A 111,000-nucleotide genomic window follows, 5' to 3' on the forward strand; every position below is an offset into this window, starting at 1 on the left:
TCGATATTACTCACATTTTAATGCGACAAGACTCATTTAAGAGGTATGCAGGGTTAATAAAAGCTGAGGAAACTTTACTGCACAGATGCTAAAGTGAAAAAAAAGAATGTTTCATGCTTCTCCCAAAAAATGCAGGTTTGCCCTGCTCCAAAAAACTGAACTCAATTCAGGTACCAGCATGGAAACAAACACTCACGCAGGAAAAATGTCACTGGTTTCAGGCCACAGATACACTCATCCCTGTGTTTAAACAGCTTCTAATTGTATTAATATGTTCCCCTTTGTTTTGCTGTTGCACAACCCGACTCAGGGAACAAACACTTCATTAACAGAGTGGACCGCATTTGGCAGTCAGTAATGAGGTGAGTGTTTGAAGAATAAGGCGATAATGACTCAAATGTTTGGTTCACACATATATAATTATGCATTTATTGACAAGAATGATACAGGTCGGCAGTGGGACACACTGAGGTCAAACAGCTAACAGGTGGCTGTCTTCACTTCACTTAGCAGACCTCCTGGTCCTCTTGTTCCAGGAGAAGTTTGATCCGTAGGACTTGACGCGGGGCTTTGCGCTCCTCTTGTCTGTGACGTCGTAGCTCCAGCCTGAAAGCAAAACATGCAAGTAAGTGATGAGGGCAAGAACACCACGTATATTCACTTTGGATGAGTTCCAACCACAATGAGGTGTTACTCAGACAGCAACAGGCTGTGTGGAGTCAGATCTGCACTAATCACTCTCATGTTGCAATAAACAGAGTAAGTCAGTTTCCTTTGCTTAGTTTCAACAAACTCTCCCAGATGGTTCACTTCTCTCAGTCCGAGTCAACTTTCTAAAGATGAACACAAAACTACATCCACCAGGTTCACGCTCACCAACACAGGACTGTTTGAAATTCTTTCAGGGTTGTGTAAGCCAGTCGCAGGTATGCTCTTCATGTTTTATGACTTGTAATGAGGCCCACAGGGCGACATCCACTGTCTTTCATGAAGGTATTTTATCAGGTGCTGTATTACTACAACAAATATCACCTCATTTTAATAAGCTGTGAAAAAAGGGACGACTGTGGATTTGAGTTTATAGAGTTTATCGGGTTTATTGAGTTGATCTTATCAACAGTTTAAAGAAGTACTGAAGCCTTTTATAGATTTAACGCAGTTTTATTGTTCATTAAGAAACTTTATAATAATTACTTTAAGACAGCAAATACTAAGAACACGGGTCAACTGAGTTATCTGTCACAGCAAAAAGAAGCAGCATCTCACACTTGGAGAGTTAATGAGACAAGCTCGCTGCACCATGGTTAAATTGTCTCATGACGTCATGTCAAGTTCCTTGTATAATATTAAATGATATGCATTCAATTCACTCATTTTTAAGTGCAAAAAGAAAACTTATAGTTGCAAATCATTGTGGTCAGGTGCTCCACAGATGCTTTGTGTGATGTCAGATACTATAAATGTTTTTATTCTACATTAAATCAATGTGCACAGGGTGCTGGTGCCGAGCCCTCTGCCACATGTCATTCCCCTCTCTCTCCCTGTGTCCTACTCTTTCCACTGTTCTCTCTCTAAAAGGCACAAAAGCCCCAAAATAAAACTTTTGAAAAATCTAAGTGCACCAAAACTTTAAAGAATTCTACTCACCTCTGCACTGATCAATGCAAGCTCTGATAGTTAAGCATCAAAACACAATTACCTACTACAAATGCAAGAAATGATATCAATATCTTTGATTATTTGATTCCTCTGATCATATTTTGGCAAAACTCAAAAGGGATGATTTCCCATTTAGTGTTATTTATAAAGAAGTGCTTTTTGGCCATGATCACTAGAGATCTCGACTTCATTATAACATCGTAAAACCTTGTTCTAATGTGAAGCCTGATCTGTGAGTGTTTTCAGATGCTCTTACCGTTTTTCTCAGCAAAAGCAATGGCGTCTTCCTTGGAGGAGAAACTAAGCATCATGTTGGACAAGGGATCCCCACTGAAAGACAGAGAGCGCTGTTAGCTTCATGACAAATAACATCAGAAGTGTTTTATGACTTTAAAGGAAAGTTGGTGTCTCATGCTTTACAGCTTGTCAAACACTTAACTCCTTATTTCTGACTTAAGCTGAATTGACTCAAAACAGGAAATCATGTCCTGAAAGCAGCACCAGCTCATCAGTCCTTCATTTCTATTGACTATCATGAGTTCAGTCTCTTTGGTAGATGTTATCAGGTACAGGTGAGAGGTTCTTACGTTGAGGCCCAGCCCATCAGTGGGTTCTCCCAGCGCTCTCTGGTGTCAAAGTCCAGCTTCCACTTCTTGGTGCTGTTGGCTCCGGACTGCATGGCCGTCTTGGCGGGAACAAAGATGTGGACTTTACGTGTTTTGATGTGCTCCTCCGGGACACCCGACAGAGTAGTGATGTCCTGAAATACAAAGAAGAGGGAGACTCGATCAGTGACACTCCTCTGTGACCATCAATGGATGTAAAATCTGAAGGTTTCACTGAGGAAGAAGCAGTCAGAGCTTCTTCTTCATGCTGCTGTGTATGAATATAACAATTTGTTCTTTAGCTGCAGATCACAAACTCTGCTGACTTTTATTTGACTTGTTGGCGGATGGTTTTTCCTTCACTGAGTTGTAGTGATACATGAGTGTGTTATTAAAAACAGTTTGTTCTGAAGTCAGCCTGCAGGTGTGTAAAAAACACAACTTGACGAATTCTCAGTGTCAGAAAAAGGGTTTAAGAAAACCAGCGGCTATAAAAAGTGCTTGTATCACATATTTCATGTTTTATGTTTTTGCTCTTCACGTCACTCTGCTGAGATTTATCTCCAGTTGTAAATAACGGGGTCAAAAGCAACTCAAGTACATCTTCAGTGTCAGGAACAATAAAAGAAGGAGCAGCCATGGAGTGGATGTTTTTTATACGCACAGTAAAACAAACTCAAAGTTTGGATTGTTTTGTTTTTTATTGTTTGTGTGATCTGATGTTCTCTCCGTCTGTGTGATGAAGTGTGTTATAATAAGTTCTGTTGTGCAGAGATGTCATGGCCTACAAATCTTGTTTTCCAGATGTGAGAAAACATGTTAGGAAGGAGTTCCAAAAAAAGTCACATCTTCATGATTTTTATGGGTTTTTTTTTCAAATAAAACAAAAACAGTGATGCAGTAATAATCATCCAAAATAAGAGCGGAGCATATCTAGGCATTAAAAACTTCACTTTGATGTCAATTTTTATGATGTTGTAAATGTCCAACAGGGTTCTAAAGACTGAGCGGCAGCTCAGAAGGTTACGTTCATCTTCTTTAGACTCAAGAACATCAGAAAACAAAAACACACCACTTGTGTGAGCGTAAATGCTAAACAGAGAATGATAAAGAAATAATTAAACTGGTATCTTGTCGTCATCATCCGCTCTCTTTAACATGTGTTGGATGAAATTGATTTTTCGTACTTGAGGTGATTTATTTTAGACCATCAGAAAGTAGGCCAGCCTGACAAGAGAAGGAGGAGGGGCCTCTAGGTGTACTAAATGCATATTCCTGAGCAACTGGAGCCCCTTCAAGCTCCTATCAAGGATCTGGTCCAATTCTTCAGGGAATTAGCAAACAAGCGATGGGAAGTCGGCGACAAAACACAGACCAACCTCCCAGCACGCAGGCACCAACCACCAGCCACCCAAGACTGAGGGCTTTCCAGGGCGCTCTCCTTTCAGTACAAGAATTTTACACATTTCAATGGCCATTACAACTTCAAAGAATCAAATTTTCATCATTGTCTGTCATCTGCCGGTTGATTTGTAGAAAGGGGGTCGTTTTGCATGAACCCCACACAAAAGCCCGCCGTTCCTTTGGCAAAGGAGGGTCCGGTGGTATTTAAGCTGCGTAAATTACAGGTCGGCCTGCTAAACTACCTCTCATTTCAGAGAGACATCTTTCGCCATGCTCAGAGGCCAGACCAGACTGAATTTAATCATAAACAAGATCTGCACACTGAAAAGATTGTTCAAATGAAAGGGAAAAGACGAACAAAGGAGGGGAAAAAAACTTCACAAGTGCTCGGTAATTATTTCCGGCTGCCCTATCTACTTAACCTTAACAATTCCTTCTTGTCACAGAGAGGGAGAAAACATGTTGGGGGTGATGGTGGGAGCTCCATGACACAACAACACAGAAGAGAGTGTAAGAGAGCGACTAAACGAGGTGCCAGGTTATTCTTTTCTCATGTTGGACGGAGCAGCAGGTAATCAAAATGTTTCTTGAAATGCCGTTCTGCAGGAGCTTTTCTTTTCATGGATGATGTTCAAAGGTTCTTTACTCTGAATGTGAGAGGTAAGAAAAAATTGCAGAGCTTTCTGGAGAGAAAACAAGAACCATTAAAATGCTTTGTTCCCACTGAACCGCTGCACATTTGGAGTTGTAAGTCAAGAGGAAAAAATAATGCAGGAAAAGTACCTTCAGAGTTTGGGGTAAATCAAATTTGCAGTCAGAAACATTTAGCGGCTCTGTGGTCTGCTCTGCAGGATAGATGAATAAAATCCCTCTCTGAGACGCATTAGAAATTATACCCCTGGGATTAGCAGGCCAGACTATGGTTACGCGTATGTACGTTACATAAACCATAACTGACACATGAGGCCCATGTATGGTAAACTGGTGCAATAATTTGTCCAGATGTAGCAGACCTTAAATCACATCTTAGGCGTGGATGAGCACAAAAGCCCCTTCATGAATGAGGGAGGATATGTCAAAACAAAAGCTCTGCCAAATCACTGAAAACACTCTGCTCATTATCTGGCATTGTTTGCAAAAATACGAGTCTAGACTCCTATGATACTTGCATGCATTACACTGAGAGCTAGCAGGGTTATCGGCATAACAGACTCGGCCACAATACCCGGATTCACAAAGGGAAAGATCGTGGCTGGAATGTGCTGTGTTCCCAGGAGGACTAGAGAGGACCATCACAAAAGGAAAACCCACACGGTGGGCACTTTTTCTTCTGCCATGTACAGGAAGCAAAATGAGAACTATCAAGTTTGACACTATTCACAGGGCCTTCACGGGGCCCTACAATACCTGGCTGGGCAGGCAGAATGCTGGGCTTAAGAAAGGGGGGAAAAAGGCTGGCAAAGTCTCCGTCACGTGAAAGCGTGTCGATATTTCTGACACCTCCAGGCTATGGGCCAAATAAAGAGCATAGGGGCTTGTCGCTGTGGGGCCGCTGGGCCCACCAGAATGCTAAAAGCTGGTACCCCTAATGCTCCAGCAGAGACCTGGGATGGAAGATTTCTATTAACGCAGTATCCAAAGGTCCTGATAAGCTGAAGCTGAAAAATGTCTGAAAAACAGCAAGAAGAGCCAAAAGCTAAATGTTAGGAGAAGTTTCCTGTGGGGTGATTTGAGGTGTGAATTGCCTCAAAAACAATCCATTTGAGGAATAAGCTGTACTCACATTAGAGGCTGCTATTCATAACCTCTCCTTCAACTCTGGTTGGTTTTTCAAACCAGGAAACAACAGCTGTCAGTTAGCAAAAACAAAACGAACCACTAAAAGGAAAAGGAGATGTGGTGGGAAGAAACAAGGAAAGTAGAAATTATCTTCTTCTAAAGTCGTGTTTCACTGCTCTCCTTTTCAACACCCTTCCTTACACATTATTCCTCCTTTCATTTCAAGTCTCGTCACAGTCGGATGATTTGCAGGTGAGCGTTCACATTTCTAGCCGTTAACAATGACTAACAGGAATAAAAAAAAGTCTACACTTTCTGATGCATCTTTGAGGAAATGCAAGTCACATGTAGATCTCCAGCTTCCAACCAGACAGATCTGATTTAAGTTCAAATGGCACAGGAACGTTTGAGTGGCAGCTCAGAGGCTGTTCTGGGGTTTCGCAAAATGTGGACAAGGACCTGGACAGAAACACAGGGATCCTCTGAACACATTACTGTTCGCTCACTTACTGAGCTCAACAATCAAGTCAATCATCTGATACTCCCAGAGTTCCTTCTATAGTAAGAGAGGATTATTTTTAATGTTAAATAAACCATTAAAGGGAGATTCACATCTGTACCAGGATGGCTCAATTTTAATTCGGTGAAAATGATCCACTCTCCTGCAAAACCCCCCACATGAGAATATCTGAGGCACAGAAAACATGAAGGTTCTTCACTGAGACTTACAGATGAATCAAGTCAACACGTGAAGATTTAGAGTTTGTTAGGGCTGTTATCTACAGCGCTTGCTCAAAGGCTGTCAGTGGCTGTCAATGACTGCAGGCTAGTCAACAATATGGACGAATCAGGTCTGATGGGCGTCCTCAGGATTGGCATGTTGGGATATGTCTGGCTGTCACCAAGCGGCAACCTCTGGTCTCAAACTATGAAGCCCATGTGGAAGTGTTATAAACTGCAATACATCGAGAATCCTTGAGGCTGGCTGCAGAAACACCGGAAACCACATAGACAGCAGTTCAAAAAAGACGATATTTGCAGCATTAATAAACATGTTTACAGCCTGGTTCAAAAAACGGATTTGCTCTACTTAGCTAATCTCTCTATCGGCACACACTGTACGGGGGGTGAATTTTTTTCTAACGCAACGGTTCAGAAGATATTAAGATTACGAGTTTTTGCCCAAATAAGGACATGACTGACTTGACTCGGGAACACATAGCTGTTGGCTAGGAGGATCAAACTCCGCCCCTTTACGTCACATGCCTGGTTGAGTTCCGCATTTGCAAAATGGCTGCCGCCGTTGATTTGCTTCAAAACAGCACTCAGGAACAGATGGGTGACGTCACGGATACTACGTCCATATTTTATACAGTCTATGGCTGTCACGGGGAACTATACTTTCACGCATGCAGGGAATCTAACAGAGGAAGCAACCAAAGGGGAACTCCTGAAAAGTGCAAATGTTTTTGTGTTGACCAGGGATCACTGGACGTCCTTGAATTATCAAAATGATCTCAGAATAACTCCACACCTCGTTGATACTGATTAGACTTCTTATACATGTCCTCCTGCATCTCTCTGAATGTGTAAACATGTTTGGGTATGGACGGTTGGTCAGACAGAGCAGGACATTTTAAGACGTCATTATTGGCTTAGAGATTTTTGGACTATTTCCTAATATTTAACAGACAAAGCAAAGATCAAAGTGTTAGATTGATTAAAGTTCTGGCCAAAAAAAAAAACACTTCAAGCAACATGGACACATCTTTCTGGGTAATGGAGGTGAAGTGACAGCCATGACAGGAGTCCAGACTATCATAGCGTGAACACCCGTATGCCAAGACCACAGCTAGGAAGCCATGAAGGGTCAAAGGGTGATCCGAGCTGAATCATGTTGAGTCAGCATGTGGTGAAAGTTAAAACACATCACCCTTAACCCCCCACACCCAGACCTGGAGAGTCACTCATCGGCCCACGCCGCTTCCCACCTTCAAACGTCTTTGGAGAGGAGGAAGCATGCCAATTACTGATTGGACAGAGGGGGCGTCTCTAATGGAAACAAATATTATGAGGCTTGCTCATGTGTGGGAGGGGTCCAATACTGGACGACGAAGAGCAGCTGGCATGAGGGTCATCTCGAATCTCATGTTACACATACCGGTGAGGATCGGAAAGAGTGGACAGAGGAGGGGGCGTTTATGAATATGGCAGATGTAGACTCGCTTGTTTGTTTCTGTGGTGTACAACATCTCTGAGACATCACTCCATGTCTTTTGTAAGTACTGAAATAATAAAAACTATTATCATTCTGAGAAGATTCAGAACATTCAGAGGATTCTGATGTTAAATTCATTTAAGTTTGATTAGCAGAATTATTTTGTTTTTGGTTTATTAGGTGGACAAAACAACCTTTCCTCAGGGATGAACTGTTTAATTTCTGAGCTCAGTTCATTGCTGCAGCGTTTGTTACTGACCTGACCTAAATCAGCAAACAAACAAGGATGGACTTGTACTGGATGGTGTTTGTTGCAGGAGTCAACAGTTTGCAGGATTGTGTTTGAAATGAAAGTTAGACATGAAATTTAGATTATCTTACATAGCTGTTTTTTTTATTATAGTGAATGTTAGAGTAATGCAAGGGTGCTGTTTTTTTAAATCATGTCATGTGACCTGCAGATCTCCAAAGAAGGCTAACTGAGGAAACACTGAATTAAGTGACATGAAGGTGTCCTGCTAATCCCTGAAAACACTTAACGAGATTTACTCACTATGATTTACATTTTATAATCCAAATTATGGATAGAACATGTCGATATCAATAATGAAAATGATGATTTGTTGTAGTCCTTAAAGCTGGGGTTGGTAGTCAGCTTTAGATACACTTTTTGTTATACTGGTTAAAAAGATCTTTATGTCCCGATGACAATCAATACATAATGTGTTTTTAAAAAACAGCGAAAAAAAGCCGCTATCTACAGCCGGAGTAAACCTGGGAAAACACCAACCAATCACCGTCATTAGGGTCCAATTTATGAAACCAATCAAAGCTGTTCTGCCCGCCTCCTGTGCGTACATTTCCCCAGCGTGCACTCCCCGTCCTCTGCCCTCTGCTTCCCCTGACTCTATTTACTGCCCCTCTCACTCGACCTCGGGCCTGTCCCCTCTGACCTGATGAGGTGCTTTGCTCAGGACTGTAGTCCGGATCAGAGTCTAAAAAGCTCTCACCACGGGGGCTCTGACAAGCAAAAGAATTAATGACATTTAGTAAGTCCTACAGAAAATGTAGATGTATTATAGCGTCCGTCCGGACACTGTAAGGATGACAAGCCGATTCGTGAACACGTTGAGCTTTACTAACCAGTCACTGTCGGCCGTGATTACGCCAACCAACAAAACAACAATCAATGTTTAAAGAAAGGAAGAACTTCTCCTGCCTGTCTCTCCTCTCTGTCGCTTGCTGTGAGTTGTGAGTACTAACAATAGCCATGTTTGTATGTTTGTTTGTGTTCTTAACTTTCACGAGGACCGGTTTTGAATCAGTCACGATCATATGGTCGTGAATCAGCTGCGCTCATGCATGTGAGCGGGGGAGTCATTTTGGAGGAGCTGCAAGTCTGAGTGGCTCCGAGGGGAGGGGGGGAAAGGGTTTGACTGAGTATTGAGGAAATGCTACATTCAAATGCATGCTATTTTTCTGTGACTACCAACCCTAGCTTTAACAGTATAACAATAGTAAACGTTACTAAAGAGCGCAAATTATTATAAAATTCACATTGAGAACAATTTGAGGCTCATTGATGCTTCCTTTCCCTATGAAAATAGATACGCGCGTTAATGGAATGGATGTTAAACAATGCATCCTGTAGAGGGCGCCACTAAGAGTGAAAAGTTACTGATCCTGGCGACATCGGAGGAGGTATTGCTAATACATCTGTTCAGAAAGAGGAAGGATCGGATTTAGCTTTGGAGATAACAGTGTTTTGTGAGATCACTAAATGTATCACGACATGTGGACAAGGAACACTCTTCCTCAGTAATACCAATTAGAGAAGCGTCACTCCGAATCGTCCATGCCTCTTTGATTTCTAATGATACTGTAACTGTAACAGTAATGTTCAGAACTGAAACCCATAATAAAAACTGTTTAACCTTATATACAACCCGCATTCATAATGTGAATTTCTGCTCTAGCTATTTTTGTCTTATGATAAACTGTGATGAATATAGAACACTAAAAAAGGAAGACTTGTTACTGGTGTTAGACTCCCAAACTAATCTGTAAACTTGACACTTTTAGCTAACAACTCCAGAATAACTAACAATGTGGTCAAACAGAAGAAGCAACCCTTTTTTTTTTAATCGGCTCTGCAAACACAACACTTAACAGCTAGACACTTCCTAAAACTAGCCGGCACTGACAGGGCTGAGGAGTCCTCTTAAGAGGCTTAGTCTCTGTGGAAGAGAGTGTTAATGAATGAAATACTATTTAGTGGATGATACATAATAAAGCCTCTTGTCTGGCTCTCTTCAAAGACCAACATCCTCTGACCCACTACTCCAAACTCGGCCAGATTTTTTTTTCTTTTTTTTTTTTTCTGCATAAGCGCGTCGTATGAGAGGGCAACCAGACAAAAAAGACACTTAAGTTGTCTGTATGTGCGGTGAAGGGAGGAAGGGAGGGAGAGGAGGATGAGAGAGGGAGAGGAAGGGGGGGTGGGGTGGTGAATGTGGTCTGCTGCACTGTAGGTCACTCTGTGTCTGAGGCTAGACGGGCTTAGAGAATATACACCCCTGTACTGCAGATTTAAACTGCATGGGCTAAATATATCCTCACAGTCAGGATGGATGGGTTGTGATTAAGTGTCTTTGTTTTCTTTCACATTTTAGCTTCAAACTTTTATCAAAGAAAGTGGACGAGGGTCATTTTCCTGATGACACGCTTCATTCATCAGGAAGTGATTTTTCCATTTTTCCATGTGTTGAAACGTAAACTAGAAAGTCACCGACAAAAAGATGATCTTGGGTTTATCAGCGGGCTTTGAGTGACCTCTGCTTCAGAGACTTCTCTGATACCTCCGGATGATAACTCTTGACTGAAAAATGTCTCAATCTGATTCTAATTCATGCCTTTCAAAACAACCAACAACCTGCCTTTAGACTCCACTAACTCACCGCCATCAAACCCACATCTTCTGTCCAGATGTTAAGTCACTTGCCAAGTGAGCATTACGCTCTAAATTTGCAAGAAGCCAAACATTTCAAGTAAGTCGACTCAACATGCCCAGCGTCAAATGGTTTTTTACTAATTTAATCCTCTATTCCTATCCTCGACTCCTCCCTCCTCCCCTCTTCTATTCCCCACACTCTAATAACTGTCCTCCTCTGTCTCGTAAAACCCTAGTGCCTTTAGAGAACTCTATAACAAGGCTTCACAAGCGCTTTAAGATTATGGTGTTGTCTTTATGTGCAGGGAGGGAGTGCACTTGGCCACAGCTGAAGCAGCAGCAGCAAACGCTTAGACACTCACACAAGTGGGAGATGTTGTATTATAGCACATTGAAGCAGCTGCTAAGGTTATAACGGCGGTTGTTTCTGCAGAGGGCCAGAGAGTAAAGCAGAGGCCGGTCTCTAATTGAGCGAGGTCGCAGACATTCCGTGTAAAGCTGTGTATCAGTGGCCAGCCAGCCGGACCCTGAGAGCTGCCCAGCATGCTTAATCAAACAGTAATTACAAACAAAAGCAGGTCGGCATGGGCACTCTAGGGAACAGCTTTGAGCACTGGAGCTCCATCACGCAGGTCTTTCTACTCGGCATCATTTCTGAAATTCAGACAATGCCCTCAAAGCTTTGCTTGTAGCTTGTTTTTCATGTTTTGGAGCTTTTAAACAAGATGAAAGAAATTGAAGCAGGCAAAATCTGCAACAGGCTATTGTTTCCATAATTCAATCTGCTGATAATTGACCGATTTTGAGAAATTGCTCAACCCATAAAAAGTCAGGAATATTTAAAACAGACCATCACACTTTCCAAAACTCAGAAAAGGGAACATCTCAGCATATTGTTGCTATTTTTTGTATCTCTGCTTGAAATATGTCTTTTGAACTTATGTAACTGCATCCCTGAATACTGTGAGTACGCAACAGCGCCATCAGGCCTTTGTACTTTCATACTGATCCCATGCGGTGTAACATTACCGTCCCAGTGTGCCATTTCGTGGATGCACAACAGGTAGATACCCAACAGGTCCACTTACACTCAGACATGGGGTTGCATCAAAGTTGGAAACTTTCCATGGAAATGAACAGGAATGAACGGGAATAAACCAAGAATTTACTCAATTGAAGGTTGGCTCTTAATAGGGAACTTAAATATAATTGGGGAAAATATATTTTAGCATAATCCTGACTAAAACAACCAGATTTCATGCAAGTACAGTTCCAGATCCCAACGTCATCAGCCGCCTCGGAGCGCAACTGGTCCTTGTTTGGTAACACGCACACAAAAGTGCGCAACAGGCTCACAAATGTGAGAGTGGCAAAATTGGTTGGTAATCGGGCCAACCTGAGGCTCTTTTCTTTTTCAGCCTGACACAGAGCCATCCTCAACAAGGCTGGACAGTGACACTGAAGAGGAGGAGTCGGAGTTGGATGTTGATGAGACCCAGGAAGAGCCCATTGCCTGAAAGGGTTTAACAAAAATGCAGAGGCTAGGCTTGAGAAGCTTGAGGGAAGATGCTTTTTTATTTTCATGTTGAATTCAACTTTTTTGGAGGGAGAGGGCTGTTTTCATTTAACATTTTGAATGATACTTTGTTGGGATTGCGTTTTTGTTAATTTTTGAACGGGCTGGGTCGGGGGGATGAGTAACATTTAACTCAACATTTATGTTTTTGTTTGGTAAAGTTCTACTTACAAATAAATCTTTCCATTAAATTACCCTCAATTCCCAGTTAATTCCCATAAATTCCCATAACTCCCATGGAAAGTTTCCAATTTAGAATATTCCCCAAATTCCCCAGCTTAACTTCCCATGGAAATTTACCGGAAAATTTTCACCCCTTTGCAACCCTACTCACACACAACCCCACCTGCTCCACCAGGTCACAGTGATCCAGTCTCGCCCTAGTAATGTCTCCGTTACTACCTTGGTGCCGGCACTGTATCCTGATCGCTCCTCTGAGATGATCATGCTGAGGGGGCGACGTTACAGCGGCGTAAATATCATGCCTTAAATCGGTAGTATGAAAAGGCGACTCTTGGGAAGTGGGAACAAGCTTTGAATGACTAATTACAACTTTTAATGCTTGCATCAACAACTCCATCAAACACAGAGTACCATTAATGCTTTTGAGTTTTGTCCTGTCCACTTGGCTAAAGTAGATTCAGTATTCTCTCTTTCTGTCCAGGTCTTTGCTGCTGAACACTAGATCGTTTTCTATCTTTGTTTGATTGTTGATTTCTCTACTTTAGTGGTGTTGTACAGTGGTTTCTACCGTAATCTTTTTAATCACATTAAAACCATGAAAGTCAAGTAAAGTTACAAGTTAGAAGAACAAAAACATCGGCAATCAAATAACAGCTTTAAGAGGCTTTAACTCCTAAAATGCAGAATTAAGTTATAGAACCATTGTTAAAAAACACTGATTTAGGTCCCTTAAATTGATAATTAATTATTCAAAGTTGAGTATTATTTTCTGCCTGCAGCCTCCAGTAAAATTTGTCACAAACGTCCTTTAAAAATCCTCTTCACCGGATTAGTTGTGTTTAACCTGCCGGAGCTTCTCGTCCTTCACAGCCTAAATTTGCCTGTAATAGAGATGGCTGAACAAACTGCAGAGACGAGAGTTCCTGTAAAGCTTTGCATTTTTCAGACAGACGAGAACCAAGGACAAGATAATGGGTGTCACACAAACGTTCAGACAGAATTTTTGGAGTGTATTCAGAATATCGTTTGCCCTGGCCAAAATGCAACATCATCTAAATGAGGTTATTCAGAAAAGTTCACTACAGAACAAGCGGCACACCACTTTCTCCTCGGCCTGCTCCAGGGAGACAGTGTGCAAACCCGGCATAACCCCTCAGTGGATCGAGACCTTTGTTTGATTGGTCTAACCAGAAAGCAATTCACACTTATTGACAGGCTGATGAATGAGTAGCGTGCTGACATATGCTGAATGCCCAAAAGGGAGAATGCTCTCATTGCCCTCTTCCATGTGAGACGGAGACCACTGTACTGTAAACAGCTGAGGGCCTCTCTTTTTGGCCTGTCTGGGTGAGCATTAGAGTACTTCCCGCCGTCGCCAGCAACAGCATGCCACAAAGGAACCTCTGTGGCCGACAACACTGAAGTGGCCACTGTCTTTTTCGTGAGTCTCAGGGTGTCTCACAAACTTTTTCCATGCAAGCTTCTTTTCTTTCACCCCCTCCCCATTTTTTAGAGGCCCTTTTTTTCCTCTCCTCTGCTGTTCCTCTCAGTGGCCCCTACTGAGAGGACAGAGACAGACACTCCGCCCAGCCAAAGGTTTGTCTGCCAGTATGGTCAGCTTTGGTCTGGAACAAAAGCGCACTGACGCTGCCCACACACAGCAAACCCCCCCCAGACAAGTCCACAACAGACTCCCACATTCTCCCCAAACTCCCTCTTTCTCCGTTATCTCCTATCTCCTCTGTCTCTTAATAACAAAGCTTTCACTTCAAAGATCCGTCTTTGTTTTGAGCAGTCGGTGCATAGTTAACCTTGGCTACATCAAATGCTCACTGCTCTTTGGGCTGGGCTTCGGCACTTCATGAAAGAGGCACCAAAGACCCCATCTGATGAAATACAAAGCTTATTAGAGCTGTACCACATCATTCAGAGAAATGCAGCTCTGAACAATGACTACAAAATTAACCTTTGACCAGGAAACTAGATTTTCTTTCACATTTTTAACTGCAGTTTGTCCAGGCTGCACCAGCGGACAGGTCAAAAACATCCGACAGAAATTAATGAAAAGCAAAGCAACAGATGAAGATGAACTGTAATGATGACTGTAAATGGAAAAATGCAGCATTCTTGCAAAACATTCATTGAAAACATGATTGCTTGGCAGATCCGACTTAAATACTTAATAAAGTACTGGCATTGGGCGCTGGTGGCCTAGTGGTCTAAGCGCCCCGCATACAGAGGCTATAGTCCTCGTTGCAGGTTCGATTCCAGCCTCGACCATTTACTGCATGTCTTTCCTTTCTGCTCCACACATTTCCTGTCTTTCTTCAGCTGTCCAATCCATAAAGGCAAAAATGCCCCAAAAAATATAACTTAAAAAAATTATAATAATAAATAAAGTACTGGCATAATAATTTTCAGTTCCTTGATTAATGAACTTATCAACATGAATGACAGAAACAAATGCAATAGCTGCAGAAGACAGAGGCATAATCTAAGGATTAAATAATACCTCAAAACTTCCATCACTGTTTTTATCTCCAACCATCAAGTCTGACCTGCTGGAACAACCGTTACACCGAGTAACCGCCTCAGGAAGAGCTAAGCTACAAAGAGGTTGCATGTAAGGTGCTGAGCCTTCACCTCACAGACGTCTGGTTGGAAGAAAAAGGGACCAGACAGAGTGAGACTTAAGCTGACACAGCAATGAGAAACCAGAGACCAAACTGGGCTCTGAAACAGCGACTCCAATGAAGCCAGACAGACGGACCATGTCCTTCTCATACAGGCTCAGGACTTTGGCACCAAGCGGCAACCACCTGGCTAAAAATATGAGTCCAATGCGAAAGTGCTAAAAACTGCAGTTCATCGAGGATCAGCTTGAGGCTGGCTCCAGAAGTACCAGAAACCACATACACACTAATTCAAAAAAGACGATCTTTACGGCAGAAATAAACATGTTTACAGCCTGGTACAAAAGACGAGTGTAGTCTGGATAGATCATTTCTCAATCGGCTCACACTGTAGGGGAGGTGAATTTTTTTCTAACGCGGTAGTTTTGAAGATATTGGGATTACGAGTCTTCCAATGAGAGGCACAGCTGACTTGATTGACAGGTGGGGACACTGTAGCCGTTGGCTATGAGGCTCAAAGCCTGCCTCTTTATGTCACAATCGCTCGGCAGCAGCAATATGGCTGCCGTCGACGACTGGCCTCAAAACAGCGCTTCAGAAACAGATGGGTGACGTCACGGATACTACGTCCATATTTTATACAGTCTATGTTTGGCACAGATGAAATGTCTGGACATCAATGATGGTTGACGCTGGGATGTGCTCAAAGTTGACAGACAGTGTTTCTTGGAGGTTGAGGGTCCTAAAGTAAAGATGATGGCAGTCTTGCAGGTATGTTGTTGCTGCTGTTTGCCTCAAGATGGAAACTGTTGAGTGTTATGTGTATTAGTAAGTATATTTAAATCTGATACATTATTTTGTGTGTTCGATGAAGGGGCTAAAAATCTGTTTCATTTATTAACCATGTAATGTTTGTGGAAAATAACTCCCCTTGTTTCCTGCTGTAAATATGCAGACTAACTTTTCTATGGCAAATCAGTGGAGCAGTCTTTTCATCATGAAGTTGCTTCTGAAGTACAGAATAGCTGAGATGCCCGGGATTAAAAGGACACATAATTGTGCATTGCTCGCCGACAGGTTTAGATCACACACAAGAGGACTGGATAGAAGATATTTCAAGGGAATAGACGCACAGAAGAAACACTCCAATCAACCTGCTGGGGTTGAACCCTCAGGCGTGTAACAGAGCTTCAACACTTTCAAAACATGGAAATAAATCACTTGTGATGCTTAAAAAAAAAAATCACTGCCTTTATCCAATCAGAGTTTAGGATGTGTTGTATCAACTAAAGCTCAGATACAACACGTGTAGTGTACGAGATCTATAGTTATAACTTATAATAACTTTAATTGACTTTAAATACACTATAATTAAAGATACAAAATGTGAAGGTTACATCATGTATGAGTGTTAACATTTTGTAGAAGATGAATAAAAGAGGTGTTGAGTCAACTTTATTTTGAAATGAAATAAAGTTCATTTTATTTTGAAGGTTAAAGTTTGTAATACTATTAAAGATCTGCTGTTATACTAAGGCTGACATAATGTATAGTGTATCTTTACTGGTATAATGTGTATGACTAATTATAAGATAATAAAAACTGAAGATTATAAGCACGCCTCTGTTAGAATTACTTCTTTTTTTTTTGATCAAAGTAAAGCTTGTCTGAGTTTTAGTGAATCAACAAACACAAAATCATAATGTTGAAATACTTTTTCACCTAAACTCTATGGAGCAATCTTTCAGTAATTGCAGTCACCTTTTTAATGAGTTGTTATCAAAAGTTGGAAGGGTCCCGCAGAGAGGATTATTGGGAGCTGTGAGCACAGACAGAACTACCAATGATAACATTTGCCCTTTCCATCATAATGTTACAAAAGGCTACTGTCTAATGCAAGCAGATTTTGGCAACAGAGAATAGGAGCGTTTTTTAACGAATTTTCCGGCGAGGTAATTGGTTGACCAGACAAACAACAATCGTGTGTCACGTTGAACGGGGAGGGATACTTACCAGTTTCTCATCAACTGTGATAAGTTGCGTGTCTTGTCCTGGTTTCTCTGCCAGCCTCGATGCGGTTGTGCTTGTAGACCTGAAAACCATTAGGTAGAGATTACACGCACAGCACAAACAGCCAAAGGCAGACAAGTAACAAAGAGGTAAATTACTCAACAAGTTAACCTTTGTAAACAGTGAATTATCTTAGAGGAAGCGGTGGGGCAAGGACACAGAGAAAAAGGAAGAGACGAGGAGGGAATCCCCCCCACCACCTATTAGTTCTGTCTGGTGAATCTCTGGCAGACTCTCGTTCTCATCCTAATGACAGGACGTGCTTAATGTTGGCTGCGGTCAACTGTCAGGCGAGGACTGTGTAGCTCTTTGTGAATGTGCAGCCGTGTCCTGTCACAAAACTGCTATGTGCCATCACAGCCCTTCAGCCAGGACGGGGCTATCTGAGATCATTGGATTCTAAGTAATTACCAGATAATTACAATCTTACATTTATTGCAGAATGTATGACTTTCATACGAGGACATTTATAGTTAGAAGATCAAATCATCAATATCACCTTTGTGACCCACACAACTAGGACTTGTTGGTTAAAGTTTTAACATGGATGGAGTCTAAATGTAAATGTGACAAAGTCCTTTAGAGCAGGGATTCCCAAAGTGTGGGTCGGGACCCCCTGGGGGGTTGCGAGACACAAATGGGGTTTGTGAGTTATATTCCAGAATTTTTTATTTTTTTTTGACTTATCTAAAAATATTTATTATTATTATTATTATTATTATTATTATTATTATTATTATTATTAGTTTCTTTACCTTGTTTATCTTTCTTTTTGTTTCTAATGTTAATTATTAGTATTATTATTATTGTATTTTTTGGTATTTGCTTATTTTTCCTTCTCTTTGTTGGTTTTGTATTACTTACATATAAAATTTGTTAACTTGTGGTGAACAAAGAAATACAAATAAATGCAATAAAAAAATTTGAAAGACAAAAGTCATCTAAAAATAGTACATTTCACCCATTTTAGTAAAACATATCAACAAAAATAGTAGCTAAACTTGAAATAAAACCTTGAAAATAGAAAATGTAATGAGCTTTCTGCCTTTCTTTGTTGCCAGATGACTCCTAAGTTTAGGGTTAGTGAACAGTCAATTATCAAAAACATCAGTAGTCGTAGGTTAATTCATTCACCAGCTAAATGAAGCCACATTAAATCACTTTGAGGGACAGTAGGGGTCACAAGTCTTTGGCACCTATGTTTTGGGGGTCACGGGCTGAAAAGTTTGGGAACCCCTGCTTTAGAGTATACTCAGAAAATAGAATAGATGAATTTGTATGTGATCAAGGTTGACTGACCAGAATGTTGGACAATCAGTGTATCTGAAAGGATTTGTTCATTATCCGATGTGATCAGGAAATGAAATGAGAAGTATTAGAATCTTTTCAAAACTGATCATGATTTATTGTCATTTTTTGAATGAAAACAACAAATATTTGCTGGTTAGACCTTCATAAATAAGTCAGAGTAAAGATGAATTCCCTGTTGAACACCTCATTAAATGATCATTACTGAAAATAACTTTGAGCCTTACTCTTCCAATGAGAAACATGTGCTACAGACTCTGGGTTCAATCAGTCTTTTTCTCTATTTCATTGAAGAGATTTTGTTTCAAAGGCCATCCTTCTGTTCCAGTCAGCTGTCTTTGGCATTAAAGACATCCATTTCTCATAATCAGTATCTTCATTGAATTATTTTAAGACTAACTGTTTGAGTTATTGAGGCCATTCTGAAACAAAGATGTCATATCACATTTAGTGAAGCAAAACAAGAACATCCAAGCTCACTGAAATACTGTTGGAGTGCATCATTGTAGGCAGCATCACATTTAGGCAGTATGTTTTGACAATCTGCCCTGTCTAGATGTTTACTGTTTCAGGAACTGCTGTACCTGACAGAGAGCCAATATGAGATTGAAACTTTAAAAATGAGTTTTTATAATCCAATAAAACGTTTAGGGAAAGATTCAAAATTGGCAGGCAAGCTTGGCAGGAAGAAATCACTACTTGAAAGCTTTTGCATAAATCCATAAAGGTTAATCATGTTTACTGACACCATTTAACGTCTCCTTGACCAACATGCTCACTAAGGACTGAGAGATACTGACTACATGTAACTTTGGACTATTTCGAAGAAGCTAACTCTACACTGAGGGTATTGTTTTCATATCAATGTTATTCTAATGATTATCTGGAATGTAAATAAGTGAAGTGTAAGCCAGGTTTAAATGATAACCAGGCAAGAAGGAAACAATATCATTCAGCTTGTTAAACGAATCAACCAAGACTGGAAATACAGATTTTAACTGTTTTTCTGCCTTACTGCCAAGAAAACATCCAAATTATTTATTTGTCTCTACTTCCATATCCATACATATACTTATCTGCCAAGACCTGCTGTGCCAAGTCTGCCAACCTGACATTATGTTATTTGTGATGCAGTACAACAAAGTTGTAGAAGACAATCATGGCAGACCACAGCAAGTGATGGATAAGACAGCTAAGCCTTACTTGAACAGATGATTACACAGCAAAGTGCAACACTTGTGGTAAAGACATGTCAAGTGAAGAAGAAGTACGTCTAATATGACAAGGAATCTACTTCAACATGGCGTGAATTTGACAGAAGGCAATGGTCAAATCATCACTAGAAGTTTCCAAATGTATTTTTGTTAGATACGAGTTCAGAGAGCTCCCCTACAGTTCCTATAAAAGTCCATGTAGTGCAGAAACTCTGTTCACTGCAGCAATGAAGGACAAGATGAACGAGGGGAAAGCGGAGGAATGTCACCGTCCATTGATAAGCTGCGTCCCAATAATAGAGGAAGGCTACTTTTTATTTTAGAAATATTTTATATGTTTTTACTCTCCAAAAATAATGGAATCACAATCAAGAATCGATAAGAATCAGAATCGCTAAAACTGAAATGATTCCCAACCCTGTTATCAGCAAAATCACTTGTCAAAAACACATCTACTGCTAAAATGTTTGGATAGTGTGCCAGTTCACTAACAGTGTATCATTTATTTTGCAGTACATGTGATTGTCACCAATGATTCATTCATTCATTCATTCATAAGAATTGTATTTGCTCACTTCACTGTTTGACAACACAACATATTTGATACACATCTTCACAAATAGAGTATACACTGTCCATGAACAAACAGGAGCAGGAAGAAGAAAAACTTATAATACCTTCCCCTCCCCTTTATCACAACATAATCTACCACGAAACCAGACGGCTAACCTGTTGGTAATCACCTTCTCTTTTCACCAAACATCAAATTTAACACTGAAACAATCAAATGAAGATTTACTGGATGAGTTTGTAATTCCCTATTACTTGACCTTTTAAAATTATTTTAAACTGTAAAATATTAGAGCAGCATTTTATATCATTCTGAGATGATGAGGAGCAACACAGGGAATAGTTGAAGATAAATCACATCAGAGCTTAACCTATTAAAATCAGGGGAAACAAAGCATACTGTATAATCACTATAACTTGTAATAGTACTAAGAGGTCAAGATTGCATCTCGTTGCAAATGTACTCTTTGTGCATTGGTGTGCAGCTCAAAATATGTTATTGTAATGGACAGGACAACCCAGTATTAAGATTACATTATACACAAATCACCAATACAATTAAACTAACTAATAGTAACATGTAATGCATCTTTGTGTTACTATCAGAACATGTGAAGCCTTGATTTTGACGTGTTGTTATGATGCTACCTGTCAAAGGGAAAACACCTAGAACCCTTTACTACAAGGTTAGCTAGCTGTTATGTAGAAGTTAGCTGTATTCAGTCTTTTCGAAGAGGGTTGTCATCCAATAAAGCTCCCGTCTGATCAAATATTAGTAATACTATGCAGTAGATGTTGTGTGGAGGAGTGAACAAGTTTTATTTGAGTCTCTTTAAAACTGATTTCTTGCTAGCCGCACACAGCTAGAGCATCTATTAGCTGGTTAGCCGAGTGCTTAAGGACACGGGTTAACATTGACATTGGCTGATAGCCCATACACTTTATAGACAAAATGTTTGATCTATAATGTAGTTATATGTGTAAACTCACATCTTATACTGCATTGAGAACATGCTTTATTTAAATGTTAGATATATTTAGGCTAGCTAACATACAGTCACTCACTAGCCTATGACACGCTAGACATTGGGCCTACTTGCTTTGAGCGAAATATTCCATTTAAGTGGACTTATACTAACACATACGACCAAAGAAGTAATAAAGGAATAATATGACATTACCTGATAGGATTCAGGACCATTTTGGAAGCCGCATTGATCAAAGACAAACGTCTCAAGCCGAGGAGTGACATTGAGGACGCCATGTTTGTTGACAACAATGATGTACGGCGGCCGCGAAGGAAGAAACAGTGCGGAGTACGGAGACAGCTGGCAGAGAGAAGGAGGCCTGATGCCAGCAGCTAGTATTGCTTTACAGGGATGTGTTACATATAGCAAGACATGCCCAGACACATCCAGCGTCTATTTACGCCACTGAGATTTGTTTCATATCACAAATAACGATGATGATGGTGTTAATGGAAAGAAACTCAGCACATCCAGAGGATCTTGCCTTTGGCGCCGGTAATTGCTCCTCGTAAGCTGTAATTCACACTTTAATTTTACTTTCTTTCACTGCTGTCAAGTAAAAGTATCGTTGTTGTGTGCTATGTTACTGTCATATTCATATCTAACATGGTAGTGGCAATAAAAGTTCTCAAGGATTACATTTACTTGAATGTTGAGCTAGAATTGATGGTTCTTTCTTGTATGTTTGCCTATTTAGATTGTTTTAATATGCATTTATTTTGAAGTGAGGTTTCTTTTATGGATGCAACATGTCTGAATGTTTTAATGCATATTTGTATTCAAGTAACTTCAAGGTTTTCACAGTTTTATGAGTTAACATTCTATAGCCCAACATGTGAAGTTGTTGATGTATTTAATCAGTACTTTGTTGTAAAATCCTGTCTTGGATGTGCAACATTGATACATTTTCCCATTAGAATCTCTTGGATGAAATGAACAAGTTAAGAGGAATCTTGCTCATGCAAATAAGTTAAAAACTTTAATGCATAGGTGGAAAAAACCTATTTGGTTCCCTGCCCATGTATTGAGTATTCTTCTTGAGATATAAAAGGACTGATGCCACCGTTTTAATTTTACTTTAAGTATTTGATGCTGGATTAAAGAATCTCATTATCCAGTCTATGTTATTACATTGCACCAAACACTTGTCAGTCTCCAAATAAACACATGATTTAACTCCTATTTTTAATAAACGATGCACTTGTGTTTATAATCATAGACTCAGAGTCAGAAAAAAGTATAAGGAAAAAAACTTTTATTGTTTCACTCTTCATATCTGTACAAATACCATCAAACTTTGTATGTACATATGACATTTACATAAAAAATACAAAACTATATATCCATAACAGAATTTTGTATTTCTCTTGTGATGTTTGAAAATAAAATGCATTCTGAGAAAAAAAACAAAAAGAAAAAAAGTGATGTAGTCTGATATAGTGTGGAGTACTGCAGTACGTTAGTCCTATTTAAGCTCTTCGAGAGCAGTATATTGAGCACATTGGCAAGAAGACAGCACAGAAATGTTAATGGCACATTGTTTCCAAAAGAATCAAGTATCATCCGAAACCTAGCTCTGCTCTAACGTGGTGACACAAAATAAATGCTATTGAATAACGTCAAGAGTTTTTGTCTCAATGTGGAAACACATCTACAGGGAAAAAGACTGAATGGTAACAAATAATAATTAGAAAAGAAAAACAATTGGCTCTCTTTTTCTCTTCCATTTCATCACTGCTGTGTTGCAACTTTTACAATGCTCTTTTGCAAAACCATTGAGAGAATCCCTTTGGTCAGTTATTATGAGTTGTAAACAAACCAGAAAACACATCTGTACATAAAATGATTGATATATTCCCAATAAATAAACACACAGCCTAAACATGCATTTACGTATGTGTGACATAAACATCTGTGATAGAGATCTGACAGAAACAAGCAGATTTGTACAGCTCAGGGAATGCAATTTACAGCTTGTAGAGGACTTATACTTACACGGTAACATGACAAATAAATAACACTGCTTCTCTTTGGACAAATATATTTCTTCATGATAAAAAAAAAGAAAGTTAAAAGGACAACAACAAAAAAGAGGGGGAAATGAGTGGTAACACAATATATCATGGTAGATAGTAAGCCTGACATTGTAAATGTATAAATTATAAAACACAAAAAAGTATAAATAAACATCTAGCAGACTGAACTATATGTATACTTCCTTTTTCTTTAAAAAATAAATAAGCATACACATAATGTACAGTATGGACATGATTCCTTGCCCTAGGACTGTTCCCCTCGTGATGGGGGCCTATCCATCCAGTATAGAAGATATATGGACATAGGCCTTGTAGTCTGAGTCCTCATCTTCCTCATCCTCCTCGTGGTCTTCTGTAATGGCTATGTGGGAGAATATACGGTAGCTGTTGTATGAATATGGACCACAACAGCTCAGAATATCAATAAATGTCCTCAAAGAAAAGCGCACAGCAAAGCAACTGGCACACAGTCTCCCTTTTGTTTCTTTTGTGTGTGTGTGTGTATATGTGTACATGTGTTTATATGCATTTGTATGAGAGGAAAGGTATGTGTGATTTTAACAAACACTGAGGCATCCCTAATTCTGCAATTCACATTTAAAGAACCTAGCAAACAGGGCTGCAATATGAGAAAAATTATGGAGAACAGGGCTGAATAGGAGGTAAGGAGAGGGGGTCGCACAAGGTGGGTTAAAGAGGGGGTGCTGGGTGGAGGGTTTGGGGGCTGATGGTTGCAGTGGGTCGGGTCTCTTTTGGGGGCAGGTTCCTGAAAGCAGACACAGAAAAACACACAAAAGTGCTCTTGTGTTCTTGTATTCACTTGTTTTGTTGCTACGATTAACTTTTTTTTTCCTGTTTCTGGCTCAAACATACAGGGAGGGAGGACTCTGTGTCACAGCGTGGCCTTAGCAAGCAGGTCAGAGGCCATCAACACAGTTCTGAGGTATTTCCTTTTCTTTTTACATCGGACAAAAAATTAAAATTAAAAAAATAAATGCACACAAGCAGGAGCGAGAATGACAATACAAAAAAGAAAACAAAAATAGGCAGTCCCTCATCAATCCGATTGGATTTGTCATTTCTGATACATATTCTGGACAACACATACACTGGAAACAGCACGAACAATTCGAGTCAGTGGATAGGTTTTTCTGAGACAATGGGAAGTAAAAGCGAGCTTCCTTAACTTATCCTGCCCACTGTGGAGTATCACATTTATATTTAGCTCATGAGGTGATCATAAAGTTGGTCCCTTGGATTCAGTTGCATACCTTAGGCACATTACATTAAGGTATTCAGCCAGGAGAAAGAAACAAACACTCTTCTTGGAATGTAAATTGATACTTCCTTGAGGCTATCGTTCAATTTGACGGTTTAACCCACTGATTTGTGAGCAAATTAATCGCTCTAGTCTACAGACAAGGTGTCTACATAAAAATCTATGTTAAATCCCTCCTACTTATCACTAACATGGCACCAATGTTACAATCACCTTATGCACATCATATACTTAAAGGTGTTCTGTCCTTACTAACATGTTGGCAGTGTGGTGTATGTCACAAGAGGCAGTGCATTTTGAAGTGATTGATTACAGCCAAAAGTAACAAAAAGAAAAATATAATACAAAAAAACAAATACACCAATAACTTGAAATTAGAAAATGTGACCATGGAACTTACAAGCTGTAAAGATATGACCACTATCATAAAAAAAGAACCATTACCAACCGATTACAAAAAAACTGCATGAGATTTAAGGCAACCTGCTCATGCAGGTCACTCGCATGACAATAACTAAACTTTTAAATATCAGGATTGTTCCACTGCAAACAAAATTAGTCTCCTTTATTATCTGTCATTGTTTAATCGAGTTAGCTTTCCCCAGACTCTTCAATCGAGTCTTCTGATATATATTTATGCCATTTCATTCAACTTTCTGTTTTTGTTTTGCAGAAGAATTGAAAAACAAAAAAACAAGAACACAAGAACAAAAGCCAGCAACAAAGACAACATCATGCAAGTTCTTCTATTCCCAAGTCCGTTCTGCTTGCTTAAGCTGTGCTTGGTGGTGTGGCTGAGGGGTGGGGGAGTTATCTGGGGAAAGTTGGGATGGGGGGCACTTTCAGGGGAGGTTTTTTTCGTCAGGGAAGCAACATGGAATATTGTCTTTCATTCGGAGAGAGGGATGTTGGGGTTGTTTTGTCTCATTCTTTTCATATTTTTCTCTTTCGTGTTTACTTACAGTTGCAAGATCCTGAGTGCTTGACTTCCAGCAGCACCCCCATAGTGCAAGCAGCCTGCTTCATGGCACATTCACTGGGATATGTGGTGTTGTCGCTGGCACACACCGCTTCGTCCGTCCTGCTCTCCGGACAGGCCTCCTCACACAGCGAGCAGCGGCCCCGGCTCATACGGGCGTCCCAAAGACACTTCTTCCCCACACTGCACTGGATGTCCTCACACGACTTGGCCTCTGGAAGGAGGGAAGAGGAAATCAGCAACAGGGAGCAAATCTTTGACTGGGTGGATTATAGTGACTGCTCTCAAGTGGGACCAGATGACGAAGCAAGGAATATAAAGTACATCCTGTTTTATGGTGTTAGGGAAAGTGATGGAGGACATACAGGCATGTTTAAACTAACAATTCTCAAACTACATGACTCAGAATGACTCTTTTTGGATAATAAGCCATCTGACTCAAACATTTACTTGAAGCATGCCTCCATGGCCCCCAGCACTCCCCTGTTTCTTTCTCTTGCTCCCTCCCCCTCTCCTCCCCTCTCTCCCATGTGCACTAGTGCTGCCAACATCAGGAAATAATAAGATGTCTATCAATTCTTGAGCAAACACAAGCAACAACCAAACACACTCTCTCTCTCTCTAAGACCCCCTCCTCAAAGGAATGTTGGCAAAATGAGTACAGAACAACTGCAAAGCTGGCCAGGGACAAAATGCTCTCAAACAATCATCAGAGTCAGTGGCTGGAGGCGATCACAAACACCACACTCTCACACTCTCACGTGTCTAGTGGCTGCGTACTTACTGATGCATTTTCCCTCATATGCCACTCCGATAGATCTGCCCAGGAGACAGGTAGCTCTTCTCAGGTGACACGCGCTGGCGTAGATGATCCCGTCGTTTCCACACAGGTACTGCTCAGGCGACGTCACCTCGGGGCAAATCCGATTACACGTCACACAATACGCGTTATTCGTCTGGTCCACGACGCATGTGGAGCTGCCGGGGCACAAGACGTCACGGCACGTTTCTGTCGAGACAAAGAGACGTGAAGATTTGAAGAATCAAAAAAAGAGAAATGCACAAACCGCTGGGTTCTTTATACATACAGCTTTAAGAAACATTCTGAGCATTTACTTACTCTTGCACTTCCCCTGGTACTGCACGTCCAAGTCTGGATGGCCTTTACATTTAGCTTTCAGCAGAGCGCATTCGTCTTTGTAGGTCTTTCCGTCTGAGCCGCAGACGGGTCCTTTCCAGGTGATGTTGGAGCAGTCTGGTGCGCACACACAGCGCGGCTTACTTCTTCTGTTCATCTTGCACCTCTTCCCAGGGCCACAGTCCACATTATCGCAGGTTTCTAGAATAAAAGGTCTGTGTTATGGGATGCTGACGATGATTTTGGACTTGTGCGTAAAACCAGTCTGACGCCTTAAGTAAACACTAAATGGATAATTTGCGCAGTTCATGTGCACAAATCGGATCACAAGTTGGAGTTATTAACTTAATGGCTTAGGATGTGTATTATGATATAACGAAGGGAAATGAGTGCACCTCCACCTTTGCAAGGTATGCAATTGGGGGCTCCGCCATTGAAGATCATCCACCTAAAGAGCGTGCTGTTGGGGACGTCCTCCTCGGTCCAGGACGTCCCCAGTCTTCCACTCCGACAGCACTCCTCCCTGCTCATCCCGGGCATGTAGAGCACCTGGCACCTCCCGTTCTTCCCCTGCTGCAGCCAGCAGTTCCCAGCTGCAAACAGACAGAAAAACCCTCAAATGTCGCATGTTGGACGGCTGTAACCGCTGACCCAGACGCACCAGACACACACGCAGCCTGTATTATCCGAGACGCTCCCTCCCTCCCTTTCACCCTCCCGGCACTATTTTGTCTGATTTTTTTTCTTTTTTCTTTTTGCCAGACTGTTAACACTTGCCTGTCCTATCTGTGACTGACAACCCTTACAATGCAGCCGCAAACCAAAAAAGTAAGAAAATCTTCGGAGGGGGGTTTGTCCTTTATTCCCAGAGCCTCCTTGTTATCACTGGACAGAAAGTGGAGCGTCTAGACAGTGTTAAAAAGCAGCCAATCTCCTTCAAAAAAAAAACACCACACACCACCGTCTCCAACGCCTCAGAACAATATCCTAGACATGTACCCTCCAGACAAAGACTTGCTTATTCACAAAGCACTTAAAACTTTATTTCCAAATGCGAAAAAGGTAAAATTGTAATCCTATTTCTGTGGCACAGACACATCTCTTGATCCAGACAACAGCAGGATGTCTGAACCCACTCAGACACACAAGATATTAAGTGCTTTTAAACTGATGTTGTTCTTAAATTGATAACAGACTTCTTCAAATCGAGCTGGTTTTATGATCAAATGAAAAAACATTAGGTGAAAAGTCTCCAGTTGTGTTATTTTTGGTCAAACATGCAGGATGGGAAATCATTTTTGCACACAATGCTGATATGTGTTTGCAGGGAATATAAAAATACCACGTCAATAAACTCACAGTAAATGTTCTAAACTTTTCCACAGATTTAGCGACAGCACTGTAAGGATCTAAACGCTCACATCAAAGTAGAAGAATATGCTCAGGTATTATGGAAAGCTAGTGCTGCAACACGGCGTGGCGAGCTAAGTGTGTGCGCCTGGCGAAGGCTGCAAAACTTGCCATTTAGTCTTACTTTGAAGTGTCCCAAATGGCACCTGTTTTATGGACGCTTTACGCACGCACTGTCTGATGAGGAGAGAGTTTTATCAGCGGGAAAAAAGGAAACTTACTTTGAAAAGTTTCTCGGTTGCAGCAAGTATTCGACACTCGGGCGCGTTTTGTGTCTGACATCAGTGGAAGTTTCTTCAAAACGAAAAGAATAGAAGAAAATGGATGAAGAGAGCTTACCTTGAACTTTTTGATGTTCCATGAGGTGACAAAGCCATATGAAGAAGAGAAAAATGCCCGGGTGGAGGTGGTGTTTCAGCATCCTAAACATGATGGAGAGGCAAAGTGAACTACGTATTTGACACAGGCAAGCGCAAAAGTAATCTGCTTACGGTGGCAGTGTTGAATAAGTGTCAGTCTGAGAATGCAGCCTCTCTTTTTAAATCTATAAGGGTCTCGGGTTGACTGTCTCTGGTGGGCGGTCTCCTCTTCTGTGGGGGTGGGGAGATTTTTTTTTTCTTACCAAAGTTCTTTCAATCCCAATCAGGTGACATCGGTACAGGCAACTTTCTCTTGTAGCAATAATCAAAGATTATAAAAGTATGTATGAATTTGTAATAAAAAGACTATAGCTCAGAATTTTGCAGAAAAAGAAAAGAAAACAGCAGATGAGACGAACTGTGACTGATGATATGATTTAGTTTTCTATAAATAAAAGAATGAATAATGTTTCATTTTAATAGTTTGTGTTTTCATGTTGGTCGCATGCAGGATGAGGACACATTTTACGCAATGCATTGGTATGTGACTTTGAGCCAAAAAAAAAAATAGTAATAATAATAATAATAATAATAATAATAATAATAATAATAATAATTAAGATTATTGCAAGTCATATCAGGGCCTTTTATTATTGTATGATCAAACAGGCCTGCAGCCAACATACCTATCAGGACATACCGTCAGTCCTTCAAATTAAGAGTACATGGTGGTAACTGATATTTTTTCCACCAACTGCAGACATAAGTGTAAATCTTTTGATGAGACTTGCCCGTTGGAATACATCCGAGCCCAGACAATAATAGAATTCATAGTAGTCCGCAGCCGCACTGCTAATATTAGAACAGACAGTTGTTTGGGTTTCTCTCCCGGGTCAAGCTTTTAAATATAATCAAACCTGTTTCCGAAGAGGCTTCAGACAGAGGAGCGGGGTGTTGCATTTCATTGAATGAAACACGCACACGCACATGCGCACACATGCACGCACGCACGCACGCACACAGACACACACACACACACACACACAAACACACACACATTGACGCACAGGCTAAACTCCCTCAGAAGTCCTTGCGCGACCTCTTCAGCGGAACTCTGGTTACAGCTCTCTCCCTCTCCGGAGCACAGAGCAAAGTGTGTGTCTGCTGTGTGAATCAGACACCAGGGAGTTAATTATCTGTTATCCAGGAAGAACACACTCTAATCTCCTTATTAACTCCAGTGAAATACCACTTAGGAATCTTTTAGCCATAAAATATGAGAACACATTTCAACAAGATTCTCATTTAACAAGAGAAGTGTGGCTTCCCCTCAGACTCTAATAATATTACTTTATGTCCTACAACTAATGTGATCATGCAATACAACTTACACTACTTTTTCCTCATTAGTAAAGTATCCACTTTTTAATTTATTATTCTTGGTAGTGCATTATTGGTTCTCACCAGTGGCCAATAACTTTGGTTTATTATTGATTTTATCACAAACCATCATTTACACAAACAACCCCAGGATGAAAACAACAACAGATGCTTATATGAATTTCTGCAATAATATGCAGTTTTTATAAAGATACAAATACTTACAGAAAAAGATCATTGAACACCCAAATACAGGTCACAATCACATTCTCCTGTAAGCAAGACCACCCACTATCTCTCACTCAAGACCGAAGACGGAATGTTTTATTTGTAGTGTTAGGCTCATTTCATGTCATGAGAAAAGAAAGTTCTTGCAGTTTGATTTTCTGTGATCCAGTTAAGGTTATACGCCACACATAAGAAGAACAAACACAAGTAGATGAAACAGAAAAGGAGGAAGACAGTGTGATCATCCTGAATTCAAAGAAGAAGCTCATACTAAAGGATAGGATAGGATAGGATAGGATAGGATAGGATACAATAAGGTACGATACGGTACAATATGGTACGGTACCATACCATACGGTACGGTACTGTACAATACGATCGATACGATGCGGTATGGTACATACGATACGGTATGATACATACGATATGGTATAATACATACGATACGATGCGGTATGGTACATACGATATGGTATAATACATACGATACGATGCGGTATGGTACATACAATACGGTATGATACATACGACACGGTATGATACAGTACGGTACGGTACGATATGATTCAATACGGTACGATACAGTACGATTTGATACGGTATGGAACATACGATACGGTACGAAACCATACGATACGATATGAAACCATATGCTACAATACGATAGGATACGATACGATACCAAATGACATAATACAATACGAAACAATACAGTACGAAATGATATGATATGATACAATGCGATACGATATGATTCGGTACGATACAGTACGATACGATACGTTATGATACGATACGATACGATACAATATGAAACGATGAGGTACAGTATGGTACGATGAGATGCGATACGGTATGGTATGAAACGATGCGGTACAATACTATACGATTCGGTATGATACGATATGGTACAATACGGTACAGTACCATACCATATGATAGATACAATATGGTACGGTGTGATACAATACAGTATGATACGGTACAATATGATACAACACTGTACGATACAATACAATATTGCACTTAATGAAATGCAACAATAGGATAGGTTATGATACAATATGGTACAATATAATCTAATATATACAAATTAAAATGATATTGTACAATTCAATGCGACCCAATTCAATATTATAAAATTTGATATGATACGATAAGTTACAATATGTTATGATACCATACCATACTATAACAAAGCATACGATTAGTGACCATAATGTGATACACTATGTTGGTTCCATAGGATTTATCTGGTTTGTATTACAGACTGAAAAAGCAGTTAGCAAACTCTTTATAATAATAATAATAATAATAATAATAATAACTGGTATTTATATAGCGCCTTTCAAGAAACCCAAGGTCGCTTCCCAGGGTCAGACAGGGGGTCTGGGGGGTAGGTGGGGATAACACTATGTAACAGGGAATAAAATTATCCTTTAGTTGCCCATAATACGAGAGTTTTAACACATATTCTATCTGTTTGGCATACGTTTGTTAATTTTACCCTGCTAGCATTCCAGTTTCTTTAAAACCAGTCAGCCTTCTTCTAAATTCTAGATTCAGCTTTTAATGATTTTGTTTGGGTGAAATGAGAAAATGTCACCATTTGTTTAATGTTTCCATGTAATTAAGACAAAATGAGGTTTGAGTAATAAGTGAAGATGTTGTCTGTTACAGTAACATTAACAGGAGACTTCTAATGTTTCACAGCATTTCAAGTTAACACCATGAAAAATCTGGTTGTGAAAAGTGACACGTTTCTTACCATTTCGTGCATGCATCAATTGTAGGTGCGAGTTTGATTTATTTCATATTTGACTGTCAGAACATCAGTTAAGACTATTTTGATTTAAAATGAATCAGCTCAAGTTTCATTAAAGCCTTGCAGAGGCTGTTGTTAGGAAATCTACCCACACTGTAAAACCGCTGCAAATGCTTGAAGTCAGCATCTGTGAGGATTATTTCTTTCAGCAGATCTGAAAATGTTCTACTGATTCTGAGTTACGTTTGGCAAATCATTCAGTGTCTGCTGTGCGTGATTTGTGAGATGAGTGTCTGTGAAGAGTTGAAGCTACCAAAACATTTCCTGACATGAGAGTACATTTCTGCCCCGCTGTATCAACTTTAAAGTGCTGGCTGATGTCCTGAACCTTTTAATGGCATCAGCAGAGGGATGTCGAACACTCCTTGTCCCCGACTCTGAGCTGAATTTGGCTCAAAGGGGCTCATACAGAGTGATTGGTGCTTATTGGATTATACTGCAGAACTGATGGGAAGCCACAGAGATCAAAATTTGTTATAATTTGACTCTCTTCATTTGAATAATAAAAAATAATAATAAGTGAAGGATTTTGTTTATTCTACTCCTCAACTTTTTGCCAAATTGTTCCAGGTTTTATTATCAAATGTAATAAATGAGGATAAACTCAAGATTCAAAGTAACACAAAAGTTCTTATAAAGTGCACAAAAAAACAAGTGTTATTAAATAATTTACGCTGACATCATTCTTGATTTACAGCAACATTGCAGCAATTTGTGAGCAATCACACACGCAGGGTCAGTTGTTTGGCTGCAACTGCCAATCACCTGCAGGAAACCCAGGAGGGATGAAAATTCAGAGGTGGTCAAAAACTTTCTCTGTATCTGGTTTCATCAACTATTTCAACATTACTCCCTGTACGCATATATGTAGAATCCAAATGTTATTGCACAACACTGTTGTGCATGAGTAATCATGAAACAGAAGAGTTCAAACATCCATCATATTCTATATATCTCCTCCAACAAGGCAAGTTTGAGTCCTGGCTCCAAAAAATATGCTACTTATTACAGATAAATAGTATACACAACCTTGCCAGATGCAGAGGAGTGAAGTCTGAAGTCTCAGCTGGGTGCTGGAGCTGTCTCGTTCAAAAGAAAAACAGCCAGAAACACATTTCCAAACAGTCCAGGGACAGAGTAACCTTATAACTGTGGGAGAACACGACAGTCAAAAATGTGAGAGGAAATTAAATGAGTTGGAAGAAAAAACTTTGATTGTACTGATGTTTGGATGGAACGGGTCCAAGTGGGGTTGTTTTCAGGGTCAGATCTGGAGATGAGGAGAGGAGAGGAAGAAAGGAGGTGAAGGAGAGGACAGATGATTACAGAGATAGGACACATGAGGACAAAAGTAATGATCTAGATAAGTGATAAATTATGATTTATTAATTAATGGTTGCATGAAGCATTTAAATTATCACCAGTGCAGTGAAGGAAAAAACTAAGAGTGTCAATATGTTGTCTATATTGTGCTGCCATCTTGTGGCAAAGCTTTGCTAATGCACATTTGCATGAAGCTCCACTAACTGTGCTCAAACCTCTCAATAACTTCCTCTGAAAAGTAAGAAAGAAAAGCTCCAGAGTTGTATTTATTTTAAGTGACCTGGTTGTTGCTTTTGGAAACCATGTCAGCCACATGTCAGAGCATCACACCTTTGCTCTGAAGTGAACAATATTTGCACATGAAGAACACACTGGCTTTTGCTAATGCAGGGAATTGTGTCACTTTAACCTGCAGTTAAACTTTATGAGAGCAAAAAAGGGAGCCAATTTAATATGAATAAGTGGATCAACATAGAGTTGCTATGCAGATATTCAAATTAACCATACTACTTTTCTTTGTCATGGAGATCAATGGTGACAACAGTTGTCTAAAGGTTGTGAGCAGTATTTTTGACCCCAAAAAAGGCCTATCAGAAAGCATTCCCTTATAACCTGAGGAACTGTGATGGTCCTTCTTAAAGCCATCTCTGAACTAAATTGGCACCACCATTAATCAATTAGTCATGAAAACAGCTGACAGATTATTCTGTTCTGAAAAAAACGTACTTAACAAGGTGTGCAATTCAGGGGTATAAAAATACAAGTCATTACCAGCAACAACAAAAAGCACAATGGCTACTCAACTGACTCATATTTCCAATGATCATTTTACATACAACACTTATACGAAAGATCAAAATGTTATCTTACAGTATGTACAGTACAAGCACAATGAAACAGAGTAATGACTATCAGAGTTCAAACCACAGATTTCAACTGTCTTAATGCCAGAAAAACCCTGAGTGCAGAAAAGGACAGCGGACCTGAAAGCAGAGGGATGCACGATAATGGATTTTTGCCAATACCTGATATGCCGATATTTTTAAACTCGTTTAGTTTGATACAGATACTGATATAAAGCCCCCTTTTTCATTCTGGTGACATCAAATCTCTCCTGTAATAGAATTTACCAGTCTATTTGTTTTAGAGACAGACATAAAACAAGACAAAAAACATTGATTCTACCATTATTGATAAATATATTATTTTTCAAATATGGACATTCAGTAATGAAACAAAAAAAGAAAGTTCTGTGGATTACATATCATTAATCCATGAGGCTCAACATGTAGACAGGACTTACACTTGATGGCCGTGTCGTGGTGAAGCTTATGTGAGTAGCAGTAGCGAGGAGCTTCTCTGCTTTGCACTTCAGGTAAGGCTATATCTGAAAAGTAACACCAGCTAGACATAGTACTGCGAGGCTCAAAGTGCATCATTAGCTTGCAGAAGTCTGCATCCTCCACCAGGCTGAAAGGCTGGCTGTTACGAACAATGAATTCAATGATTTTCTTGTTGAGCTCCTTTATCTTTGAGTGGTTGTCATCCAGTGTGAATAATTGAGGAATCAGCATAACAGCCATATAGGTAAAATTGTTCATTTGCCAATACCTATACTATAATGAACTTTTGAAGCTTCTATCTGTCATACCAATACCCTATCTTATGCCAATAATACCATGCATCCCTGCTGGAGACTACAACATGTATGTTAAAAAGGTTGATGCTTCTAATTTACACTCATATGTGCCAACTATCTTATGTAAAACTTTGCAAAACTAAAAGTAAAGCATAACTCAACCTATTAATAATACAGTGTTTAAGTAAGGATGACGACATTTGCATCCAATATTACCCAAGGCGTAAAAACCTGATAAGTTTGGTCATCTTATGTTGGGAAAAACATGGTTCTTGCATTCATTCAAACTCAGTGCATCAAACTACACATACAGTCCACACAGCTTAAAAGTAAAAACAATGATTGTCCGTAAAATGTAAAGAAGATCGTTTCCCAGTTATCTACAAACACAAAGCTTCCTGGTTTTTTTTTTCAATGCTCAACTCTCAGTGGTTGAGCAGTAGTCCATTCCACTTTATGAGAATCAGCGACAAGTACCGGTATCCACACTGAAAACAGTCTGGTGAGGAGTGAAGGCTGCAGTTTGTCTCCTCATTCAGTTCACAGTCCTTCATCCATGTTTGCATTGCTCTGTGTGTCATCATCAGTCTCCTTCAGCAGCTGCTGGTACTTTCTTTTGAAAAACCCAAACTAGGAAGTAAAAAGAAAGAGTTCAGACACAGCTCCTCAAATGTTCGATTTTTACTTATAAAAATGACAGCTGACTGCTTTCTGTTATATTGGACATAGCTGTTTTTTCATACATGCAATATGACACCCATATTGTTTTCTGTTATATGAGTTTAGGGGATGAATAAATAAAAATATTCCTATAGATCTACAGACACAAAACTTCACATTTTTATGTCAGTACAGACACACACAGACGTACCTTCCACAGCAGTCCAACAGCTAGAGCCAACAGCAGCAGTCCAGCGATGACACTGCCAACGATCACTCCCACAGGAACATCACCTTTCTCTCCAGGTTTACTGACAGTCAGCACCAACTGGACAGCAGGAGGACAGGAGGGGTTAGAGTGTGGTCTGAACATGGTCTGTCTCACTTGGACAAACCAAAGAAGAATCAATTTCCGGAAAAGTAAAAGTCAACTGATCAACCATAACAAGTGTTAAAAACAAACGAGAACTCAAAAATGCTGTTTTTAATTTCATGCTTTTTAAAATAACTTTTATCTGAGGTATCAAAAAAATACTGTAGTGTGATCTTACAGGGAGCTGTTTGAGGCCAATAATAAGCAGATCCGGGTTGGAGGTCTCAACATCAATGCTGGACGTCAGCTCGACGGTCTGATAGGTCGCCTGTCATGACACATTTACCCCAATGAAAGCACTGAATGCATGCTTATGAACACATTAATCATTAAAAATAAAAGGTAATATAGGCAGACAAAAGCAGCAGGGTAGATTATATTATTGAAATACTTACTGAAATAAAAGTGCCACTCCAGATCCTCGTTTTAATTTTCACAAAGTAGTCCGTCTTGAGTTCAGTGTCTTTAAGGATGCACTTTATTAACTCACATTTTGCACTCTTGCAATCCTGTTGATAGATTAAAGCAAAACATTAACAAGTAATTTAAAATTTTGGTTTGACTGGAATTTAAAGTCTTCTGGATTACTTATGAAACCCATTTAGTTTATTCAGCTCCAGGTTTTATTTAAGTTTATGCTGTTCACTTTTAAAGTAAGCTTTTGAGGATAAATGTCTGTAAGTACTAATAAAAAAGAAGACAATAATAAATTAAAAATCCTAAAATCCTACATTTATTTATTATTCTTGTAGCTTCACAACTCACAAACTGTTTTAATTATTAAAAAACTACATGAATGAAACGTCAAATCCCACATCCATGACAATATGATAACAAAAAAGAATAAAAAGGCTGTTCACATTAAGTCTTGAAATTATACGTTAGGGTTCTCCTGTGCAGATTCACATAAGTGCAATCACTAGCTTCCCTGGTTTAGTACAAATACTGCATGCAAACATGTCTCCTGATGAGAAGAGAAATATTCATACAGAGAAAAAGAGACTGACCAGTTTCTCAATGCCTCTCAGACTCTCCTCAGAGAAGGACGCTTTGTGGGTCTTCACACCGATCTTCAGAGGATCAACCAGGCTGCTGGAGTCACAGCTGATGGAATCTCCCTGCAAGTAGACAAGGTTTAAGGAATTTAATGTATGTCTTTCATACTCCATATTCTACCATAAAAGTCAGAGACAAAGCCTGATTTGGAAATAAATTTTTTTAGGTGGTAGTTCACTTTGTTTAGCCCTCCTGTTATGTTGCGGGTCAAATTGACCCTTTTTAGTTAAAAAATCCCCCACAAATAAGTATTTTTTTGTATGAAACTTCTTCTGATTGGCTTTAATAGGTGAAACCAACATTTAAAATGAAAATGGTTGATTTCACATATTTACAACCCCCCTGCATGTTTATAGATATATTGTTTGTAGGTCAATTTGACCCGGCATTCAAAGTGGAGGCTTAAAGGGGTCAGAAGTGTCAAATACTAGTTGTTTCTTTGCAACTGTGTGACATATTTCATCCCACTCATACACACACGCACACACACACCCTTTTAACATGAATTTTCATTAAAAACAAGTGAGATATCCTCATTAAACCATGATCTGTTAGAATTAAAGAACACCATTGCACTAAATATTGATTTAAGTGGTTGGTAACGGAGTTAACATTGAGATTAAAACATTTTTATTTGGGATTTTTTGGGGTTCTGACACTTTTGGAAAATTAAATATGCCCCACGTTAAATTGACTTAGGAATATTATTGTTGTTCCTGAGAAACGAACATAACAGGTGGGTTAAGAACTAAATAGAGTCACATTTAACAATCATCCTCTGTCAACTAAGTCACATAATTCTTTGACAGTCCATAATGCCTTTATAACAATAACCAAGGTTTCACAGAGAGAGAGAGAGAGTGTTGTTGAGGTCAAAAAAGTTTTTGATTTCTTTGAAAAATTGCTGCTATTTGTTAACTGAGTACTCACTGCATTTATGCTGGTGACATAGAGGAGCGGGTTTCCATCGTCAGTAGTCATTGGCAGAGCGATGGTCAGGTAGAGCAGGCTGACAGGGAAGTTACCTGTAGAAACCTTTAACACAATGGTTTCCAATTATATTAAACATCAAGAGGAATAAGATACATATAATTTAAAGGTTGATTTATTTATTGCACCTTCACTGTGAAGTTAAACTCTGGGCCGATGTCATCCAGAGTTTTCACAGTTGTAACCACGGGAAGGGAAGAATCTGCTACGAAGAAGTTGATATTTGACTTCCTGGGAGAAGAAGACAGCAGTTCTCAACTGATAATCTCACATTGTAGGACTGCTGTAATAATACTGTTATGGCAATTAAAAGTCAAATCACCTTGACAATACAATCCCTGCATCATATTTAAGTGGAATGGATATGTCCACTTTGTTGTCTGCAGGTCTCTCCTCTTTGCCATCACTGCAAAGGAGCATTAAAGAAATGTACGGAGCATTAATGTGTGTTGATTAAATGCAAAATAAAGACCCAAATTGAAGTGACTAAGTGTACCTCTTGGCCTCGAATTTCACTTCTGCTTTCTTTTTCGGCTGATCAAGATTGTATTCAAAATTCATCTGAAATTTCATCTGTAAGAAAAAAACAAACTGCATTACTTACTCACAAATACATTTATATTGCAAAAGCAGCTAAAAATTATTCACAGTAGTAAAACTTGTATTGTTTAGTTCTTTTTCACACCTACCTCCTGGTTCTTTTCCAATGCAGGGTATCCAATCTGACAGGTGACAGTTTGTGTTTGTGTTGAAGTGCATTTGACTCCATCCGTCTGTAAATTCAGAGTTAGAGTAATATATCCATACTTTGTGGCTTTGCTCAAGTATCTTAAAATGCTGTGCTACAGCAATTCAATGATGATACAATTAAAAAAAATCTAAAAAAACATAAACATGTCTCAAATGATTTGGCTTATGACACTTTAACTACGTGTATGTGTCATTTCGTGACAATCGCTTTGTACCGTTTAGGTCAATTAAGCATCATGCTAATATAAACAGATGTACATAAAGGAACGGTCACTCACAGGAGGAAAGACAGATGAATAGTACAAGCTGTTGGAGAATGTGGCCAGAACTTGAGTGTTGTACGCATTTTCCTTTTTGTTCTTCACAACAACCTCGAACGACAGTTCTCGGTCATTAGCGCTGACCAGGACGGGGGCCGAACTGCAACACAAGAGCTCAGATTATTCTACTCTGCATTTAGATGTGTTTAATTCGTAGATGCTAAGGATTGAATGAATTATCTGTCACTAAGTAGAGGAATAGGCATAAGAAGGAATGGTTGAGATCCCCTGTTTCACAAAAAAGGGGACCTACTGTGAAGCTTGGGCAATTTATTACAAAGACATGTAGGGGCTAGGGATGCACCGATCCTACTTTTTAGGTCCCGATACCGATGTCGATACCTGGGCTTTGGTATCTGCTGATACCGGTATTAGCCGATCCGATCCCAGTATTGATTTAACAAGCTTTATTCCTTAATGTGAGGATAGAATCATGTTTTGGCAACTTCAGGCTTTTCTGACTTTGCAAACCAAAATAAAATGAACATTTTTAAACTGAAAGTATCATTATTCAAGAGATTAGAGTGAGTTAATCTTCATAACCAACAGATATTACAATTCAACTGTAAACCTCAGTAGTGGATAAGAGGAATTAAATATTCTGTATAAAAAAACTGCCTCAAATGAGAAAATAAAAAATATGTCAATGTAGTGTTTCCATAGAGTGTTTCCCACAATAGTACAGTGTACCTGTGGCTGGGATTAAAATCATTGAATACATTATTACTCTATCCAGCTTTGCCCTTACTGTTTCCCTTCTCTGCGTCTGATATTGTGACAATATTAATCAGCAGCACATTTTATAAAAATGCTAATGATGTAGGAGACACACATGGCTGTTGTAAACACAGAAATGCATAGAACTTAGATGAATAGATCTGCCATATGGATCAGCACTATATATCGGCCCCTTGTCACCGATATCCGATCTAGCTTTTTGAGTCCGATCTAGCCCATATCCGATACCAGGATCGGATCGGTGCATCCCTAGTAGGAGCTGTTATTCATAGGACAGCAGAAGAGAAACAGGAAATATTGGAAGGAGAGATAGGGGATGGCATGCAGAAAATAGTCAACACTGGGAGTTGAACCAGCAAGTGCTGCATCAAGGACTGTAACCTCTGTACATGGCATGCAAGCTGGAAAAGTTGAGGCCCACAGCACCTAAAACTGATTAAAACTATAGTATGTAATTCTTTTATATTCACAATTTCTTATTTATAAAGGAACAAACCCAAGCAAGTTCATGAAACTTGAGTCCATGAAATTTTAAACAAACAGCAGCTGTTTGTGATCAAATGAGTTAGAATATGTGAAAGTACTTGAAAAAGTGTTGCATTGTCTCTGTGAAATGTTCATTTATATCCTTTCATCCGAGTTAATCCACCAAGAACACATCACCCAAATTTTTTTTTTATAAGGCTCATAAGTCTGGCCTAGAGATTTACAGGCTGTGAAGTTGCTGTATAAACTGGAAAACTCTAATTTGAGCAGCTATTAAGAAATTAAGACAAACTCATAAAACAGGAAGAATAGAAAATGGTGTAATGGTTGTTAGGAGTTACCAAAGCATAACAATGAATAGAGGATTACATTTTGTCTAAATTTGGACTAGTGTCCACGATGCCTCTAGGTTTAATTCTGGCTCTGCTGCAGGTCTTTAAAGATGGTTCTGTTAACAGCCAGTGAGTTTAGCCTTCAGGGGCTGCTAGATGGTCCTGTTATCACACACATACTTAATATCTAAGTACCATGATGTATCATGATGGCAGAAATACGGGAGATAAGATAGTGTATCATAGAATGTATTATCCAAATAAGATGACTTTGACCATGAAAGTGTGTTTGTGACACATCAGGTGATTACAACCAACTCTTTCTTTTTTAAATTATCATGTGCTATTAACTCCTTAATGTTCAATACGCAATGTTTGATATCATGTGCAGAACTTTTTTCTAGTATTGATGATATAGATTGTGTTCATTACCATGTGCAACATTACTGATCCATTACATTTATTTAAACCATTTGCAGTACTGATTTTGCTAAGACTATCATGTTCCACATTACTTTTCATTATTGTCATTTAAAATTATGTTTGATATCATATGCCAGGTTCATGTTCAGCATCACTTATGAAACCTCTGTATTACAGTCAACACTTCTACCAGTGTGGTTTATGTTACTTCTTTTTACTTCACCTACTCTCAAACTTAGCTTATCATACTTATAATATTCTTCTTTTGGGTACTCCATAATCTATACTTTATATTTCACTGATAATTGAAGTTCTGTTGTGTTGCTGTTGTTTTTGCTCTGTCAATTTGGAGCATTTGAGCACCAGAATTTCCTTCAGAATAATTTAAGTTTAATCTTACTTTACAACCAACTCTCATCTCCCCTCATCTCATCTCCCCTCATCTTATCTCATCTCCCCTCATCTCATCTCCCCTCATCTTATCTCATCTCCCCTCATCTCATCTCCCCTCATCTTATCTCATCTCCCCTCATCTTATCTCATCTCCCCTCATCTCATCTCCCCTCATCTTATCTCATCTCCCCTCATCTCATCTCCCCTCATCTCATCTCATCTCCCCTCATCTCATCTCCCCGCATCTTATCTCATCTCCCCTCATCTCATCTCGTATCATCTCATCTCCCCTCATCTCATCTCCCCTCATCTTATCTCATCTCCCCTCATCTCATCTCCCCTCATCTCATCTCATCTCCCCTCATCTCATCTCCCCTCATCTTATCTCATCTCCCCTCATCTCATCTCCCCTCATCTTATCTCATCTCCCCGCATCTTATCTCATCTCCCCTCATCTCATCTCCCATCATCTTATCTCATCTCCCCTCATCTCATCTCCCCTCATCTCATCTCATCTCCCCTCATCTCATCTCCCCGCATCTCATCTCCCCTCATCTCATCTCCCCTCATCTCATCTCCCCTCATCTCATCTCCCGGCATCTTATCTCATCTCCCCTCATCTCATCTCCCCGCATCTTATCTCATCTCCCCTCATCTTATCTCATCTCCCCTCATCTCATCTCCCCGCATCTTATCTCATCTTCCCTCATCTCATTTTATCTCATCTCGTATCATCTCGTATCATCTCATCTCCCCTCATCTCATCTCTTCTCATATCTCCTCATCTCATCTCATCTCATCTCATCTCACCAACAACAAAACAATTACTAAAAATATCCCAAAGTTTAAAGCTCCTGTAGGGATCTTTAGGTTTGGTTGGATTTTGGCACCCTCTGTGAACAAAACAAGACTTTTCATCTCATTGCTAACACCGTTCTGTACATGTAAAATGTATTACTGACTTTAAATCTTCACTCTGAAAAACGTAAAAAATAAAATTTTCTTCAACGTGCCGTCAATCATCTGGCATTATACCAACCCCTAGTATTGTTTACAGGCATTAAAAATTACAGTTTTGAAACTGTCAAGCTTGTTATGATTGTCTTTCTTTGTAGCTCATAAAAAGGTATCACTGTAAAATTAAGTCTGTTCCATGACTAGCCAAATATTCCCTGTACTACCTTTAATTTACAAGAGTTTATCATGAAAACCCTCAGTCACTTTCTCATACAAATGTATTAGACCCCCCGTTTCAACAGAGCTCTCCAGAAACAGATAAAAAAAGAGCACAACATGCAGGTGAAACAGCTCAAGTCAAAGAAACAGTTTTCATCTTAAATACTGTGACCTGCTCACAATAGTTAAAGTGAGATACTGACTCAGTAAATAGTGTTCAGTGCCTTATGATTACCTGAAGATTTCACAATTACTCATCGTAAGGACCTGCACAGTTTTGCTCCAACTTGTCCTTCCACTTACAGTATTATTATCAGCTATTAATGTCGATTCTACATGTACAATAATAAAACTCTCTATCCTGAGGATACCAGGAAGTATGTGACCAGCATATCAAGTGAAATCAAGAAAACAGATCTGATGTTGTTTTCACTGCAACTTGATGCTGTACATTGTTCAAGTAACAGCTGGCAGTTATAACATGCTGCATCTTGTACTTTACATTTAGGACGGATTAGTGATCCTTACCTGGTCGCCTTTGTGTCTGTCTTCACACTCAGCACCAGATCACTGATGCACACTTCATCAGAGCCACAGTCTTTTGTGAAGGGTATCTGGAACAACAACAAGGTAACACATTTACCACAGGATGCTGATTCTTTCTTTCAAAGGGATGTATTTTCAGAGTCCTATAATTTGTGTGAATGTGTGAAAAAAATACCATAAAGGACATCCCTTATATTCTCATTTCATTGGGTGAACTTTAATCATGTTCATGGGTAAACACAAGGTGTGGAAATGTAAGAACGTGCGTGACTTGTGAGACACTTCAGCTCTAGAAGCTAGTAATCATCACAATTTTGCACCATGTCATTTTAAATGACTGTACAAACACCCCCACAAAATGACTATGTCTAAAGTCTCCTGTTTCCTGTAGATCTGTCATGACCACAAGCTCAAAACAAGAAAAAAACACATATACAGAGAATCAGAGATAATGATATGCTGAATCAGTCACTTACAAAGAACTCCCAGGCAGACGGCGCAGATGTATCCAGGACTGGATTTGCATCTTCGTTCTGCTGATTGATTTCTACTTTCAGACTAAGTGAATTGATAAAATCTGGTGCTTCCTGTTGAAGAAAACCACAGATTAACAAATCATTACACATTTTTTAAACACTTAAAGTCCAGTCTTTTCTTAAAGTTTCTAAGCCTCATCAAGTTGCTTATATACAAGCAGTCATTGGTGTTATTTACTGACCAAACACAACTGTGCTGTAAATAAACAAATCATGATTTCCATCTGTTACCTGAACATAAACCTGGTAGTCTAGACATAGGGGTGTAGAGGATATTTTTGCCTTCTCTGTGAGGAAGCGTTCATTGTTTTTAGTGAACAGTCCTCTTGATGTCACTCGTGAAGCCTGCAAGTCAGCATCCAGGGTCAAAGTGTAGGAAACATCTGTCAGAGGTGAAAAGGATACACCATGTCACGCATATTTTTACATCTGTGCTTACCTAAACTATTGTTTAAAAATAACACTTGCTGAAATTTGCTGGGTAGTTTGATACCGAACATGCCTATACACCAAATAAAAGGCTACAGTTAGCTTAGCTTAGTGGTTAGTTTGGATGTAAACATTTAGAAACAGCTGGCCTGGCTCCAGCCAAAGGAAACTAATGCACCTTTTTTAAAGTTATATTTTGGGGGCTTTTTTATCTGTATTTGGAGAGGACAGGACAATGGAGGCCACAGGTTGGAATTTAACCTGGACGGCCCGCTATATGGGCACGTGATTTAACCACTAATCCAAGCCCCGCCCACATATGAACCTTTTAGCCAAATGCAACTTTTTTTATGCTGAGCTTCAGGGGTGCTGATCAGTGGATTCTACTTCATCAGATGGAGCCAGGTGATGTGTTTGTCCAAGTTTAAAGCCCTTCATATTCCTCATACAGACATCAGCGTTGCATTGATCTTTACATCTAACTGTCAACATTAAAGACAACTAGCTTATTTCTCAAAAAGTTGAACTACTAGACCTCACGTAAGTTCAAGAAGCGAAACAGGATATCAGATTTAATTACCAATGGGTCCAACAGGGTTCTTTGGTCTGAATTCAGCACTGAAACACAGCTTGGTGTTGAAACATGTTAGCTTGCGTCCATTGATGTTACAGGGCTTGTTGAAAATGTTGATTTTATCTGGCTTAAAAGAAGCTTTAGCTGCGACGGATGCAACACCTCTGGACCTGAAAAACAAGTGCAATCATGAATGCCCACTTTGCAGTTTCCATGATTAGAGTTTTTATTCAATTAACTTGATTTTTATTCAAAAGTGGTATTGAAATTGTAATCAATCATAAGCTCTAACAGGTTATCTTCACGTTCCCAAATTCTGTGGAGATCAAACTCACCAGAGCTGCACAACTTTGCCGTAAGCACCCACAGAGATGTCAGGGATTGAATCATCATTCAAATCTTTGTAGCTGTCTAAAGATCTTCCAAAATACTGCAACTGAGGACCCAGTTTGGAGCCAGGGATCCTCTGAAAAGGCGACAAACACAGTTTAATGACCCAAAAGCTCCAAATGCATACAGTCAACAACAAAAAAAAACAATACTTCAAAATATGTTTGCTTTAGTCAAATATCAAACCTTTCTCTCCTTACCTGTGAGAACTGTTTGTTTAATGTCTTCTTATCTCCATTGTAGATGTAGATGACACCTTTTCCTTTGTCTTCCAGAGGGGCTCCAATTACAACATCATTGTAACCGTCGAGGTCCAGGTCTGGAATGGCAGAGATAGCCATCCCAAAGCGAGCGTTTTCAGTTTGGGGTGGACCATTGAGGAATCCCTGCTCATTCAGGATACCCTTCAAATGATAATGATAGAGATAGTGTGTGACCAGAGGGGCTCAAAGTCAAACCATGTACTCCTATTTAAAAGGATGGCTGAGATATATGGGTAAAGGGCTGTTTTCAACTTTGAGAATATCTCTTTAACTTGTCTTACATTAAAACAGACTAGTGGAAATAAGCTGTGCTAAATTATGACAGAAACTCTAATTAAGCAAGTTGTTTGATAAAAGCTGTCTAACAATATATCTCAGTGTAGATAGTGGCATTGATGTCTTTGTCTTCATAGTTGCTGAAAAATCCAGAACACAAAATAATACTATAGAAGCGACTTTTTGATCATTTGTACCTTAGTAACAGAGAAGAGATAGACCCTGCCCTGTTCTTTCTTCAGCTCGCTCATGAACATGGGCGCACCAACCAACAGCAGATCTGTCACCCCATCATCGTCAACGTCAAGGGAGCACAGGACACTTCCGAAGTACGACCCAATCTAAGACAAACATTGTCAAAAAGGTTTATGTACAATCAACCATCCAATCCAGTGGAAAATATGAAAACCATGACCTCAAATGTACCTGTTTCCCTCTTTCTGAATCTATGACAGCAGATTCTTTCTGTGCGTTGATGGTGTAGACTATAACTTGTCCAGAGTGGTTGGAGCGAGGTGCACCAGCCACGTAATACTCCGTGGAGCCATGGCTCAGTGTGGTGACAGAGTAACCTGGAAATAACACATTAGTAACATATTTACTACATCTGAGCTTCAGCAGCTTTGACATCTGAAGGACGTCTTCTACATTAAACTGTAGTGGAAAGATACTCTGAGCAGTTACTCACATTCTTACCTAAAGAACTGAACTTTGAACTTTTTTTGAACAACAACATATCTTTGAAAGGAATCATTACTAGTGACCCAATAAGGCTGAATTATTATTTCTAGTTGATTGGACCTCTATTCCCAATTATTATCCAATTTCCCCTCTGCGATTATTAAAGTATCTACGTATTCAAACTTGAGTTGGTAGGAGCAATGCAGGCAAGTGAGGGTACTAAACTCAAAGTAATAAGAAGAACAGGGTTGTTCTGCCTCAGCAGGTTTTAATTAAACTTAAAAAAGCATGCAGGAGATGTCAGTCAAAAGCAGTTTGCACATGCCCACAATGGAGGCTTTATAACTTTGCAAAATAAAACAAATGTTCCTATAAACATACTACTAAACTATCACTGACAGCTTCACATTAAATTGTGTTTAGACGTAAATGCATCAGTAGTGACAAATTAAGTCTGCATGAAACAGTATGAACAGCTCACACATTACCAAAGTCAAGTAATTTTATGAAGACAGGGCTGTCATTTGAGCTGCGCTTTAGCAGCCAGTTTCAAACTCTTGTTATTGTGTAGGGCTGCATGGTTCAGCTCCAGCAGGACTCTGAGGTCCTCTGATCAGGGTTTGCTGGTTGTGCCTCGTACCAGGCTCAAAACTAAAGGAGACAGTACTTTTCAATCATTGCTCCTAAACTTTGGAATAGTCTCCTGCTTGAATCAAGAACTGTGGACACTCTAGACATTTTTAAAAAGCAGTTGAAAACCTGTTTAGACTTAACTTTGTTTAATCTGTGTCTGCTTTTATGTAATTTGTATTTAATATAATCTGTTTGTCATTTTAATATTTTATTGTGAAACACTTTTGTGACCTCTGCTCTTAAAAGATGCTATATAAATAAACTTGACTTACTTACATTCTATAACCTGGAGTATTTCTACTTTTACATCAGGAAATATTAAAATAAAATCTTCCTTCAACACTGTGTTTATATCTATCCACAAGATACTTGCCAAAATTGCATAAAATCTGTGTTTAACATATCAGGAAAATTATTTATCAAACAATTATTACAATGACTTTACTTTTTATGAAAGACATTGAAATTATGAGGATGCCACTTTTGGATTAACTTACACAGAAATAGCACGCGAAAACAATTCAATAACTTCTGCAACAAATATTCTTCAGTCAATATTAAAGTGTGAAAATGCAACATAATTCACAATCATCTTACGGTGCTGCCATCTATATTAACTTGAGGAAAGATACAGTATTGGTTTGTATGTGTTTAGCAACACTAAAGATACAGTGAAAAGCAAATAATCAGATTATATTGATTTTCTTTTCTACTTCTTTTATTAGGACACAGAAACTCTGGCACTCAGAGTGGGTTATGGTAACTTTTCTCAAGATGTTCTATGATGTCACTCCACTGTTAACAAGATGTAAGAGGTGGCTGGCTGAAAAATACAGTGGTGAGCTTTATGAGAAGGTGACAATTTCACAACTTTTGCCCAAACCATGAACGCCTCTATCATGGCTGCCAAAGTAAATTAGCTGTTACAATTACTCAAGGACTATCAGAAGAAAAAACAGTTAAATCATCCAATCTCTTTATTGTATTGTTTCATGCAAAAAATGTTAAATACAAACAGAATAAAGTTAGTAAAGTAATTGGGGAAGATAACTTTAAAATCCTACCCAGTAATGAGCTGTGGTTTCTGTCTTGAAGTGTCCCCTCAAAGGCTGAGAAAGGCAAAATGTCAATGCTTGACCCTTTTTGATGGACAACAGTCCCACTCCAGGCGTAAGCTCCCACTGCTCCCAGCATCATCACATCCTACAACAGAACAGGTCAAACACCAGTCAACACATACCAAAGAAAAACTACTAAGTCAAGCATTCATATTATTGGTCTAGGTTACAGACTGAGCAGTTTGAAATAAATGACACATTTCAAGAAACACAGTAAATAGTGAGAGCCCCAGAGGAGACACAATGTGAGTAGAAAACACATCCTAAATGTAAAAAAAACCCAAACAAACTAGTGGTCACACTTTGTAAAAACAAGAGTGCAGCTTCCTCTTTCCTGTCAGGGAAGACACTGTCCGTCTTTGACCAGCTTCATTTTCTCAACAACTCTGGGTCCCATTGGTATTTCAAAAGCAGCAAACCAAATTACTTAACCAGTGCTTTTTTTAAAGCATGGCAAGCATTCAGCAGTGTACATGGGGGCACCCTGTACCTGTTGGCTGGAGTAGTGGGCGCTGAATCCCACCTGGGACATCTCCATTTTAAAATTGTCACCCCCTTTTCCGGTGCCTTGATGGAGCAGAGCATCGTGCAAACACCAGAACAAAAAACAGAGAAGAAAACATGTAAATGTGTTTTCTCGATGTTCATCACTGACAGACATGTTGCGACGTGCATGTATGACTCTCTCTGAAAGATTGTCTGCAGTGTACGCAAAGTGAAAAAAATGTACCCTCGATATTGAAGATGCGGTTCCCCAGAGCTCCTGCGATGGTGGAGAGAGCCGCTTCTTCTGACACATTAAAGAAGAACTTCTCTGTGGGTTTACTAGCAATGGACTGGATCTCCAATATCAGCTTTTTTGTGTCGATGTTGTTTCTGTTGTAATAACCCAGGACCTGAGAAGAAAGAGGGAATGCCACGAAACAAGATTGAAAAAGGAGAAAAAGATGTCTTTGTTATGACACTTGCTTATCAAAATAGTTAAACAGAAGCTAAAAAAAAAAGCTCTCCATTGCTATGACACCAACAGGCATCACATCTTAATGTCAATTTACATCTACATTAAAATATTGATGAATGTTGTGAAAGCATTGTTAAATCCAGCACCTGTAAATAAAACCAGGCAGGGGGACTTGAAGATTAAACTTAGGGATATTAAGCGTATACCTGTATCTTGTTAAAGTGACATTGTACTCAATGGTTGGTGTAAATTTCAACTTTTTATATTTTAACTACTTTAACATGATGAGAGTGAATGACAGATCATGACTCACAGCGATACCAAAGCGGGTGATGCCCTGTTTATCACACTCTGCAATGACCTCTTCCCTGAAGGCTTTATCATGAGACTCCCCATCAGTGACCACCACCAGAACCTTGGCAGCATCGGGCCGACCGCCGTGTTTTTGATGGAAACCCCACTGACTGGAGAAAACAACTCTCAGGTTACTTTAGGAGACACATCATTTATAAGAGGTAAAAAAACGCCTCTTTTTAGGTTCCAACATCCAAATAATTATTTCATCTTCATGAGGCTGTTACTAAATTCAAGGACAAACTTATGAAGACATTTTTTGAAAACAAAACAAGACATCAATAATGCAATCAAACATGAAATGAGTGAATGAATAAACCTACATGTATAGCATTTGTAGTTTTCATTGTAACTGTGACACCTACCTGGCATATCGGATGGCATGGAAGGTGTTGGTAGACGATCCGTACATTTGTGTAATTTCGGATGCTGCAGCGATCACCTCATCTTTGGTTTTATACTGATTCAGTGTGAATTCAAACCTGGCATCAACCCCATACTGAATGACACTAAGCTGGATCAATAAAAAAAAATACAGTTATGCACATGAAGGGATTTATGTACAGCCAGAAGAAGGACCATACCCTGTAAAAGATAACTGTGACAGGTGGTGTATCTCACCTGTGTGTTACTGGGTCCTATTTCCAGCTCAGGTATCAGTTTCTGGAGGAACAAGTTCATTGGACCCCATGGATAAATGCTGTTGGAGCCGTCCAAAACAATCACAATATCCATGGGCCCTCCACATTCTAAAGATGTCATAAGAAGAAACATCCAATGATAAACTTTCTTAAGCAATCTGTAAGTGTTTGGTTTCAGTTCATGCCTCAAACAAACTTTGAGATTGCATGAGATAGGAAATATACCACCATTATCTGGGAGCTGCCTTTTCTCAGTTATTAAAATGACACAAGTCTGTGGTTAAAATGCAGCAACTAAAGAGAATTTCCTGTTAATGGATCACAGAGTGCTGAAATATTATAACAAAAGTAGAGTGATGACAGGCAAACTACTGAGTCCCTGAAGTAAAATGTTGTATATTGTGGCATTGTGTGTTGGGATTTTTTGGGGGTTCTGACCCTTTTGGATAACTGAACATGCCCCGGGTCAAATTGACCCAGGAACATTATTGCTGTTCCAAAGAAACGAACATAACAGGAGGGTTAACACTATGTAACTGTACATGGCTAAAACTGGATTTAATGAATAGGTGACCACTCTTACTCTGGACAGCAGGAGAGAAGGCAGGTTGAGGCTGAAACAGGGGGCTCAGTCGTGCACATACTCCTGGGTAGAAGTCCTGATTTCCACACTGCTGTCCCCAAAGAGGACCGCACATCTGTATCAGGGGACAACAGAAGAAATCAGAATAGATTTAATGGAAAGGCATCTTGCTAATGCCATATGATTGTTTTCATTTAATACCTCAAAAAGCCTGCCATTACCTCCTGCTGTAGTAATATATGTATCTGAGCCACTGACACACTTTCTTCCATTTCAAATGAAACTTTAATATAAACCTCAGACAAAGTCATGAACTAATAATGTTATGACCGTCTTATAACTACAGTGCTTCTGACAGCAATTTAACTATAAAATTTCAGTCTAACAAAAGGCAAAAACCAGGTGGGCTCTGCCTTTGGTAATGATTATTTCCTGGTTGAGAGCGGGAGCTCAAATTCACTGAAGAGATGAAGTTGAGGACACTTTAAGATGTCTTGAGCCTTGGCTGTAGCTCTCATACTGAAGGTAAGGGATGGATCAGGTAATTTGATGCCAGTGATCTTACAGGTAACTTCATTCATGTGTTGTAACCTGTTCTTATCTCTGACTGAGAGATTACCAAACCAGGTGATAAAACCAACACGTTCTAAAAACTGTCATCACTTTACCGCCCACATCGAACCATTTGAGCTTCTGGAGGAAGCACATTGCCAGACTGCTTTTGTATTTTTATTGAATATCAATTTGTTATTTGATTCCTGAAATAGTGTATGACACCCTCATTTGTGTGAAAAATCATTTACACACGCACATGCACACAAATGTACCATCAAACCATTTGCTGCAGGCATCCTTGTAAGAGCCAAACCCAGACACATGTTGTTGTTGAGGTTTTTAACATCTGGAATTCTGATTGAATCTGTGGACGAAAAAAAGAAATTGCTTTAACACTTATTCATAGATCACAGTTATAAAACGCAAGAAAAGCTCCAAGATACTCTCATTCAAACAATTAAAATGCCTTTTTTACTGTAGCATGGTCATGTCTACCTTAAAATATTCTCCTGTACATTTCAGTATCAAGTCTTTATCAGGAAAAAAAAAAGTACAAACATATATTATCTGAGTTTTTTTTTTAAGTCGCTCAAACTAACACTTTCTGAGTCCAAGAAATGCTGATTTAGATTGAAGTTATTTAGTCTGAAATGTATAAAATTCAAACATTATTGTACACTTATGTATATGTAAGTATGAGCTAAACACAAGCATAGTATGCTGCAATATACTAATTTCTTTTTTTTTTTTTTTTTTTTTTCAAAACCATCCCCAGATTTGAACTCCTCCTGGATGTTTTATGTCTGCAGCCCTTTTCATTATGGTTTAGGCATTTCAAGAACAAATGTTTGGAAGAGAGGTCAAAGGTTAGACAACAAAACAACAAAATTTACCTTGAAGATCGAGTTTGTCACAGCTGTTTCTGGACCCTGAGACTGGACATTTATAAACATCCCCCTTCCTGTTTCGACTGTAGCCACTCCATGGAGCACTGACCAGGAGCCTGCAGAAATCAACAAGATTAATCTCTTCACAGCTCTCAAAAACATACACCTACGAGTCATTAATATTCAATCTGTAGACTTTTAGTTCTTGTTATAACTCAGAGAAAAGTTATTTTACCGCTTAAAGCCCATGTCAAAAATATACAGGAGCCACACACCTTGGAGCTAATAGTTATACAAAAACAAAACAACATCTAAATAAATATTAGTTTGTACCATCATGCACCTGGTTCAGGTGGTCTTAGCCTGAGCAAGTGCAAACATGTCAGTCATGTCATTTTAACTATCTATAAAAAAAGGCAAAAAAAGATTGTACAAGTTCACACAGAACATTTCAACTTCAACCCCTTCCCTTCATGTCAAAACATTTACGTGCTGCTTTCTGTTTTTCATGCTGTTACCTAAGATCAGAACTCAAATAAAAAACCACAAGTAAAAGAAATGTGTTGCTCCCAATACCACTCTGACCCAAAAATAACTACTGGACTTCTTAGCACTGATGTTTCCCCTCAGTGTCAAACAAGGCCAAAGTCTTTGGACATCTCATCCCTCTTTATAAGTTAGACGACAGGAAACAGGATGTAGCACTGTTGCTTTCTCATGGATACCAATGTGGAATACAGTCACAGAGACCACCGTCACACACTGTACAATTCCCAATTACGCAAGTGGGACACTCCTCCAGACATAGAATGACTCTACGAGACTGTGACTCAGAGTGGACAACAACCAGACATCACAGAGGGGTTTAGTTACTGTTTAACTTAATGTTATGAGTGGGCCAAATGTAAGAGGCTTTAAACAAGACATAACTCTTTATGTGACACATATACAGGTTTTAACATGTCAGACAAAACTGAGCATTAGCATTATCTATCCATCTATTATCATTACTATTTATCCTATTTGGGGTCACGAAAGGCTGCAGTCAACCCCAGCTGTCATTGGCCAAGAGGTAGGGTACACTCTGGGACTATCTTGGTGTTTTTTAAGACTAATATTCTATCCAGGATGGCCTTTATTTAACAACAACACAACAATACAGCCATATTTTTCTTACTCCCAAATATAGATGTCAGCCAACTAAATCATTTATTCTACTTAACATGCAAAAAATCTTTGTTCCTGTTGGTCTTGTAAATAAAATGCTTATGGATACGGCAATGTTTTGGTGAGGCCGTTTTCATAGACGGTACATAAATAATTTCACTAACCAGGTTATTTGCTTTCACTTCCACTAAATGCTAGTATTGGCAAGCTAACATTTCAGTAGAAACCACAAATGTTAACATCCAGTTGTTGCTTGGCTAGACTTCCACTGATTAGACTTGCACAGAGAGGTGGACTGAGCAGCAGACTGACAGACTGTCAATGACATCCCCTATAGCTATGCCATTAGCATGGCTGAGAACAGGCAGCCAAACAACAGTGCATTCAGAAAGAAAACATTACAATGTCCACTCCCCTTACTAAACAGAAAATAAAAGAAGTGAGATTCTTTGAAATTGTTGTGTCTGTCCCAGAAAATGTATGGTTAGATCATATTTTCACATTGAAAAATGGAACTCCTCACTCTGTGCCGCCTGGGGCCAGCAGTACAGGTGGCTGGTGACAGCTTTGAGAGTTGTTTACATGGCACTGAATGCTCAGACACTGCTGATAACCGGGTGTATCTCTTTTACAGCAACTGGCCTTCACTTATAAGATGGATACTCCTACTATGAGGACAACACTCTTTCAAGCCAGGCAAAAGCATGCAACTACACTCCACTTGAAAACTACAGCACCCAGACTGTGCAGAATATTAGATGGTGCTATGATATAAGCAGTATGGATAGGATGCTAATACAGCCTCATGAGGACCTGATAACTTGACTCCATACCATTTGCCGTCATGGTTTGTCGCTTGTTGGATTGTGTAGCCAAACTCCTCGGTTGCAGATCCACTGAAAATCTTTGCACCTGAAGTGCCGACATTGAAGGCCTGTACGTGCAGGATTCTGCCCGCTGATGGAAGAGGAATAAGAGATCACATGACAGTAACAGTAATAACACCTCAACACCATCACATCACTTTGCGTACTTACTATAATGAGCAGTTGTACATTGTCATACCATAATACACAACCAAATCTTCCACATCTAAATTATCAGTTTGCAGTTTTGGATTGCAGCACTCAAAGACCATCACTTAAGAGTTATCGTGACTCTGTTTGAGGTTAAATGTTTCATTTCAAGTGACATTTGCAGCCACTCTGACTTCCTCCTTTAAGCTTAGGTGTTTTTTGTGGCTGAATCATGAACATTTTAAAACCCACACCAGCTTGACTCATGCAAGCAAGGCAGACCACTAAGTTATCCCCATTACACATGAAGAACACAATATTAAACGAGCATTGAAGATTGCGTTAATGTAAATGGATCACCCTGAAACAATCACCCATCCAACACAGCCCTTTAAACCCCCCCAGGACATGGAATTTGTCTGAGTGACTCTTGATGCTGCATCAGAGGCACATGCCTGTACAGGCAGCTCTCAACTTTCAGCCTGTCTTCCCCTCAATCTGCAGGCAGAGGAATGTGGATGGGTGCTGGACTCAAGAGACCTTCACTAACACTAGTTCCAGCCACGCCTGTTTACCTGCAGCGCAGAGTAGCACTTTGTCTTCTCTTGGGGCTCTGCAAACCCCACGACACATTCATATTTCCGTTCATTACAGAAATGAAGAATGTGCATACATGAGGATAATTAAAAGCCTGGCTGCTGCTTGAAAGCTTTAGCGGTTATAGTGCAGAGTCTGCAGACACAAAGCAACATACATGTTTCCTCCATTATAAGCCATGTGCTGCATAGTAAAACAATGAATATTTCATGCATGTGATTGATTATGGATCATGCATTTGTTGGGAGAAGAGGAAAAGCAACAGGGGGGGATCTAGTTCGAAATACAAGCACTTCTAGGCGGACTCATTCAGTAAATGCGACTACAAAGTTATAGCGTTCACTCATCTGGTATCCTCAGACGTAGTAAGTTTATGAAAACGTTTGAAAATCACTTTTAAAGCCATAGCGAACCATTAAAAAAACATTTCAGTTTGCTATTTTATGAAAACAATTCAAAATACTGGCTCTCTTTCCAAGAACATTTGCATCATGTTGGTGATTTCGTAGGAAAAAAATGCTAAATAAATTGATTCAAAGTACAGAAAACAACTCAAGTACTCACCTAGAAACACTAAAGCGAAAAATATATTCCCCCAGAAGAACTCCATCGTCGCCTTTAGTCCATTAGTAAGAGGTGATTGCATGAAGCCGCCGCACTTGTCAAAGTTGTGGCTCCACAGCCCTCAGAGTCAGCGGTGACGCACCGGATGCACTTCCCAATAAGGAGTTGAGCTCTTCCTCCTACCTGCAAATGCAAACTTTGACTCAAGCTTTCAAAGGGTGAGGGGCAGTCTTAAAAAAGTCAGACTTTGTAGATGCAGGACCTTAAATAAAGACATCCCAGACAGTTACTTCATGTGTAAAGTCTGTGACGTTTATTGCTTTAATTAAAAATAAAAGTGGAATGTTAAAAATCTAATTTGAGTTCTTGAGGAGGCAAACAGACAAAATGTCAGTGTTCAATATTCATCAACGCCCATCATCCTTAAATTAAATCCCTTAATCCTCATTCCAGAGCCACAACAAGAGTGGACAAACAACTCTTAAATCAGCAGATGTCACATAAAATAAAGAATCATCATCAATTATCAGTTAACAATTTGAGACTTGCCTCCTCTCCCATCTTTTCAACCCTGTAATTTTTTTATTTACTCCTCGGTGATGTTTGGGATGCTCCTAGTACAGAACAATGTGATTGACTTTAATTATACACCATAATTCGTTAAGCCCATGATCTCAATTTGCTCTGTGTCGCTCTGTTTTGTATGTTTTTGTAATGGTATACATGTCCATACCCATACTCTGTACATTAAACCGTATTCCTATATTTTTTTTCTGCCCATCTTTACCAGGACTCACTTTTAAAAAGAGCTGATGCATCACAGCAAGACTTTTCGAGTCACAGAGTATAAACAGACAAATAAAAGTCTATCTGATGGAATTTAGAATATCCAGAGCCTATAAACTGAAGCCAATACAAAAGACGGTTTAATTAGTCAGAAGACCAAAGCCATTTTTTTTCCCTTTACTGGAGAGCACTGGTGTAAGACACTTAATTGGAACATACAGGGAGTGTGAATGGTTAAGATGGTAAAAGGGCGTTTAATTTTCAATGAGTGGTTTCATTCCAAAATGCTATTTCGGAAAGAATGCCAGCTGGTGCTCACTGCTTAAAAAACAAAAGGATAAACACACACTCTGAAGTCAGACTGGTTCAAGGGCAAATAACTCAAGATGTTGTCACTGTGAGTAACAATCTTATTGTCATCATTAAAGAGAAACTGCTCAAATTTTATGAAAAAAGGTTCATGTTAAAACGTATTGGAAAAACAACTGAAGGCTGTTGTATAATGTCTTCTCTGACTATGGAGGAAGTGTGAGAAAATAACCCAGATGACATCATCTCAGCCACAGATTTTTAACAAAAAGGCTGCATTGTGCACCGGGGTGGTGGAATTTGAAAGATGTGGGTATCTGCAGGCAGGGAGAATCAAATCAAAGGGGTTTTGGGCTAAACTGAGGAATTAGCATTTTTTGACCTTAATACAAGGCAGTGGATAAAGTTGAGATATCTAGACATGATGCAATTTGTCCATTTATGGAAATGTAAGCTTAATTTACTTCACTTAGACTCAAGCTGTGATTATCAGGAACACCATGATCACACTCACATGGTTTAACTTGGAAACAGCCCAATACAACCCAATTGAAATCTACCGGTCACTGAGTGCTACTAAGCAGCTGGAAGTAAAAGTCTTTACTGGAGAACACCTCAGTGGTTGTAAAGAGAGAGGGGTGAATATAATCACTTTATAGGACAACATCAGTGTTTGTAATCAAGCCATTTAGTTATTGAGCAGAGAGTGGCTATGCCTTGAAATGCTGCTGTTGTCCTAACAGCCTGACACTTACCAGGCACAGCCTAATTACCCCCCCCCCCTAAACTCTGATACTTTGACCCCTTTACAAACTAGAGTGATGAGAATCTGGGTGAAGAAGTTGTGATTCAGTTTAGTTAATACAAAAGGTTCAGTTGGCCTAGAAGCAACAATCTAAGACCTTATTCAGCAGCTGAACCCTCTCACCCACTCTTCTGTTTGTGCAGGCATGACTCCTGTGTAAGTCATCTGGTTAACCGGGCACCTTGAGAATTAAAATGAGCTGGGTCAAGGTTTTCAGTGGCAGTGACACGGCGTGATTCCCTGGAAAAAGGCTCATCTTTTTTTCTGACATTTGTGATGAAAAGACTTTAGAGAGTACAACATTCATTTTTCCCAGAAGTGAATAATAACTAGTAGGATGAGTCTCTAATGTTAAATATCTCTTTCCCATTTTAACAGGATGCAGCATTCATTCTATTGTATACATTATTTTTGTGAACAGCAGTTCAGAGAGTTTAAGGCAGCATCCTTTCCTACATGATGTTAACAATGTAAGGAAGTATCTTGAAGCAAAAAAGCCTGTGGTCTGTTTTCCTGTTAGGCTATGACATAATGGAGCAGTGTGTGCATGTCATTAAAAATCCCCACATTTGAAGTCAGCCTGGATGTCAGACCATTTATAAACACAGGACTAGGCCTTTGTCTTTATTTAAAGAGGGAATTTCTCACTTGCAAAATTTGACATATTTTCATACAAGTACTTTGATTCAACATCCTATACTTCTCCACTACATAGAGGTGCATTAAATTAATTTCATAGGGCTCATATAGTTTAAGGATTACTTTTGAAGACTTAAACTGAATGTATTTTTTAAAAACTAGTCCCCCCCAAAATCACTGTCAACAGTTTTTGTTGAAACTTCTGTCTACCTTAGGAGTAGGCTAAATGATCATTGTTAGTAGTGAATTCTTTGAATTGGTAGTTTTTCAATGTCACATTAGGTATTACATATTTTTTTCAGTTGTTTTTTGTTTCTCCCCAAAAGTGTTGTTCATTGCGAGGCTATGGTTTAAGTTATATAGATATTACCGCCCATCCTCTGTGCTGTATTTGTGAGTTGTGTGGTAAAGTAACAGATATAATCACTTTCAGATGAAGACCCCACCAAAAATATGTATGTATATTGCTGTGTAAGTGCTTGTACAATGTCCTAATGCTTAAAACCAAGGTATGCAATATACATGGAATACAGATGCAGAAACACACGCAGTCCTCGGTGAGTGGACCATAGCAGGGAACTAATCCCTCTTTCATAGCCATCTGCTGACACCAATGAGAATCTAAGGCCCTGCTTTTCCCTGTTTTATTGTGAGCCAGACAGTCACATTCAGCAGGCTCAGAGGGGCTCATGAGTCAATGGCTGCACACCAACACGGTGGTCATGTGACTTGTGGGTGAAGTTACCTTCCTGCCACATGACTAGTGTTTTGTCTATTGTAAGGTTTTTGCAGGAACATTTTCCCAAAAACCTGAGGACAAGGATGAAAAAATGAAAGTGCACATATGGTGCATTTTTCTATGCAAGTCATGCATTGACAGCCAATGTTTTGTAGATAAAGATATCTTAGTGCGCACTGAGCTTCCTTAGCAGCCTCAGTGGTGATGTACACTCAGACTTTCCACGCTACCCACAAAATAACTTTGTTCTCCAAATAATGAAAAGAACTAGCACAAGGGTGAACCTTGTAATGATTCTTTCTTGGTGTGTTGGAGATAAGTTATAGACGGACCTGTAGGTGAGGGTTTCCTTTTCTCTTTGCACAAAAAGTAGTCCCCAGCTACAGTAGTGATAACTATTTACTTTAGCTCCCTGCAAAGTATTTCTCTTTAAAGTTAAGTTACACAGTTAGATAAGAAAATGAATTCCTAACATTAAAATATGATGTTACGACCACATCTAACTTACATCTAACTTCAAATGCTTTCAATTTTTTCACACTTAGTGCGAAAGGGGAAGAGACACAGCAAGGGTCCATAACAAGGCTGCAACTATGACTGTTGTGGTCGGTGTGCATGCAATAATAACATCACAAGGTCCCCAGGATGCCTCAGTATACTGCACCCCTGACACATATGATGGACTCAGTCTCACAGTTGAACATATGCTGGTTGCTGAGAGCTAGAAAGCACTAAAGAGCAATTTAGCAGGAAAAATAGTTGTGGTGTGTCATTGAAGGGGAGGGATTGGCAGAGTGACTGTTTGTTATTTTCCTCTGAAGTCTAGAAACCACAAAGTATTTCCAAGGCCATTGAGAACACGACACATTTCTGACATGACAGCAAAGATGCTACTTGGGTTTTCTTAATATGGAAAGTGCTTTCAACACAAAAGCTCTGCCTTTATCTTGTATCGTCTCTAAATGTGAAACTTGAAGCAGTTCACAATACTCGAAATGTTTGTGCACCAGCATGACTCTTGCAGCTTTTTTAGAGTGAGTCCACAAGGTTAAAACACTTACTGTGATTCATAAAAACACTGGGTACAATAATGGGATTTACTGTTGTAAAACCTTGATCCTGCAGTTAATAACAAGTGAAAATTTGACTCAATTAGCAGTGTTAAAGCAGAGAATAATCCATGTTGATTCATTTATTTTGGATTTCACTTTATCTAAAATTCTGATAAATTAATAGGAACATTAAAGAAGTATCAAAAGTTACATCTGATGATTTTTCAAGTGTTTAGTGAATGGTTGACTTTTCTAGTAAAATTTCATAACTTGGTCAGCAGGGGGCAGCAGATGCTTCAATATAAGATGCATAGAGTCACCTCAACATGATTCTCACTGATATTTTTTATATCCTTATTTTGGTATTTGAATAATGTTGTACCATAATGAATAAAAGTTATGTAAGTTACTATGTTTATGAAAAAAGTTTAAAGTGTGTCTATCTGTGTTTACTCCTTAAGAGAACTGAAAATGATCCAGACAACATTGCAACAAAAGGAGTTCATTGCAGAGTACTGGATTTGATTTTTGAATTCAAATTCAAATGTAATGATCTTCAATCACAACTGATATTCAATCTGCTAATGTAACTGATGAACAAGGTAAATTATGGTTTAAATAATGCACAAGTGATAGCTTTAATGTGATATCTGTAAATTCTATCTTTATTGCCTGTTAGGTCTTGTTGTTCTCAGGACAACTTTCTTTCCATATGCTTGGCTTTGCCGTCATTATAGCACTGACCTAAACTATCAGTGGTTGGGTTTAGAATATGTGGAGATAAATTTAGCATTACTGCCTGATTTGTTCAAATGTAACACTGATTAAAAAGCTTTGCACTTTTTTCTCGAGTGTTGCACAGACACAAAGTTAACAGATGAGGGCAGTATTGATTGAGTGGTTTCATTGAGGGAAAATGTCTCTGTTCATAACACTGCAAAAGGAAGTAGAGTAGTTCGAGTTACCTTTAAAATTAATCCAGATGAAAACTACCAAGAACTTCTTGCATCGTTTTGTACATTCAGATTATTTTCCACTTGAAACATTTCTTAAATCCTAAAAGATAATGCTTTTGTTTGAAAATGTGGAAAAGGAACTTTTGTCTAACATCCTTTTCATAATACAATTTTGAGTGAGCATCAACACTGAATGCAAATAAATAGTGCAGCTACACATTTCTTTTTGACAATCTACTTGTATACTTCAAAGTTAGAGCATTAAAATGTAAATAGATCAAGAGGTTTTAGTGTACCTATTAAAGTGGTAGCTCTGTTTAACTGTGTCATTAGTAGTCACTCAACAAAGAGGCTTACACGCAAATCACAGCTGCAACAGCTAAAATCTCACATTATAAAGAGTTTATTGCAGGCAAACAATAGCATAAATTATATTTACAAACTATAAAACAACATTCCTTTTTTTGGGCTCCATGGATTGCTGGTCAACAGTCTTTCAGTCTTAAATGAGTATGAATCCTCCTTGCAGTTAAGTGAGGTCACACTGACCGCTGCATACTGCAATGCGCCGCATAGATTTTTAAAGCTACATTCAGGAAATAAACTGGGGTTAGATTCACTGCATTTTCAGAACTTTGAATCATCACTTGAAACATACATTTACTTAAAATATTGACTTAAATCCCAAAATAAGATTTCAACAAGAACCAGTCAGATCATACTTTTAGATTAGTGAAGTATGTATTGAGTTTTTGTATTTTGGTGCTGTTATGGATTTTCACACTGCACAGCCTTTCAGAGACCGACAACTCAGGTAAACTGCGTAGCGTTTCATATCAACAATCTGATAACAAAACCTTTGAAACAGCGGGGATAGAGGCTGTGTATGCATTGTACAGGTATGCAGTGAAACACCTACCTCAGCTATGCACAGTGCTTTTTAAATGAAAACTAATGATCTCTGATGAGTGTTTTGGCCTGCACTTTCTGCATTGGGGTATGAATTAAAACATCAAATTATGCACAAAAATAGATCAAAACTATGCACACATTTGTTGAAACTTTTCTCCCGTTCCAAAAAGAACTCTAAAACAAATTCACAGCACACTATTTTCCTCTTGGCATTAAGTTTCGGTTTAAAGGAAAGGAGTTACTTAAAGAATTCAAAACAACACAGAGAGAACTTCCATGTCTGAAAACACAATAATACCTCAATATATCAAACAGTTGTCCTGTTGATTGTCCCCATTTTCTAATCAACGCTGAGAAAAGTGTCAGGAGTGCAACTATGAACAGCTCTTTTTGTTAAAATGCTTGTTTGCAGTTAAGTGAAAGTTTGAACCTATCAGATGCTAGTTTACTCTGCTTTTCAACATTCCAGCAAGTTGATAGGGAGAAGTACAGTATGTATGTGTCTCACGTCATTGTTTTCGTTTCCTCTCCGATTCTAAATAAAAACTCTCAAAAGCTTCTTCTATCTCAGGCCCCATCTCGTCGTCAGAGTCTTCAGATCTATAGAGACAAGAAAACGAGGGGTTTAGATTTAGAGCCACAGACAAAACCTCCAGTATGTGCATATAACTCACATGTACAAGACACACAAAAAAACATAGCTCACAGTGAGACACACACTGTTCTGAGAGAGAATACAGTAGTGAACTAAGCCCTCTTTCACACCCATCTGCTGACTACACTGAAACTGAGACCATGCTTGACCCTGTTGCATTGTGGGCCAGTCAGACCCATTCGCCAAGCTCAGGGGCCCACAGGTCAGGGGTGGTCATGTGACCTATTTGTGGCTGCAACGGTGTCACATCCATCACATGACAAAAGATGAAAATATCATCAAAATTTGATAGAGGGGCGGAAATTATTATTACAACAAGCATTTACAGACCGCCTTTTTAATTTCTCCCGATGATATGTACTTACAATTCATTTCCATTCTCCCCATACATGTCATGAAAATAGTCCTGCCTTTCCATGATCTCTTGGTATTTTTCAGCATATTCTGTAAAAGCAGAGAGGAAAAACATTCAGATGTATTGTAGCTGCATCGTGTTTAAAATGTGAGGACAGCACAACAATGAGTCACTAAAAAGGCTATGTTATAACAATGTTAATGTATCGGACAGTGTGTGTGGTTATATAGTGCCATGAAGCAACACAAGATAAATGTTTTTAAGACAAATATAAAAGAAGATATTTTAGTTCTATTTAAGTGTCTCTGATTAGACCTCAGAGATACCACTGCTGATCTATATTGGACATGTTTCAACAGTCTTACCTGGATCTGCTGCTGTGAAAGGAGTTCCATCTTCAGTGTAGAATGTGGGTTCGTTCTAAAAGGAGAAAACAATTCCATGACCAAAACCTGAATTATTAAAAAGGAAAAATGTAACAGAAAAAGGTATGTGAGGCAGTAAACACTCACCATAAAGTAGTTGGGATCGTTGTCTGGGGTGGCGTTGCTGGCTGCTGCAGCAGACCGGACTCTGCCCCAATCACTAGATCTCAATTCAACTAGTTTCAAAAGCATCTGTCTGACGTCCCTGAGAGAAAAAAATCTCACATTAGAAAGCTTTTGGTGTGATTGTAAAATGATCTACTCTTGCAACGTTTGGATGATGGCGCATTTTCTTTGAGTGCTGCACCTTGGACACACAGGTTCATCACCTCTGTGTGTGTCTTTGCACTTGGCACATTTGCAGCAGCTCAGACATAAAAGCAGGTTATAAAGGATTTAAATCACAAGTTACCTTCAACATAAGCCATGAGGAACAGCTGCAAACAACAGCCCTCATTAACATACACACCTGCTGCAGGTGGCATCCAGTAGAACATTTTCAATTTTGCGGATCAGCTCTTCCATGTGTTGCTTTCCGCTCTCTTTCCACGCGTCATCAAGTACTGAGCCTGTCAGCTGTAATGTCAAAACACATTCTTATTACATTAGTAAAAACAGAGCTAACTGCAAAGCTTTCACTACAAATGCATCGGATTGAGATCTGAAACCTTAAGTAGTTTAACAGCACAGATGAGATTTGCATCCACAGGTTTATCAAACAGACTCTTCATCAGGTCATTCAGAGCAGAGAGAAGGATATCTGCTCGTTTTCCTTTTCCACCCTTGACCTGAAGAAACAGAAACAGATTGACAAAAATATCATTAAATGACTTAATCAAAAGTTTAAAGGCATACTGGATAAAGCTGTAACAGAGTCACAATCTACTTCAAACACTGCCTAATGAGGATAAAGGAAGGGCTGAGTGATGTGATCATGTGTTTCAACAATGAGGGAAATGGCATGTTGTATAAATTCTAATGAATTGGTTAAATAAAGGAGGCAGAAAATAGATGAAATATCTTACCTCCAAGTTCAGATAGAGCTCTCCCAGAAAAAGCACAAAGGAGTGGAATTTCTTCTGGGTTTCCGTGTCTCCTTGAACAGCAGCATCTCTCTGTTCAAACTCTGTTCGACATCTACAACAGACAACAGTCTTTCTTTTAAATGGCAGCTTAACAAAACAAAACAGTTCACACTGCTTTGCATATTGAGCATATTATTTGTTGCCCTGTAGCTAGTAAGTATGACCAATGATATATTCCTACTTATTACTCTGCAGTAGGATACAAACACTTTCTGCTACTATTATATTATCTAAAACAACATGTATGACGATTTTTTGACAGCTGTATAATAACAAGAGATATATATATTGCTTAAGAGTCAAGTAGATGTTTTCCTTAGTCATCCATCCCTGATCTAAACACTTCTCGAGTTTGGTAAAAGCAGAAATGAATCACCTTTTCAGCAGCAGCTGGCGAAAGTTGCCACTTGGTGGGCTGATATTGAGGTGATGGGATAGATAATTACAGAGCCTGGCACCCGTATACGAGAAGTTTGGAATGGCAGTAGACTGCAATAAAAACAAACATTAATACCAAGCTTGGTAGCTTGAACACGTATTGCTAAAAACAGGCTTTTATATTCAATTCAAAGCTCAAATGTTTTCAGAAAAGTTCTGACATGTCAGTTAATATCAACAGAAACAAGAAGCGAGGACTGAATGTGTTAATCCAAACCTGTGTGTAGATCAGTTCCACCAGCTCATGCAACGACTCTTCGGTAGTGACCCAGGCATTGAGCATGCCAGTAATCTGTTCAACGTCCGACTCAAAGGACCCAGGTGAGGAGCTCAGGTGGCCAAGGAACTCAGTGACCATGTCGTCCAGGGTCGGTTCAACGTAGCTTTGACTATCATCATAAAAAGCGGGGTCCTCCTGTACAGTGTTCACAATTTAAAGAAAAAAAGGGAATATTCTGATAACCTTGTGATGCCAATGCAAAATAACTGTGTAGCATAACGAGATTATAATCCTAATGTCTGAGAAATTATTATTATAGATCTTGAAGAGAGTAATAATGGAGGGGCATCAGGCACAGGTCATGTGAAGAGAAAAACAGAAGTAAAGGAAAAAAACAGCTACTGAAGTTGTTCATTAGATACATTGAAAGAAATAGAATAACGTTATCTGGATAAAAGCGATGATAAGGATAAAGATTCTCCTTACGTCAAATGGGCCAAATCCAGAGGGGACAAACTCTGGGGCATTGGCTGACAGCGTTGATGACAAGGCCAAAGAATCCACATCATTACACCGTCTGGAGGCTGATGTGCTGTTGGCATTGGAATGTTGTTGGGGTTTGTTCTGTCTTTTTAAATCTGAAAGAGAAAGAAGAAAGATTTTTGCCTTTCTTATATATTTGTACTAGACTCTTCTAATCTCACATGGAAAAGTATTTTGTTCCATATAAATAAGGTTTATGATACAAAGAGATGAAAATTCTTAGTACACTTGATTAGCCTTTTTAGTGGGAAAAATTATCAAAAGTTTTTTATCATGTCAATGGTATTTCTTTAAACGGAGCATAATAAAATCTAGACGTTCCTCTATGATCCATTTTGGAGTTTGGGTTGTGTATGTGTGAGTGCATCTGCCACCAAGTGCTACAGCCTGAGCAACTAAAGGAATTCCTTACTCTTTAAAGAGCCTGAGGGATAATACTACACAAACACATGTGACCACATGTCACACCCCAAACTCACATTTTTCATTTTAGGTCAGGAGCAGATATCTAAGAGCGCTGGTTTGATCCTGCTATGTGTCAGTTCACCTCTAAGTTTAGGTGTAAAGACTGCACTACAGGCCAAGTCATTTCTAACTCATTTGTAACTAAATCACACACCAGCACCCTCAGGGGCTTAGGCCAACTGTTTCCGACATTAAGTCATAACTGAGGCAGCAGCAGGGTAACTGGCCATACGATACAGCTCGATATGATACACCTTCTAGAACATTTTTGGGGGTGCTGAAGCACCCCTAAATTGAATCTCAGAACCCCTACAATTTGAGATATTTTTTTTTATATATGTACTTTTTAAGAAGCTAGAAAAGTTTCAGAACCATACAGTACTTGGTTGAAAACGTATTACTTTAAAAACAAAAATACAGCAGCTCCACCGAAAAAGGGGAAGGAAAGGAGAGAGTGCAAAATCATGAAGAACAAGGTAACAAAACAAACAGAGAATAGTGGCACACAAAACTTATCAAGTTATATAACACAGACAAGAAGGAAAAAGGCAGAGAAAACATTGAAAAAGTCCATTTCTGTTAATGTGTTTTACATGTTGTGCATTGCATTTCAATTGAAAGTCCAAAAAATAACTCCAATGTCGATGTTTTGTATTTTTGGTACTCACTATAGGGGGCTGGTTTACTCCAGAATCATACAGATTATGTATATGTTGAGGAGCTGCTGTATCAAAATGAGTTTCCACAGAAATTAGGGTTACCATATGTTTCTTTTATGATTCCAATCCTTTTCTCTTTTGCTGTGGCTCAGCATTTAAATAACCTTTATCAGATTTGATGGTTTAGTCACAGACTTTCCCAAAAAGTGTTATACTTTTCTTTCACAAATGTGGTAATGAAATTGCATTAAAATGTACAAAACACTGAAATGTATCTTGCCCGGCCAGGCAGCTCTCTGGGTGCTCAGCACCCCTAAACAACCAATCCTAGAATCGCTGCTGCTTGGAGTATTCTGTGTGATGTACCAACAGGATTATAAAGCCATGGTGAAACACTAAATATAACTCAACCCCCAAAACTAACACATTATGATATTGTTTCACAGCAAAAACAGAAGAATACAGGTTGAGTGACTTACTGCTTTATTTTACTGCTATCTCTCTTTTTTTATTGTATTTTTATTATTTATTGTATTAGTACTTTTGTTGTGTCATTGGTATGCCTCAGTGACATGGTTTCTTATCTTGACAGTGGGCATGTTATTGTATGTTTGTATGTTGAATGAATGTATTGATTGTGAGAAGCACTGCACTTATGTCCACGACATATTACCCCTGGGGACAATAAAGTTTATCGTATCTTATCTTTCTAGAAATAGACTCCCAAACTAATATCCGCAACACACTTTTTCAGAGTTGGAGGTTGAGCTCATAATTCCCCCTTTTCTCTTTTTCTAACTCAATATAACTTTAGGTCAGCTGTATCTTTACTATAATAACTGTAGATGTAACTATATTATACAGCCTGGAGTTTGGTATGAGTAGTCAACTATGTGACATCTGAATTTAGATGCAGCATCACCTCATGAAACAACAATCCGACAGGTGCATGACGCACCGCCAAAAAGCTAACTGACGTTAGCAAATGTCAACAATATGTAGCGGCTAGCTAGCTAGCTAATGACAGCTCATGTTTTACAGCGGGTGAAATTAGAGGCTCCTATCCCTTCGCTTCTTAGATAGCTGACAGTAAGCTAACATGTCGGCCTTCAGTGATAAAATCAGCATGTTGCATTTTCGTGAAATCGAATGTGAAAGTAGCTCGCTGCCTGCCCTGCTAGCTCTGTGAACGTTGGTGTTAGCTCGTTGACTCTTTACCTCCCACGTCGTTGGTAGAGCTCGAGTTGTTCTCGGCAAATGGCGGGCATGTCCGCGGCTGTCTCAAAGGTTCCCTCTGATTGAACAGCGTGGTTCTGGTCTCACCATCCACGGCAGAACCCACGAACCCGGGCTCTCCAGGTAGGTTTCGGCTTCTCCCCGCTCCAGGAGTTCGGTCGAAATTCTCATTCATGACGGCTCGTTAGTCAGCCTCACACTCAGAGCTGCATCAGAGGAGAGATGAAGAAAGGCTGTCCACGTTAAAAACTATTTGTTGTTTCGTTTGTGTGTTTAATCACTGCTAAACACACCCTATCTCTCTTTCATGGTGCCTTTTTTTCTATATCGGACAGTTCCACACAACTTTTTTACCCACTTCCTTTCACAACAAACTCGCTGTCGCTGAGCGTGGGGTCGAAAGTCAGACTGGCTCCCTCTAGCGTCATGGAGTGGAAATGACACGCCGTCTCAAAACAGAGCCTCAAACCTGTTGGTGACGGGCGTAAGTTCGATTTTTAATTCATTCTTCATCAAAAGTGATCAGTAGGGGACAAAGTACAGAGCTTCATTACTTAAGTCAAAGTATAGATACTCCAGGTCCAATATTACTCATTATCTACTCCAATACAAAGGAAAGTTGTTCTGTCAAATTATTACTTTAAAGTACTGGAGTACTTCCTTTTAAAAATACTTAAGTATTCAAAGTACTTAAAAAATCTCAAAACGTATTTTCACAGAGCATGAGTGCAGTCAAGAATACGTAGGAGTACATTCTGTTACATTATGTTTATTTAGAAAACATTACTTGAAATCTCTAAAAACTATACCATGGAATAAAAACAGCAACAAGTTACTCCAAACACAGACAACTTAGTTTGAAATGTTCATCAGGAATTAAACAAATGTTACGTAGCTCGACATCTTTCTCAGGTTGGACAGTGAATTTTTGTATGTTTGGGCAGAGTGGGAAACAGAGAGAACATTTCAAGCTATACGTATCATTCTTCATTTCAAAAACCTCTAACACGGACTGAAGATATGGCCATGGGTGCTCAGGTTGAGAATTATAGCCATCATTACCACCTCTAAATGAACTGCCTGAACTGAGTGAAATTTAAAGTACAGATACTCAAAAAAATGTTCTTAAGTACTCAAGTAAATTTACTCTGCTACTGTCCACCACTGAAAGTGATGCATTTATAATTTTAGAACTGTAAAAACAATTCTTGAAAGTAATTCTAGTTTTGATGAGTATTATTTTTGCTCTATGACAGGTAGGCCTACTTTATAAAATGATTTTGAGGTGTGCAATATCAATCAAGAATCGAGAAAATCAAGAAATCTTTATTGCCAAGTGAGCTTGCACACACATGGAATTTGACGTGGGGAATGGAACACTGGTACTTAACAACAGGACAGTAAGGACACAACAAGACAGTAAGGACAATAATTATAAAAACCTAAAAACTAACCTTAAAAATTCTACATAAAAATAAAAATACTATCTGTACAGAGAAAGGTGTAGAAGTACTTTTAAGACATAAATGAATTACCCTAAGCCAGAGTGCACATTTCAGAGGATGAATATAATAATAAAATATGTTATAGAATAAATTACAATATTGCGCGTGGTTGTTGAGATATTGCACTGGAAATCAAGGATTGCACATGTATGGGATGTATCACAGGAGTCTTTAGTGGTTTACGGTGTGATTGTTCATGAGGGATATGGCCTGAAGGAAGAAGCTGCCCCGGTGCCAGGATGTTCTGGTGCTCAGAGCTCTGAAGCGCCGGCCGGAGGGTTAAAGAGGTGGTGACCTGGGTGAGGATTTTGCCTGCCCTTCTCCTCATCCTGGAGGAGTACAGGTCCTGGAGGGAGGGCAGGGGGGCACCAATGATCCTCTCTGCAGTCCTGACTGTCCGTTGCAGTCTCTTCACGTCTGATTTGGTAGCAGAACCGAACCAGACAGTGAGGGAAGAGCACAGGACAGACTCAATGACTGCAGTGTTCAGCAATATTTATCAAGTATAATATATTTTACAGAAGTTGTATTGTGTATATTTATAAATGAGACTTTAAATGTTAAACGTATATTCTATGCAGATTTAGCTAGTATCATTCAATGTAAGCAGCTTTTAATCCAAATACTCATAGAAAACCCTAGACTCAATATCTAAAGTAACTGTGTTCATGTCATAATAAGGCTATTTAATAAATGTTAAATGATATTTGTGAGTTTCATCTTCCATATGATCTGTATAATTGTTTGAAAATATATTTACACTGCCAAGTTTTCTGGTTGAGAAGTTTCAAACTTCTTCATTTAATTTTAGTTTTCTTGTTTTGATTATCCTGTTAAGCGATATGTGAGGTGATCTAAAATATTTGCCAAAACACAGAGATTTGATGGATAACACGTAACTGATATCACACTCAGATTCCTGCACCATCAGAGAAGTTTCTGGACCCGTGCAACCCCTCAGGAGTGCCTCTCTCTCTCCCCTGAGCTCACTCAGTAGCTGCCCACTACAAACATGTGTTGCACCAGACCTCTCAGTGTAAGTATTCATTAGTTGTTTTAGCCTCCAGTCATTTTCCACTTGTTTCCCAAAGCTGGATCACATTATGCCACAGAGAATTCCTGTGCCAGAAATGCAGAGACCCACTCTGATAAAAGATTACTACCCCTATTTTCTGTTATTGCTGTCTACCCCCAACTCCTCTCGACTCCCCTTGCCAGTGTCTTGGAGGGAGTTCAAACATTCACAGGTTCTGGGGAATGCATGAGATGACAAATTACTGGTGGTGTTTTGGTGAAGCGCACACCCAAAACTGAAGGTTTTAATGCAAAAAAAGGGCAGTTTTATGTTGCATTAGTAAACATTCTGTAGGTTATATTCCTGTGGGTTTATTGACTGCACAATTAGGTTACACAGCAAATAAAGGAACATATGTTGCTACTGTATGAAGTGTTTACAAAACAGCTCCTTCCTGCTGTGTATTCTGTCTTGCAACTTTAGAGAAACTAAAATCCAAACAGTTACAACAGACAAGGTCTTGTTGGTCTAAACAACTGCTCAACAGTTTTTAACTTGGTTAAGGCATTAACATCTGAAGGTTTATCCATCAGACCCTGTTGAGAATGAGCCCTCAGAGGTGCAGCAGCCACACCATGTTGAACAATCACTCGAGCGAGTGAAGAAAAAGTAATAGACGGTCATGAAATAGTATTCCATATGTTGCCATGGGCCTTGACTGTCATGGTGGAATGCACTGTGGCATTCCTCTGTATTAATCATTTGTCACAGTGATTCCTTAAACAACCTTTAAAAAACAATATACCATGGCCTGCAGCAAATGCTGTCCTGTAATGTGGATTCCTAGCTTTTGTTATATTTGCTTCTTTAAATCTGGAGTCACAGTCATGGGTCAACGTGGATGAATTTGGACATGAAGGTAACGGCCATCTTCCTGTCTTCGTCTGTTCCCCACAATTTTTCATGATGGATGCTCAAAGAGGGGCGGGATAAAAGAACATGAGGCCCGGAAGCCTGTGGTGTTAATGTTCTCCCCGTGGTCTTTTGATCTGGCATTGAGACAGCTGTCATTGATTAGTGTGTTTGCAGATGATTACTAAGGGAAGTGGGTGGTCAGACACAGGTCATATCCCTGCTTCCCCTCCATTCACATTTCTGCCTCTAAATGGGAAGTAGTAAAGAAGACCAGCATGATGAAAATCTTATTTTGTCTTTGTTTTTGCAAGGACTATCTTCAGGTGTTTTAGCACTTATCTCTGTTATTGTAACCCTCCTGCCATCAGGGAATGCTGCCTGATTTATAGTTTAATAATATAAAGTAGTGTCAGCATCTAAATACCGTATGTGATGTTACCCTCCTCCCATTTTGTTGTGGTCGGTCTGTGAGCTTCCCATTTGTTTGGGAAGTGATTGTTAGTGCAATGGTTGCCACATGGAATATCTGGCGAGGCATTAATAGCTTCCTTTTGTCCCTGATAAGAAAAGACTTACCATGACCTCAGTGTTCACCAGGGATTCTCATATTACTTGTGAGAAAATGTGGCACTTATTTTTGCGAGTTCTCCTCCAGTGACGCACATTTTTGGCGTATTAAAGAAGCAAGACAAATGCATTGCAGAGGAGAAAGGTGGTATTTTATTTTCACATAATAGAGTTCCTATAAAAAGTTAAGAATGCAGAAGGAATGCTTTTCTTGTAAGTGTTCCCCTCCAGTTAAATATTTCACAAAATAAATAAATCATATCAATACAGTCAAAAACACAGTGGTTAAGTATCCAACATTTGCTTTACATGTGATGTACCCTCTATTATATCTGATCATTTCCCTTATCAAATCCCTTTTCGTACCCTCTTCTTTATGATGTGGATAATCTGATGTATCACAGAAGATTATGGATTATAAATAACATCTTTAGATACTTCTGTGTCTACCACAGTTCATAGCTAGGATAGTATCTTCTGCTTGGTCTGCATTACACACATTCTCAAGTTGCAAACTGTTTGGCACAGAAAAAAGGATCAGTATTGCATCCCGTGCCACAGAAAACACAGATATCATCCTCTCCTATCAAATAAAGTACATGATCTCGGCTAAAGTCGGAAGCAGAGACCATATTTTTGTGTAACAGTGTTAGTGCCTTGTTTCCAAATGAGCGATTTCTCAGTGAATGTCTTTATTTTACAGATATTTTGAAAACCTCTCAGTCCAGTGCTGCTTATCCACCTTCTGCTCCACTTAGTTTCTCCAGTTTACACCAAAATTGGAAGAAAGTGGGTGGCCGTGTTCCTCCTGCGGGTTTTCTTTCCCCTCAGCGGCTTCCCGTGGACATTCAGACCCACAAACATCTGCCGCTTCTTGTTCCTCCATTCGGCTGACGCGTACGTGTTGTAGCCGTTCTCCTCAATGCGCTCCTTCAGGGTGCAGTCGACACCAAAGACTCTCTGGAAAAAAACAGCAGGTATCATGTTTCAGTGTTATAACCCCGACATGAGAGGTTAAGGCAAAACACACATCATTTTCTCGTGCAAATCCATTGTGGTTGCAGACGGTGCCTTGTTTATGTACTACTCCTTAATCTGTACTGCATGTTTGGCTTTTTGTGCTTGTGCAGAAACTGGTGTGCACTTTGAAAATTGCACAGTTACTTCTTCTGGAGGATCACGTGTGAACTGTTCTAGTAGACATTTAAGGCTGACCCATCATTTAGGGAAGTAGAGATAAGCACAGGGCTTTGATAAGGACAGAAGAATCTAACACTATCTCTAGTCAGGAGCATTCAGATTGACCTCTGACCCGGATACTCACCGCTCCGTACAGCTCGCCTTTCCTGTTGATTGCCAGATAGAAGTTGCTGTTCAGCCCTTTGATGGCCACCACTCCCACGTCCACCGATGTGATTTCCAGAATACCTAGGATTCAGGGACAAGACTGAATTGTCAATATGTGTGACAATCCACACCTCTTAATCATTTGAGAAAGTAAAACAGTTACATTTCCTAGATAAATTGCGCTGACCTCAAAAGAAAAACACGTTTTTAAGCTAACAGGGACAAATATAAAACTCAAAAAACCATGGAAGTCAAGGTGAAACAATTTTTTCATGCTGCATTAATGCTGTAAATATGACGGCAGAACGACAGACTCTTGCAGCCGCAACAGGCCAGGATAAATCCATAAATTTGCTCCACATCTGTCAGAGTAACTAATGAATAACCACATGTTGCATGCTCATTTCAGGACACTTAACATGTGGGAACACACAGTGTGGGAACTGTGGGCAAGGTCACATTTTCTCTTTAAGCTCATTCATCATTTCAGTGATATTATAAAGCAACTTTACAACCCACACCTGTATAACAGATTCCAGCTGTGCAGGCCATTTAGTTTTAAAATTAATGGGTGGAAACCGCAGAGATTCTCAGGTTGTTTATGTTCTGTTTGGTATTTAGCTTTCCAAGTCCCTACACAAGTAATTCAGGTTTCTGGTAGGCTATTAGAGAGGCTAATTTATACCCCAGTTAACAAGGGCAAGCTTTTTCTGCAGACGGCTGTGGTTATTTGTGTGGTCCTGGTATCAGAGGTCAGAGAGATATAACTTCGTAATGTGTCCTTTGACCACAGAACCCACTTGTCTCTTCTTATGTGTGTGAGTGTGTGAGCCAGCCTCCCCTGTTCCCATGGCATGTTTGATGTCATGCCTCCCTCCCTGACTTCCTCTCCCCACTTCCTGTGAGCTGTCGTTATTTTATCCCGATAAGCACACATATGTGTACACACACACACATTTGGACACACACACACACACACACTTTGGTGTGGGGGGTGTGAACTCCAGAGAGTTGACGACATCCTTTGATCAGATCTGTAGCCCCTCCTCCGTCTGATGACTGTTTGTGTGGCAGACCCACTCTGCGGTGGCTGGAGAGGGGGTGTCTTGTAGCTGCCAGCCAGGTACATGAGTGGAGGGGATGATGCAGGTGTGTGCCCCCCATAAAAGAATAACCCTTCCCTTTAAAAAAAACATGGCAGCATCCCTCCTCGACCGTGAGGTCTTGCCCGTATCAGTTTCTAGTTCAAACAGTGGCACCTCAGGGCAGTGAGGTCTGGATCGGCAAAGGCGGTGGTGTGGTGGGGACTGTGACACAACGGCCATTGAAGATCTGAGAGGAGCTGGTTTTTCTGTATGGGATCGGGTGTCGGGTACGGAGTGAGGATGTAAGACAATCTATGGCAGGCTCTGGCTGCTCTGTAAACATGGGAGGGATGAAAGGAAGGAGAACAGAGGAGGACAGAGGAGCCATGACAGTGAGACTGGGGGTGGAGTGAGGATTAGTAAGGCTGTAATGATCACTGATCAAAGTCAGCCACCGGAGGCAGGGGCGAGACAGGTTGTATACACACACACACACACACACACACACACACACACACACACACACACACACACACACACACACACACACACACACACACACACACACACACACACACACGCACGCACACACAAAAGCACACGCACTTCTGCACTCACATGTGCACACATGGTTAATATTGCAGCAGGTGAATGTGCACTTGTACACTGAAACCTGGCTGTGAAACTCAGACTCCCCATTCACTCTTTTTTGCTGTGCGATGAGCTTATGGGAAAACGCAATAACAGAAAACATGCCCCTCATTTATTTTCCACCGAGTGCAACATCCAATAGTATAGCAAAGCTGTGTGTGCGGTAAATCTAACAAACCACATAATGCAAAAAAAGTAGTGTAAACTCAGGCAGCCAGATTCAGCTGTGTGCATGGTGATCCAGCAGTTTGTCTTTTGCATGCTGGTTGCTTTTTCCTAATGTGTGGCTTATTTATATGCTCTGTTAGGAGTTACAGCACTAAATGGTGCGTTGGTTGTGGAATGGAAGCGCAACAACGCCAATGAGAATTAAGGGTGGTTTTTCCACAGTGGGATGCCAAAAACTATGCACTCTGCAGCGTCTTTCTCCCTCCTATTTTTAAATGAATGTTCACAGTCTGCACAAAAAAAACATTTGGACAGATAAGTGATTGGCCCTATTCCCATGCAGAAAAATGGTTTGTGGTGAGACATAAATCAGGATTTATAGTACTAACACTTGATAAGGACCACACTGAGTGTATTTACAGAGCAGAGACATCCATCCTCTTCCCCTCCTTGGAGAAAAGCTATACATCTCTCTCCTTAAAACCTCCATAAGAGCACCATGTGTTTTTTTCACCACGCAAAAGGCCTCTGCTTTGATTAAAGGAGATGAATGTGCACAAACACACACACACATCCACGTTCATACACACACTTCTTGAGCCATGTCCACAAGCATCTTGCACACATGGCCTGGCCCCTGCAGCACACACAAGTGGTGGCCCCAACACGTATACACACACACACACACACACACACACACACACACACACACACACACACACACACACACACACACACACACACACACACACACACACACAATCTTGACAGGCTCGTCCTCTCACACCATCACAGCCGAGGATATTAACTAAACCCTTTTACCGCCAGCTTTTGCATTAGTTCTACTTCGCAATATTTCCCAGACAGGCCATCCAGAGCTGCTGGTAGTCAATAAATTCAAGAGAAGTCATCTGTGAATCATAGATTGTTAAATTATGCACTCAGGCCATGCAGATAGCTCCTTAGCTGACTTGAACATAATCTCCCTCCTTTTCTCTCTGCCTCTCTGTAACCTCAGCACAGGCTCCCAGCGGGATGGAAAGCCATGTGGGACAGTTTTGCGCTGGCATCCCCATAAATCTGTGGGAGGCTGGATCCTGGCTCTTTAACAGACAGTGAGCTGGGTCCTCAAAGGGCCACAGGCAGCACCTAAAACCAACGCCTCCAGATCTAGCACACCTCTCAGACGAGACAAATATACAAATAAGGGATTTAAAAATGATCTGAGGTGGAATTGTATGTATCGTGTTTTCATCTGGCTCAACAACTAGTCGTCCCCTCATTGCTAAAAAACTTGATATTTTGTCACTTCAAGGGACCATGGAGGGTCTACAAAGGATGTCAGCCCTGGGATCATGTCTAGCCCCGGGGGCCGCAGCAAAGACTGGAGCTACTCTTGTGTAGTATCCTTTACCGTGAGAGAACCTGATACCAGGCCACATAATCCACACACAGTGTCCCCAGACCCCCTCAGGCACAGCTTTTTGATGGCACCACCATTGATACTGAAGACGCATTGCTTTGATGTGGCCACAATGATGTTCAGCCGTGTCATTCATGAACTTGTACCTCTAGAGAGAGTCCTCCTGTGCTCCCATTCACCTCCCTCAAACTGACTTACACTGACTTTTGAATTAAGGCAACACACTCCTATAAAATGAAGAGTTGTGTGCACTAAAAAAAATGGAGACAGAAGGTTAAATCTCCTCCAAAACGGTCATAAAGTTGAGGCTCACACACCACTATTATGACAAACCGAGGGAGACTTCCTCACGCCACTCCAGTTTTACAACTTAAAAGAAACCACTAACGAAGGCGGCAGTAAAGGCATCACAGTGTAACACGGTCAGTAAATAAAGTTGCCTCTGTCATGACCTTGTCAAAACAAACATCTCCCCTGACATTCTGCCTCCTCGTGCCATTTCCCCCCAAGTCTCTTTGATTGAATGTGTGGTTTAGCTCTCCCAAGAGGAACATTAAAAGCTTCCATACACACACGAGTTGGCGGGACAGAGAGAAACAGGGAGGAAAAGGACATATACGTGTGTGTCAGTAATAAGCGAGCACATGTGTCGTCGTTGGTTACTATATGATCACACACCCACTGGAGCATGTGAGTGCCCGCTGGCTGATAGGCACACACACGTAGCTCGGTGGGAATGCTAGAAGACTAATGAGGATAGGGTTTTTTTTTTCAACTGACTGATATGCCGAAACATACAACGTGTAATCACTTTAAAGACGTGTTCCTGTGAGTGAGCACGTCAAACAGCCTTAAACAAATGTCTGATCTGTGACCAAGGGTGTGTAATTTGCTCCTCGCTGGCTGGCAGGCGGGCAATCTGAGTGGGAGAGTGAAAGAGACACAGACACAGAGAAAAAGCTGCGAGAGCCTAAAAGCATCAATGAGGCTGACATCCATATCCCCAGTCCCCCACCACCACCACCACCACCACGACAACACAAGGCCTGTTCTTCTCTGCTTGTTATCAGGTCTGTTTACTCTGGGCTGTGAAGACGGCCTGATAATGGCAGGGTTATCTGCCCCTGCTCCTTTTTAAAGCATCTCAGAGCTACCATCATTGTGCTGAGTGTTTGGACAGCACAGATATCGCTTGGATGTCTGGTTTAAAACAAAAAGAGGCCATTCTAATCGGGGATTACTTGGCCAAACTACAAACCAGTGGGCGGGCTGGTGGTCTGTGGAAATGAGCGCGGGTTAAGGATTAAAAATTATTTTAAATTCAGTGCTTTCCCCAGGTTTATATTTGTTGTAATTTTTTTGCAAACTTTTGGAGGTAAGAGGAGCTTGGAAAAATTAGGCCTTAGAATCAGCAACAACCAAAACTTTTCAAGGGTTTCATGGAGTCACAAATGTCCCAGAATTAGAGCAATCAACAGGTGCTTTTGTTTTGTGCAACATTTAAAAGCCCTAAAATTTCTGATGCAGAGCTAAAGAGGCCTGAAAGTTTTTAACCAGCTGCAATGTTTTAGCACAAATAAGCCTGGCCTTGGATCATCTTAAACATTTGCAGACACTGCAAAGACTTAAGTCATCTTTGGAGTCTGACTCCATTTTTTTTTCTTCTGCAATTAAAATGAATTTATTCACAGTTACTCACTGAGGGGGTCATCTTTGCTCTTGGTTCCATTGACCTGTCCGTTCCTGTCGATTCTCAGAAAAAACTTCTGGAAAGAGAACAGCTTCCTATTCCGTATGTCCCCTTGGAGATGACTGTAGCTGCGCACATGCCTCCCCTGCGCTCCTCCAGCCCGACCCAGCGGGCCCCCGGTGGCCCTGTGCCTAAAACCAACCTCAGTCTCAGAAATGTTCAGAGGAACCTTAAGAGTCCGTGGATTTGTGTGTCTCAGTTTGTCCCTGCGGTTCGGATGGCAGGCTGCCCCGGTTAGAAGGAAGGAGAGAAGCACAAAAGCCACCAGGAGAGACTGAGTCAGAGAGGGGAGCAGTGTGGATGATCTTAGGCTGGAGCTGACCCCAGATCCAGAACCAGAACCAGAACGAGCCCCAAACCAAGCCCTGGAGCCGGACGAGGCAGAAGCAGCCTTACTCCCTCCAGCAGCCCATCTGACCATGGTAGTGTGCTGTGTGGAGGACTAGAGGCAGCCTCAGAGCCTGGGACATGCTGCTGGGGGCGAGAAGAGGCTGAAAGGGCAGGGAGGGGAGCCCTCCACAGTCCAGAGGATGAGACGGTCCCCAAGATGAGTCCAGATTATGAACCACCTGAACAATTTGAACAGCGTTAAGCCTCCTCAACAAGTGTTTAAAGCTGATCCTCTGGGTTTTTTCCACTGATGAAAGTTTCAGGCTGTTGATCAGAAAATCTACTGCCCGAGTCTGTTTTGGAAAATGAATCAGTCTGATAAAGCTTAAAAAAATACTCAAATTACCCTGTTTGTGTACTCCAGTAACAATCCTGTTTTCCACTCTCCTTCAGATTTCTCTTTCTCTCAGAATTGTTTTTGTAATACGGTTGGTTTCAGTCTTGCTGCTCCAGTGTAACCTCTGTATTTCCATAAAAGGAAATAAAGGAAAAATATATAAAGTTCTCTTTTGTCCAGGTAGAAAGTTTGCAATAAAAATCCTTATATTTCCAGTGGAATCAGCAAAGATGCAGCACACAGAGTACCTGTCTGATCTGCCATACTCCACATGTTTCAGTTTTCAAACTGAGAAGGAAAACCAGGATTCAGGACTTAAAAAGGAGCGTTGGTCAATCCAGGCGCATGTCAGATAATCCATCTGTCCCCTTGTGTTGCCCCGCTCCCCTCTCTCTCTCTCTCTCTCTCGCTCACTCTCTCTCTCTCTCTCTCTCTCTCTCTCTCTCTCTCTCTCTCTCTCTCTCTCTCTCTCTCTCTCTCTCTCACTCTCTCTCTCTCTCTCTCTCTCTCTCTCTACCCCTAAATGACTCCACCTTCATGCAGCATCGAGGTAACAGTCTGGGGAGGTCTCTCTCTCTCTGAGTCAGACTCGTTCACCTCGTCCTGTCTGTTAGCTCCTCGATACGAGGATTCCTGGTGTGATCACCTCACCTGAAGGCCGGACACACAGAGAATGACTTTGTGTTGTGGTGTGTTGTCTTGTTGTGTGTGGCTGTCTGACTCTGTTAGTTATTTGATCCCTCCCTCCTTTACTCAACTTCCCCTCTCACATATGGGAGCAAGTACTGCTCTGCTTGTGTGTGTGTGTGTGTGTGTGTGTGTGTGTGTGTGTGTGTGTGTGTGTGTGTGTGTGTCTGTGTGTCTGTGTGTCTGTGTGTGTGCATGCCTACGTACGAGCAGATTATGAGAGTGGGTGAGATAGCAGGGTTTATCTGAGTGGATGCAGCAGGGCAGGAAGAAGCTGTCTGCTGGTATTGGATCAGACCTTACGGCTACAGATTGTGTTGATGATTGCTTTATTGACTAATCAAAGAGTTGGCCTGTTTTTACATTGCAAGAAACACAACCTAAAGTTGACATTTCCAATCTGAATGCCACGCTAATTTATGTCCCCTTGTAAATACACGTGCCTACAGGGTAAAGCCTGAAAGGATAAGTATCTCAAACTGAAATGGACCCATTTATTACTCATCAAGATGTGACAATCCTACAAGAGTCTTCCTCTATCTGTTCAGATAAAACTTATATTAAGTTTCTATTGCCGGTTCCAGTCTGGATGCAAGTTTATCGCGGCCCATCTTATGGAGGCCTCTCTCTTTCCCTGAAGGCACTTAATCGCAGCGTGTTATCTCTCCTGCAGCGCTGTAATGCAATGAAGCTCTCCAGTTTCACTCAGCAGACCCTCGGCCTACCTCTGTGACTCAGGTGTCCTCGTGGCTCTTAGCCAATGAGACTCTCCTTTACCAAGCATGCATCATTTGCTCCTCAAGGTGAGGTCGGCCAGGACAGCGTGGACAATGTCACAGCGGACTAAACAGCAATGTGCAGTGTGAGGAGTGAATGTGCAAAATGTTAGGGATGATCATAACACAACATATAAAGCTTCATCTGTGATTGTTTCTATTAACTTGACTTATTAAACCAGCTCCAATTTCAGATAAAAGCAACATTTGACATAATTCAGACACTGATTGTGCAAAGATTTCTGCAACTAAAGCCTACTAAGAAAATTAAAATGATCAAGGCCCTCAAAGTGACATTTTTAACAATCCACAGTGATAAACCAAACATGTTCTGTCAGTCTTATCTGTTCCTCCTGAACCTTGGGTCTTTAATGTCATGATCTGTCCTGTTCCACAGCTTTCCTCCCCTTTAGTCCAGGTTTTTTAGTGTCTGCTTTAATGTCTGTCAACAATCTACAACCAGAGCAGCGGTCTGGTCTTAACGCTGGTCTTGGCTTGGCTTTATCTGGAGATACAAACAAAGCAATCTTATCAGCTCTTCCTTTGTGCCTAGCTTTCCCACTGTGATAACCTGAATCAGTGCAGAGGACACAGAGCAGGGATGAGCAGGCCTCCGTTTTATTGATCACTATCACAGCAATTATTGTGCAAAAAAAAAAAAGGGGCGGGGGGGGGGTTATTTGCATCGTTTAAAATAGCTTCTTCCAAATGGAAAAGTTTTTGGACACATAAAATAAGTAATACATTGAAGGTTTATTTCTTAACCTAACAACAAGGTTTAGGACTTAATCTTTAACACATTTTAGTGAAGTAATAACTGCTTTTTCTATCAAAGTAAGTGCTAAATACAGCTGCAGCCAATGTACAATTGTTCACCTTTAATAGTCAAGTTCAGATGAATGAAAGTATGTTCATTTCTCCCTGCCAAACTTCCCACTGTTGCTCAAATTTGGACTTATTCCCAGTGCATATTTACTCTGTATGTATGTTATGTGCTTTCTAATCAAGATAGTATTCTATGGATGTAAACAAAGTTTAAACATGATTGGAACAATACTCAATTACAGATCTTTTATGGTGGTGATTTTGTAATCTGTATTCTATGTGTTTATTTTTTCATACATTGGACACTTGTATGATGTATAAAACACCAAAATACTGCACCATTCCTTGAGTGAACCTTGGATCTGTGTGTTGCACCCTTTTCAAAATAAGGTGTCCAGGATGGAACTATTTAGCTGGGCATGTGAAAAATTCTCATATTAAGGCAGAAAGTCTAAAACTGTGGAAATATACCATAAACTCTTAATGTTCCAACCTCTCAAACAGTCCGTCCTCTACATGTTTCTCACTGGGATGTCCGCCTGCAAAGATGCTGAAAGACTCACAAGATTTGCTGGATATCTTTCAAGGCTAAGGAGCAAATTCTTCGCAAACGTATCCGTGCTTCAATTTTTTCTCCTAAATGCAATATAAGTGAGATTTGCAGAGTCTAGAGAAGGTCTCAGCTCCCTCCCTGCTCTCCAGCTTTAGCATTTAGTGTATCTTTATAGATCAATCTCCCTGAATTGCATTTCAAAGTTCAGAAGCAGCCAGCAATAGAAGAGACAAATGTGCTTCTGATCCTTCCCTGCAGCCTGTGGCTCTCGCTGGGTTCTTACGCTTTTCTCAAAAACAAAAACATAATTATAATAGAAGCAATGAAAAGTCAAATACCGGAAATTTATACACGTCAGCGGAGATTTGATTTCACACGGTACCGATTGCCAAGATGAAAAAATGAATCGAGGGGGAAACACATGGAGCGATTCCGGGCATTCCTTTTAGGCTGTAAAGTTCAGGAGCAAACTCCTGTCTTCTGTGTTTGTCTTTGGTTAAGTAGTAAAGTCCTCTGATATTGTTTTTGTCGTATCAAATTAGTGGACTACTGATATCAATTCTATATTCATTTGATCACATTTGCAGTTTATTTGAGTTGCATTTAGACAAAAGAAAGAAGGTGTGACATCTTGGCAGATAGTGTCTCTTGTATCAGTTTAACTGAAGTTAATTTGACGTGGTCATTTAAGAGGTCCAACTCTCTCTTTATTTTTACAGTACAGCTTTTGGTAATCTCTAAATTTCAAATAAACACACATAAGGGCAAGTGCTCAGTGAAGAACCCATCTCATCAGCCTCTCACCTAAACATTTATACTCTATATAAATGACATAATCTACCATATGGTCCCAAAAGTCCCCCAACACCCAAGCATGAATGTAGATGGGGATAGACGGGCAGCTAGAGCCTGCACGTCACTGGGTTATCAAGTGGGCACCTCCTTTCACCAGTGTTCTGCTGAGTTTGCCCACGACAGGCTCAATAGTTAGCAGAGCCAACCCCCAATCCATGCTAGCTCTCATATCACGCCACATCCACACACTGACATGAATAGGACAAGAGAAAAACAGATAAATGAGTATTTAGAGACATTTTAGAAAGTGTACAGAGAAACAAGAAGCCTGTATGGGCCAGAGCTCTCCAATACCAGGTCAGGCTGTGCGCATCTACCTCCCCTTACTCCCACATGTGTATGGAGGAAGAGAAGAGAGAGAGAAAAGGAGATGAACAGTTTCATTTTTATTTTGCCCCCCTCTGATAGAAACTACCAACTATTACTTCTTTTGAAGAAGTTTGACTTTCTTTATCCGGCATTCTCTGGCTTTTATTTTCCTGTAAAGCTTGATGGCATTGTTGCTCATTCAAACTGAGCTGTTAGATCTGTTTAAACCGCTGCAGCACCATATGCATCATTTCCTTTCTGTGCGTCAGGATTTTATTTCTTGATAAGATTTGATTGACCCCAAATGTTTAAAGAAGCGCAGATTTACATGAAGTGGGATTAGATTGGATTAACCAAAATCAAGACTGTTTGAATGAAAAAGTCCACTTGTTGGTGAAACACAGCTGACATGAATGTGATGAATATGTGGCATACCAAATGCATCCAAATGTATCTCCATTTTGATTGTTAAAATGTTGGCCTGTTCTCCTGTGTGAGCTGGATCCTGATCTTTGCAGCAGCAGGTGGATCCAGCTGCATATCTTTGAATCTGTCTTTCTGTCTGCTCCACATACTGTGTCACATTAGCAGGTCGAACTGTGGAAATTCACCTCATTCATGTCATGTGTCTCTGATTTTGCTCGGCCTTGTTGTGAGTACACCCGCCCTTCTCTTGTGGCACACTATCATTAAGCAGATGTTTTACGAAAGAAAAGCACTTCACTCCGACTTCTTTCAGCTCTAATCCATATGTGGTCTATGAGGGAGTCAAACACACGACTCACAAACAACCGAAGTGACCTATGGGAACCATGTGTTTGTCTGTCTACGTCCCCTGGGGCCCGCTCTGTGTGTGCTGGGTCAGAGCAGGCTGAGGCTTTAATAAAGGAACAGGCCTGGTACAGGGATGCCAGTCTCACTGCCTGCGGACATCCAACCTGATGGAGTCCAGATGAGAGTCACCAGACCGGACTTCTTTCTCCAAACCAGCAGCCGTTTGGTGCACGGGTTACATTCCTCTGCCTTCTTCTCTGGGTTTAATCTGGGATTTGTTGGGTAAGCCACCAGATTAAAGAAGCATTCTCCTTTAGTAGCACAAGATTCTGTACATCACAAGAAAATATGTTACCTCATGCATTTGTGTAAAAAAAACCCAAACTTGCTCTTGGCTCACGCTGAAGGCTTCTTTTTTTCTCTTGGTCATCAAATGTAAATATTTAATATGTTCCTGGCTGTGGTGTTGGGGGGTGTCTGGTAACCTACAAGATGAGGTTGCTGTTTCCTGCGTTACTGTGATCAATAGATGTTTGTCATGTTACCTTCCTTATCCTGACCGGGCATTACATCATTGTATTCGGCTGAGTGTCGGTTTCAGCGGGGGCAGAGGAATTTACTTACAGGTCAGAGACCGGATCAGGTGAGACTCACCTCACTGTCCTTCTTCTGTCTTTATTGAGGCAGTTAAAGTTGACAATGCAGGACATTTAACAACCTAATGCCTAATCCCTGCATACACTGTGCAGTTCTGTCATCTCACCTGCAAAAAATATCTATTATACATATTCTACTAATTTTTATTTCTGTTTTTATTGATTTTCCTTACAGTAGTACTGCAGTTTGCTCTATTGTTTACTTTGATTATATCATTTTTGGGGGATTTTTCATGCCTAGAGTTGGACTCCATATTTATGTATAGAGTCAGAAACATAATAGAGAATGAGGAATGACACGAAGCAAAGGGCTAAGAGTGGAAATCGAACCTGGGGCCGCTGCTGTAAGGACTGTAGCCTCTGCACATGAAGTTTGTGATTTTACCTCTGAACCAGCTGGAGTCCCTCCTCTTTTTATTTCTAAGTCTAGTTTTATGCACAAAATGCAATAAATTTGCCTTTTAGTTGTAATCTTACTTGCCAATAACCCCAAATACCAATGCTGAGATATTTTATGATATCGGAAATTATATGATTTGGAAAATACAATTACAGATAGTTGTATTTAATTTGCTGTATTAGGAAAAAAAACTATGATGTTACTAATTTTGTCCATAAAACTCAATAGTATTTTTTTTAAAGATGGTTTTAAAAGAAAAATGTTATTTAATATAAATTATATTGTGAGATAACATTATATAACATGATATGACAGTGTGTAGATATGGCACATCTCTCCTTACAATTCAAATTAAAATTACAGCGGTATGATAAATTAAAAATGCACTTGAATGTGTCATGGATTTCATTGGATCTGCAAAAGAACAAATGAAAAAAATCTGAGTCTGAATTTTTAAAACTTGCATATTCTTCTTTTCAGCTCCCCTTTCTGCTTCCAGAGGTCCAATATTCACTTAACTGTTTTGTCTACACTCACAGAATTCAATCAGCACTAAAGAATTCTCAAGGTGGATTTTCTTAAAAGGTATTTATGGAAAATTATCTTGAGTGAATTCTTGGACAGACAAGTCAAAAGAGACACTGAAACAACAGCCATTTGGTTTTGAACACTGGTTTTGGAAATCAATAGAAACACACCTTCTGAGTGTCACAGCAACAGTCATACACACCCAAAAGGATAACAGTAGAGTAACATATCATATCATTGCATTAATTAAGCAGCAAATCAGGCATGCTCTCACTGTTATTGTGCAAATATATATGGAACTAACAATTCTTGCTACTGTTGGCATGGCGCAGAGAACGCCTGAAAAAAATGCAAATCAATGAGGTAAGCACTCGACTATTGAATCCAAAACCACACGTATTGGCTTTAGAACACTTGCTTTGTGTTGAACAGGCTGATAAAACAAATTTTTATGGCCATTTTTTCAAGGTCTTTTTAGAGAACAGCCAGCAGACAGCCAATTATGTTGTTTGTAAAGCAGCTGAAAATGATTTGTGCCAGGTATGTCAGCATTTGTACACACTGACATCCAAAACATCACACTGCAAGGATGTTTTGAAGGGAATGATGACATTTTTTCACATTTGATTGAGCTCAAAAAATCTCCTCCATTTTCCCCTCAACATGTCTTGTTTGTGTAGTCCTCAGTCTGCTCTACTTTCTGCCAGATGTTTATCCTCAGGTTTTCACCTCAAAGTCAAGTGAGAAAATAAAGATTTCAAGATAATTGGAGGGGCTTTATTTCAATCTGGAACAGGCTATTTTGGGAGTTTTGATTAAATTGAGATAAAGTGACAGTGAAGGGACTACCTGAGATGTCTTTCAATATTTTCAGGCATTTCCTGATTTAGAGCTCCATCGCCGCTTTTCATTGTGCAACTCTGCTTATGAGGCAACACAATGACATAACAGAAGGAGAGCTGTGGTTAGGTAATACAACTGTGTGTTGTTTGCTTCGTCATGTCAACACAGAGACATGTTACACACACACTGCTGGTCTTTAGGACATGATGCTCCACATTGACCCAGTGTTGTGTTACTCCTTCCATTACTGCTGACTAATTCTTGGTATATGGCTTGAGTGATAGCTGCAGGGTGCACTGAGTGAGGCAGCATCAGTCCGTGTCAAGTTATCTGGCACAGAGAAGCCTGGGAAATCTGGGCCAGCTGAACCCGATCTCTGAAACAGAACCTGGTACCGCAGATTCTGAGGTTACAGATCCAGCAGCATATGGCACTGTCAGGCCAGAACTACCGTGATGACAAGATCGGCATGAACCTCTAAACCACTACTCAAAGAAGGTCACATACCCCTGATAAAATTAGGCTAGCTGACACAAGGGGAGCTAATACTAGTTCTTTTCAGACCAGGACGTTCCAGGCTTTTAATAATTGCTGACAAAACTTAGAAATGTAAAGATAGATTAATAAAAATAACAAAAACAACCAGACGTGCATCAAAAGGGTAAATAAAAAAACAAATTAAGACTTTATTTCATGTCTCAGTTTATGACAAATATTTTATCTTATAATATTTTTAACAGAGATGTGAAATCATAATCAGTCAAGGTGATGTACCACTTTTATGAAATTGGTAAAACTTGCAAAACATCATACAAACACAGTGGCCATCTTTGGAGCGGCCTGAGAGGGATGACCTGCAACGCCTCTTTCTCATTAGTCAATCACACACAAGAGGAGGAGCACCACAGGTTCCACTGCAGAGCTGTGCAGGTTCTGCAGCTGATTTCTTTATCACTGACAGTTTTTTAATAGGAAGAAAAAAAAGCAGGAGTTTGTACCAAGAACAACGTAAACACAGCGCCAGCTCTGAGAACAGAACAGTTCAGGCAGAAAAAGAAAACCATACGAATAAAAAACATCGATTATCAGCTCTATTAACAATTCATTATAAAGAGATAGTAAAACTCTATTTACATTCTGGTTTTATTATTCACTTTGAAATAAAATATCACAAGTCATTCAACAGTGGAGCTGTAAATGCTCAGCTCTTGTATTATAAAAGCACCTTTGGCCCAGAGAGATGTGTACCGGATGTTTTCATGGTCATTACCACATTTTTTTTTTTAGAAATCAAGTTAAGATTTGTATCTTGTTATACATTTTGGTTCTGAATAAGCTTTGGAATAAGTAAATACACTTTTATAGTGTTTTTTAGTATGTTTTTCCCCTTTTTTAATTTTATTTTACAACTGTTTTAATCATATTCATGTTTTGGAAGATTTTACAAAACTTGGTAGGCATTGAAAACTTGCATTGAAAAAATGCTATGACATTTTTAGTTTAAAAACTATAAAAAAAAAAAGTGGGATGGGCAACCTCTATCAATATGGATCTTTGAAAATTTAGATATTAAAATGTTAAACTGTCATAATAAGCGTTCATATTAAAGGATTTGGCTGGATATTTGAACAACTTTTTAAATTACAAAAAAATAAACAAAGATCCAAATACAACCTCGATTCCCCAAAAGTTGTGATGCTGTGTAAAATATGAATAAAAACAGAATTTGATGGTTTTCAAATCATGTTGTTAAATTGAAAATAGTGCAAAGACAAAATATCAAATGTGGAAACTTTTTATTGTTGATTGTTTATTTGAATTTGATGCTATCAGGTTTCAAGAAAGGTAGGGCAGGAGCATTTAAAGGCTTCTGTGAAGAAGCCTTTGAGAGGAGTGGTGAAATATTCAGCTGCTTTTTCCATCAAGCTTTGAAGCTTTGAATTGTCATGACCTTGATGACTGAGAACCTTCACAGACAGGAACATGTTAACCATGGAGTATTAATGATATCTTCCCAGATGTGTAAGCTATCCGCCACAGGCACTTATACATCCCATCAAGGATGCTGACTTTTGAACTGTAAGCTGATCACAAGCCAGTTGGTCTCTCCCCTCCCTGGAGCAGCAGTGATTTTGAGGCCGCACAGTGACTTCCACTACAGAGTCATGTCTGTTTTTAATGCAATACCACCTGAGGGCCCGAAGATAACAGCACATTATTGTTTTTTGGCCTTGACCCTTATGTTCAGAGATTTATTTGGCTTTTCTGAATCTTTTAATGATATTATTAACTGTAGAAGGTAAAATCCCCAAAGTATTTGCAATTCCAGCCTGAGGAACATTATTCTGACATTGCTGAACTGTTTCCCCACCCAGCCTCTCACTGAGTGGTGAACCCCTTCCTATCTGTACTTTTGAGAGAATCGGCCTCTCTGGAGTGTCCTTATCATATCAAGTCATGTTATTAACTTTTTGCAAATTAACATAGTTAAGTTGAAGTTTTTTTGTGCATAACACAAATTCTTTCAGTGTTTTGTTTTCCCTGTCTGAAGTTTTTTAAACGTGTTGCTGGCATTAAATTTAAAATGGCCGTATATTTTTAATTCAACATTTGACATGTCTTTGCACTATTTTCAATTAAAACAAAAAAAAGATTTAAAAACCACCAAAATCAGTTTTTATCATCATTTCACACAGACTCACAACTTTTTGCAAATTGGAGTTGTAGGTAAAAAACAAAAATATCTTTAAAAACTTGACCATATCGACCCATGTTCCTTTGTGATTGTTGTATTGCTGTGTCTGTTCGGACTTTGGTTTGGACGTGTTAGTCTGTGGATGGCATTTCTGAATGTTTACCTGTGTTCCATGAGGATACAGTAAAGTAAGTATAACTGTGATTAGAAGGTGTCCATTGTGTTATACAGTAAGTAGATGTGTAATCCTGGTTATGATCCACAGGTGACACAACACTGTCTTTGGACCGACCTGAGGGAGCAGCGACCCAACAGCTTCAGTTTGTCACAGAAGCGAGATGACATGGTGTTCTTCCTGCAGGCTGCATCTGCATGACAAAGAACATTACTCATAGGTCCAATGTCAGAGGTCTGGAAACAGGTTTAATGCTTTTTCAAATATTTTAGAGGGATTTTAACCAAGAGGTTTGTCACAGAAAAAACTTTTAGTCCACAGACAGACAGACAGACAGACAGACAGACAGACAGACAGACAGACAGACAGACAGACAGACAGACAGACAGACAGACAGACAGACAGACAGACAGGGACAGAGTACAAACAAACCTGTGTAAGTCTTGCATTCCTGCATATTGCACTTTCTTAATGTTTCTGGTTTGGAAATCTTCTCACAGAGGTTGTTAGGCATTACAGCCAAATCCAGCTCACTCACACAGCCAACTTCACGCTGCTGCTGACCCCCACCACAACTCACAGAGCACTGCAAAGACACACAAACACAGTGATCCTCCAGTCATCTTTTAGGACTTTCACACCTGCCAGCCTTATATGTTTTGTAAAATGAGACTGACCTCCTCCCAGTCCTTGGCCTTCCACTGAGTGCAAGGCTTTAGACTACAGGCCTGCGTGCTGTTTGGCTTCAGTGTAGAGCTGCAGCGATGAGGCTCAGGACAGTACACCAGCCGCTCTCGGATGCCTTCACCACAGCTGCCAGAGCACTGAGGAAGTAAAGGCAATTATACACGTTTACTGAGGTTGGAACCAAATCCAAACTCCCTGCATTTACATCTTTACAATATGGGACATGAATGCAACAATATTCCTGAGTTAGGAGTAACTCCTAAGTTGCAAATATCGAAACTTGGTCGGTACCTCATCACTAAAATATAACTCTGATGGTACCCTTTCTATGTCATTGCTGGACACTATTATCTAACGTACTTTTTGTTGCACTGAAGTATGATGATACTATATGAAGTGTATTGAAGTACATTTGTGATGGAGGTTGGGGATGATTCAATAAACATGGGTCATTCATTCAGGAGGCCAGGGTTCTCTTTGGATGTTGCTATTTTGTTACAGGTGACAGAAAGATTGTTTTTAAGTCTGACCAGAAGGTTATATGTTATTGCTAAGCCCTGCATGAGCACATCTGATACTAAAGTTGCACGTTCATACTTATACTGGGCCACTAACAAAGCTGCCATACTGACAAGTTGAGTTTGAGAAAGTTTTGCAGCAATTAATATTAATTAAAACACCAGATTCATCACCAAAAGATAAAACTTGTGGATGGAAAATATAAACATCTATAACTCTTTAAAGCTCCTCCAGATGTAATACATAGAGATCTATTATGTACAATGCTCATACCGGTCCCCATGGTGAGGTACTCCAGCTCATACAGGGCTTGTGTGGACAGGTCAGGGTGCTGATGGGCCTGCTGGATACAGCCTGGCAGTGGAAAGGTCTGAGAGGACGTTTACTCTGAGAGTCGATACACTGAACCTCACGGTACCTCCTCCCCATGACCGCACAGCTATCTGGACACTGTGGAGAACATCACAGTGAGAAAATGAGCTGAGGAACACACGAGAAGCGAGAACAGCAGAGGAAACAAACACATCTCCTCATCCGGAAGAGTAAGACTTAACAAGTGGGAGATTAATGAAGTATTGAGTTTAATTACCAAGTGATCAATGTAAGGGTAAGATTCAGTGACTGCTGGAAATCTAAGGTTACTCACTTTGCTCCAGCTGCCACTCTGCCAGGTGGCACAGGGCTGCAGGTGACATGTGCGAGCAGGCTCAGGTCTCTTCATGTTGGCACAGTCATCATCATTCTGAGAGCTGCACATGACCGTCCTCCATATCGCTCCAATACCACATGTTGTTGAGCACTGAGGGAGGGAGGAACATTTTCAGATTAAAACTCAGCCTCCAGCCTGTAGCTAACATCTCTCTGAAACATATATACTCAGATTTTGTACCACAAAGGTGCCATTGGATTTAACGTTTTACCACACCATGAAAATAATATTGAAGCAAGCTTCGCCTCTACTTTCATTTAAACTTAATGTTTGTTGCAAACAAGTCTAAAATTCTCCCGTAAGTTGATTTTGAAGATGCCCGATATCATGGTGAGCTGCAAAACAACTGAGAAATGATCCTATTAATATGATACTTCTCCAAAACTTCATCATATTAATAGTTGTTTCATGGTAAGCTTTTAGATTGAGCTAAATTGAAGCATTCGGAGAGAGATTTCAGCTTCAACAAATACCAAGAACATTAGTTAATAATTAAACTAAATAAAGGGGGCGACATGTGATTGTTTAGGTCTTAAGCTTTTACTCCGGTTGCAGTCATAGCATAACATAACCTTTGTTGCCAAAGTGCATAAAAAGTACCTCTGAAAATACCTAGTTTAATGTAAGATATCTGCAGCTAAAGGCTCAATCATGCAACTTTATTTGTCTGGTTCTTTAGAAACCTCACCTCACTCCAGTTCCCAACAGCCCAGAATACATCCCTGCTGACTGTCTCTCCAGCTGACAGTTTGCTTTGGTCCTTGGGACTTTGCTGCCGCTCGTTGTTGATCTTGGAGCGTCCTCCTTTAGGCCAAGGAGAGGGCTTTTTAGCACGAGTGGTGGGACTGTTTTTCTTGGGTGTCACAGCAGGCTTCTTCAGTTTGATAATCTTCATTGTGGACTTGGGTGGAGCTGCAGTAGTGAATGGTTTACTTGTAGTGGTGGAAGGAGCTTGTGTTATGTTGGAGGCCTTGGACACAGGTGTGGTGAGGGGAACCCTGTGAGTCCAGTGTTTGAATGGATTGACCCGTGGGGTGGTGTGGTGAGTGGTCTTGGCCCATGTTTCAGTGCTGGTGTGTGGGGTAGAGGAGGTCCTGGTGGTAGTTGTGGCTGCTTTGGTCGTGTGTGTTGTAGGTGGACTTGTTTGTACAGTGGGTGTAATGAGTAAATGTGGCCTTGGTGTGGTTGATTTAAGCGGATTTTTGAGTGATTTGGACGTGGTAACATCTAGGTTGATAATCCCCTCCTCTTCTGTTGTACTCTCCCCCACAACATAGTCATATCCTGGAGTGGACATCACCACATTTGGTGTACTTCCCTCCTCTCCTTCCTCATTCTCCTCCTCCCTTCCTTGTCCTACTCGAGTTATCTTTCTGTCCTTTTCTGCTGAATTGGTTTTCTCCTTCTTGTCCTCATTTTTCCTCACTTTATCTTCAAACTCATAATCATCTGCATCTATGATTTCAGGGATTGCTGTTGGAGTGGTTGAAAGGGATGTGATGGTTGGGATGAAGGCAGTTGTAGTTTCTTTAGTGGTTGTTTTCTTCCTCACCGTGACAGCAGCTGCGGGTGCAGTTGTGGTCGTGGTGCTCACCCGGGTGGTGTCAGCAGGAAGCTTGGTGGGGTGGCTCTTAGGTGGGTAAATGCGACGATATTTCGGAGCAGGCCCGGGTCGTCTACGGAGACCTGAGTTAGGGCAGCTCTGCAGGGCACAGAGCGATCTGGACCGAGGTTTGGTTGAGAGGTCGCAGCTCTTCTTGGGTGCTAGTGCACAGGTGACAGAACGTGAGCGAACGGCTCCTCCACATGTGACCGGGCACTGCAAAGGAAGAACAAGGTCATCACAAACAACACAAATGCAAGAAAACAGACACATTTTAGAATTAAATATAACCCCAGTTGTCTTAACGACTGGGAACTGAGGAGACCAGTTGCTGGCGTTTTGAAAGTGAAATTTCTCCTTTGTTGTATTTTTTGTTCCATGACTCACCAAATGTTTTTAAAAGGTGACAAGTTGGGACTGCAGGCAGATAAGTGTAGCACTTGGACTCTTCTACTACTGAGCCATGCTGTTGTAATACTTCCCAAAAGGTGGTTTGGCATTGTCTTGAAAGAAATATGCAACTTCTCTAAAATAATTATTGTCTGGATGGCCTCATATGTTGCTTCAAAACGTTCATATATTGCTCAGCATTAATGGTGAATGTCAAATTCGGATTTGTCAGACCACAGATAACTTTTTGGGCATGTGCCCAGAGAAGCTGCTGGCGTTCCAGGATCATGTTTATATACTGTATGGTTTCCTCTTTGCATGTTACAGTTTGAAACTAAATTTGTTGATGCAGAGGCAAACTGTGTTCAAAGACCATGTTTTTTGTAAGTGATTTTGAGCCAATGCAGTGACTTCCACGACAGAGTCATGTCTGCTTTCAATACAGTCCCACTAGACGACCTGAAGATCACAGCCATCCAGCTTTTGTTTTTCAACATAAAGTTTAAATGAATGCCAAATATTGAAATCTGGTTTTATCATCATTTTACAGCGTCTCAATTTTTTTAGAGTAAGGAGCGTACCTCTTCCCAGTTGCCAACAGCCCAGTCCAGTCCACAGGGCACATCCCTGTTGCATGGAACAACAGGTTTGGGTTTGAGGAGATGTTTACACTCAACTGGGTGCAGCACCCTTTCTTCCCCTGACACTGTGCGAACACAGAGCACCGTTCTCTTTCGTATCCCATCTGATCCACATGTAGCTGTACACTGCTGCCAGCCACCCACCCACCACCTGAAGAAGAGGGGACAGATACAGGGAATCATTAATATCAGGAGCAATTAAATCACAGAACATGTACACATCTAATCAAACTACTTTATGTCAAAGTTTTGTTGTAAAAAGTGACAAAAAAAGAAGAGTATTAAAGAGTGAAGACCTTGCAGGACAATCCACAGTCTTGCATTTTCTGTGTCTATCTTCTGGATGGGTTTCTGGGTCACACAGAGACTCATCCACTACGCCCATATCCATCTCAAAACACAGTGCAGGCTGGTGCTGCTCACCTGAGGTAGGATAAAGTTGTTACTTTGTTACTGGTATTGATCAGCTATCAAAGTTTCATTTCATAACACTTTTTTCCTTGCAAATAAAACACCAACCTAAACCACAGGTGGTGCTGCAGTCGGTCCATGCCCCATGTCTCCACCTGTAAATAGGCTCAATGACCTCATTTCCTGTTCCTTTGGTTTTTCTTATAATGTATTCGTACTTTATTCCTGGGTTCTTCTCCTGAAACAGCAACTGGATAAAACATATATCATTAATAAGCAGATATCTTTTTTAGATTACATTGAATGTAAAAATACTTGCTCCTCATATTCACAGTTATTCTTAATAGCAGCTTTTTTTTTTTTTTTTTTTTTTAAGGTTATATTTTTTGGCTTTTACACCTTTATTGATAGAGGAGAGGGCAGTGGATAGTGTAGGAAACTGGGAGAGAGTTGGGGAATGACATGCGGGAAAGAGGCTGGAGTCTGGATTTGAACCTGGGCCGCCCACTACCTGGGCGCACAACTTAACCAGTAGGCTAAGTCTGCGCCCAGCATGTGTCTTTTAAATAATTCTGAAACCACTTACTTTTGAAAAAAATGTGTATTTAAAGATACAAATTTTTATTATTTTTACGCTTCACCTCTTTCTATTGCATTCATAAGTTGGCTTTTCAACCCATATTCCCAATTTGGCAGCAACTCCTAATAGACACTTTATAAATAACGAGCAAAAATAACAAGCAAACTATTCTTTTTTAAACATTTTGAAAGACTGGCCTTTTTCAAAACTGTAAAAATAAATACCCTTCATCTGATTTTAAATTCTTTTTGGCCTACCTGCAGCATGACGGGCTCTTTGGTGGGTCCAGGAGCAGTGAGGTTCTCCATGTTCCCGCTACGTTCATAGAAGAACGTGGTCCCCCCAGCCTCATATTCCCCATTCCACTGGATAATGAAGTTACCATTGAGGAAGTACTCCTCCTCGGACTCCCTGCTCTTCAGAGCCAGGAAGTTACCTGCCTCCTCTACTTCCTTCACCAGGATGTCCCGCGCCCCCGCAGGTATCACACCCACATCCACGTACCCTAGGAGAGTCAGGAGGGTGAGGTTGGTGGGAGTCAGAGTCACAGCAAGGTAATGGATGGCCCACCATGGCTGCAGCCACACTCACATCCAGACTACCAGACAGTCTCTCTCTGATCTTTAATAGAGGGTGGGCTGAGTCTGTGGGGGTGGTTGGCATGTATGTGTGTGTGTGGAAGTGCATGAGTGTGTATTCAGCGTGGGGGGCACTGCCCTGTCTCTGTTTTTTATTGTGTTTGGATGGTTGGGGGGCTGGATGGGGGAGGACGAAAGCAGCTATGAGTCGGTCTCTGGAGTTTAATGATGTTTGTGGGAGGGTGTGTGTGTGTTTTTGTGTATGTGTAGAGAGGGGGGGTGCTCTTGGTCTGAGCCTTTTGAAGTTGCACACATCTGGGCTGGTTATCAGGAAAGGATGCTGTGCATGGCGAACACACAGACAGTATGAAAGAGAGAGGGAATGAAGGAGGGATGTTTTTATTGTAAAAGGCTCTTCATCTATTAATCCGTCGCTGCCATGTGTGGAGTTGAACTCAGTAAGAGCAGCCAAAGCGTGTCTCTCTTTGGACAAATTTAAACATGGGCTTGCAGAAAGACACAAATACACACACACACACATCACACCAGCCAAATGCAGCAGGACAAACAGCTGCACAGTGTGGACAAGACAGCTGCTATGACAACAAAGAAACAACACAATGGCGTAATCCTAACAAACTGTCCTGAAATGACTTCCTGCCTGTGGATATAAATTTGAATTCTGCACTTTTTCACACTCCTCTGGTGGGTACATGAAAGCCTGCCTCATTAAAAGTTTGTCTGTTTTGTGTTACCAGAATTTTATAATTTTATGAAGTCTCATGTCTCGATAATTCAATTTGTTCCCAGCTGCTTCATTATCCTTCGTTTGTGTGGGACTCACCAAAGCCTTGCCCGTCATCAAACGACTTGCGGACCGTCTCACAGCTTGTGCCGTCGCCCAAACAGACTCCACACCGGTCCTCCACTGCGTTTGAGTCAATGCCGTAGTCACAGCCGACCTCCTGCAGACAAAACACACACACACACACACACACACACACACACACACACACACACACACACACACACACACACACACATCAGAGTATACACACAGACACATGGCACAGGAGGCATGAGATGATAAGTTTGCACAGACAAACTCTTTTATTGTAAATTATACTGTACACTCTGCAGTTTGTCTCATATCCTGCTCCACTATAACCCCCCCCCCCAGTCTCTTTTAGTCTCTTACCCAGCCACACTACCTTGCACACTCCATTGACGCAGATGTTTCTGGACTTGTTGTTCATGAAGCAGGGCGTCCCGTCTGTCACAGTGTCCAGCATCTTCTCAGAAAAGTACTCTTTGACCGGGCGGCAGTGCAGCTCACAGGGTTGTACTGAAGGAGAGAGAAGAAGAGTTACAACCAATGAATCTAGAAAATATTTAGCAAATGCATCTGTAGGAAAAGAATAGTTAGCTGCAACACTAAGGATTCGTTTTCATTGATGACAAGATACTTTGGGGCTGTTTTTCAAACTAAAAACATACATTTTTCCCATTTTTACATGGGAAATTAAAGAACAAAATGCACCGATCTCTCCTTAAACACTGGATACCACATCTTGGATTAAACAGATGGGATAGCTGCAACTCTGAGCGTTTACTATAATAAATACTGCCCCCTGCTGGGTGATTCATACAACCACAGCTACAGCCCCCCCCCCCCCCCCCCCCCCCCTTGGGGTGACCAACATCTGTGTATGTCTCTAGCTGGTATTTAATAGAACATTTGAGGCTTTGAAAACTCACATGGGTTAGCCACAGGAATCCACTTATAGAGCTCGTTCTGGTAGGGCACGGTGTCAAACTCACTGCACAGCATCTCTCGAAAGGTTGGTGTGTTAATCTGACAGGGTCTGGTGTTGCATGTCCGATAACGCTTTCTTTCTCCTGTGCAGTATTTTCCCCCGAACTCTGGTCTGTGGACAAACAGCAGAACATCAGTAAGACTGCAGGATGTTATCTGTTTTTTAAAGATTAGGCAGGAAAGATTGAAATATGAAATGAGAGAAAAATGTTCAAATGAGCCTCATAGTCTTACTTAGGATTGTTACATTCTCTCTCTGCTGACTGGACTCCAGTTCCACAGGTCCTGGAGCAGTAAGACCAGGTGCTCCACTGTCCCCAGGCTCCATTTACCGTCTCTGGTAGTTTACCCACAATCACACACTCTCCACTGATACACCACTGGAAGAGAGAAACATGTGAGTAAGATCATGTGGAAAGTAATGCAACACAGTTGATACTCAAGGATCTGTGCCAATACCACCCTCATACAGTTGAACTAGCCATATCCACCCTGAGGCTAGTGAAACAAGAACCCTAACAAGACAAATAAACTGGCCCCATCATGCACCTTCTCTGGTCCACAGCGAGTGCCGTCTATGGGCGAGTCCAGTTTGGATCGACAGGAGCCGTTCACTGAGCACCAAAGAATCTGGCAAACATTCTGTAAGAAAGATGTAAACCGAGAACAATAAGATTATTGCAAAACAGATTACTGGCTTACAGTTTTCAGGTGGGGCTAAGGTGCAGAATACTCACATCAACCTCATGGCAGAAAGTCGCGTTTGGGCCGTACTGGAGCTGGCACTGGTGGTGTGTGGTGTAGCGGACACCGAGGCGAGCCAGTGGGGTGGTCAGGTCCCTCTTGGAAGGACGGTCATCAAGACAGAAACCCCAGCCACGACTTAGAAAGAAAATAAAAAAGTGAGTGTGTGACCTTTTTAAAGAGACGGAAAAGGGTGAATTGCACAAGGTGTGATAGCTGAGAGAGGTCTAAAGTATCTAAAAGGTCAAAGTCAAAGAGTAACAGGAGCTCTGACCACAAACTTGCCAGAGCTTGTAGTGAAATTGTGTTGTCAGAAAGGAATTCTTTCTAAGTAAACTTTTGCAAATAATTGTGCAGGTGTGACCTTCATCTGATGTTCCTTGAGGCTCCTCCTACTTTACTGTCATTGGCTGGATTTTCTGTCTCCACATGAAATGTGTTGCATTTTGATCTTTTTGTACTCTTTTAAATTCTTATTTGGTCACACTTTGCTACCCACCAATGTTTTTGTAACTAAAGACCGGCCACACCTGTTGTGGTTTTTGGATAATCTTCATTCACATCTGCACAGGCACATCCATGGTGTATCTTATAATTACCCCTATTTCTTCCTTATTTCACAATCTTTGTACTTCAGTTTTTCAGAAACTCACGTGTAACCCACAAGACAGAAAAACCTCTTCTAAAACTGAACAAATCATGTTTTTATTTTATGAAGTATTCATGCATAAGAAGAAGGTATACATCCAGTCTTACTCGAGGAAGCGTGTGATGTATTCTTTGGAGCAGGAAGACCAAGTAAGAGGGGAGCTGTCATACATCAGCTGTCGGGACATGATGAACGGGTGCTTTCCCTCCAGTTCACAGTCATTCCCCTGGCCGTCATGATGAATACCAAAACTGGGTGGACATACAAGAGACATGACCAATGATGTAATTATTCTTATATAAATAAGTGTAAGAGCAGACCACCCTTCATAATCTAGCTTCCATGGGTAAGGCCCATCTGTGATATGTGGAAGTAATACATTTCTGATTTGGTTTAAGCTTATGTGAGAACTCAATTCTAGCTTCTACTGTCTTTTTCTACATTTTTCTGCAACCCTTGTATTTAAAAGTCAAAGCCCAGTTTTCCTTGTCTTAAAAGTTAAGAAAGCATTCTCACAATAAGATCAAAACATAAAAAAAACTGCACCAACTATTAAGTTTGTTTTACTCTGCCAATAATTTTTATGATTAATCAATAAATAGGTTATTTGATTGTAAGTGTCAGAAGGGTATGAACAATGCTAATACAAATTTAAAGAAACAAACATCACGGCTTAAAATGTATTAAAATCAAGCAAAAGATGATTGCAAGAACCTGGAACCATAAATGTCAGTGTTTGACTTTTTCTTACTAGAAAGTCACCAAAATGATTAACTATTAATTTAAATATTTGTTGATGAATTTCCAGTCTATTCTCTGATCAGCTAAGGGTTGCAGCTCTACTTTACAATCAGAACTGTTGAAGGTAGAACTGGTGTTTCCTGGTTGGATTGGCCCTGAGGCTACACCTCAACAAGTCTCTGGAGCAGAAACATAGGATTAAAGACAAAACGGTTTTGTATGTCACAGTAATCCAAAGCTGAAAGCAAATCCAACTTCTCTGTCACTTTTACTTTTACTGCACCCACACCACATCAGCCTTCTCAGGTGTCAGTCTTTTTCTCATCTGGTTACAAGATACTGGTCATTATTTGCATACAGCCAATTCACTAATGAACTGATGAGCTCATGCACGCGGATTTAATGACACAGCTGGATATTCATCTATAGTAACTGAGCATGGGAACAGGATGCTTTTTTGTTGCATGGACCATTGTTATAGCAATCCATTATTCCATCAGGGTTTCAAAATAGTTATATACACACTCGCGCACACACACACACACACACACACACACACACACACACACACACACACACACACACACACACACACACACACACACACACACACACACACACACACACACACACACACACACACACACACACACACACACCTGTGGCCCATTTCATGAGCGACGGTGAAGGCGACAGGTAGACCTGAGTCCTCATTGATGTTGCAGCTGCGGTGAGGTTGACACATCCCAGACAGATGAGACAGACCCAGGGTCTCACAGGGCTGGTTGCTGCCAGCACAGATGTCTTTCCTGAAGGAAAAATCTGACCAATCACAGTGCACATACCATACTTCCACCAAAAGAGGGTCCAGCAGCAGAGCAGACACACCATTTTGTTGGAGTTATCTATTAGACTGCTGATTCACACATGCCAAATGTGTCTCCTACCTGGTGATCAACACAGCCACATCATGATGAGCCGGGTGTGTGTCACTCTGAGGGTTCAGGTTTTTCTGCCAGGCACAGAAACTGGACAAAGTGGAGTCTGCATGGTGAATTATCTTCAACCCTTTCTGCAACAAATATCAGAGGGGAAATACGGTAAGTCGTTTTATTCTTGTGAAATCTTTTACACTCATAGCCTCTTGTGAAGGAAAGAAAGAAGTGTTACCTCATCTCCCTGCAGCAGAATGAGTCGAACCAAGATGACATGGATTGCATTCCCAATACTGGCATCATGAAAGATCCCAGCCACCTGACAATGGAGAAAATGCATTACGTAAGTAGACACTTTACATCTGTGAAGGAACTTTGAATAGGCAGGGAGTGAATTCCATCTCTTTACCATATTCATGATGGTAAAGATGTAAGACTCCACATTATCGCTGCCATGATATTCTATGAGTTTGGAGTCAGCCACCACCATGGTTTCCACCCAGCGCTCCCTGCTGACCGAGCGCTGTGAGCGCGACTCCCCCCTCTGCTGCTCTCTCTCCCACTCCTCCCTCTCCCTCTCCACCTGCACAGAGTCACTTGGAGCATCTAAAGCGTGGATAATAAAAGACATGCTTTGTCGTACACTTTTGGCATAACCTTGCTTGACATAGAAAAAGCTCAATCGTGTACAGTTCCACAAACATCTGCAGTATTTTACCATGCAAAAACAGATTCAGATACAGACCTTGAACTCCACAGGGGCTGGGAGTCTTTTTGGACTGCAGACTGCGTTTTTTTCTTTGACTTTCTGTAACTCTTGGATAGATAACATGGGGCTCTGGAGTCTCTGCTGGCTCATTAGCAGATTTCTGGACAGGTTCAATAAAATAGTGTCCCTCTGGAAGGGAGAAGAAGCCTCTCTGAGGAGATACAAATCACAAAAATGTAAAGAAATGAGAGAAATTGAGCACATAAACTCATCCAAGTGTGAATGATATTCAAACATTTTTATACAACCCTAAAATTTAACCCTATGCAGCTTTATGTCTGTGTTGTAATGTTATGAGTGGGGCTAAAACAGAATAGTTGCAGTCTATGGTTAGAATGCTTTTGCATCAAATTATTTATAAGTGCATGAACAAATCACATAAATTGTAGTGTGTGTCAATAATCCCCATACTAAAAAGGTGAGAAGTTGGACTTTCTCCTGCACAGCCTGCTGGAAAAGCCATTCCTCAGTAATTTCCATCATTAGTCAACAGATCCGAATATGAACCTTTCCTCTTCCCCCAGGCACATTCTCTGTCTGCTGCAGCAGCAATAAAGACACTTTTTCCTAAGTATTCCATGCATGTTCTTACTGGTGCAGACTATTTACCTCCTTATGGCTGAGGTCTGCTGCTGAACCCACACAGAGAAACACACCTACTCTCACACACACACGCACACACACATACACACCCCTAAATGAACACATAAATGCATGCAAATGCAACAAAAGAGGCTTCTGTCAAATCTTTGACTTTCCCTTGTAAACACACACAATATGGACGTTCTACCTCCAGATCACTGTTTGCAAAGTCTTTTCACTGAGGTGGTTGTGTGTGTTCCTGTGTCTGAGTGGGAGTGTGTATGTGTGGGGAAGTTTTGTGTCAAACTGAGTCCAAACAAGTCCAGACTGTTCTGAATGAACTCCTCCCTTGCTCCTTGAAACAACTGGCAAACAACAGAAAGAGAGGAGGGATACATGATTCTTTCAACAGCATAGATGATTGAATCTGTGAAACTAAGATTTTTTCCCCTTTGTCTAAGGCATGCAAATAAAAGGTTTGTGCAAAAAAAGAAACACATGAATGAAGAGATGTCTTAATTTATGAATGCTGCATTTGATTCTTGGATCTCTCATCAGTATTAAGGGGGGAAACAGCAGATGTAAAAAATTAGGCCATGCAGTTCGGCCTGTTGTGGTTCCAGGGGTCTACCCTGCTGTTCACTGCAGTCATGCACTGTTCAGCTTTCTGGGTCATCCTGACACACTTCCCATGTGGTACTTGCAACATGTGTTTTAACTGCATTCATTCTGCAGCCTGCAGAGCTCTAATTTGGTGTCTCATTTCTCCATCCAGGGATTTCAGAGAAGCAGGTCTAGAGGAGGACACCCTTGGAAAGACTGTATTATGCCACCTGTTTCAGTGAGGCTTGTAAAAAAGGATATTACAAGTTGCTAGGTTGTTTTTTCCCCATGTAAAGTCAACATAAGAACAACAATAATGTAGCATCTGATAATCCGTCCTGAGTTGTTTTTTTTTCCAAACTCAGATTAAACAGTTTTCAGAAAGTGGTTCCCACTGACTCAGAGTGTGGCCCTCAGCCAGGGGTCTCTGAGTTTTAGGTGGACTCATCCACAAAGCATGCAGGCTGATATGTCTGCAGTCAGCAGGGAACACTTCCCAAAGACTGTGCAGAAAACAGCTGATATCACTGCTGCTCTGAGTCTCATTTTATATGGTAAGAGTACCATTTAACCAAATCAAGATTTAAGTTTGCACTGGCACCCTGTCACTGCAAGATGAAACACATACAAAAAATATACTACTGCATATCAGGGGGGAAGTTTCAGGCAACGTCTTTACCTCTCTCTGTTTTTATCATCCTGTCTTCTCTTATACGTTTCCCTGAGTCAATCTTCCCAGTAAGTGTGTCCCTACAGAAAAAAAGCAGGTGGTGGAAATCAACCAGGAAGGAATGCTACAGAGAGGCCCATCCAAACATTAGGAGCATTGCTCTGCATGATCTGTATTATTGGCATACCAAATGCAGTCCTACTGTGCAGCACAGCCTGCAGAGCTTAACGTGTACAGTGTGTGGTTATGGTGTTGCTTATGATCCTTATTATGATCCTCAAATGACCACGTACAGATCTTGTGTGATGTCCGTGCTGAGCAGGCGAACACCACTTTGAAAAGGAACTGGGACTTTTGTTTTTCATTTGAACAAAAGTGAGGGATTATTGTAGAGCAGTTTTGACCTAAATCCTGAGTGCTCTGCCAGCTGAAACGGCCTCGGCTTGGAGTTCAATTTGCACTTTCGCCACCTCTTCTCCTCCGCCTCCTCTTCCTCCCCATTAATACCCCTCCTCTGACTCAGAGGAAGCGTGTTGGGGTGCGAGGTGCCAGAGCCAGGGGAGGTTACCATAACACAGGTCTGTGTTCTAAATACACGGGCCATGTGGAACTGCTTTACTCTTGTTTCCTGCTTCTGTGGGTTTTGTAGGACTGTCCGACTGGGTCTGGAAAGTGCGTGCTGTTACACAGCCTGTGGCTTCAGCAGTGATTAGTGGGACACAAAGAGAGGTGGAGGTGGATGGTGCTTATTATTGAAATGCGATCAACCACAACAATTTCAAACAAACTTGCATTTGTTCTTAGATGACTGTTTCTTGATAATCACAGGTTTTACTGCGCTTACTTGCCTTCTTTTACTTCAAAGGGTAATTGTGCCTCTGAGCTCATTTATTCCACAGAGGTCAAACACATTATCATTTTTCATCTGCATAGTGCGAAGAAACATGCATTGGAGTGAGGATATAATGGGTCTGAACTTGCACACTGTGCCTCAGGGATCACTAAAGACTTCAGTGAGAAGTCTTTGGATTTGCTTTCATTGGAGGTTTTCCCATAGAAGGACAGTGACAGCAACCTCCACCCAATTACTCTGCGTCTCATATTTACAGTGAAGGTGAAGGGAAACCTGAACTTTTTAAAGCCATAATCACATGTAACCTACATATGGCTCATTGTGGCATAGCTATATTTGCTGGAGATAATGTGACTTGATTTCCTTGTACAGAAGTGCAGTTTAAATTAAACTGTGTGGAGGTGTAAATGGAGCAGTGTGGACCAGTTTATGGCTCTTAAAATATGTCTCAGTTTCTCTGCCAGGCTTCCTTTCTTTTCCCCAGCACAGGACAGGTTACAGACTGGGTTGTAGAAACCATCTGACTTGCCTAAAACTATTGTTTGAGTCACAATGCAGCAAATTCCTGAAAACACATTTTGCTACTTTATTTGCTTCACTTTTAAAGTCAAGTTCGAACTAATGGGAACAATTTTCAACTTGTTATTCATTTTTAAAGCCACTGTGAGGAGTTTTTGATGCTTATGAAAAATACTTAATTATCACAAAAAAAGAGTGACGATTCTATTGTAATGTTTAATGTCTGTGACCACAAGTGATACATCAGACTGTTAAAAGACACAAGGAGGAGATGTTTTTTGTCAGAAAACACTGCCTAAAAATGTACATGACAAAGTCAGCAAAAATGCATGAGGGCCTCTTTGTCCAGAGGGGGCGCCAAAATCAACACAAACAGAACGTTCCTCACAGGAGCTCTAAATCTCACCAATTTGTGACTATTTTTCCCTTCTTACAAAAAAATTCAATATCTTTATTAAAAACACAACTTCTGCTTTTAATCATGAGTAAGATCCTCCACAGTATTTACATGTAGCACATTAACATGTACACCTGTGTACCCAGTGGTACCCAGTGGTAGATTACGGCCATCTTTATTAAACTTAAAGCTCCTGTGAGTTGTTAATTGTCAGATGTTAATCAGTATATATAATACTGATTTTCTCCAAATGACCCACAAAAGAAAATGAAACCATCAGAGACTAGACTGATGATCTCTTATTAGTTAATATATATGTGTGTGTGTGTGTGTGTGTGTGTGTGTGTGTCACCCCTGGCAGGGTAGGTGCCAGGTGAACAATCAACAACATGCTGTGAATTACCTTTCTTTAAAATATGTATTTTGTAGCTTTTTTGCCTTCATTGGACAGGACCAGCTGAGGAGAGATAGGCTTTATGGGGAGAATAGATTAGGGTATATATGCATCAGAAGGTCGAGGCCAGAAGTTGAAACTGCAACCAATGCCTAAAAGGATCTCTGAGGTGAAAGAGGTGCCTGGTGCCCCAAAACATATCATTTTAAGTGTCACCCAGATTCATTGGGCGTTGCCCATTAGAAATTTAAAACACAATCAAATTCAATGTTTTTGTCAGGACAAGATTAAAAAAAGAGAGCAATGATCCTGTTTTTCCACAGGTGGCGCCAAATTTGACACAACCTTAAAGTTCCCCAGAGAAGCTTTGCCTTTAGAAGTCAGTGAAAAATGTTGTCATGTGATGTATTGTAGCTGTGTTTCTTGTGTGCTCTGTTTTTCTTAAGTCTGCAGTATATCTTGTATTGTGCAACATAAGCCAATCATTGTCATGACTGTATATTCTAAAGGGGTCCGTCTCTATCTGTCTCCTGAGGGTTACTGACCTCCACAGCAGCTGGCAGGGTTTCTTTCAACCATCTGTCTGCCTGAGTCTTGCTGTTTAGTGGTCTCTCTGTGGCTTTAGCTGCTATAAACCTTCTTCCACTCTACAGAAAATCAGGGTAATAGATCATTGTGGTTTCCCCGGTGGGTTGTACAGAAGGGGCAAACTGAAGCATTCGGGATAGCATAAAACCTCTCTAACTGCGGTAGGTTGTAGTTAATTGCAAGTAAGAGTGACGCAACAGAGTTTTCCATCCGTTTTAGCATTGATTTCAGTCCTGTTGGTCTGAGTCAGATGTAAAAAATGAATTGCTTATACTAGATTTAGCAAAATCAAGCACTGTAAGCCACGTAAACATAACAGAGAGGCAGGAGGCAAGACCCTGCAGGAGAGGCATTCCTGCTGTGACACAATCCAATATGAACAGGGAAACATTCTTCATGACTAAAACTGACACATCCCATCATTTCAGAGCTGGAACGTCACTATTTTTTCATGTCGTCTCACTGTTCGATTGCAAAATTCATTGATTATTAAGTTAAGAGTTGAAAAGTGTTTCTGAGATACAACTATTAGTTTAAAATCAGTCTGAATTATTTGAATGCACCATACCTTTCCCCAGAAACATTCATACTGTGCAAACTCTCCTCACATGCTGAGCTCTCTTGTCTCTCTGTTCTCCAGCTGTTTTCTTTCCTTTGTAGTTGAAGTACTGATTTGATTTAAACATTACTACAAGTATAAAAAAGTGCAAACTTTGAACATGAAGCATGGCCCTTTTCCCCTCTCTCCATCTGTCAAACCTCGCTGCTCCAGTCTATAAAATTGTGACAAAGTCCATTACTGAAACTCCCTTTCTCAGCAAAGAACAAAGAAAAGCTGCACTTCAATTGTTGGGGGTTTGCATGCAAAGACTTTCTACAGGACCAGGCAGCAAAATAGATGAATGAATGAATGAATGAGGGTTGAGGAAAAACTTCTGAGAGACAAAGAAGACAGAAAGGGTCTCATGGTTGGCCAAGAAGCTGCAGTCGTCAGCGGGTCTGCAGCACACTCGTTCTGCAAATAGTGTCAGGAAGTCTTTGAAGGGCAAACTAACACACAGGGCACTGTCAGATGGAAGGGGTTTGTTTAACAGCCTATGACAGCCTACTCCAAATAGCAGCTTCCCTAGAGTGATGCCCCCTTTCTCCTGTGTGTCAAAACACCTTTCATGGCAGACTTTTCTTTTTAAAGAGATTTGATGTTGAGTTCAGATTTAATGAGGAAATGCTACAGAAAACATCAAAGTTGAACAAAGTAATCTGATGGACGAAACAGAGGTTGAGATTGAGCTATTTGTCCTCTTAGGTGTTGTGATTCCTTACCAGGCCTTTACATGTGCTGATGGCAGCAGTTCCTCTCTTGCCAGACACCTCCACTGTGCCAAGCAGGTGGCAGGAGTTCCCCCCTTGCAGGCGATGCTGCTCAGTCCTGTTGGCGCTGCCGCTCCTCCTCTCCAGGACGTAGTCACTTGAAACCAGGTGATTGTTTGCAGTCAAATTGAACAGTAAAGCTTGACCCTTGTAGTTGACCTTGTAGTAAACCGGCCCTTTGGAAGCTTCAGGTTGTAGGTCACGTCTGACTCGCCCAGCATTGAAGTGGTGGGACAGTGAGTGAGAGACGAAGGCTCCATCAGCAGTGGATTTCACTGGGTGGACGATGGACAGGTCTGACCCTGACAGGGATGAGTGACCTGCAGAATAGAGTTAAACAAAAAGACAACATGATTTAAGAAAAAGGCCCAAATATACAACTTTAAAAATCAAAGGAGCTTTTTTTATGCATCTGGCTCCCCTTTTTTGACCAAATCAAAAGTTTGATTTGTGAAGTTAGATGATTCTTTCTGTATGAACTTTTGATTGCTACATGTCTCTTACTTTACAATTAAAAATCAAAACTATGCACTTTAATTTTGTCCCTACCAGTTTTATGATAAAACATTTATTATATGTCTTTCCTTAAATGGTGAGTCTGAAGATCTGGTAACAGATTTTAGCTTCAGTGCATGCTAACACTTAAATGCAATGGACCAAACATACTTTGCTAATCATGCATTTATTGGATTCATGCATAGATATGACACTTCTACTAAATCTGCACCACACTGACCTTGCTCTGTAAAAAGAGAGAGGAGTCTGCCGGAGTCGAACAGCTCTTCGTGGCCGGCTGCCAGAGTGAAAACAAAGTGTAGCAAAAAGAGAACCGGGCACTCCTGAGAACATTGCATATTTCATATAGCCAAACTCTCTAAGCACTGTGGAAGAGTCCTGGACGGAGGAGTTCCAGTGGCGTTAGGAGCGACCACTTGGATCCTGCGTTGCACTGTGTCATGTCATGAAACAAGCTCAGAAATCTGCCCTCACGAAGGGAAACATGCACCGAGCAGCACTGGGAGCCAGACCATGGTTTAAAGAGGGAAGAACGCTCCGGCTCCGCGGAGGACGGAGGAGGGGAGGAGTGAAGTGTAGGGCCAGTGTCTGCTTTCCTCAGCAGGAGCGAGGGGGAGCAGATCAGGAGAGCAGGAGGAGGACGCTTCATTTGAATGACTTGAATAAACCAGCGCGTTCTGACCTGTGTTCAGACATGTCATTAAATCCTGCACCGGCGGCGTGACAATTTACTGCCTCTCCCAAAAATACTCATGCAAATCACATGGAACGTTTAGGATGATACTTTATGGATGCAAAGAGGAATTGTTTCACATTGTTGCACTGCCTGAATCAGTGTTAGGTAACTAACTGCAAAATCAATGTGTTTTTGATGACCCTAAGGCACAAAACTTCCTCACTCGACGGAATGGTTAAAATAACCCATTGATGAAATTACCTGTCAGTCAAAAATCCACCGAGGAATGGGAGAACTGCTGTGTATAGGTCGTAAATAATGACGTGAACAAGAATTAATCCATCTATTGCTGGTTCAGTACAGGTGCACTTATGTAATAGTGTAGGCCAACAATGATATCAATGCCACACCTTAATATGCTCCATTGGCTTATTCTGTACATGCCTATAGGAATGGAAGTGTGCAAAATGTCTGTTCTGTTCCATCTTTGCAGATCTTTCACATAAAGGAAAAAAGGAAGCATCTCAATGTCAAACAATAGACCCACCCTGTGCATACTTGTGCATGCTTTACTTTACTGAGGTAAAATGACAAATATTGAATCATTCAATGTTGCCTCTGCAGCTTTGATCAATGATCTCCATGAACACAGGACATTCAGACATGTTTATCAACCAATCAGGGGTGTGTCCAGAGGGGTGATCCAATGGCCCCCTTAAAATGAGATTGGCCATCCCAGGTAGCACCCCCAAATCTGCAAGTACAATTTGGTATTTGCCTTGTCAAATGCTGGACTGTCTAAATCAACTGTTTGGGCTGTGTTGCTGGTAGCTTTCTTTGCTATACAATCTAGCACATTTCTATTTTTTCAGTGCTTATGATAATGACTTTGGACATATTTCTTGGCTTCACAGTGGAGCAGTGGTTAGCACTGTTGCTGCAAAACAAGAAGGTTTCTAGTTCGAATCCCGCCTGGGGCCTTTCTGTGTGATGTATGTTCTCCCTGTACATGTGTTGGTGCTATGGCCTTCACCCACAGTCCAAAAACATGCTTGGTTAAGTGGTGACTCTCAATCGCCCATAGGTGTGAGTGTGGGCGTGTCTTGTTGTCCTGTATATGTTAGTCCTTTGATAGGAGGGCAACTTGTCCGGGGTCAATCAATCAATCAATCAATCAATCTTTATTTGTATAGCGCCAAATCAGAAAAAACGTTATCTCAAGACGCTTTTACAAACATAGGAGGTCTAGACCACTCTATGTCAAATTATGAACAGAGACCCAACTTCAAGACAGGGTAAGACTCAGTCTGACCCCACCTTAATCCATCATGAGCATTGCACATCGCAGTATTTAGCTAGTTACAGTGGCGAGGAAAAACTTCCTTTTAACAGGCAGAAACCTCTGGTATACCCTTCCTCTCACCCAATGACATCAGGGATGGGCTCCAGCCACCCTTCTGACCTGTACGGGATGAGCAGTATAGATAAATGGGCATACTTCTTCTTTTTTAAGAACCTTATAAAGAATTAAGATAAGAAGACTTATGTGGTGCCACTATGTTGTGTTACTTTCAAAGTGGAGAAATTATACATATGAATTGTATATTCATATTGAATGTACAACTTCATGATACTTTCAAAAATCAGTTAAATACATCTTTTTAGACAGCGGTATGACTTATTATGCTTAACTTGTCTTTTAAATGCCTCGTGTTTATTGTACCTTTTACTGTACCTGGCTAGTGAATTACTGGAATGCATGATCTTTATAATGTGGCTCTCTGCACCACCCTATCGTATTATTCTTTCATGTCTGTATAATTGTATTTTTGATGTAAATCACTTTGTGATTGTTGTTTATGTACAGTATTGTATAAATAAAATGTACCTACTTTCTTCAATGATAGTAATTAAAGTAGATAGTGAAGATAGAACGTGTAAATGCTATTAATTTCTGTGAGTGCCTGCCTCTTCATAGTTCAGTGTCTCCGTTGGGCCATCCCAGTCAGAGAATCTAGACACACCCCTGCAATATACAGGAATTAGAGTTCACTATTTCTGTAGATTTAAGCCAAGAGTTTCTTCATTGATGTAAAAAATATATTGGCTACTTACAGCGTCCTTTGAGATACACAGTAAAAGTAAGTAAACTCATGAGATGTTTTCTGATGTTTATGGTGCACTGGAGGAAAGCCCATAGCACGCAGTCCTGTTGCCTAGAAATGAAAGTCATAAACAACTGATTAGCAAAAAGAGACAGGGTTGCAGCAGGACATAGATTCAATTTAAAGTCCCTTTGAACAATGGCAGGCTGCTCAAGAAAAATACTTTCCTGAGGAGTGTCTTCAGTAAAATATGCTGTTCTCTTGTTCAGCTGTCTAATAGTTAACCCTGGAGCAGTATGTGTGACTAAATGGTTGTTGAGACATGACACATTCCCCCCTGCATTATCTCTGTCTATTTCAATGAATGCAGAGCTCTCCTGCGCAAGACAACAAAAGAAGTCTGTACATAGACATACTGTATCTGTCATTGATGCAGATTTATCTTCTGCAGTGTTTTCATGGCTCGGCAAAGGCTCAAATGTGATTCAAGGAAGATTTGAGTTATCATTTATAAACAAAAAACATTTGGAGTTCCTGCAGCTGCGACCTCACACAAAGCAACGACTGATAGTTAATTTGGCAAACACGGAAGCATATTGAAAATGTTCATAATCTCACATCAATCTGCTTAGGAGAGGTAATTTTTGGTGAGATTTAGCACTCTGTTAAAAAATAAGTTACCACTGATAGCACACAGTTCTACACATATATAAGTAATGGGCCATGTAAGGGTGTTCCCACAATGCAACCCATAAAACCAGCATGCAACACAAGCAGTGAGCGCTTTGTGTTGTGGCTTTAAGATAAAAAAGAGCTATTTTAGAACAAGAAATCATGACCTGTCTGGAACAAACACACCCAGGCATTAGAGGACAAATAGTGTGCTGTTGACTGGTGTTTTTTTTACTGTGCATGGAATGTCAACCAAAAGTTGCTTGACTGAGTAAAAGCCTGATTCAGGAAGAACTACAGCCACACTGTATCAAATTGATAACATAGATTTCAGACATTATGGCATATGTGTCTGTTTGTTATTGTGGCAGACGGCCAGTTCTCTTTCTGAAAATGTATCATTGCCAAGTATGCATGCAGAAAGCTGGCTGGGATAAGTTCAAACATGATATAAATCACCAACTTATCACTCCCAGAGACATTACCCAAACTGACCCCCCGATGTCCTTAGTA

The 111,000-nt window shown here is 40.3% G+C and overlaps 6 protein-coding genes and 2 long non-coding RNA genes across 13 annotated transcripts; 2 read left to right on the forward strand and 6 right to left on the reverse strand.

The window, feature by feature from the left end:
• Nucleotides 1-400: 400 nt before the first annotated feature.
• On the reverse strand, nt 401-21,545 carry ndufs4 (NADH:ubiquinone oxidoreductase subunit S4). Its single transcript, XM_034692558.1, has 5 exons — nt 21,351-21,545; nt 17,021-17,099; nt 2,247-2,419; nt 1,916-1,989; nt 401-606 (listed from the first exon to the last, which is right to left on the reverse strand). The coding sequence occupies exons 1-5, from the start codon at nt 21,431-21,433 to the stop codon at nt 503-505; spliced, it is 513 nt and encodes a 170-aa protein (XP_034548449.1). The 5' UTR covers nt 21,434-21,545; the 3' UTR covers nt 401-502.
• On the forward strand, nt 21,356-27,634 carry LOC117819278. Its single transcript, XR_004632502.1, has 4 exons — nt 21,356-21,692; nt 24,109-24,176; nt 25,186-25,268; nt 25,477-27,634. It is a non-coding gene; the product is annotated as an uncharacterized LOC117819278 (long non-coding RNA).
• On the reverse strand, nt 22,437-28,598 carry fsta (follistatin a). Of its 4 annotated transcripts, none has more exons than XM_034692555.1 (6): nt 28,379-28,598; nt 27,025-27,222; nt 26,612-26,830; nt 26,276-26,500; nt 25,475-25,705; nt 22,437-23,594 (listed from the first exon to the last, which is right to left on the reverse strand). In XM_034692555.1, exons 1-6 carry the CDS (start codon nt 28,467-28,469, stop codon nt 23,506-23,508), a joined length of 1,053 nt encoding a protein of 350 aa, XP_034548446.1. In that variant the 5' UTR covers nt 28,470-28,598; the 3' UTR covers nt 22,437-23,505. The 4 variants fall into 4 exon arrangements, with proteins under 4 accessions (XP_034548446.1, XP_034548448.1, XP_034548445.1 ...); XM_034692554.1 differs by having other exon boundaries at nt 22,464-23,594; nt 27,031-27,222; XM_034692557.1 differs by having other exon boundaries at nt 22,437-25,705; nt 27,031-27,222.
• Nucleotides 28,599-33,195: 4,597 nt separating this feature from the next.
• itga2.2 (integrin, alpha 2 (CD49B, alpha 2 subunit of VLA-2 receptor), tandem duplicate 2) lies at nt 33,196-55,430 on the reverse strand. The gene is made up of 30 exons (XM_034692912.1): nt 55,262-55,430; nt 53,918-54,041; nt 51,924-52,033; nt 51,303-51,394; nt 50,476-50,590; nt 49,873-50,000; nt 49,617-49,765; nt 49,211-49,361; nt 48,667-48,832; nt 48,427-48,503; nt 47,883-48,021; nt 45,931-46,076; nt 45,702-45,845; nt 45,166-45,369; nt 44,911-45,041; nt 44,582-44,745; nt 43,804-43,955; nt 43,513-43,623; nt 43,019-43,104; nt 38,901-39,042; nt 38,562-38,645; nt 38,369-38,445; nt 38,195-38,278; nt 38,001-38,103; nt 37,813-37,917; nt 36,834-36,944; nt 36,222-36,335; nt 36,005-36,094; nt 35,665-35,781; nt 33,196-35,423 (listed from the first exon to the last, which is right to left on the reverse strand). Exons 1-30 carry the CDS (start codon nt 55,341-55,343, stop codon nt 35,334-35,336), a joined length of 3,588 nt encoding a protein of 1,195 aa, XP_034548803.1. The 5' UTR covers nt 55,344-55,430; the 3' UTR covers nt 33,196-35,333.
• Nucleotides 55,431-60,927: 5,497 nt separating this feature from the next.
• paip1 (poly(A) binding protein interacting protein 1) lies at nt 60,928-68,006 on the reverse strand. Of its 3 annotated transcripts, none has more exons than XM_034691948.1 (12): nt 67,899-68,006; nt 67,523-67,746; nt 65,124-65,275; nt 64,635-64,832; nt 64,356-64,468; nt 63,920-64,031; nt 63,563-63,682; nt 63,364-63,470; nt 62,982-63,099; nt 62,835-62,889; nt 62,480-62,558; nt 60,928-62,059 (listed from the first exon to the last, which is right to left on the reverse strand). In XM_034691948.1, the coding sequence occupies exons 2-12, from the start codon at nt 67,713-67,715 to the stop codon at nt 61,969-61,971; spliced, it is 1,338 nt and encodes a 445-aa protein (XP_034547839.1). In that variant the 5' UTR covers nt 67,716-67,746; nt 67,899-68,006; the 3' UTR covers nt 60,928-61,968. The 3 variants fall into 3 exon arrangements, with proteins under 3 accessions (XP_034547839.1, XP_034547838.1, XP_034547840.1); XM_034691947.1 differs by having other exon boundaries at nt 67,834-67,928; XM_034691949.1 differs by lacking the exon at nt 67,899-68,006 and having other exon boundaries at nt 60,928-61,133; nt 61,968-62,059; nt 67,523-67,892.
• On the forward strand, nt 67,881-78,860 carry LOC117818844. Its single transcript, XR_004632405.1, has 3 exons — nt 67,881-68,024; nt 69,961-70,081; nt 77,974-78,860. It is a non-coding gene; the product is annotated as an uncharacterized LOC117818844 (long non-coding RNA).
• fgf10b (fibroblast growth factor 10b) lies at nt 71,827-78,828 on the reverse strand. Its single transcript, XM_034691950.1, has 3 exons — nt 77,916-78,828; nt 72,867-72,970; nt 71,827-72,502 (listed from the first exon to the last, which is right to left on the reverse strand). Exons 1-3 carry the CDS (start codon nt 78,385-78,387, stop codon nt 72,311-72,313), a joined length of 768 nt encoding a protein of 255 aa, XP_034547841.1. The 5' UTR covers nt 78,388-78,828; the 3' UTR covers nt 71,827-72,310.
• A 7,701-nt stretch (nt 78,861-86,561) lies between the features above and the next one.
• On the reverse strand, nt 86,562-107,721 carry adamts12 (ADAM metallopeptidase with thrombospondin type 1 motif, 12). The gene is made up of 24 exons (XM_034692549.1): nt 107,255-107,721; nt 106,471-106,838; nt 100,518-100,692; nt 100,182-100,378; nt 100,008-100,091; nt 99,785-99,909; nt 99,497-99,646; nt 98,204-98,347; nt 97,441-97,585; nt 97,253-97,345; nt 96,938-97,083; nt 96,646-96,815; nt 96,099-96,232; nt 95,732-95,852; nt 94,567-94,814; nt 93,838-93,979; nt 93,615-93,741; nt 93,259-93,469; nt 91,373-92,503; nt 90,622-90,774; nt 90,249-90,425; nt 89,447-89,593; nt 89,202-89,355; nt 86,562-88,962 (listed from the first exon to the last, which is right to left on the reverse strand). The coding sequence occupies exons 1-24, from the start codon at nt 107,370-107,372 to the stop codon at nt 88,847-88,849; spliced, it is 4,776 nt and encodes a 1,591-aa protein (XP_034548440.1). The 5' UTR covers nt 107,373-107,721; the 3' UTR covers nt 86,562-88,846.
• Between the last annotated feature and the right edge of the window lie 3,279 nt (nt 107,722-111,000).

The sequence above is a fragment of the Notolabrus celidotus genome, chromosome 9, assembly GCF_009762535.1.
Source record: "Notolabrus celidotus isolate fNotCel1 chromosome 9, fNotCel1.pri, whole genome shotgun sequence".
Classification (NCBI taxonomy): Eukaryota; Metazoa; Chordata; class Actinopteri; order Labriformes; family Labridae; genus Notolabrus; species Notolabrus celidotus.

What these genes read in the sequence shown, in the direction of transcription:
- paip1 (XM_034691948.1), bottom strand. Translation starts at nt 67,715, where the DNA reads ATGAATGAGAATTTCGACCGAACTCCTGGAGCGGGGAGAAGCCGAAAC. An exon ending in AGCTCTATCTGAACTTGGAG is followed by an intron (nt 63,683 to 63,919) that starts GTAAGATATTTC and finishes CTGTTTCTTCAG; the next exon opens with GTCAAGGGTGGAAAAGGAAA. An exon ending in TTTCACAGCAGCAGATCCAG is followed by an intron (nt 62,559 to 62,834) that starts GTAAGACTGTTG and finishes CTGCTTTTACAG; the next exon opens with AATATGCTGAAAAATACCAA.
- itga2.2 (XM_034692912.1), bottom strand. Translation starts at nt 55,343, where the DNA reads ATGCAATCACCTCTTACTAATGGACTAAAGGCGACGATGGAGTTCTTC. An exon ending in ATCTCTTCTCTGTTACTAAG is followed by an intron (nt 45,370 to 45,701) that starts GTACAAATGATC and finishes TATCATTTGAAG; the next exon opens with GGTATCCTGAATGAGCAGGG. An exon ending in CGTCTGCCTGGGAGTTCTTT is followed by an intron (nt 43,105 to 43,512) that starts GTAAGTGACTGA and finishes TTGTTGTTCCAG; the next exon opens with ATACCCTTCACAAAAGACTG.
- fgf10b (XM_034691950.1), bottom strand. Translation starts at nt 78,387, where the DNA reads ATGGTCAGATGGGCTGCTGGAGGGAGTAAGGCTGCTTCTGCCTCGTCC. An exon ending in GAGCAAAGATGACCCCCTCA is followed by an intron (nt 72,971 to 77,915) that starts GTGAGTAACTGT and finishes CCTGAATCCTAG; the next exon opens with GTATTCTGGAAATCACATCG. An exon ending in AAGGCGAGCTGTACGGAGCG is followed by an intron (nt 72,503 to 72,866) that starts GTGAGTATCCGG and finishes GTTTTTTTCCAG; the next exon opens with AGAGTCTTTGGTGTCGACTG.
- fsta (XM_034692555.1), bottom strand. Translation starts at nt 28,469, where the DNA reads ATGTTTAGGATGCTGAAACACCACCTCCACCCGGGCATTTTTCTCTTC. An exon ending in CATACCTTGCAAAGGTGGAG is followed by an intron (nt 26,831 to 27,024) that starts GTGCACTCATTT and finishes CTTTTATTCTAG; the next exon opens with AAACCTGCGATAATGTGGAC. An exon ending in GTACCAGGGGAAGTGCAAGA is followed by an intron (nt 26,501 to 26,611) that starts GTAAGTAAATGC and finishes TTGTCTCGACAG; the next exon opens with AAACGTGCCGTGACGTCTTG.
- adamts12 (XM_034692549.1), bottom strand. Translation starts at nt 107,372, where the DNA reads ATGCAATGTTCTCAGGAGTGCCCGGTTCTCTTTTTGCTACACTTTGTT. An exon ending in GTGGCTGTGTTGATCACCAG is followed by an intron (nt 99,647 to 99,784) that starts GTAGGAGACACA and finishes TTTTTCCTTCAG; the next exon opens with GAAAGACATCTGTGCTGGCA. An exon ending in AGAGAATGTAACAATCCTAA is followed by an intron (nt 96,816 to 96,937) that starts GTAAGACTATGA and finishes GTTTGTCCACAG; the next exon opens with ACCAGAGTTCGGGGGAAAAT.
- ndufs4 (XM_034692558.1), bottom strand. Translation starts at nt 21,433, where the DNA reads ATGGCGTCCTCAATGTCACTCCTCGGCTTGAGACGTTTGTCTTTGATC. An exon ending in ATGGTCCTGAATCCTATCAG is followed by an intron (nt 17,100 to 21,350) that starts GTAATGTCATAT and finishes AATGGTTTTCAG; the next exon opens with GTCTACAAGCACAACCGCAT. An exon ending in CTGATGGGCTGGGCCTCAAC is followed by an intron (nt 1,990 to 2,246) that starts GTAAGAACCTCT and finishes TCTGTCTTTCAG; the next exon opens with TGGGGATCCCTTGTCCAACA.